This window comes from Carcharhinus amblyrhynchos, chromosome 13 (assembly GCF_965287045.1).
Source record: "Carcharhinus amblyrhynchos chromosome 13, sCarAmb.v2.hapA, whole genome shotgun sequence".
NCBI lineage: Eukaryota > Metazoa > Chordata > Chondrichthyes > Carcharhiniformes > Carcharhinidae > Carcharhinus > Carcharhinus amblyrhynchos.
The window spans coordinates 80,068,454-80,212,632 of NC_137336.1; the positions used below are offsets into that span (position 1 = coordinate 80,068,454).

General features: G+C 43.4%; 4 protein-coding genes, 1 long non-coding RNA gene and 2 other non-coding genes across 14 annotated transcripts; 4 read left to right on the top strand and 3 right to left on the bottom strand.

Moving 5' to 3' along the window:
• The first annotated feature begins 1,579 nt into the window (after positions 1-1,579).
• trnas-aga (transfer RNA serine (anticodon AGA)) lies at positions 1,580-1,661 on the top strand. Its single transcript has one exon. It is a non-coding gene; the product is annotated as a tRNA-Ser (tRNA).
• A 12,493-nt stretch (positions 1,662-14,154) lies between these two features.
• Positions 14,155-14,228, bottom strand: trnai-aau (transfer RNA isoleucine (anticodon AAU)). Its single transcript has one exon. It is a non-coding gene; the product is annotated as a tRNA-Ile (tRNA).
• Positions 14,229-19,888: 5,660 nt separating this feature from the next.
• Positions 19,889-28,372, bottom strand: LOC145352008 (uncharacterized). The gene is made up of 2 exons (XR_013888483.1): positions 28,289-28,372; positions 19,889-25,897 (listed from the first exon to the last, which is right to left on the bottom strand). It is a non-coding gene; the product is annotated as an uncharacterized LOC145352008 (long non-coding RNA).
• A 7,704-nt stretch (positions 28,373-36,076) lies between these two features.
• Positions 36,077-39,694, top strand: LOC145351395 (uncharacterized; the record flags this gene model as incomplete). Its single annotated transcript, XM_080201004.1, has 1 exon — positions 36,077-39,694. A coding segment is annotated over one exon (867 nt), but the record flags the coding sequence as incomplete, so codon positions are not given.
• Positions 39,695-45,393: 5,699 nt separating this feature from the next.
• LOC145352007 (uncharacterized) lies at positions 45,394-51,943 on the bottom strand. The gene is made up of 2 exons (XM_080201877.1): positions 51,887-51,943; positions 45,394-48,659 (listed from the first exon to the last, which is right to left on the bottom strand). The coding sequence occupies exon 2, from the start codon at positions 48,299-48,301 to the stop codon at positions 47,711-47,713; it is 591 nt and encodes a 196-aa protein (XP_080058003.1). The 5' UTR covers positions 48,302-48,659; positions 51,887-51,943; the 3' UTR covers positions 45,394-47,710.
• A 9,980-nt stretch (positions 51,944-61,923) lies between these two features.
• LOC145352006 (uncharacterized) lies at positions 61,924-65,319 on the top strand. The gene is made up of 2 exons (XM_080201876.1): positions 61,924-61,988; positions 62,377-65,319. The coding sequence occupies exon 2, from the start codon at positions 62,390-62,392 to the stop codon at positions 63,488-63,490; it is 1,101 nt and encodes a 366-aa protein (XP_080058002.1). The 5' UTR covers positions 61,924-61,988; positions 62,377-62,389; the 3' UTR covers positions 63,491-65,319.
• A 9,707-nt stretch (positions 65,320-75,026) lies between these two features.
• Positions 75,027-118,519, top strand: LOC145352005 (uncharacterized). 8 transcript variants are annotated; one of them, XM_080201868.1, is made up of 3 exons: positions 75,033-75,231; positions 87,723-87,971; positions 115,450-118,519. In XM_080201868.1, the coding sequence occupies exon 3, from the start codon at positions 115,786-115,788 to the stop codon at positions 117,022-117,024; it is 1,239 nt and encodes a 412-aa protein (XP_080057994.1). In that variant the 5' UTR covers positions 75,033-75,231; positions 87,723-87,971; positions 115,450-115,785; the 3' UTR covers positions 117,025-118,519. The 8 variants fall into 8 exon arrangements, 7 of the variants coding, with proteins under 7 accessions (XP_080057994.1, XP_080057995.1, XP_080058000.1 ...); XR_013888482.1 differs by lacking the exon at positions 115,450-118,519 and having other exon boundaries at positions 75,027-75,231; positions 87,648-87,729; XM_080201869.1 differs by lacking the exon at positions 87,723-87,971.
• The last annotated feature ends 25,660 nt before the right edge of the window (positions 118,520-144,179 follow it).

The following is a 144,179-nucleotide window of genomic DNA, read 5'->3' on the forward strand; positions in this document are numbered from 1 at the left end:
TTTCTACTTTGGTCTCCCAACTTCTGCAGTATTTTGCTTTTATTACGCATTAAGTCCTTAGAAGCAGTTTGAACAAATCCCCTTCACACAAACGACTTTCTTTGAGATCAGTTTTTTTTGTTATTGTCATTGTTCTGTATGATGGCAATGTTAACCTTCTCGCTCAGCTACTCCAACCCTTCTGTCGTCTATTTCATTGTTCTAATGGTTTGAGGTGAGAGGAGACAGATACAAAAGGTCCAGAGGGGCATTTCTTTTTCACACAGATGGTGGTGAGTGCCTGGAGCAAGCTGCCAGAGGTAGTAGTAGAGACGGGTACAATCGTGTCTTTTAAAAAGCACTTAGACCGTTACATGGGTAAGATGGCTAAAGAGGGATAAGGCTAAACACGAACTAGCTTAATTGTTAAAACAAAATGAGTAGCATGGACAAGTTGGGCCGAAAAGTCTATTTCCATGTTGTAAACCTCTTTGACTCTATTATGTTTTTACGGTATTTGCCTAGGATTAAGCATAACATGGGGTACAATATCTGTTTTCCTCAGTTTGGCTCGGGTGTGTGTCTCTTGTGGGGACCATGAATTGAATTCAATTGGAAATTGAATTTAGTTTTTAAAGCAAGTAAGGAATGCAGTTTGGTGCACCAGGTCCTCAAACAACGTTAGTTTTGTAACTTTAAGAATGAATTAAAATATATTTTAAAAACTTGCAATTTAATAACTTTTATATCAATTGAGAATAAACTTATCATTTATAGTAAGAACCTGTAAAAACAGAAGCAGACTTACAATGAAACAGACCAATAGGGCAATGCTGGCCACTAGCTGTGGGGCTCCTGAAAGTTCTGCATTTGCTGATAGGCGCAATACATGTTAGTGAACTGATCAGTAGGCAATGCAAAGTAACTTCATGCTCTTGTGAGTCGTGTCCGCCCTGAGCTGAAGTCGTTGAGGTGACTGCATTCGGGATAAGTGTTTTTTTCTATGGCGCTCTTAAGTAAAGGATGTGTTATTTGTGTTGAAATTTAAAGCAATCGTTTAGATTGGCCTTTGTCGCAATTTAAAAAGAAATGACAAAATCATGAATTTCCGCCGAATGAAACCTCAGGACGGAGAATTCGCACTGGAAGAGTAAGTGCAGCTTGTCCCGTACTTCCCCCTGCAGGACCTCGGTTTCCGCCAGGCAAAGAGCCTGCCCATACCACCTGAGCCACAGGTAGAACACAACAAGGCGTTGGATAAAGAACTCACCGGCAAATGAGGAACGCCCTGTCCATGTGGCATGTCACTATAGATGCGTTGTTTTCTCTTACCACCCCAGGTCAAATTGCCCCTGACACTGAAATCCACATTGTAATTCCCCCACAAGACATCGAGACCAGAGCGTCCGAGTGCTCTCTGTGAAAATGCTGCTCTCCAGGAGCTTATTATGGATCTGCAAGACAGTGGTTTTCAACGGCTGGAAACACCATAGCAAGACTGCCCCAAACACACAGCACCAGCCCTCCTGCGGCACACACACACACATTCGCGGTCATAAAACACATCACCAGCAGTGCCATTTGAGGGGCATACAGTAGTGTAGTCGTGGCCGAGTGGTTAAGGCGATGGACTAGAAATCCATTGGGGTTTCCCTGCGCAGGTTCGAATCCTGCCGACTACGTCTTTTGCATTCACTTTCATCGCGTTACTTTTGGCTGAAGCTTCCATGATGGTCAATGATATCCAATATCTTTCAACAAAATGAATTGTTTTTCATTCTTGTTCACGAAATTTCTGCTATAATTAAACCAAACATTATTCAGATTGGCCACCTCTCCCTTTGATTCACTCTGAGATAAAAAGAAAGATTTAAATATAAATAAAGGTGCAGAGCAGGGAAAATTGAAGCAGGGTCACGCCATTCGGCCCTTTAACTGTTTCCCTCAATTTGTAATGATCATGTTTGAACATCTCAGGTGCCTCGACCTGCCCAACTTCCCTGAATTTCCAATCTAAAACTCAATTTTCTTCTCAAATGCGTTTAGTAACTTGTACTCCACAGATTTCTACAGAAAAGGATTCATAGGTTCAATAAGTGCGTGTGTGTGTGACAGAGAGAGAGATTGTTTGTGTGTCTGCCTCTCTTTGCGTGGGTGTCTGCATATGCAGCTTCTTATCAACTGTGGCAGAAACCTTCCTTCTGACAAAACCATTAAATGATTTGTATGGAACAACTGGGAGATTCTTCAGACAGGATGATATCACTGTCTCACTGTTTGATGTGCAAAACTTGACATCGACAAATCCCACATCTCCTGGAATAATGCGAAATAACCATTTTTTTCAATTTTCAGATCCCTTCCTCCCCTTCACTATGATCCTCGATATTTCAAAAAAAATCCTGCAACATACCGATAGTTTATTGCAGAAGGTAAGGGGGCATGGAGTTGGGGGTAGGGTGTTAGCGTGGATAGAGGACTGGTTGTCAAATAGGAGGCAGAGAGTGGGGGTCAATGGGTGCTATTCGGATTGGCGGATAGTGACTACTGGAGTGCCCCAGGGGTCGGTGCTGGGGCCTCAGCTATTTACCATTTATATAGATGATCTGGAGGAGGGAACCGAGTGTAGGGTGTCGAAATTTGCTGATGACACCAAAATTGGTGGAAAGGCAAATTGTGCGGAGGGTGGTGAGAGTCTACAGAAGGATCTAGATAGGCTGGGCGAATGGGCCAGGAAATGGCAGATGGAATTTAATGTTGGCAAGTGCGAGGTGGTCCACTTTGGTAGGAATAATGGTAGGAAGGATTATTACTTACGTGGCGAAAAACTGCAGCAGGCGACGGTGCAGAGGGACCTCGGGGTCCTTGTGCATGAGTCACAAAAACCCAGCTTGCAGGTGCAGCAGGTGGTCAGGAAGGCGAATGGGATGCTGGCCTTCATAGCGAGGGGGATTGAATATAAAAGTAGGGAGGTCTTGCTGCAGCTGTATAGGGCATTGGTGAGGCCGCAGCTGGAGTACAGTGTGCAGTTTTGGTCGCCGCACTTACGCAAGGATATTTTAGCCTTGGAGGGAGTGCAGAGGAGGTTTACTAGGCTGATACCGGAGTTGAGGGGATTGAGCTATGAGGAGAGGCTGAATAAACTAGGCTTGTACTCGTTAGAGTGTAGAAGAATGAGGGGAGATCTCATTGAGACATATAAGATGATGAATGGGATGGATAGGATAGAGGTGGAGAGACTCTTCCTGCTCAGAAAGGACAGTAGGACTAGGGGGCACAGCCTCAAGATAAAGGGGGGGGGGGGCGGTTTAGAACGGAGTTGAGGAGGATCTTCTTCACTCAAAGGGTGGTGAATCTCTGGAATTCTCTGCCCGTTGAAGTGGTGGAGGCTGCCTCGCTAAATATCTTTAAGACGCGGGTTGATGGGTTTTTGATAAGCGAGGGGATTAAGGGTTATGGGGAGAGGGCGGGAATGTGGAACAGAGCCACGACAGATCAGCCATGATCTTATTGAATGGCGGGGCAGGCTCAAAGGGCTAGATGGCCTACTCCTGCTCCTATTTCTTATGTTCTTATGTTTAGCGTTTATATATTAGTGTCACGAGAGGCTTACTATCGGTTACAGTTAGCATCCCCTTGTCGCCAAAATCTGTACACTGAGGGAAAAGTTAGCATGGCCGATGCACCTAACCAGTGCACCTTTCGGGCTGTGGAAGGAAACTGGAGCACCCAGAGGAAACTCATGCAGCCACAGGGAGGGTGTACAGACCGCACAAACAGTGACCCGAGCTGGGAATCAAACCAGGATCCGTGGTGCTGTGAGATAACGATGTTAAACACTGTGTCACCGTATCACCCTTTAAGTACATTATTTGTGTTGCAAGTTTTGCGCCAATGAAATAAATTTAATACATTTTCAGGTTAGGGACCCCATGGCAGAAGCGAATCATTTCAACGATGGACTATGAGAGCAATGTTTGAATATCACACTAAACATCATGTACAGCACATTAGGCCAGTCGCTCATGCGCAGCGCCTTAACCACTCGCTCACCTCAGCTGGATAAAAACAGCCATGTTACATGGATTAAATAGTTGCAACACAATATCAGACATTTGGTCATTCGTTCAATATTTTCACATGCTTAACTGTTTTCTAATTTTCCAACTGATGTAGAAATGAATCATTGGCTGCCAGTCTGTCTGAGGGAAATGCACTGAGTAAATTATAGAAGAAGGTGATGTATTGCAGTTAGACAATATTAAAAGTAACCTCACCGAAGTAGAGGGTGACCTGCGTGTATCTGTAGTGTGTTAATGATGAGGTCGGAGTAACTGTAAGTCATTTTCAAATGAGAGTGTTTCGTGATGCCAGAGGACGTTTCACCGAGCTTTGTAATGCGAATTGTTTTCCTGTGTGTGAGCGTCGCTGGTAAGATCTTCCCTTATTATCAATCCTTTAATGCCTTTCCGTGAGCTTTTTGTGAACCAACTGCTTGGACCGCCACTATGCTCATCGAGTACATAAAAACATTGTGATATTCAGAAAGATTTCCAAGTTTTTGGCTCCGCGAATGTGATAGAATAGTGATATAGTTTCAAGGCGGTCAATTGTGCCACCTGGAGTGAACATTACAGCTACTGGTTTTCCAATGCATTGCCACCATTAGTCTTGCACGTTGGAGAGACTGTGTTTTTGAGGATGCTGAAGAGTGGTGTTTGTCGAGTTCTTGCAGCACATCTGACATATTGTACACACTGCCGTCACTGTGTACTGGTGAGGGAGGGAGTGAATGGTCAAAGCTTCGGAGAAACAGGACAGAGTGGGAGAACTGGGCTGGAGACTGGGTGCAGATGCAGGCACTGTGGAGGCGAACAAACAGGTTCTTGATACGAGTTCCTACCAATCTTTTTTGTGTACTGTTGAAACCGCACTGACCTCCGCATATTTGATGCGCCAACACGTAAGGAACAGATTTTTTTTAGAGTCTCAATGACAGCTGCTTAGTAGGGTTAGGATAAAGTTCAGAATATCCTTGAGGACCTTGGGAACTTTCATTTCTGACTGAACTTCATTGACCTGAGATTTTAACATAAAAGCAGAATTCTCCCTTCAACACAGAAGAGACATCTAGGTTAGAAACAACCTTGTTTCTCTCTCCACTGATGCTGCCAGGACACTGCCTCTGCCCAGATGTTTCTGAATCCTGATGAGGTTTCCAGCTTTTCCTAAATAAATCTGTATATAAAATTAAGGGCTATGTCTATTTTGATATCTGTTGGTGCATTATGATTAGTAATTAATAAAGAACGAAATGCAGGGAGTAGGAAATTGTGAATCTAATTCAAATCTGTATTTATGCTGGTCAAGAAATCCATTTGTAACTGTAGTGTCAGAGAACTGGACTAAACTCCTGATCAGTGCAACATCAGTAAAATTATTACAACAGCAGGTTATTTTCCTACAACATTTTAAAGCTTTTGTTTTAGTATCTTGTGTTTGCATTACCTCTGGTTCTGAATAATTATGATTAACACTGCTGGTGCTGATTGATTTTCTCTGTATCTGTCAACTTTTACAACAAGAAACATTTTGTGTGTCAAATCAGATTGAACTGAGTCGTAGAAAGAATACAGATCCGTGTAACCAGCAGAGATATGAGACACGTTTATATCCAGCACAAGAAGTCCGAATAACATGAACGGGAAGAATACTCTGATTTTTTTTCGAGTAGTGATCAGTGCAATTTAATGGCCTTTGATCAGTATAGTCGTGGCCGAGTGGTTAAGTTGATGGACTAAAAATCAGTTAACATCACCCCGCGCAGGCTCGAGTCCTACTGAGTGCGCTTTTCCTAATTCCCCTTCAGTTTCACCATGTTCTTTTGCGATGGATTGTGCCCTGTTGGTAATGTTGTCCCCACACCTTCCAACGACAGAAGTTATTTTTAATTCTTGTTCACTGAATGTCTGCTTTTGTACAACCAAACATCAACCAAATTCCACAGCCTTCTTTCTGGCCATCTCTCCCTTTGTCACTCCGAAATGGAAATATCAATAAACATGCTCTCTCTGTCAAAATCCGAGCAGCGATAGGTCGCTCGGCCCTTCAACAGCATTCGAATAATGATGATCATATTTGAATATCTCAGAGTCACATTACCACGCTGTCCCCACACCTTTTCCGCGTTTACCTGCTAAAATGTTTTTTTTCTGAAAGGCATTCAGTGACTTATTCTTCATTGCTTTCGATGGTAAAGAATTCACAGGTTCAACATGCTCTGGGTGAACACGTTAATCAGACTGACACTTCCTTCTAAATCTCTCGTCACCGGGCCACACACAAGTAAAAACATAAGAACATAAGAAGTAGGAGCAGGAGTAGGCCATCTAGCCCTTCGAGCCTGCCCCGCCATTCAATAAGATCATGGCTGATCTGTCGTGGCTCAGTTCCACATTCCCGCCCTCTCCCCATAACCCTTAATCCCCTCTCTTATCAAAAACCCATCAACCCGCGTCTTAAATATATTTAGCGAGTTAGCCTCCACCACTTCAACGGGCAGAGAATTCCAGAGATTCACCACCCTTTAAGTGAAGAAGTTCCTCCTCAACTCTGTTCTAAACCGCCCCCCCCCCCCCTTTATCTTGAGGCTGTGCCCCCTAGTCCTACTGTCTTTTTTGAGCGGGAAGAGTCTCTCCACCTCTATCCTATCCATCCCATTCATCATCTTATACGTCTCAATGAGATCTCAAGTAAACACATGCACAGGAGTACGCAGTCATGGAAACTGTCACCTTTGCATCCAGTCTGTCCAGCCCTGTTAGAGTTTCTGACGTTTCAATCAGATCCTTTTGCCCTCAATTTCATTGAATACCGGCCCGATCGATCCACTTATTCTGCACACGACAATCCTAGCATCCCAGAAATACCCTACTGAATATTTTTTTCCAAAAATATACTTTATTCATAAAAATCTCAAATAAACTATTGCAAACAGTGCAGAATTAAAACTATACAAATTACAGTCATAACATTTCAATACTTAAAACTATAGGCATGCTTCAATAAATTACTGTGTGCCGCTATTGCTCAGATTGGCACACAGGTCGAGGGTATTCTGCAGTTCCCGGGCCTTCGGTCTGCCTCCGTTAAGAAACCTTATAGTGTGGCCTTTCCCCATTGTGAAATACCCTATTGAACGTTTGCTGCACTTTCTCTATGGAAAGTATTTCCCTTCTGAGATACGGAGGTCAAACCGGCACGCAATACTCCATGTGCGGCTTTCTATAGCACAGTCGGACTGCAATAAGAGATTCTTGCTCCAGTACTCCAATTTGTTCGAAATGAAAACCAAAATTATGTTTGCCTTCTTAACTGTTTGTTACATTTGCGCGCTTGCTTTCAGTGATCAGCGTGCAAGGACACCAAGTTTACTTGATAATTGAGAATTCTTACGAGAGAATTCCCCAATCTATCGCATTTAGATTATGCTCTGGCGTTCTGCGTCTCTGACAAAGCTGGATGAGTTCCAATGCACCTTCCAACTATTTCCCCAATAGCTCTGTTTTCTGAAGAGAAAGAAGTCCTTGTTTGCTCGAAGCTTGCCTACAGGAAAACAACAACAGTGAAAGAACGGCAAATTCAACAAATTTCTGCAAGAAGGAATAATCCCTCGCTGTCATAGGGATCGAACCTGCACCATTCTCTAACCAACTGAGATAACGATCTCCAGCAGAAAACCTGCAGTAAGAGTCTGTTTTAATGTTTGCATCAGTGTGAGCTAAGTTATTCTACTCCACGTGTGACTCTGTTGATCACTTTGATGCTTCTGTTGAAGCAAATTTTATTTAACAATACAGCTGAAGTACAACAAAGAAAAACACCAGTTGAAATATGTAAGCATGACAACAAAAACTAGCAGTCATCTATTTCCACAGTTTGCATTTTCATAAGAACATAAGAAATAGGAGCAGGAGTAGGCCATCTAGCCCTTCGAGCCTGCCCCGCCATTCAATAAGATCATGGCTGATCTGTTGTGGCTCAGTTCCACTTTCCCGCCCTCTCCCCATAACCCTTAATCTCCTCTCTTATCAAGAACCCATCAACCCGCTTCTTAAAAATATTTAGCAAGGCAGCCTCCACCACTTCAACGGGCAGAGAATTCCAGAGATTCACCACCCTTTGAGTGAAGAAGTTCCTCCTCAACTCCGTTCTAAACCGCCTCCCCTTTATCTTGAGGCTGTGCCCCCTAGTCCTACTGTCTTTTTTGAGCGGGAAGAATCTTTCCACCTCTATCCTATCCATCCCATTCAGCATCTTATACGTCTCAATGAGATCTCCCCTCATTCTTCTAAACTCTAACGAGTACAAGCCTAGTTTATTCAGCCTCTCCTCATAGCTCAATCCCCTCAACTCCGGTATCAGCCTAGTAAACCTCCTCTGCACTCCCTCCAGGGCCAAAATATCCTTGCGCAGGTGCGGCGCCCAAAACTGCACACAGTACTCCAGCTGCGGCCTCACCAATGCCCTATACAGCTGCAGCAAGACCTCCCTACTTTTATATTCAATCCCCCTCGCTATGAAGGCCAGCATCCCATTCGCCTTCCTGACCACCTGCTGCACCTGCAAGCTGGGTTTTTGCGACTCATGCACAAGGACCCCGAGGTCCCTCTGCACCGTCGCCTGCTGCAGTTTTTCGCCCCGTAAGTAATAGTCCTTCCTACCATTCTTCCTACCAAAGTGGACCACCTCACACTTGCCAACATTAAATTCCATTTGCCATTTCCTGGCCCATTCGCCCAGCCTATCTAGATCCTTCTGCAGACTCTCCACACCCTCCGCACAATTTGCCTTTCCCCCAATCTTGGTGTCATCAGCAAATTTCGACACCCTGCACTCGGTTCCCTCCTCCAGATCATCTATATAAATGGTAAATAGCTGAGGCCCCAGCACCGACCCCTGGGGCACCCCACTAGTCACCAACCGCCAATCCGAATAGCACCCATTGACCCCCACTCTCTGCCTCCTATTTGACAACCATTCAGCAGTATGCACTCTTCACAATAACTTCGCAAGACATACCGACTTACGTGAGTTGGAGTCCTCAAGTATTCTTAGCACACTGGACAGAGATAAAGGGAGAGCCCTGCCTTCAGACTCTCAAACATCAGCTTTCAGATGTAAATCTGTCTTCACTCACCAGAGGGATGGAAAAAAAAGAACACCTCTTGTCTTCTATGGAGTTCAATTTCCAGAAAGAGAAAGACAGGGAGCAACAGAGCCACTGATCTTTTCCTTCTTCAAAGTGCAACTGCTTCTTTCCTCTTTTTGTAAGCCCAGCTCCCCCCACCCCCACTCCGCACACACACACACGCGCGGAGCACATCATCCCTGCATCCATTCTGCCCAGCACTTCAAGAATTTCTCATATTTCAATCAGGCACTCTGTCTTCCTTCTAATATCCATGGAATTGAAGCCTCATCGACAAAATATTTTCTTCGACAGCAGTCATGGGGTCCCCCGAAGTAGTCTGGTAAATTTCCCTGCACTCTTTATTTGACAAGTATATCTTTTCTGAGATACGGAGTTCAAAACTATATAAAATGCTCCGCATGTGATCTCTGCAGCGTTCTGTCAAGACCCAATAATAGATCCTTGCTCCTCACCTCCAATTGGCTTGCAATTATCCCCTGAACTGCACATTGATTAGTGCTCAAGGATACTCAGCTTTCTTTCTATATGCAGATTGCTCCATCTAACGCCATTTAGATTTTAACCTGCCGTTCTGCTTTTCGATTGAAACAGGTGACTTCACACTTGTCCACATCATATATCATCAGCCAAATATTTCCCCAACCTCTCAACGAGCTAAGGGGGAAACACGGGATTCGCCTGAATGTGGCGTTTAGAGAAGAACCGTGGGAATAAGGAGAAAAGTTAAGCAGATGGGTGTAAGAAAACCGAACAGGTCAGTACGGGGGTCAACCTTTAACAAACTTCGGAGCTTCACAGAGCAGTTTCACGGGAACTTGGGCACAAAGTTTGCATCGGTCCTTCTAACTTTCACCAATGACCAGTGTTGTTTCGTCAGAATAGCTTTTCTGAAGACTTTCCATTCATACCATTCGGCCAGCCCGTCTAACATGGTGCAGTTTAGTCGGAGATATTGGATTTACAGTCAGTCAGTTTACTATTAGAACGGTTAGCGTATATCTGAAACATAATATCAGTGCGGAACTTCTCACATTTCACCGTGTTTTAAAAAAAAAGTGTCTGACGTTTCAACAACTCCTAGAATAACAGAACGAATACAGAACAGAAGGAGGCTATTCGGCCTATCTTGCCTGTGCGGGCTGTCTGAAAGAAAAAGCCAGTTAGTCCCGCTCCTCTCCCCTTTCTCCACGGGCCTGTGACCTTCCAACATCACGGATTTAATGAAATCCATTATTGATTCTGCTTCCTGCACCCTTTCGGGCAGTGAATTCCAGATCAAACCAGCTCCTGCATCAAATGAAGTATTTTCATTTGCCCTCTGATTATTTTATTTTGACTAGTTACTATTATTCGCTTCTCTCATTGGAAAAAAAGACTATTCTCATTGACGCCAGCTTGTCTCCTATCAGTAATTCAGAAAGGTTCAGCATATCTTTGCGTTCCTTTTTCCCAGCTCAGTCTGCACTTTGAAGCCAGCGGATTGAACATTGCTCGCCAATGGTGTGGTCATTTAGTCCCTGACTTCATTCCCGCAGATATACAATTTTTATCCGCGCTCATTGACTCCTGGATAATTACTTCGAAGTGGTGAGTCTCCTTCTAATTATCTCCTAAGGTTGAACGATGAGGAGAGGCTGAATAAACTAGGCTTGTACTCGTTAGAGTTTAGAAGAATGAGGGGAGATCTCATTGAGACGTATAAGATGATGAATGGGATGGATAGGATAGAGGTGGAGAGGCTCTTCCCGCTCAGAAAGGACAGTAGGACTAGAGGGCACAGCCTCAGGATAAAAGAGGTGCGGTTTAGAACAGAGTTGAGGAGGAACTTCTTCACTCAAAGGGTGGTGAATCTCTGGAATTCTCTGCCCGTTGAAGTGGTGGAGGCTGCCTCGCTAAATATTTTTAAGACGCGGGTTGATAGGTTTTTGATAGGCAAGGGGATTAAGGGTTATGGGGAGAGGGCGGGAATGTGGAACTGAGCCACGGCAGATCAGCCATGATATTATTGAATGGCGGGGCAGGCTCGAAGGGCTAGATGGCCTACTCCTGCTCCTGTTTCTTATGTTCTATATGTTCTTAATGAAAATTAAACGTCTCCCCATTGGAGAATTGAACCCTGATCGCTCACGTATAGGCAGGAATACTGACCACCGTACTAACAATGAATGTTTTGCAGTTGTGTTAAAATGATCAGTGCACACTCCAATAATTCAGAGCAATTAACCTGCATTATGCACAGATGTGGTGCTGGCTGCAGGCAATTTGGCAGTTCTTTTATGTACCCAACAAACTCAAATTATGTAAACAAACTCAAATTAACTTAGGGACAAATTAAGAGGGGCAGCCCCCCAAAAAGGAAAGGGGGGACAGCCCAAACAGAAACCAAAGTCCAAATTTAAAACATTAAATCAAAATATGATTATCAAGGTCTATAACACACCCCAGCCCCTGTGGTGCCCAGTGGGCACGGAAGCAATTTGGCAGCATTATCAAAGTTGAAGTATAAAACAATCCCTTCAGAAGAAAGATGACACAAGTACATTTCTTGAAGGTATCATTATGGAATGCATTATTCCTTCCGATAATTCACCCCATACAGCGCATTTCTCTCAGGGAGATGGGCAGCCTATGATTCACTGGCTTCATTTCGTTCTGGACTGGGAGGTTTGAAAATTATGAAACATGTGAAGATGATGAATAACTGATCCCCAGTTAATTTCTGACCATGAAGTCCATCTAACAAGGCTGCTTTTGTCGGGCTGTACTGGGTGATTGTTTAAGTTATTGTACATGGTGTTTGGTATAAATGTTCAAACACTGCCCACAGCCTCAAGATTCAAAAGATTATTTTCTTCTATTAGCTTCCTGACATGAGAATGTGTTAAATTCAATTAATTAAGCAATGTAAACACAAATATTGTAACCAGATCAATGAAATAATTTTGATTTGTTAAAAAAGAACAATTAAAACAGGATGAACAATAAACACAGAAAACACAATATATAAATAAGCATGCAAAACAGCGAAAATCGGATCAGGAATATGCCATTAGGCCCTTTGAATCTGTTCTATCAATCATTCTGATCATTGCTGCTCATTTCTGAGTCACATTATCGCTCTCACCACAAGCCCTTGACGCATTTCCAAACTGCATGTATATTTTGCATTCCAATGCCGCCAGTAGCTTGTCCTTCACAGCTTTCTGTGCAAAAGAATTCCACAGATTCACCATCCGATGGGTGAATAAATTCTCTTCAAGCCCCTGATGGCCTAATTGCATCCTTATGCTGACACTTTTCCATGGAGCTCAAGCAGCCCCCGTTCATCACCCCCACCTCCAACACACACACACACACACACACACACACACACACACACAATGTCAGGTTAAATCTCATGTCATCCAGGGGGAGGTAGACATGCGGATAGAAAATTGGATTGATCATAGAAGGCAGAGGGCTGTTTTTCAAACTGGAGGCCTGTGACCAGTGGTGTGTCTCAGGGGTCAGTGTTGGGTCCACTGTTATTTGTCATTTATATTAATGATTTGGATGATAATTTAGCAAGCGTGGTTAGTAAGTTTGCAGATGACACCAAGATTTGTGGCATAGTGGGCAGTGAAGAAGGTGATCTAGGATTGCAACGGATCTTGGTCAATTGGGCCAGTGGGCTGACGAATGCAGATGGAGTCTAATTTGGATAAATATGCAGTGATGCGTTTTGGTCGATCAAATCAAGGCAGGATTTACTCAGTTATTGGTAAGGCATTAGAAAGAGTTATAAATCAAAGAGGTCAAAGGGTACATGTTCAAATCTCCTTGAAAGTGGAGTTGCAGGTGGACAGAGTGGTGAAGAAGGCATTCAGCATGTTTGGTTTCATTAGTCAGAACAGTGAATACAGGAGTTGCGACGTCTTGTTGAAGTTGTACAAGACTTTGGTAAGGCCACACTTTGAATACTGTGTACAGTTCTGGTCACCCTATTATAGAAACAATATTATTAAACTAGAAAGAGTGCAGAAAAAATTTACCAAGGCACTGCTGAGAATTGATGGCTAGAGTTACAAGGAGAGGCTGGATCCCTGCATCCAGTCTGCTGAGCAGTGTTAGAATTTCTGACTCTTCAATCAGATCCTGTCTATTTTTTTTGTTTCTAATTTCCATTGAATAGGAACCTAATCGATGCAATTCTTTCTCTTATGGCAATCCTGTCATCACAGAAATCAACATTTTTTCTGTACTGCCTCTTTGAGATAAGAAGATCAAAACTGCATACTATGCTCCAGCTCTGGTCTCTCCAATGCTCTGAGACCACAATAAAACATCTTTGATATGTATTCCAATCCGCTTGTAATGAAAATCGAAGTTCCAATTATCTATTTTAATGCTTGCTGCTACTGCACTCTTGTTTCAGTTTGCAAGGGCATTCAGGTTCCTTTGCACAAGAACATCTCTCAATCTATCACCGTTCAGATTTTGCTCTGCTGTTCTGCTTTTCTGATCGAGGTGGATAACTTCACACTTTAAGTGTAGTTATTCATATCACAAGCAGGCTAACATTAACACTGCAATGAAGTTAGTGCAAAAATTCCCTAATCACAACACTCCAGTGCCTGCTCAGGTACACTGAGGGACAATTAGCACAGCCAGTGCATCTAACCAGCATGTCTTTCAGACTGTGGGACGAAACACACACAGACATGGTGAGAACATGCAGACTCCACACGGACAGTGACCCAAGCCAAGATTTGAACCCAGATCCTTGGCGTTGTGAGATTAATTGTGCTGCATTGGCCAAGTATTCCCCAATCACTCAAATAGCACAGGAGGGAAAGGGATATTTGCAGGAAGCTGACTGACAGAAGCAATCATGCTAACGAGTGGTGAGAACCACCAGCTTAAATTAACATTGCAATGCAGTTACTGTAAAACGTTCAACAGATGCCCACAAGGAAGCTTATTGGTCAGTACAGGGATCAAACCCACGACCTTGGCATTATTAGCACCACGCTCTAACCATCTGAGCTAACTGACCATTCCAATACAATAGAGCTTGTATCGATCCATCAAATGAGCGTCAAACTGCACCTCGAAGTGGGCGTTAGATGATAATTTTAGTTTTGCCCTCCTACCGAGCACATTCTCTTTTCTAAAACCGAAATTCAGCTCACCACTGAGCTGCACTGATATTGATTTCCCGGCAGCAATCTAACTTTTACAAACATCCAATCTTCAAAAAGCAGCTTCAATGGGAACTTGAGCACAAATATTACATCCCTCTCTCAAACCTTCACCAGTGACCAGCGTATATTGTTCACTGTGAGTTGCTTTTCAGAAGGTTCACCAATCATAGCACTCTGCCAGCTCATCCAATTCATGCAGCTTACTCAGAGATATTGGGGGGTGACATGGATTCAGAGTCAGTCATTTATGTTTAACATTAAGACATTCGGCCTTCTTGGGCTATTTTTCTGAAAGGAACATCCAATTAGTTTCACTCCTCTTCCCTTCCCCTATAACCCTGTAACTTCCCGACATCACGGATTTAATCAAATCCTTTCTGAAAGTTATTCGCATCCACCATCCTTTCAGGCAGTGAATTCCGGATCAAAACGATCCCCTCAATCAACTAAAATTTTCTCATTTCGCCCTCTAATTAATTTACTTTTCCCCCTATTTCTCGCGCCTTCTCTCAATTGAGAAAGGTTATCCTGATTGACTGCATCTGGACTCTGATCAGTCATTCAGAAAGTTTCAGCATATCTTCTCATTCTGTTTTGTAGCTGAGGCTATGCTGGAAAGCCAACAAATTGAACATTGCTCGCCAACCACATTCTCATTTGTTCCCTGATTTCAATGTGGCCGTTGCACAATCTTTGTCTGCACTCGCCATCTACGGGATAATTAGTTTGAAATGCAAAGTCTGCTTGCAATTATCTGTTAACGAAAATAAAACTTCTCCTGAATTGAACCCCAGGTTTCTGCATCACAGGCGGGAATACTAACCATTACACTAACAAGGGATATGTTCGTATGATCCGTGAACAATTTAATTTTTGCTACTCTACAAAATCTGTCAAATTATGTTCATGGCTATCATACATTCCAGGTTAGGAGAAAGAAATCTTTGATTTGATTGTGGAAAAATTTTCAAACATCACGGAGACAGGAAAGCACAGAGACACATTCACTCGAGTGAGTTTTCCAGTGGCGGACTGGAGATAGAGTTTATCCAGTTACACAGCCTGAAAAGAAGAGCATGATTCACCTCAAAGAGAAACTTCACACTTTTTTTCACAAACTTCACTGTTCAGCTAGAGATGCACAAGGAGCGGGTGATCAGATTGTCCATCCCCCCCTTGAAACAGTCACACTGGGGGCAAGAGTCACTCAGCTATCCAGCTGAATCTCACACCAATGAATTCAAAATGAGGAGAACCCATTTATAAGTTCTGGTTGTGGGCAAAGCTTTTAGAGGCCACGCTGTTCAGTTCAACATCAGGGATCTGGAACAGAAGGACTGTCCACATGTGCCAAGTTTGGAAAAAAGTTCAGATATTCATCTCTGTTCACGACACACCTTGATGTGCATACAAGGAAGAGGCTGTTTACTTCCATGGGTGTCAGAAGAGATTTAGGTGTTCATCCGATCTCATTTAACACCATGATATGCACTCTGGGGAGAGGTTGTTCACCTGCTCTCAGTGTGAGAAGGGGTTCACTTTGTTCATTCCACCTTGTTGAACACAAGCAGCTTAATACTAGAGGGAAATCATTCATCTGTTCCACGTCTGGAAGGGATTCAGTACAGCAATCCATCATCCGACACACAGCAGATTCAGTGTTGAAGACAACTATTCACTTGCTCCATGTGGGAGAAAATAGTCAGACATTTAACAAGCCTGCTGTGACAACTACAGCTTCTCCCAGGTGGATGAGGTCATTCTTCCACTCTGTGTGTAGGGTTTCACTCAGTCATTCCACCCGTAGAGACACCAGCAAGTTTACAGGGGGACCATTCACCTGCTCTGTGCGAGAATGGATTCACTTGGTTAGGTGCATTGCCCAAACAAGCGCCAGAGTGTGGCGACTACAGGAAATTCACAAGAACCTAACTCCACTTTCAGAGACAGCAACAAGTCCACAAGTCACTGCAAAGGTTGGATTTTGCCTTTAATTCAGCTATTAATCAAATCCAGGAGTGAACCATGTTCATCCTGACAAAATTTTGACTTCCTGTATTTCGGTTTGGTGTCCGAAGCAACACCTTTGTTTCCATCTCGAGTACCAAATCTTTGAGAGGGGTCGTACTGATCTCCTGTTACTGACAGCTGGGGATGGGGGCATTTTCGAGATAGAAAGCTGACAAATTGTCTGGAAGTCAATGCCACTATTTCAGGATTCAGAAGAGATGGCTCTTCTGACATTAGATGCACTAGAATATAAAAAATGTAATCCCAATATTGAAGAAAGACTGGAGAGAGGAAATAAGGGATCAGGCAGCAACCAGGCCTGACATCAGTCATTGGAAAAGTACTGGAACCCATTATAAAGTAAGTATTAACATTACACTTCGGAAATCATAATATGATCAGACAGCTCAACATGGTTTTGTGAAAGGGAAATCATGTTTGATAAATTTAGCAGAATTTGATGAAGAAGTAACTAACAGCTTAGATCAAGGAAATCATGAAATTTAGTATGATTAAATTGTTGGTAAGTAATTTGACAAGGTGTAACACGAAGGACCATTGCACAATATGAAGGCTCACGATGTTGGGTGCAAAATATTAACACGTATAACAGCAAAAGAATAGAAAGGAATGTGTTGTTTCCAGGCTGGAAGTCTGAGTGCAAGGACCAGGTCTGGGGTTTTGGATATTTACAATTTGTATTCATGACTTTCTTGAAGGGACCGAGTCCAATGCATTCAAATTTGCTGAAGGCACAAAGTTGCATAGCCAAGTAAGCTTTGAAGAGGAGACAATAATCCTTCAAAGGGACATGAACTCAGAGGGAGACAAGATGACTCATTGGGTATAATATGTAAAAATGAGAGATTATTCAATCTATTTCTTGAATGGTGAGAAATTAAAAGTTTGTGGGAATTTGGCTTGGACAAGAAATAAAGGAATTTACCATAAGGCGCACCAAACAATTAAGAAAATCGATTACATGTTTCTGTATGTTCCAAAAGGATTAGATGGAATGAATTTAATGGAAAATTAAGTATGGGCATCAGGAATAGTTATATAAATCATGATGATGAATAATCCCAATGGTGCAGAGGAGGTTTACTAGGCTGATGCCAGAGTTGAGGGGGTTGAGCTATGAGGAGAGGCTGAATAAACTAGGCTTGTACTCGTTAGAGTTTAGAAGAATGAGGGGAGATCTCATTGAGACATATAAGATGATGAATGGGATGGATAGGATAGAGGTGGAGAGACTCTTCCCGCTCAGAAAGGACAGTAGGACTAGGGGGCACAGCCTCAAGATAAAGGGGGGGCAGTTTAGAACGGAGTTGAGGAAGAACTTCTTCACTCAAAGGGTGGTGAATCTCTGGAATTCTCTGCCCGTTGAAGTGGTGGAGGCTACCTCGCTAAATATTTTTAAGACGCGGGTTGATGGGTTTTTGATAAGAGGGGATTAAGGGTTATGGGGAGAGGGCGGGAATGTGGAACTGAGCCACGACAGATCAGCCATGATCTCATTGAATGGCGGGGCAGGCTCGAAGGGCTAGATGGCCTACTCCTGCTCCTATTTCTTATGTTCTTATGTAAATTGCAATTGATATTTTAGGACATTGAAGCAACAATGGCCAAAATCCGGGGAATATTGGACTTCAGGTTCAAAACAACATCATCATAGTTCTTTTTTCTAAACTGTCTTCAAACCTTCCTAATCAACTTGTTCATGAAAATGAGAGGAACTAACATTCTCTAATTCCAGAACGAACGTTGTGCTGTAATTATCTACAATTATGTCCTGTATTCCACTGGCATTTGATAACTCTGGCTGGCATCAGATAACTCAATGTTAATGTTTTGTTGTTGTCTCTGTCCAGACATTATTCAGCATAGATGTAAGTTTTAAAGAAAGAGCTGGAATAACCATAATCTTCCAAGTTAGCTGTTTGCTTGTATTTTTCAAACAGTGTCCCTTAGAGTTAACAATTCTTTATCCACGGTATTAATCAGATTTGAGGTGTTCTCCATCTCATAGAACTGCAAGTGTCCTCTGTGTTCTCCAGGTAAAGAGCCTGCCACATGGGCCTCATGGCTTGGACATGTAGAAGACCACGGGCTGCTGGTTAACATGCTCACTGACAACCAAGGAGGCCATTCCCTAAGTGGTGTGCAAGTAAATGTACTGTTTGTTCTCACCACCCTGGCTCACCGCTGTCAAATTTTCCGCAGCACCGAAATCCACTTCCAAATTCCCCTAAGATATCAAGGTCGGACTATCTAAGCACTCCCTGTGAAAGGGCTGCTCCCCAGGGGCTACGATCTTATTATGGCAATTTGAGACAGTGGTTTGCAACCAGTGTGTTGCAAGTGTGCCTTGTTTAGAGACATTCTTCATTTAAATAGCCTGTGCCAGGAGAATCTACTAGTATTTTTTAAAATTGTTCCCTTAGAATGAGTTGAGTTTTAGATTTTGTTTGCCAGAGAATGTGTCAGTAGTTCGAGATTCTTACCAGATAATGTGTCAGTGTTTACATATCAATTGAAGCAGAGTGTGTCAATGTTTGGAAATCATCCCCAGAGAATGTGTCAGTGTGCAAAAGAAATTGGCCCACAATAATTTCTCTGTATTTAGAGCTACTCACGCCCCAGGGAATGTGTCAGCATTTAAAGATTGGTTCCAAAAGAACAATAGGTATTTTGAGACTAGTTTCTGAAACATTTTACAGTATATAAAGGATTTTGCTCAGGGAATCCTCAGGATTTTGAGCTTCTTACCAAAAGGATGTGCCAATGCTTTGAGATTGTTGCCCGAAATGTGTAATTGGATACAAAAATCTCCCTGCAGAATACAGGAACATTTATATGTTGTTTCTAGAAGAATGTGTCATTATTTAGAGATTTCGATCAATTCAGTGGTGCTTTGTTTTAACTTAAATTAACATTCATTGAGGTATATACTGAGTTCTCCATTAATTTTCCATCATAATTTGTGGACAGAGGGGATGAACATTAGCTAAAGTAAGATCTTTTTGGGGGACGTGGGGGGGGTGGGTTTCAATGTGTGGCATTGTTTGCGGGTTCCAGAAATTAAGGTGAGTGCAGGGCTTCACAAAGTATAAGCCCACCATTGTACAAAGACTTCAAATCTCAAATAATTGGTTCATGATCCAGGATCTGTTAGGCAGTGGTGCACATGTGCAGATTGTAGGGGATTCTGGATCAGCTCCTCATGTTGTAAAGGGTACATATAATATTGTCAGGGATACAAGATTGGATAGTTAACAGGAAACAGAGAGTAGGTATAAATGGATCATGTTGTAGGGACATAAAATATTGGCATGTATGGGGGGCTAAATAGTTAACAGGAAACAGAGTGTTAGCACACCAGATCAGATCCCCCAAAGGATGTTATGTAGCTAGACTAAACCACAACAATTTTCTAGTTTGGCATTAGTATGAGGATAAGATGTTTCAATTCAGGAACAATGCTACTGACAAGCTCGGAAAATTCTTACCAAAACAAGTTTTATTTAACAACACAGTTTACCGATAACAAATGAATTAGCTTAACCCTGAACAATTGAAGAATACTCAAACATGACAAGGTACAAGTCTTACCTACTGATTTATCACTATGAGTTCCAAATCAAAATTAAAGTTTGTTTATTAGTCACAAGTATGGCTTACATTAACACTGCAATGAAGTTACTGTGAAATTCCTGTAGTTGCCACACATCAGCACCTGTTTGGGTCAATGTACCTAAGCAGCACATCTTTCAGACTGTGGGAGGAAACTGGAGCACCTGGAGGAAACCCATGCAGACACAGGGACAATGTGCAAACTCCACACAGACAGTGACCCAAGCTGGGAATCGAACCTGGGTCTCTCGTGCTGTGAAGCAGCAGTGCTAACCACTGTGCCACCGTGCTGTTCCACAACATTAAATCAACATTCCTCTTATAGACTTAAGTTTCTCTTTAAATTTATTCAGCAAAACACAGGCATAGCTACTTGTCATAGCTTACCAGCTTTGGAGTTTTCAGAAAGCCTTTGGAGGGATACAGAGATACATGTTTTCTTCAGGCAGTAACTGCTTGTATTTTGAAATGAAACTGAAACAGTATTTCTTCCCTGCAAGTTTAGCTGCTCCGATTATCTACATGACTCTACATACCTAGTCTGAAAGCCCAGAAAAATATAAATAAAAGGTCCATTAACTCTATAAAGAAACATATTCCTAGTTAAAGTCAATAATTAGCATGCATTTTTAGCATCTGCTGCATGTTGACCAAAAAACTTGGCACCCTGCAAAACAGATTGAATTCTAAACATACCCCTTTTAAGAAACAGGATATATTTCTTAAAGGCACAATATCATCACGATAGTAAATATAAAAGGGTAATGGTGTAAGGGGTAAAATTTTGTTATGGATAGGAGATTGGATAGTTAGCAGGAAACAGAGCGTAGGTGAAATAGTTCATGGTGTAGGAGGTAAGATATTCACATGAATAGGAGATTGGATTGTTAACAGGAAACAGGGTAGAGGTATCAATTGGTCATGGTTTTAGAGTAAAATATTGACGTAGATAGGAGGTTGGAGAGTTAAAAGAAGTAGTAAGTATAAATAGGTTTTGGTGTACGGCAATGGTTCACAAACTGGTGTCCATAGAGCCCAGAAGGTCTGTGGAGACTCCCAGGACATCCAAGACCGGCATATTTGTAAAATTTGAAAAATGCTGCAACACAGCATGTACAATTAGAGGCTGGCTTCTTTCAAAGTGTGAGAGAGGAGGAATATGTGTTTTGTGTGTGTGTGTTTCTGTGTACGAAAGGAAAGCTGTGTATGTGAGGGACATGTATGCATGTGAGAGACATGCACTGTGTGCATGTGTGAAAGGCGTAGTTGTGCCTGATATGAGTATCAGCTTTAAAGAATCATTCTGCTCATTAAAAATGACAAAATACTTTCTTTTTAAGAGGAAAGCTTTTTAAATTTACCCACTGTTAAACTGGGTAATACTTCCAGGGGATAATGTGAAGAGGACATGAGAGGGTCGCTTGGCCAAGGTTGAGAGGGGATAATGTTGCTGTTGAATGTATTTAGACTGTGTGCCTACTCCTAAATCCTAATCTATGCATAGATATACTGAGAATAGATTTACTTACATTTCATTCTTGTGTTCAAATTACATTGTGACCAAAAATGGGCATCAACATTCTGAGAATGCTTGGGGTTTGCTGATGCATTTCAGAAGGCAGTAGCAGTTCCATGGCTCAAAAGTTTCGGAAACCCTGGTGAGGCAGGTAAAATACTGGCATGAATAAGTGATTGTGTAGTTAACAGAAAATAGAGAACATGTATAAATGGATCATGGTGCAGACAGTAAAATATTGGCATGGATAAAAGCTGCAGTCAGTAAAATATTGGCATGGATAAAAGCTTGGATAGTTAACAGAAAACAGAGTAGGTATGAATGAGTCATGGTGTAAGACGTAAAAGATTGACATGGATGTGAGACTAGATAGTGAATTGGAAACAAGGCGTAGGTATAAATGGGTCATGGTGTGGAGGGTAAAATTCTGTCACGGCTACGATATTGAAAGTTAATGGGAAAGATAACAGGTATAGAACAGGTTATGGTGTAGGGACAAAATATTGTCATGCATTATAGATTAAACAGTTAACAGGAAACAGATTGTACGTATAAATTGATCAATAATCGTACGCAAGATAGAACAGGTGGATTGGTGCTCAGAGCTTAATTTTTCTCTCAATTTATGCAACTGATTTGGATGAAGGAATTCAAATGCTAAAATTGTTGATGATACCACATCTGGAGTACTGTGCACTGTATTGGATTACTTACTTAAAGAAATAAACATGTTGAAAGCAGCTCAGAGCAGGTTTTTCTACTGTAATATCTAGAAATGGGTTAGGTGTCTTTTCAGGAAAGGATAAACAGGCTAGGTTTGTATCTGCTGAAGTTCAGAAGAGAAAGAAATGACTTGATTGAAACAGATAACATCCTCAAGGTCCTAACAGGATTAATGTTGAGTCAATTTATATTTAGGGCTCATTGTTTAAAAATAAGGGATCACCCATTTAAGACAGAGATGAGACCAGGGAGATCAGCATCCCTTTGATCAGGGACCAGTAAACCAATCCAAGGGAACTATTACCTCCATCCAGAGGGTTTAACATCTCTGTCCCTTCATCCATTTGTCCAATCAAGGACCAGTGAATTTTGTATATTTTTTGGGACATATGTCTTTTCTCTCCATTTAGCTCATGTCTGTTATCAAAACTTAGCTTATTAATAAAATTCTTTCAAAGCACTGCACTGTCATAGGCCACATGTTTCAGATGAGGCCTTCAACTTTGACCCCAATTTCTCCTCAGTTGGGTGTAAAAACTCCCATGAGATTATTGCAAAGAGCAGGGGAGTTCTCCCTGCTCAATATTTATCCCTCAACAAACATCACTCAACAAATTTTCTGGTCACAATCACATTTCATTGATGGGAATTTGTTGCACAATTTGACGACTGTATTTCCAACATTATAACAATAACTAACTTCAAAAGAAGCTCATTGGCAGTGGGGCACTTTGGGGTATCTGGAAATTTTGAAAGGTTCAATATAAATAGAAATCTTCCATTAACAAAGGGTAAAAGACCCCAAAAAAAGGAGCAGTCAGTAACAGGATATCGATCAGTTCCCTTTTAGATGCAGACTGATTTCATCAACCCTCAAAATGAACAAGGTCTTTCCTGAATGGGATTAACTGAAGCAAAGGCAGCAGAGTCAAACCCGTTCAGTCGCTTATGCATTCACTGGTAACTCACCAGTGTGGACATTGGGTTAAATCATTTTCCACGCGTTGAGAAGGTAACCAGCTGCTCTCCAGTGTGAGTGCGCTGGTGTTTCAGCAGATTGCCTGTGCTTCTAAAATTCTTCTCACAGTCTAAATATTTTAATGGTCTCTTATCAACATGAACCAGATAATTTATTGGGTTGTAGTATCTGAATAAATCCCTTCTCAAACGAAAATGAATAACCTGTCTCCAGTGTGAGCATGCTGATGTCTCAGCGGATCAGTTAGAATATTTAATCCCTCTATTTATCAGTGTAAACAAGCTGATGTGAAATCAATGCATTGAAACGAATGAACCCTTCAGCACACAAACAGCAACTGAACAGCCTTTTTTTATTCATTCCAGGCTGTGCAGTTTGTTGGCTAAGCCAGCATTTATTATTCATCCCTAACTGCCTTGGGAAGGTGGTGGTGAGCTGCTTTCATGAACCGCTGCTGTCCATGTAGGGTAGGTACACTCACAGTGCTATTAGGGAAGGAGTGCAGGATTTTGACCCAGTGACGGTGAAGGAAGGAACAGTGATACATTTTCAAGTCAGGATGGTGAGGAGAACTTTCAGCTGCTGGTGTTCCAATCTGTCTGCTGCCCTTGTGGTTGTGAGCTTGGAGAGTGCTGCCAAAAGAACCTTATTGTGTTCTTGCAGTGCATTTTGTTGATGGCTGCCACTGCTCATTAGGGCTTGGGGTGTAAGTCAAGCGGACTGTTTCGTCCTGGATGGTGTCAAGCTTGTTGAGAGTTGTTGGAGCTGCACTTAGCCAGGCGAGAGAGTATTCCATCACACTACTGGTTTGTGCCTTGTAGACAGTGGACAGGCTTTGGGGAGTAAGGAGGCAAATTACATGCTGCTGGATTCCTAGCCTCTGAACTGTTTTAGTCAGTTTTTACTTGCCTAGTCCAGTTCAATTTCTGGTCAATAGTAACCCCTGAAGGTTGGCAGCCTCCCCCTGTAATGTGTGGGTTGGTGTCTCAGCATTCCCTCTGCTTTTAACTTTCCCACACTCAGGCCATTTAAACTTCACTCCTTATCACTGTGAAAGAGTTGAGGCTTTCTGAGCTGCATTGACTGACTGATTAAATCCATTCTACACACACAGAGCTGATGAATGACCTCCCTCCAGTGTGAATATCCTGGTGTTCAGTGATGAGGGGAAGCAGTAACTCCCTTCCCACACATCTTCACCAATGGGAATGTCCTTATCTCAGACAGGCTGGAATGTTGCTCGAACACTTTCACATACTGAGAGTAGGTGAATGACCTCCCCAGTGTGAACAGGCTTCTATTCAGCGAAGGGTGAAGGAGAAGTGAATCCCTTCCCAAACCTGAGGCAAGCGAAGGAGTTCTCTTCAGCGTGAAAACATGTAGATGCTGGTTAACACTGTTGCCTCACAACACCATGGATCCAGGTTCAATTCCAGACTTGAGTGACTGTCTGTGGAGTTGGCACTTTCTCCCCCTTGTCTGTGTGGGTTTCCTCCAGGTGCACCTGTTTCAGGCCACAGTCAAAAGAGGTGTAGGTTAGATGGATTAGCCATGGTAAATGCATGTGGTTACAGGGATAAGGTGGGGATGGACCTGGGTAACATGGATCTTTAGAGATCTTGAGCCAACATGATGGGCTGAATGGCCTCCTTTTGTAGGAATTCAATGTTTCTGTAATTCTCTGAACAATTTCTCACAGTGAGAGCAACCGAACAGTCTTTCCTCAGTGTGAATTTGTTGATGTTGCATTAAACCCTCATGGTTCTTAAGGCTCTCCCCACAGCCAAACTAGTAAAATTCTCCCCCTTCAGTGAACTTGCTCATGTTGAGTTAAACCCTCGTTGCTCTTAAAACACTTCCCACAGTCAGTGCATTTAAAAGGTCTCTCCTCAGAGTGAACTTGTTTATGTTGAACTAAACCTCCAGAACTCTTAAATCTCTTTCTACAGACAGAGCATTTGAAAGGTCTCTCTTCATTGTGAACTTGCTGGTGTTGAATTAAACCTCCAAAATTCTTAAAACTTTTCTCACACTCAGAACATTCAAAAGGTCTCTCATCAGTGTGAACTTGCTGATGTTGAATTAGGCCCCCTTTGCTCTTGAACCTTTTTTCACAGTCAGAACATTTAAAAGGTCTGTCCTCAGTGTGAACTTGCTGGTGTGACACTAGGTTAAATGACCGTGCAAATCCTTTACCACACAGAGAGCAGGTGAATGGCTTCTCCCCAACGTGAATGCGTCGATGTATTTTCAGTTGAGATGCAGTTCTGAATCCCTTTCTACAGTCTGCACATTTCAACAATTTCTTCATGGAGCGGGTGTTCTTGTCTCTCTCCAGGTTGGACAATCAGTTGAATCTTTGTCCTCACAAGCAACACATTTGTTGCTTCTCCGTCTGTGAATGATATCAGGCTGTCTATTTGATTGAAGCTCTTTCCACAGTCACTGCTCTGGAACAATCTTTCTCGGGTTTGTGTCACAGGGCTTATCTAGTCACACTGATGTTGGAAAAAAAATCTCAGACAGAACCAACAAAAGATTTTCCTTCTACGTTCAGAGGCCGATGATATTCAGGTTATGATGAACCCAGAGATTCTGTTTGATCTTGATGTGATATTTGAATTGAATTTGCTGTCTGGAATTTCTCTTCTTCCAAGAACCTGGAAAGGAAGGTTATGGAAGTATCACTGTCAGTATCAGACAGAAGTTCAAAACAGACAATTCTAGTTGCTGTATGACACTGTTTGCCTTCTGTTTCCCCAAACATGCAGTTCAAACAAAAAAGAGCAAAACTCAGTAACAAATTCCAAATAGGAACAAAGGGAACTTCAATCTGAATGTGAATCCCAGTGTCCATGAGATACTCTGCACATTGAGGTGCCCAAAGGCCATCAAACGTATCTACTGTATTGGTAGAAACTGCATGTTCTACTCCAGAATATCTCAAACATGGACACAGCCACAAAAGGGAAGCAGCAACTGGAGTGATTTCTCTCAACTCTTTCCATGGGTCTACCCATCCTGGCTTAACCAATTCCTGTTAAAACCAGAATCATGAACAACTTCAGAAAATGACCCTCCCACTTAGCTGCCCCTTCCATATTGACAGTCAAAGATTCAGAGCTTTCCAGCTGAAATGTGACCAGTGAACAGCCATTTCAGGCATCTACACTGGAACTGCAACCTCTCACACTGAAGAAAAACATGGCCCATGATTTAGAGATTGTAAATATCACCATCAGTCTGGGAGTGGATGAAGCTGCTTAAAAACCTGTTGGCCTGGATCTCTCCTCCACCAAAGGATGGACAGGAGGATTAAGGAAAGCAGCAAGACAGTCAAGGCTCAAGAGCAATTGGGTAAAAATAAGCAGAGATAGACTGGAAGAGATAGTGAAAGCAAAAAAAAAGGAATGGAGCTTTAGGACAAAAGTGATATCAGCGGCAGTTAGCAAATCATCAATGCTAAATGCCCCAGATCTAAAAATGTGAAGTATTCACAACAAACAAAATGAAACAAATATAAATACAGACTTGATTGAATAACTGCTGGGCTGCAAAGTGACCAATTTTAGGAACTGATTCTTAAGGCACTGCTGCCTCACAGTGCCCAGGGACCCAAGTTCAATTCCCAGCTTGAGTGGCTGTATTTGCACATTCTCCCTATGTCTGCGTGGGTTTCCTCTGGGTGCTCTGGAGCTCCGGATTTCTGCCACAGCCTGAAGATGGCCATGATAAATTACCCTCGGTGTCAGGGGGACTAGCTAGGGTAAATGCATGAGGTTATGGGGAATCAGACCTGGGTAAGGTGTGGTCGGTGCAGACTTGAGAGGTCAAATGGCCACCTCCTGCACTGTTGGATTCTATGATTCAAAATCAGTGTAGGAGGATGCCGGTCAACATCCTCCTGCAACGTATACAGAACCAAATCAGTCTGGTAAGAATGAGGCACTTAAATAAATCAGGATTAGTAAAGGTATAATACTGTAGAAATTAAGGGGCCAAGTTATATAAAAGTAGGGAGGTCTTGCTGCAGCTGTATAGGGCATTGGTGAGGCCGCAGCTGGAGTACTGTGTGCAGTTTTGGGCGCCGCACCTGCGCAAAGATATTTTGGCCTTGGAGGGAGTGCAGAGGAGGTTTACTAGGCTGATGCCGGAGTTGAGGGGGTTGAGCTATGAGGAGAGGCTGAATAAACTAGGCTTGTACTCGTTAGAGTTTAGAAGAATGAGGGGAGATCTCATTGAGACGTATAAGATGATGAATGGGATGGATAGGATAGAGGTGGAGAGACTCTTCCCACTGAAAAAAGACAGTAGGACTAGGGGGCACAGCCTCAAGATAAAGGGGGGGCGTTTTAGAACGGAGTTGAGGAGGAACTTCTTCACTCAAAGGGTGGTGAATCTCTGGAATTCTCTACCCATTGAAGTGGTGGAGGCTACTTCGCTAAATATTTTCAAGAAGCGGGTTGATGGGTTCTTGATAAGAGAGGGGATTAAGGGTTATGGGGAGAGGGCCGGAAAGTGGAACTGAGCCATGACAGATCAGCCATGATCTTATTGAATGGCGGGGCAGGCTCGAAGGGCTAGATGGCCTACTCCTGCTCCTATTTCTTATGTTCTTATGTTAAGTTGGAACAAATTCCCTGGAGCCGTTGATTTTGCGTCCTCAGATTCACAGAGGGAGCTGTCCATAGATTGTATCCACTGTTTCACATCATCCAAAGTACCAGAGATCCACTGGGACCCTAAAACTCCGCCCACTCCCTCTTCCCTCACAAAGATGGCCACCCATGTAACCCACTCACTGAATAAACCAAGCCTTCCTTTCCCAAGATGGCGGCAGGTTGCCTGGGTAACCTTGTCCTGTCACGGGAAATGAGCCCCGCCCCTCGGATGCGATCGGATTCCCGCCCGCAAAATGGCGGCTAGAGAGATCGCTCCACGGGGCCTATTACCGCGGCGTAAACACGGAGCCTGTAGCCTCTTTTTCAAAGCACCGGGCCAACCCCAGAAGTTCGTAAAGTTTCCAGGACAACCTCGGTTTCGATCCCTACCCTGTGCTCACAATCCGCTCCTGCCTCCAAACCGTCCGCTCCTCTTCAGTCTGCCATCATCACTGCCACTGAGCATGCTCAGAGCCCGCAGTGTCCGCACCTGCGCACTGGCGTCCTTGACAGGGGACCATCTGCAGTGCGGGGTGTTCTGGGTAAATAATTTACAAATGGGTAAAATGAATGTAGCTGGCGTCCCTATTGAGATAGAGAGGTGGGGAGGGAGGGCGCATGGGGAAAGTGGGGTAGGGGCAGAACATGAACATAAGAACATAAGAAATAGAAGCAGGAGTAGGCCATCTAGCCCTTCGAGCCTGCCCCGCCATTCAATAAGATCATGGCTGATCTGTCGTGGCTCAGTTCCACTTTCCCGCCCTCTCCCCATAACCCTTAATCCCTTCTCTTATCAAGAACCCATCAACCCGCTTCTTAAAAATATTTAGCGAGGCAGCCTCCACCACTTCAACATAAGAACATAAGAACATAAGAAATAGGAGCAGGAGTAGGCCATCTAGCCCTTCGAGCCTGCCCCGCCATTCAATAAGATCATGGCTGATCTGTTGTGGCTCAGTTCCACTTTCCCGCCCTCTCCCCATAACCCTTAATCCCCTCTCTTATCAAGAACCCATCAACCCGCTTCTTAAAAATATTTAGCGAGGCAGCCTCCACCACTTCAACGGGCAGAGAATTCCAGAGATTCACCACCCTTTGAGTGAAGAAGTTCCTCCTCAACTCCGTTCTAAAACGCCCCCCCTTTATCTTGAGGCTGTGCCCCCTAGTCCTACTGTCTTTTTTGAGCGGGAAGAGTCTCTCCACCTCTATCCTATCCATCCCATTCATCATCTTATACGTCTCAATGAGATCTCCCCTCATTCTTCTAAACTCTAACGAGTACAAGCCTAGTTTATTCAGCCTCTCCTCATAGCTCAATCCCCTCAACTCCGGTATCAGCCTAGTAAACCTCCTCTGCACTCCCTCCAGGGCCAAAATATCCTTGCGCAGGTGCGGCGCCCAAAACTGCACACAGTACTCCAGCTGCGGCCTCACCAATGCCCTATACAGCTGCAGCAAGACCTCCCTACTTTTATATTCAATCCCCCTCGCTATGAAGGCCAGCATCCCATTTGCCTTCCTGACCACCTGCTGCACCTGCGGCTTGTATTCCCCCAAAAAAATAGAAGGGTGACTTGATTGAGATTTCTAACATTTAAAAGATGCTATAGGATAGAGAGAGGGCAATATTTTCCATCGGCGAGGGAGTCTGAGGAAATGAGCATGAAAGCCTTTAAGAAATTAGGAATCACTTTTACAGATTGCATTTACATAACACCAATCACAGCACAAATTGCCACTGCTGGAATGCAAGCAGCAGCAGCTAATTTGCCCCTAGTAAGCTTCCACAACCAAGTGAAGATGACCCACTACCTCTGCCTGCCAAGGTTCCATCCTTAGCCTCTTCCCATTTATCTATATGCCATCACCCAACATCCAAAAACACAAGAATTAATTTTCACACATGTACAATGACAACACCCCACTGTACCTGCTCAAGAGATTCACCACCCTTTGAGTGAAGAAGTTCCTCCTCAACTCCGTTCTAAACCGCCTGAGCGAATAAATATTGTACAAACCTGAATACATTGCCCTTCAGACAAACGCAAAATACTGTGGATGCTAGAATCTGAAATAAAAATAGATGCTGGAGAAATTCAACAGTTCTGACAGCATGTGTGGAGAGAGAGAGGGTGGAGCCATCAGTTCAAGTCTGGATGACCCTTCGTACATTGACCTACATCAATGCAGTCGTGCAATTCACTATCCCTCCTAAAAATCAGACCGGAAAGGCCAGTACGATTGCACGCTGATAGAACCATAGAATCCCTTTGGTGCAGAAGGAGACCATTGGCCCTTGGGTCTGCATCAACAACAATCCCACCCAGAACCTATCCCCATGACCCCATATATTTACCCACTAATGCCCCTGACACTCAAGGGGCAATTTAGCATGGCCAATCCATCTAACTTGCACATCTTTGGACAGTGGGAGCAAACTGGAGCACCCGGAGGAATCCCACACATGCACAGGGCGAATGTGCAAACACCACATAGACAATCACCCAAGGCCAGATTTGAACCTAGGTCCCTGGCGCTGTGAGGCAGCAGTACTAACCACTGTGTCACTGTGCCACCCAGATAATCCACAAGGATCAGTAGTTTATGTCACTTTATTCATCATTAAAATTAATGGTCTAAACTTGAGAATAAGTAAATCAATATCAACATTTGCAGCTGATACCATAATGGCAGTGTATAACTAACTTATGAGCGATGCAATGTGGAAGCAGAAGTTGTCACTATACTCATAATCCAGGGCTGAGCACAGGTGTTGATACTTTTATTCAGTAAACATGATGACTATGTTGATGTTCTTTTGCAAGCAAATTAGAAATGCACATCATAAATGAGTGGCACAGTCTCACAGTGATTAGCATTGCTGCCTTACAGTGCCAGGGAGATGGGTTCAATTCCTGGCTTTGGTCACTGTGTGTGCAGAGTCTGCACATTCTCTCCATGTCTGCGTGGCTTTCCTCCTGGTTCTCTGGTTTCTATCCCAATCCAAATGACGTGCTGGTTAGGTGCACTGGCCTTGCAAAATTCTTCCTGAGTGTACCCAAGCAGGTGCCGAGGTGTGGCAACTAAGGGATTTTCACAGTAACATCATTGCAGTGTTAATGTAAGCCTATTTGTGACACTAATAAATATTTAAGCTGTGATACAACCAGAAAGAATGCTTTCTACGGAGCATCTGTAATTTTTTTGTGAAATGAAATTAGACAGTCTTTCTGGCCACTTAAGTGATAAATGACAATATACAATTTGATAGTAAGAGCACAAACAATAAGAAATGTAATAAGAATTCAGAAATAGTGAAGTTATGCTATTTTCATTTGATTTGATTTGATTTGATTTATTATTGTCACATATGTATTAACAGTGAAAATAATTGTTTCTTGCATGCTATACAGACAAAACATATGGTTCATAGAGAAGGAAATGCGAGAGTGCAAAATGCAGTGTTACAGTCATAGTTAGGGTGGAGAGAACAATCAACTTAATGCAAGGTAAGTCCATTCAAAAGTCTGACAGCAGCTGTCTGACTTGGTTGGTACGTGACCTCAGACATTTGTATCTTTCTCCCGAAGGAAGAAGGTGGAAGAGAGAATGTTCAGAATGCATGGGGCCCTTAGTTTTGCTGGCTGCTTTGCCGAAGCAGCAGGAAGTGTAGACAGAGTCAATGGATGGGAAGTTGGTTTGTGTGATGGATTGGGCTACATTCACGACCTTTTGAAGTTTGATGCGGTCTTGGGTACAGCAGAGGCCATTCCATGCCGTGATACAATCGGAAAGAATGCTTTCTATGGAGCATCTGTAAAGTTTGGTGAGAGTCGTAGCTGACATGCCAAATTTCCTTCGTCTTCTGAGAAAGTAGAGGTGTTAATGGGCTTTCTTAACTATCGTGTCAGCCTGGGGGAGACCAGGACAGGTTGTTGGTGATCTGGACACCTAAAAACGTGAAGCTCTCGACCCTTTCTACTTTGTCCATATTGATGTAGAGAGGGACATGTTCTTCTTTATGTTTCCTGAGGTCGATGAAAATCTCCTTTGTTTTGTTGACATTAAAGGAGGGATTATTGCTGCCTCACCAGTTCACCAGATCCTCTATCTCATTCCTGTACTCTGTCTCATCATTGTTTGAGATCCGACCCACTACAGTGGTGTCATCAGCAAACTTGAAAATCAAAGTGGAGGGGAATTTGGCTGCACAGTGATAGGTGTATAAGGAGTATCGGAAGGGGGTGAGAACGTAGCCTTGTGGGGCACTGGTGTTGAGGATGATTGTGGATTGTGAGGATTGTGTTGTTACCTATCCTTACTGATTGTAGTCCGTGAGTTAGGAAGTTCAGGATCCAGTCGCAGAGGGAGGCGCCGAGGGCCAGGCCACTGAGTTTGGAGATGAGTTTCATGGGAATAATAGTGTCAAGTAGTCAATAAATAGGAGTTCAACATAGGTGTCCTTGTTATCTTGGGTATTCACTGCCCCTGCTAGGTGTTCTCTAGCAGGGCTAGGGAAATGGTGTCTGCTGTGGACTTGTTGCGGTGGTAGGCAAACTGTAGTGGATCTAGGTAGTCTGGGAGGCTGGAATTAAGAACATAAGAACATAAGAAATAGGAGCAGGAGTAGGCCATCTAGCCCTTTGAGCCTGCCCCGCCATTCAATAAGATCATGGCTGATCTGTCGTGGCTCAGTTCCACATTCCCGCCCTCTCCCCATAACCCTTAATCCCCTCTCTTATCAAAAACCCATCAACCCGCGTCTTAAAAATATTTAGCGAGGCAGCCTCCACCTCTTCAACGGGCAGAGAATTCCAGAGATTCACCACCCTTTGATTGAAGAAGTTCTTCCTCAACTCCGTTCTAAACTGCCCCCCTTTTATCTTGAGGCTGTGCCCCCTAGTCCTACTGTCTTTTTTGAGCGGGAAGAGTCTCTCCACCTCTATCCTATCCATCCCATTCATCATCTTATACGTCTCAATGAGATCTCCCCTCATTCTTCTAAACTCTAACGAGTACAAACCTAGTTTATTCAGCCTTGTAGCTTATGTCTTGCAGACCTTGCCGTAGTCGGCAGGGGTCAGCGTGGCTAGCCTGGGACTCTAGTTTGGTCCCGTATTGTCTTTTGGCATCTTTGATGGAACTTCTTAAATCTGGTTTCTGTCCTACAAAGAGGTCAAATAAGACTGTGTGAAAGGGTGAAAAGGATTTGCAAGGATAGTGCCAGAATTGAGAGTTTGTAGTTACTTTGGCAGATTGAAGCTTGGTATGAGATTTAAAAAATGAATCCTCTTGTTATTTGGCTCCGACAAATTGTCATCCAGTCTCCAAATGTTGGCTGTATTCTCCCTCCACAGATGCTGTCAGACCTGCTGAGATTTTCATCATTTTCCATTTTTGTTTGTCTTATGATTAATGGGCTAGTGTAAATGTGAGCTAGTGCTTCTACTTATGAGAGAAGCAAAGGTGAGGAGGATATGATTGCAACCGACAAATTCAACAGGGTAATAAAGAGAAATTTATTTACTCTGATAGCTGCTAGAATGGCTACAATGGCTAGAATGGGCAGATAATTAGGTACTTTCATGAAGAGCCTAATGAGTGGATGAGAGCAGAGTGATTAGAAAAATAACCTAAAAGGTCAAAATTAGGTTGATGGAATGGAACATGTCTTATGTGAAACATAACCTCAACTACATTAGCAGAGTCAAATGATCTGTTGCTGACTTCTATGTTATATGATACAGAAACGGTTCATGGCCAATGCAACAAACTTAGACAATATCCAGGCTTGCGCAGAAAAGGAGCACTTTCATAATAACGTGACAGAAGAACATGAGAACTAGAAGCAGGGGAAAATAATTTAGGTCCTGCTGCACCATTCAATACGATCATAGCTGATCTCATCTTGACCTCATCTTCAACTTCCTTCCTTCTCCCCATAATCTTTCATCCACTACGAATGAAATAGGAATGAAATAATAAAAAATACACTCAGGGAGTAATGATTCTGTGAAATTATTTACTACGAAAGAATGTGCAGGCCAAGTCACTGAATGCATTCAAGAAAGAGGCAGAATCATTTTCAAATTTTAATAGCAACAAGGTTATGGAAAGAAAGGAGGAGTATCGCACTGAGCTAGAGGATCAGTCATTACTATATTGAATGGTGGAGCAGGCTGGAAGAGCTGAATGGCTTATTCCTGCTCCTAGTTTCTATTTTACTATGTTTAAGAACATAAGAAATAGGAGAAGGAGTAGGCCAACTAGCCCTTCGAGCCTGCCCCGCCATTCAATAAGATCATGGCTGATCTGTCGTGGCTCAGTTCCACATTCCCGCCCTCTCCCCATAACCCTTAATCCCCTCTCTTATCAAAAACCCATCAACCCGTGTCTTAAAAATATTTAGCGAGGCAGCCTCCACCACTTCAACGGGCAGAGAATTCCAGAGTTTCTATCTCCTCCTTATTGTTTAGTGTGCCAGAGTCTATTGCATTCTGGAGGAGAATTCCAGAGACCCATGACCCTTTGAAAGAAGCAATTTTTCCTAATTTCTGTTTTAAGTCTACGACCCCTTTGTCTAAAACTATGTTCTCTCATTCTAGAATGTCAAACAATGGGAAATATATGTTCTACATCTAGCTTGCCAATTCTCTTTTATATTTTATTTTATATATTTCAATTAGATCTGTTCACATTCTTCTAAACTCCAGCGTGTGGAGGCATAAGCTTTTCAGTCTCTCCTCATTAAATTTCATCCCTTAAATCAATCTAATGAACCTTCTCTGAACCTCCTTTATATCCTTTCCCAAGTAAGGGAACCAAAACTGTGCAGTATAAAAGCAAGTTACTGGATGCTGCAATTGAAACCATTGAATGTACCTAGACCACATGCACGACAGCAATGGAAGAAGGCTACCACCTCACTAACTGCAATTAAGTATTGACAATCAATGTTAGCCTAGCCAGTGACACTGCATCATATCATCAGAACGAAATAACAAAAGTGGCAATGATGACATGAGGGATAACATTTTATCCGGCGAGATGTTAGTATCTAGAGGACGGCTGTGCCTAAATACTTAGCTCATGCAGATGGGAGCGGGCAAAAACCCTTCTTCTGCATTGTTGGATTCAATGAGTAATGGAGGATGCCTCTCCCACGATCCACCGCGCCTCAGAAACCGCTCTATGCGACTCGCCGATTTCCCTAGCGCCGAGTTCTCATGCTCCCCAGGGCCAGCTGCCGGGGCATTCTGGGAAGCTCCTTTGTTGGGAGTCGGATCCGGTGGAAACAAGAGAAGAAACTGGGCAGCGGCGGCTCAGATAGAGGAAAAGGCTGCAGCATCGCCTTAATCGTCACCCCCTTCCCCGGACCCCCAGACCCTTCCTTCAGCCTTGGGGTCATGTTGGAGATTGTCCTGGGAAAGAACAGCAAGAACAGTTTAGAGGCCGGAGGAGCAAAGGGAGCAGCGAGCTGTGTCTCCAGTCTAGGGGGGATTGAAGACTGGAACCAATCAGTCAGTGTGAACCCTTGGGAAATCGTTCAGATCTTCAAAATTCGATAAGTGTTTGTTTTATCGACAAAGCCAATTAATATTTCTCATTTTAAAATTTATTCATTGTCATCTCGAACCCAGGACATCACTAGGGAAGTCCCACGAGTCTGTATCCTAGGCGCAACCATATTCAGCTGCTTCATCAATAGAATTTTCCATCATAACTCAGAAACTGAAATAAAATGCTGTTCCTTCAATGTCGCTGGGACAAAATTCTGGAAGTCCCTTCCTAACAGCACCAACAACAAGTGTGTTGCAGTAACTTAAGAAAGTGGCTCAGCACCATTTTTTCCAGGGAAATTGGGATAGCAACAAATACCAGCCTTGTCAGTGACACCCACATGAACAAATCCCAAAATGGAAATAAACTAGAATTGTCTGTTTTGAATTTCTATCCTGTACTGGATTTTGTAACCTCCCTTGATAGGCTATTCGAATGGGTGAATTGGCAAACAGGAAACTCAAACTAAACAGCACATAAAATCACTTAATGAATCAGAAGCTGGATGTCACTGAATCTTTAAGATAGATGAAGAAGGATAACCAATCGCACAGCCTGAAAAAAACATTGCATCGTTTACACTGGAGATAAACTGTACACAGATAACATTTGAACTGATCGTCCAACCTGGATAGACACGAAGGCACCAGCACCACGGAAAAACCGTGGGAATGTGGGGAATGTGGGAAGGGATTTGGTTCCCCATCAAAGTTGGAAATTCATCAACGCAGTCACACTGGGGAGAGGCCGTTCACCTGCACCGTGTGTGGGAAGGGATTCACTAATTCATCCAACCTTCTGAGACACCAGCACATTCACACGGAGCAGAGTTCAGTCATCTGCTCTGTGTGTGGGAAGGCGATCAGCCAGTCATCGAGTTTTCAGAGACATCAGCAAACTCACAGTGAAGAGAGGCCATTCACCTGCTCAATTTGTGGGAAGGGATTCACTCAGTCGTCCTACCTGCTGACGCACCAGCGCATTCACACTAGGGAGAGTCTGTTTATCTGTTCCTTCTGTGGTGAGGGATTTAATCGATTACCCAGGTTTCTGAAACATCAGCGACTTCACACCGGGGAAAGTCCATACACCTGCTACATCTGTGGCAAGGGATTCAATCGGCCATCTAAACTCCTGACACATGAGCGAATTCACACTGGGGAGAGACCATTTGGCTGCTCCATGTGTGGGAAAGGATTCACCAATTCATCTGACCTGGTGACACATCAGCGAGTTCACACTGGGGAGAGGCCTTTCATCTGCTCTATTTGTGGGAAGGGATTCACTCGATCATCCCACCTTCAGACACATCAGCTTGTGCACACTGATCAGAGACCTTTTCAATGCTCTGACTGTGAGAAGACCTTTAAAAGTAAGAAGGATTTACTGACACACCAGCGTGTTCATACTGGGGAAGTGCTGTTCACCTGCTCTGAGGAAAGCAATTCACTCAGTTATGCTCCTGGCATACACACAAGTGACTGAAGGTTTAAAGTTTATTTATTAGTATCACAAGTAGGCTTACATTAACACTGTAATGAAGTTACTGTGAAAATCCAATAGTCATCACACTCCGGCATCTTGAGGGAGAATTTAGCATAGCCAATCCACCTAACCAGCACGTGCAGGGGATGGATTTCTGGGTTCACTGCTGCTGTTAATCATGTAAAAGATTAACACTTCTCATTCTGACAGTTGATGTTCATTTCAGCTGATGTTAATAAACTGTATAAATAGACTGCTGTTTAATATTCTGGATAAATGTCAAATATCATGCCAAGCTTTTTTGTTAATCACATTATTGTGGATTTTTGTCTTTCCCACTTGAGTGTTTAACATCATTTGGCTGGATCTCAGAAAGGACAATCTGAGGGAAGATTATATGACAACCTGGATACAGTCCTTCAAGGTCACACTGAGGGCAATGAGCAGCACTTTGGTATTTCTGATCTCTGTACACTGCCAGCGTTTTGGCATATCTTCAGCAACATAAGAAATGTTTCTCAATCGCTCCTATGCAGTACGTATCATCTAAAGATGAACAATTCAGGCAGCGTGGAGGCCACGGCGACAGAGAAAAATGGATGGAAAGATGCAAACTCCCTGTAACTGGAACCCCTCTGAGTTCTGATTTGTAACCAGGATGTTTCAAAGCTCCTAGACACAGAACAGAATCTCCTTTATAACTGTAGTTATACAACCTGAGTTAGGCAGATTGGAAGTGTGCTGTTAAATCAGGGATTGGTGTAAAACTGTGTTCTTTCCTGACTGAAATGGCAGGATTAAGTCTCCACTTTAAAGTTACTGTACTGATTATTCTATGAAGTTTTTAACATTTTTTGTGACAATCTTGAGTCCACCGCTTTAAACCAACACCAACAGCAAGTAATACTGAAGTACACATATAGAATCTGTAGAGTGCAGAAGGAGATAAGAAACATAGGAACATAAAAAGGACAATGGGAACATATGAAACTACAGTTAAAAATAAATAGTTTAAAGTCCATATTAAAGTAACACATGCAGGAGGAGACAAGATAGAAAATTAGAAATATAGGAGTAAGGAGCACCAGGAACAGGCCGCTTGGCTGTTCAAGCCTGATCCCACCTCCCTCCACCATTGATCCCCATTGCCCCAAGAGCTATATCGAACTCCTTCTTGAGAACCGTGTTGCAAAATCTCCACTCATTAAAGCAAAAACCCTTTTCTTTTTAACATTACTGGTCTTTTTCACTGTGACCCTGTTTGATTCTGACCGTTGATCTGCCTATTGCTTTTCTTATTTCCCCTTCTGTATCTTGCTCTTATCTTTGATTCCACCTCCTCTAACTCCTTGCATAAGTCTCTCTCCCCCTGCAATTTTAGATTAAACGCTCCCCAACCACTCTAATGCATACTCCCCCTAGTACATCTGTCCCGGTCCTGCCCAGGCCTAACCTATCCAGTTTATATTGGTCCCACATCTCCCCATAATAGGTCCTAATGTCCCAGGAGTCTGAAACCCTCCCCTTTCACCATTTCTTCAGCCATATATTCATCCGATATAATACGTTATTTCTACTCTGACTAGCTCGTGACACTGGTAGTAATCCTTTGATCCCACCATTGAAGTTCTATTTTTCAACTTTCTTCCTAACTCCCTATATTTTGCTTTTTGGACCTCATACTTTTTTTTAACTTACATTGTTTGTACCATTGTGTGGTACGGCCACTGTCTGTTTGTCCTGCCCCTCCAGTGTGTTGTACAACTGCTCTGACACATCCTTGACCCTCACGCCAGGGAGGCAACATACCATCCTGGAGTTTCATTTGTGCCTGTCTGTTCCCCTTACAGTTGAACCACTCTAACTATTACATTCTCACACTTGTTGCCCTTCTCCTGTGCAGCAGAGTCAACTGTGGTACAATGAATTTGCCTGTTGCCGTTTTCCCCTGAGATGTCATCCTCCTCAACAGTATCCAAAGTGGGAAATCTGTTTTACAGGGTAATGGCCACAGGAGATTCCTGCACTGCCTGTGTAGACCTTTTGATCCACCTGGTGGTGACCCATTCCCTTCCTCCTCTGGACTCTTAACCTGTCTACACTTGCTATCTATGATACTCTCCATCTCACAGATGTTCCACAATGTCCCCTGTCACTATTCCAGTTCTGAAACTCAGCTTCCAGGAGCTGCAGCTGGAGACATCTCCGTCACACATGCTAGTCGCGGAAATGTTCCCAGTTACCCACATGAAAAATGAAGGGCACACCACAGCTTTGAGTTCTCTCGCCATGACATAGACCTTTAAATTTAACTATTGGATGATCATTTTAAATCACGGAGATTGGTGTAAAACTGTGCTCTCTTCAGACTGAAACTGAAATGGCAGGATTGAGTCTCCAGTTTTATAACAGCCATTGTGATTATCCTGTGACATTTCTGAGGTGTTTTTATTACAGTCCTGAGTCTAACACTTTAAAGCAACAGGAATAACAACTTGTATTAATATAGCATCTTTAACATAGGAAAATGTAATTAAAAATAAATAATTCAATGTCTGTATTAAAATAGCATGTGGAGGAGTTCACAAGATCTTTTTAGCTGCTGGAACAATTGTACAAGGCACTTGATCTCCAAATAAAGAAGGGCATGCAATGAGTTCCCAACAACTTCCTGTTTTATTGATATGTGTCTTTTAGATACCAGAGTTTTGTTGCAGTTTTCATCAACATTAACTGTATCTCCCAATTTGATCATCAGCTAATTCATAAATAAAGCAGTTAATCACTTCCTTGTGTTATTGTTTAGTCTGTTACTGGATTAATGATTTAATGAGCTGTGTTGCAAAGTTTTGTGAATCAGGAATTTTTGACTGTGATTTGTTGTCATTCTGCTCCTATATTTTAAAATTGGCCTTCTGATTTCTAAATCCAAATGGTTTATGTAAATTATGACTAACAGTGGTCGCTGCATTGTTCCGTGTGGAACCCCACTTCCTACTTTATTTCAGTCTGAGTAGCAGAATTTAACCTCATCTCTGTGCTCTGCTTTGTAACCAGCTTGTTATCTATGACAGCCTGCAGGCTGTATGAAGTGAGGAGTCAGGCAGCAGACTGGAAGGAAAGATGACTCCAAAACGGATATCAGAGGATCATACAGGGAGTTTGTAGCCATCCATTGTTTATTGTTAATGCCTTGTTTTTGCTTCTGTCCCAGATGCTATTCAACCTGAATTGAAGGTTCAATGGAAGAGGTGGATTTGGATAGTCAAAGCTGCTTATGGGTTTTTGATAAGAGAGGGGATTAAGGGTTATGGGGAGAGGGCGGGAATGTGGAACTGAGCCACGACAGATCAGCCATGATCTTATTGAATGGCGGGGCAGGCTCGAAGGGCTAGATGGCCTACTCCTGCTCCTATTTCTTATGTTCTTATGTAGAACAATAGAATAGAATCCCTATGGTGCAGAAGATGACCATTCAGCCCATTGAGTCTGCACCAACTCTCCAAAAGATTTTCTTATACACACCAAGCCTAAACATGAAGTGTCTGTTGCTTCCAGGCTGTTTCCTTTTCCCTCACTATTATCATTAGATAGCTCACAAATTATTTGTGTACATCATCCTCCAAGATACATCCATCAAGAGGCCTTACTAACAGGGTTAAAAATGGGATTGCTGCTATGACAGGGTCACTTCTGGAATGAGCAAAACACTGCAGAAACTGAAACAAAAACAGAGGATGTTGGAGAATCCCAACATGTCTGCCAGCAACTGTGAAGAGAGAAAACAAAGTTAATATTAAATCCAAATGGACTCAAGCTGCTAACTCTTATGGATGCAGCTAGCTCTGCTGAGTTTTGATTTCTGTCCAGGTTCAATTCTGAAATACTGTCAGTCTGATCTTAAAGTTTCCTGGGTTAGTGCACTGATCCAGATCTTCCATCTAATATCAATCCATCTTCATGAGAGTTCCAGATTGTTACATGATTTCTGATTTAGAAAACATTTGGACACTTGGAACCTGATTGGATTTCTCCCATGTTCTTCAGATCAGTCACCCCTTTCTAGTCACTGTTGTTCGGAACGATGATACTATTAACTTTCTCTCTAACTTGTTCTAACCTTTCTGTTGATTCGTTTAATGAAGCCAAGCGTTCTCTTTAATATTGCCCTTTAAGTCAGCCGTTGGATTATTTCTGTATTATTCCATTATGTTGCCACAAATATTAAAATGTTTGCTGCACACCCACAAGTTTGATCTGTGTAGAGCCACAAACAGAAAGGTCCAGATTTCTGCTGGGTTTGGGAAAAAATCAGCTTTTGAAATTACAGAGTCTCATCTAATGAAGGAGATCCGAGCTCAGCCCCGTCCCTCATTCACTTATATTGGTTCAGAGACAAACCATAGCCACCCCTTCCCTTTTCCTTCTCCTATTGGTTCAGAGCTGCTGTCAATCACTGCCAGGATAGTGATCTGAAGCATGCGCTCTGCATCTGCTGGAGCTTGACATTAGATGTTGATGAACTTGGAAGGAGAGAGCCCCTTATTTATTCCAGAGAATTTGCGAGGGGGCATTGGGCGAGAGGATTTGGAAACACTTTGTGAAATAATTTCTCAGACGCAGGTGTCCCTTCACCAGATTCCCTTCATTTACAAATTTATCCCCACTCCTAAGGTTGCTTCAGGTACAAAGTCAGAATTCGGAGTGCCAGTAAACCTGACAATCCACATTTATACACGTTAAATATATATCCCTGATTGAGTACTGATTGCCCAATCAGGGAACTCATCCTCCCACACTCCCTTTTTGATTCATGGGGTGCCAGACTTGCTAGTCTCTGACAATGGGATGTATTTTGCCAGGTTCATGAAGTTGAACGGGATATGAGATGTCAGGATAGCACCACACCATCCATTGTCATGGAGACAGCGGTCCAGACTTTAAAAGCTGCTTAAAAAAAAAATCAGCCTGCAGCTTAATGGACACCAAGCTATTTCATTATTTGATTAAAGGATAACTCCCACAGCAGCCAACTCCACACTAGATTGAGTTTGACCTTCCTGAATCTGGAAACTAAGGTGGAAAAGTAGCAAGAAGCCTAATGCGGAGGTCATGACAACTACAGCTGGGAGAGATGATTGGAGACCGGTGAAAAGGTACTGGCAAAGAATTACGCCAAGGGACCCCGAGGAGCCTATCATGCCCAGTGGGTCAAGAACTGAGGAGAGCCCTCCCAGACCAGCCAGCCCTGCCTCTCCATCATTAGTAGTTAGGACTTCAGTGTGAAATGGACACTGCAGACAAAACTCCGGCTATTCCTTTGCATCCTGAGAAATTGGGTGAAGTGGAACTCTGGTCCTCACGATATACGTAATAAGTGCCTGTTTGATACATCACACTCACGTCAGTTAGAGAAAATGGTCTCCAATTATCTGTCCCAGCTGTTGTTGTCATGACCTCTGTCTTGATGCTTTTCCACATTCGCCTTCAGATTCAGGAAGATCACAATCTCATGTGGAGTTGGCTGCCCATGAGCAATTCTGTGGGCATCATTCTTGTCGCAGCACATGGGACTTGTCCTTAATCAGATAACTAATGCGAGAGCTTGGTGTCTATTGAGGCTGCTGGCTTTTTTTAAAAGCAACTTTTAAAGTCTGTACTGCTCTCTCCATGACAATGGATGGTATGGTGCTACGCTGATATCTCATATCCCGTTCAATGTCATCAACCTGGCAAAAGACATCCCATTGTCAGAGTTCAGCAAGTCCAGGATCCTCTGCATCAAAAGGGAGGTGCAAATTTTCTCTATCATTATTGTTGTGGTTGCCTAAAGCATTCCATGAACGTCCATCCACTCGGGATGGATAGATGTCCACATGTAACTGAGTCCACGGTCCATCTGGCCATTCCCATGGGTGTAGGAGATTGCTGATGGCAACTTCAATCATTGCCAGCGTCGATCTACAAGCGCCACTATGTCCACGTCCATTCTGGCCCACCAGGCATTGCCTCCTGCCAACATCTTCATTTTGTATAATCGTGGGTGTCCATGCTTTACTTCAGGCAGTGTGAAATGGCAGTCCTGACTTAGAATAACTCCTGATAGCAATATGCCATCTTTTACAGTGAGCTGCTCTCTTCTACGGCAATATGGGTAGAATTGGGGCATTACAGGTCTTTCCAATTCTCTTGTCAGCACTAATTGTTTGACTTTTCTCAGGACCGAGACCTTTTGCACCCAAAAACGTATGTTATGCGTGGTCACTGGAACAGTATGCAGAAAATTTATAGCCATCTCTTCTACTTGTGATAACATCGGTGGGATGTCTGATAAAGGCAGCCTACTTAGGGCATAAGCATCTGAAATGTGGCCTCTCAACTGACGTTCAAACTGACAGCTCTCAGCGACCAATAATATTGTCCACTGCTGGAATTGGGTCCTGTCCTGCTTTGAACTGTCTTAGCAATTCTAGTAGCAGATTGTGTTCGATAAATTTTGGCCCATAAAGGTATTGATGGATTTTTTTTTCACTCCAAGTATTACCACCAATCTTTATTTTTCAATTTGGGTGTACTTTCTTGCCACTATACCCAAACTCCTGGAGGCATATGGTAGTGGGTATTCCTCTCCATTTGGCCATCTGTCTGTACTAATTGATGGAGACACGTTGCAGGTTAACACAACCTTTTTTGTCAGATTGTAATACGCTTAGATATTCGATGATGATAGCTGTTGCTTTATTCTGTTAAATCCCAGATCTTGATAGGTGGGCCATTCCCAAACTTGACTTTTTTTTAAGCAGTTGATTTAGCGAAACCAGGTTGGAGGCCCGGTTCAATTTAATTTTCTGTGTACATTAGCAGCCCTAGAAACGACCGTAACTCTTGGGTTGATGTGGAAGCCACAGCATCTTTAATCACCTGTATCCAGTGCTCCAAAGGATGTCACAAAGAAACATAGAAAATAGACACAGGAGAAGCCATTCAACCCTCCAAACCTGCACCTGTCCTCAGGCCGCAACTGTTTACAATCTATATAAATGATCTGCAAGCAGAGATAGAGTGTAACATTGCAAAATTTATGGATGATACTGAAGTAGGTCAGAAAACAGGCAGTGAAAGGGAGATAAAGATTTTATATACAGATATAAATAGGTGAGGAGAATGGACCACAATCCAGCAGATGGAGTTTAATGTGGTTAAGTATAAGGTTATCCATTTTGACTGAAAAAAAGATCGAAATGCAAATTACTATCTCAATGTAAAGCAGATTCAAAATTCATCTGGACAAAGGGATCACAGTGTCTTTGTTCACAAACCATAGAAAGTTGGTATGCAGGTGCACCATGTAATTAAAAAAAGACAAATGGAATGATAGCATATATTCCAAAAGGACTAGTATAAAAGTAGAGAAGTGTTGTTGCAATTGTAGATAGTGTTGATGGGGCCAGATCTGCAGTATTGTATCCAGTTTTGGTCTTCTATTTGAGGATGTGCTGGTATTGTAGGCAGTTCAGAGAAGGTATACCAGATTAATTTAATGGATGAAAGGATTGACATACGAGAAGAGATTAACAGTTTGGGCTTATACTCAGAGAGGTTCTGATTGAGGTATATAAAATACTACAACGAATTGGAATGTAAATGTAGATAAGAACATAATAAGAACATAAGAAATAGGAGCAGGAGTAGGCCATCCAGCCCTTCAAGCCTGCCCCGCTATTCAATAAGATCATGGCTGATCTGTCGCTGCTCAGTTCCACTTTCCCGCCCTCTCCCCATAACCCTTAATCCCCTCTCCTACCAAAAACCCATCAACCCGCGTCTTAAAAATATTTAGCGAGGCAGCCTCCACCACTTCAACGGGCAGAGAATTCCAGAGATTCACCACCCTTTGAGTGGAGAAGTTCCTCCTCAACTCCGTTCTAAACCGCCCTCCTTTTATCTTGAGGCTGTGCCCCCTAGTCCTACTGTCTTTTTTGAGCGGGAAGTGTCTTTCCACCTCTATCCTATCCATCCCATTCATCATCTTGTACGTCTCAATGAGATCTCCCCTCATTCTTCTAAACTCTAACGAGTACAAGCCCAGTTTATTCAGCCTCTAAATATTTAGATCAAATATTTCCCCTCATGTTTTCTCACCTGTTGTGGGTGTCCTTGTGTCTCTCCTGGTTGGACAATCAGTTGAAGCCTTCCATAAGATTACACAGAAAACAATACATCATCAATACATGATTAATATCAATACATAGATATTAATCATTTCACCTACTCCTGTGGTCATGAGTTCCACATTTTCATCATTTTCTGGGCAATTTTTTTTTCCCTCAGTAATGGACTTCCCCAGATTACTGATGTTAAATGTGAGGCTATTCCAAAATGTAATTTAATTTGGTATATTGTGAGAAATAACATGCATCTCAGGGAGTAATAGTCCACTCATTTAATGATCAATGAATAAAGAATATTTATTAGCTTAAAAGGGAAAAATAAACACAGGACAAAAAGGAGTATAATACACAACCGTACACTTAACTATCCTGTTGGCTACACAAACACACACACATTCGGCATCACAAAGTTATCACTTTGGTCCCACGTATGTACATTTCCTGAACTTTTAAAGGTCCCCTATTTCCCAAACAACATCCAATAATATACAACTCTTTTAGCTAAACCCAACAGATAGTTACCACACTACGTTTTGAACGTTTGGGAAAACCATCTATAGTTTCAGCGAAGATTTAATCTTCTCTGTTTGAGTTTTGGATTCTAACCAGCCACCCTTACAACCTAAATTTGTTTTTGGAAGACTTTTCTGTAGCTGGGAGTGGCCTTGATGGTAGCCGCTGTTACTGCCTCTCTCTCCAGTTAACAATGCTATAAATAAATCATTTATTCACTTTAATATTAGCCCCCTGTGAACCTTGCTTTTAGTATACAAATGTACTTTCTTTAAATCTCCATTTTGAAATTAACCTCTTCTCTACTCAATTTTTCTCCCTTAGGTACAGATTAAAAACTTGCTTTTCTCACTGTTATACTAATTCGCACATCAAAACCACTTCAGACAGCTGCTCTTCTCAATCCCCCCACCTCCCCTTCTTATTTTAAAGCAATTTCATTGTTAGTCTTAATCTTCATCACTTCCTACCAATAATAAATATCTTTTGTATTTGCTGTCAAAATCTTATAGCAATTTAAAGACCTCCCAGGTAAATCCTCAGATGGTTTTCTTCAAGGGAAAATGATCCAGTTTGTTCACCTTTTCCGTTCTTGTTCATTTTTCTCTGCACCATATCCAGCGTTTCTATATGCTTTCTACAACATGGTGACCAGAACTACACACAGAATCTGGCTGTTGGGTTTATGTTGTACATCAGATAGGCTTTGCTTTTGCTTCAGTGATAGATGTCATCTCTGCTGCGCAATTCTCAAACTAGTTGTTGTTATGAGTTCCACCTTTACCAAATGTTGCTCCTGCTGTGCCAGATTGATTCAACTCAGTAACTTCCAAACTTCATAGAACGTTACAGCACAGTACAGGCCCTTCAGCCTCAATGTTGTGCCGAGCTGTGTCCAATCCCAAGATCAAGCTATCCCCTCCCTATAATTCTGGAGTGCTCCATGTGCCTATCCAATAACTGTTTGAAAGTTCCCAAAGTGTCTGACTCCACAATCACAGCAGGCAGTCTATTCCACACTCCAACCACTCTCTGGGTGAAGAATCTACCTCGGACATCCCTCCTATATCTCCCACCATGAACCTTATAGTTATGCCCCCTAGTAACAGCTACATCCAGCCGAGGAAATAGTCTCTGCACGTCCACTTTATCAATCCCGCTCATCATCTTATAAACCTCTATTAAGTCACCTCTCATCCTCCTCTGCTCCGAAGAGAAAAGCCCCAGCTCCTTCAACCTTTCCTCATAAGACCTACCCTCCAAATCAGGCAGCATCAGCATCCTAGTAAATCTCCTCTGCATTCTCTCCAATGCTTCCACGTCCTTGTTATAATGAGGTGACCAGAACTGAAAACAATATTCTGAATGTTCCACCTTTACCAAATGTTGCTCCTGCTGTGCCAGAATGATTCAACTCAGTAACTTCCAAACTTCATAGAACATTACAGCACAGTACAGGCCCTTCAGCCTCAATGTTGTGCCGAGCTATATCCAATCCCAAGATCAAGCTATCCCCTCCCTATAATTCTGGAGTGCTCCATGTGCCTATCCAATAACTGTTTGAAAATTTCTAAAGTGTCTGACTCCACAATCACAGCAGGCAGTCCCCAACTTTGTCAATATCAATGTTGATTGAAGAAGTTGTTATTGATGTTCCTATAAAATATTTTATGATTTTGTTTCTGCTTTCTTCATAATAAATTTGCATAATGGAGGAATCACTGTGAAGAAAGTGGGAGTTAGAAATAATTGTCAGCAAGGATTAATCAGCACTTTCTCATGGGAGATGTTAATCAGTTGAAACTCTCCAAAAGTGAACGGTAGTTTTTGCAGCAAAGACCAATTTAGGATTGGAGTAAAAGTTCACAGTTTTATTGTGAAGTTCTTTGAGAGAGTTGTATTCAGGGGAAAGATCACAGATAATGGGGACATTGCAGGCCGAAAGTCAACGATATCTCCAGAATATTAAACTCCTGCCAATTATGAGATTATTAACATCTGCAGAAACAAACACAATATTGTCAGACTATCAGTCCTGAATGTGATTAACAGCATCAAAAACAGCAAACTCCAACCTCTGTTCTCACTTGTGAACTTGCTCATGCCTCAGCAGGTGTTGTGACTGAGTGAATCCTGCCCCACACAAGGAACAGGTGAATGGTCTGTCTCCAGTGTGAACTCGCTGATGTGTCAGTAGTTGGGACGACCAAGCAAATCCCTTCCCACATATGGAACAGGTGAATGGCTTCTCCCCAGTGTGAGTGCGTTGGTGTTCATGAAGGTCGCTCGACTGCCTGAAACTCTTTCCACAGGAAGTGCAGCTGAATGGATTCTCCTTGGTGTGCATTTGATGATGTGACTGGAGGTCGAGTACCTCACCAAATCTCTGCCCACACACAAAACAAGTGAATAGTCTCGATGCTGTGTGAATTCGCTGATGATTAGCAAGGACGGATGAAGATTTGAATTTCAATCCACAGGTTGTGCAGTTGAATGGCTTTTTCTCAATGTGAACTCGCTGGTGTGAGCGAAGACTAGATGACTGAGCAAATCCCTTCCCACACTCCGAGCAGGAGAATGGTCTCTCCCCAGTGTGAACGCGTCGATGGATTTCTAATCGGGATGGATAATTGAATCCTTTACCACAGTCTTCACATTTCCACGGTTTCTCCATTGCGTCAGTGCCTTTGAGTCTCCTGTTTGGTCAATCGGTTGAAACGTTGCCCACACACGGGAGACATGAACAGTTCCTCCTCCCTGTGAGTGGTGTGAGATGTTTTTTAGCCTCTTCAACTGGTTAAAGTTCTTTCCATAGTCAGCCAATGGAACACGATCACTCGGGTATGTGTGTGTCTGTGTTTTGCCAGTTACGCTGATCTTTGAAAAGTTCTCCCACAGACAGAAACAACAAATATTTCTCTTCTCACATTGCAAATCTGATGATATTCAGGTCCTAGTGAACTGAGGGTCTCTGAGATCACGCCGTAATGTTTGGTTTGAGCTTCTTGTCTGTAAATCCACCCAGGAATATCCTGGAAAAGAAGTTCACAGAACTCACTGTAAATACAGGATAGAAATTCAACACAGACAATTCTAGATTCAATGGAAAATGCTTTCATCATCGCCTTCACATGAAATCCTCATTTCACATACTCTCCCTCCTTCCTGTACTGGAATGCAAACCCCATACTGACCAGCTGTGCAATATTTCACAGGATTGTTCCATATTTGAGAGCAGTCCTGGGCTTCATGGTTCTAGAACACTATTTGTGCCATAAACTGGCCAATTCTGGTTGCACAGCACCCCGTCCCCCACTGGTTCTGTCTTCCAATAGCACTGCAACCAACAGCACTGCACCCCTCCCCCACCTCACTGCCTTTACAGCAGTGATAGCACTGAACCCAATACCCTCCCACCCATTCAGTTGGACTCTTATAGCAAATTGGTCATTAATATTCTCCACAGGAGTTGGTCACCATGTCAAATCCATCACAGCACCTCCACCACTCTTTTCCTCCGTTCCCAATTGTCTCTCTCCTTCTCTCTGGTTAGGCACAGTTCTCAAATCCCTTGTGCAGATTGAATATAATCAATTGGTTTCTCTCCTGGTCACAGGGACCCTGAAGCCCCACCCAATCTCTGTTGCTTCACCAAGATGGTAAAATGTAAAGCAAGAAAATTCTGGAGATGCAAAAACAGGAGCTCAAAGTTTCATTGAAGGTTGGGATCTCCAGCAGGTGTTTCTGAATCCTCTCCAACCATCTCCCATGGTTTCCTTCTGGCCCAGAGCTCAGGATCCACCCAAAGTGGACTGACCTATTGCCCCTCCTCTCCCAGTCCTTTCATGTGAACCAGCCTCCACTCACTGAACCAGGATCATAGAATCTCAGAACCTTACAGTGCAGAAAGAGGCCATTCGGCCCATCATGTCTGCACCGATCACAACCCAGCCAGGCCCTACCTTCATATGCTACATATTTTACCCACTGATCCGTCTAACCTATGCATCTCAGGACACTAAGGAGCAATTTTAGCATTGCCAATCAACCTATGGTGATCATTAAATTGGGCCTGTCTCCAGAATGGAGAAGCCGTACAACTGCAAACCATGGGGCTGACACTGATTCTGAAAGTTTGCGGATCCACAAAACGTTTGCAAATCCACCCAATGTCCAGCCTCTGGTTTCAACACTCCCTCTGGATAAAAGCAAGTTACTGCAGATGCTGGAATCTGAAACCAAGAACCAAGCTGCAGGTCTGGCAGCATCTGTAAGGAGAGAGAAGAGCTGATATTTTGGCTCCAGATGGCTCTTTGTCAAAGGTAAAAGGCATAAAAAATGGGAGATATATATTGTGTAGGGTGAGGGAATGAAAAATGAGTCATAGCCACAAAAATGAAGGGAAATACTGCTAATGGCATCCATAGAGGGAATATAGAGTGTGAATGACCAAATAGCAGAGAAGCTGAAATCACAGGGGAAGCTGTGACAGATGAAGATGTGGGGGAATGGAGAAGATGGGTGAGAGGGAAGTAAAATGGAGAAAAAGGGAGAAAGGGGAGGCAAAGGGGGAGAAAAGATAAGGGAAGGATGGGCAATATAGGGGAAAGAGTAGGGGGAATAAAAGAAATAGTGAACAGTTAAAAATTAAATAAAATGCAAAGGGGTCAAGGTGGGATAGAGCTAATCATTGAAAGTTGTTGAATTCGATGTTCAGACGGAAGGCTGGAATGAACCTAGCTGGAAGATGAGATGCTGTTCTTCCAATTTGCGTTGAACTTCACTGGAACATTGCAGTAGGCCAAGGGCAGACATGTGGGCATGGGAGCAGGATCATGTGTTAAAATGGCAAGCAACAAGAAGGTCAGAGTCCTGACAGCGTACAGACTGAAGGTGTTTAGCAAAGCAATCACCCAGTCTGCATTTGGTCTCTGCGATATAGAGGAGACCACATCAGGAGCAGCAAATGCAATAGGCCAAATTGAAATGCTGCTTCACCTGCAACTTGGATGGTAAGCATGGCAGAGATAAAGAGGCAGGTATTACACCTTCTGCAGTCACATGGGCAGCTGCATGAGTGACAGGAGAGGTGTTGGGTATTGTGGAGGGCTGGACTAGGTTATCCCAGAGGGAACTGTCTGTGTGGAATGCTAACTGAGGGAGTGAAGTAGATGATGTGTTTGGTGATGGCATCATGCCGGAATTGGCGAAAATAGCAGAGAATTATGCTTTGCATGCAGAAGCTGGTGGGGTGAAAACTGAGAACAAGGGGGACGTTATCCTTATTCTGGGAGGGAATGGAGCGGGTGAGGGTCATGGTAGGAAGATGAACATAAGAAATAAGAAATAAGAGCAGGAGTAGGCCATCTAGCCCTTCGAGCCTGCCCCGCCATTCAATAAGATCATGGCTGATCTGTCGCTGCTCAGTTCCACTTTCCCGCTTTCTCCCCATAACCCTTAATCCCCTCTCTTATCAAAAACCCATCAACCCGCGTCTTAAAAATATTTAGCGAGGCAGCCCCCACCACTTCAACGGGCAGAGAATTCCAGAGATTCACCACCCTTTCAGTGAAGTTCCTCCTCAACTCCGTTCTAAACCGACCCCCTTTTATCTTGAGGCTGTGCCCCCTAGTCCTACTGTCATTTCTGAGCAGGAAGAGCCTCCCCACCTCTATCCTATCCATCCCATTCAACATCTTATACATCTCAATGAGATCTCCCCTCATTCTTCTAAACTCTAACGAGTACAAGCCCAGTTTATTCAGCCTCTCCTCATAGTTCAACCCCCTCAACTCCGGTATCAGCCTAGTAAACCCCCTCTGCACTCCCTCCAAGGCCAAAATATCCTTGCGCAGGTGCGGCGCCCAAAACTGCACACAGTACTCCAGCTGCGGCCTCACCAATGCCCTATACAGCTGCAGCAAGACCTCCCTACTTTTATATTCAATCCCCCTCGCTATGAAGGCCAGCATCCCATTCGCCTTCCTGACCACCTGCAAGCTGGACCGCACGCTGTTGCAGGCACTGTCAACATCTCTGGGTGGGAAAGCACGGTTGAAGAAGGAGGAGCACATATTAGAAACACCACTTTAAAGATGGCGTCAGTTTTTGAAGCTGTCACCTGGAAAAACCCGAGCATCTGGCGCCAGTTCAAATGTCCCTTCCGATATCTGAATTCGAGTGTTAATGTCGAAACACGGCGTTTACGAAAGCTTCCAGCCCATTTGCCGGCTTCAACCACTCCTCTCTCATCACTCACCAGACTTTAATTTACCGGCACGCCGCGCACCTCCACCGCCTCCGTCTTGCGCCATCGCCGACAGTGCGCATGCTCCAGCTCGAAATACCCGGATAATTGACAGCAGTTCCGGGCCAACAGGAAAAGGAGGCGGGGCTGGAGGACCAACTGCGAGCCGGTGGTCCGCCAACCAATCGACGAGAATGGGAGGCGGGGCTAAGCCCGGCTCCCCCCTCAATGGAGCAAAGATCCAGACTCGTTCTGTGGCTGCAAACCCTATCGTAGAGGCTGGGGGAATTTCATTCCAATTCATAAAATCTGGAATTGAAAGCTCATCTCTGTAAGAGTGACTCGAAATTATTGTCACTTATAAAAAAAACCCCACAAAGTTGGCTACTGCCCTTTACGGAAGGAAATATGGGATTGAATATAAAAGTAGGGAGGTCTTGCTGCAGCTGTATAGGGCATTGGTGAAGCCACAGCTGGAGTACTGTGTGCAGTTTTGGGCGCCGCACCTGCGCAAGGATATTTTGGCCCTGGAGGGAGTGCAGAGGAGGTTTACTAGGCTGATACCGGAGTTGAGGGGATTGAGCTATGAGGAGAGGCTGAATAAACTAGGCTTGTACTCGTTAGAGTTTAGAAGAATGAGGGGAGATCTCATTGAGACGTATAAGATGATGAATGGGATGGATAGGATAGAGGTGGAGAGACTCTTCCCGCTCAAAAAAGACAGTAGGACTAGGGGGCACAGCCTCAAGATAAAGGGGAGGCGGTTTAGAACGGAGTTGAGGAGGAACTTCTTCACTCAAAGGGTGGTGAATCTCTGGAATTCTCTGCCCGTTGAAGTGGTGGAGGCTGCCTCGCTAAATATTTTTAAGAAGCGGGTTGATGGGTTCTTGATAAGAGAGGGGATTAAGGGTTATGGGGAGAGGGCGGGAAAGTGGAACTGAGCCACGACAGATCAGCCATGATCTTATTGAATGGCGGGGCAGGCTCGAAGGGCTAGATGGCCTACTCCTGCTCCTATTTCTTATGTTCTTATGTTCTTAACAGAGTTCGGGAAACAGCTATATGGCTGATTCTAACTGTCCCCTGAAATAACCCAGCAAGCCACTCAGTTCAAGGGTAATTAGGGCTGGGCAACACGTTATGTCCTTGCTAGTGATGCCCACATCGCATGAAGGAGACTTTTGGGCAATTGCTCATTGAGACTTCATTCTTTCTCTTTCTCACTCAACGGCTGCTATGATCAGAGGCGGTCATCCACCTCTAAGGAGGAGGAGGAGGTGGAGTCCTTTGTGTGCACCTTCATATTATTGCTCCACATCATTGGCACAATCAGCCATGGGATTGATGTCCCATAACCTGCACCTGTTATTTACTTCTCTGACCCTCAGCCTTGACAATGACAGTATCAAAATCTCCTCCTCCTCAGAGGTGGATGGTTGTCCCAGTCATGACAAGCCTTGATTTCAGTGAGAGAGAAAAGAGTGATCCGAGGAGAGTGCACATTCCAAGTGTCCTTCAGACTACTTTGTATTACCAATGATGGACACACAAGCACTACATTTAGTGATCACCAGAGGGTCTCTTGTCCCCTTGAACCACACTGTCTCCCAGCTCCACAGCTGATCTCACTCGGTGATTGTGCTTAGATTGCTTCAGGTCTCCTAGCTCCAATGCTTTATCTTCTATTGACATAAGAATTGCAAGATCTGTTCTGGTTCTTTCCCTGAAATTGCATGCTCTCTTCAATATAATTCCTACATATTAAAAAAATCAAGGGATGCCAACCTTGTGCAGGAAAATGACTTTGAAGTAAAAGAGTAGCTATGATCTTATTGAATGGTGGATGGGCTCAAATGGCTGAGTGGCCTGCTCCAGCTCCTATTTCTTATGTTTGTATCACAAAGGAAATAAAATATATAACTAGGGAAGTTTTGCTACAGTTTTAGAGAACCTCAGTTAGACCACATCTTGAGTAAGGTGTATAGTTTTGGTCTTTTTACTTAAAGGATATAACTGAATTTGAACCAGTTCAGAGGATGTTCATTCAACCGATTGCTGTGATTAAGGCTTTTGTTTGATGGAAAAAGAATGGCCAAATTGGGCCAATGCATATTGGTATTTAGAAGGTTGAGAGGTGACCATATTGGAATGTATAAAGATGCTGAGTGACTGAACAGAATGGATGCAGATTTGGTTTAACTGGGTGAAGATCTTCAGCAAAGTGTGGCGGATTGTACAAGGTTGTCAGCAGGTACCCTGGAGTTTTTACAGGAGGGGCTGGGGAAAATAGAAGGAACCAAGGCCCAGATTTGTGTTAATCCTAATGTTGCACCAAGGTACTTCAGAGCCAGATCAGTGCTTACTCTATGCTGGAGAAAGTGGAAACTGAATTAGGGTGCCTTGAAAGCTTGGGCCTAATAAGGCCTTTGCAATTTGCAGAATGGACCATGTCCATGTTTGTAAGCTTGCCAAATCAGTCCATCTTCGCAGGGATTCGAAACTGACAGTCAACTGGGTCTCCAAATTCGAAAGATCCGCAGTGCCCCGGATCAAAGATGTTTGCTAAGTTATCAGGTAGCAAGATAGTCTTGGGAAGTGCCACAAGCAGAAGCTTTTTCTAAGGTTAAGCATCAATTACTGAAAGCAATTTACTGGCCTGAAAAAAGAACTTATTTTAACCTGTGGCACTTCGCTGTACAGGGTTGATTCATTGCTATCACACTGCGGGAAAGATGAAATGGAGAAGCCCATTGTTTATGCCTCCAGGACCCACTTGGATGCAGAGCAACAATATTTCAAATTTTAAAAGGAAGGTTTTGATGTGAAGAAGTTCGAGCAATACATCTAAAATGGATGGTATTTTTATAGTTACTGACCTTACTGAGCCTCTTCAAAAATGACAAAGCCATTTGTCCCAATCACAATTGTACAATTCTGCACATTGTTATCGGCAGCTTATGAATATATTCTGGAACACACCCCTGGGACCCTGAGAGAGTGATCATTGTATGGTGGAGTTTCTGGTGCAGATGGAGGAGGAGAAAGTGGGTTCCCGGACACGCGTCCTTTGTCTGAATAGAGGGGAGTACGGTAGGATGAAAGAAGAATTGGCGAATGTGGACTGGGGGAGTGCATTGGAGGGAGGGTCTGCTGAGGAGCAGTGGAGGATCTTTAAGGAGATCTTTCTTGGTGCTCAGCAGAAATTTATTCCGATGGTCAAAAAGGACTGTAGGAGGAGAGGTAATAAGCCGTGGATAACGAAGGAGGTGAAGGAAAGTGTTAAATTAAAAGCGGAGGAATTTAGAGTAGCTACGAGTAGTGGGCGAGAAGAGGATTGGGAGAGGTTTAAATGTCAACAAAGATTGACAAAGAAGTTGATAAAGGAGGGTAGGAGAAACTATGAAGCTGGGCTAGCGCTTAATATAAAAAAGGATAGCAAGAGTTTTTATAAATATATAAAAAGGAAGAGGCTGGCTAGGGTGAACGTTGGTCCTTTAGAGGATGAGAAAGGGGACCTAGTGGTAGGGGATGGGGATATGGCTAAGGTATTGAATAACTTTTTTGTTTCTGTCTTCACGGAGGACGTGAATAATTTGCCGGGTGTTAGCGATGGAAAGGTGGTAGGACTGGAGGGTCTTAATGACATTACTGTTACTAGAGAGGCGGTGCTCGACAGACTGGAGGGGCTGATTGTGGACAAGTCCCCAGGACCGGATGGAATGCATCCGAGGGTTCTGAAAGAAATGGTGGAGGTTATAGTGGATGCATTGGTGGTTATTTTCCAGACATCGCTGGATTCCGGGGAAGTGCCGGAAGATTGGAAAACGGTGAATGTTACGCCGTTGTTTAAGAAGGGTGCCAGGCAAAAGGCAGGGAATTATAGGCCGGTTAGTTTAACGTCTGTGGAAGGTAAAATGTTAGAATCCGTCATTAAGGAGGAAATTGCGAGGCATCTTGAAGGGAATTGCTTGATAGAGCAGACACAGCAAGGTTTCATTAAAGGGAAGTCGTGTCTGACAAATTTACTGGAGTTCTATGAGGATGTGTCTAGGGCGGTGGATAGAGGAGAGCCGGTGGATGTGGTCTTTCTGGATTTTCAGAAGGCGTTTGACAAAGTACCTCATAAGAGGTTATTGCAGAAGGTCAGGGGACTTGGAGTTGGCGGTAGGGTGTTAGCGTGGATAGAGGATTGGTTGTCAAATAGGAGGCAGAGAGTGGGGGTCAACGGGTGCTATTCGGATTGGCGGATGGTGACTAGTGGAGTGCCCCAGGGGTCGGTGCTGGGGCCTCAGCTTTTTACCATTTATATAGATGATCTGGAGGACGGAACTGAGTGTAGGGTGTCGAAATTTGCGGATGACACCAAGATTGGGGGAACGGCAAATTGTGCGGAGGGTGTGGAGAGTCTGCAGAAGGATCTAGATAGGCTGGGCGAATGGGCCAGGAAATGGCAAATGGAATTTAATGTTGGCAAGTGTGAGGTGGTCCACTTTGGTAGGAAGAATGGTAGGAAGGACTATTACTTACGTGGCGAAAAACTGCAGCAGGCGACGGTGCAGAGGGACCTTGTGCATGAGTCGCAAAAACCCAGCTTGCAGGTGCAGCAGGTGGTCAGGAAGGCGAATGGGATGCTGGCCTTCATAGCGAAGGGGATTGAATATAAAAGTAGGGAGGTCTTGCTGCAGCTGTATAGGGCATTGGTGAGGCCGCAGCTGGAGTACTGTGTGCAGTTTTGGGCGCCGCACCTGCGCAAAGATGTTTTGGCCTTGGAGGGAGTGCAGAGGAGGTTTACTAGGCTGATACCGGAGTTGAGGGGGTTGAGCTATGAGGAGAGGCTGAATAAACTAGGCTTGTACTCGTTGGAGTTTAGAAGAATGAGGGGAGATCTCATTGAGACGTATAAGATGATGAATGGGATGGGTAGGATAGAGATGGAGAGACTCTTCCCGCTCAGAAAGGATAATAGGACTAGGGGGCACAGCCTCAAGATAAAGGGGGGGGCGTTTTAGAACGGAGTTGAGGAGGAACTTCTTCACTCAAAGGGTGGTGAATCTCTGGAATTCTCTGCCCGTTGAAGTGGTGGAGGCTGCCTCGCTAAATATTTTCAAGAAGCGGGTTGATGGGTTTTTGATAAGAGAGGGGATTAAGGGTTATGGGGAGAGGGCCGAAAGTGGAACTGAGCCACGACAGATCAGCCATGATCTTATTGAATGGCGGGGCAGGCTCGAAGGGCCAGATGGCCTACTCCTGCTCCTATTTCTTATGTTCTTATAACTAATGCTGATGCACTGAGCCACCTCCCATTACCTGCAAGCCTGACTCCTTTACCAGCAATAGAAGAGGGTGCAATGACTCTGATCTTTTTGGAGACCTTCCAAGTGTTAGCAAGGCAAATTGAAGCCAAGACCTAAAAAGATTCAACTCTATCCAACATTAGGCATATGATATGACACAGGGGATTTCAACCAACCTCTGCAGAAATGAATCCCAAACTCATTAAGAAATCTGACCTCAAGTGCTGAGGTTGAGGTCATTATTTGGGGGTCCCGAGTAATTCTTCTGTTGGCAGGACAACATCCAATATTAATAGAACTACATAGTGTCCACCCATGAATATCAAAAATGAAGATGCTGGCCAGGCCATATTTGATGGCCTAAAACCAAAAGAGAAAATGATGGAAAATTTCAGCAGGTCTGGCAGCATCAGTAAGGAGCAAAAAGAACATAAGAACATACACGTTCATAGTTCAGATGACCCTTTGTCAAAGCTTGTCTAGCTTGGATGACAAAGGGTCATTTAGGCTTGAAATGTCAGTTCTTTTCTCTCCATACAGATGCTACCAGACCTGCTAAGATTTTCCAGCATTTTCTCTTTTTGTTTCAGATTCTAGCACCTGCAGTAATTTGGTTTCATCTGGTGGCCTGATCTTGATTCTGATATCAGCTTCATCTTAATTCCTATATATAAAACTTGGTAATGCAATGTGATCTGTGCCAGGACAATCAAACTCCCACCTTCAACCACCCTACCTTCATGGGAGTGGGCCAGCAGGCCATGGGCGTGTGTGCATACAAGTCTCTTTATGGGTCATATGTTTCTAATCATGGTGGATGTACACTCCAAGAGATCAGAGGTGCACTGCATGAGCTCTATGACTATGTAGAATATGACCAAGAAATTGCAGCAAAGTTTGAGCACACATGGAATACCATAAGTCTTAGTTTCCAATAAAGATGTGGCCTTTGGTGATTTCCAGACCTTCATGCTCTCCATTGGTATTCAACACATCCGGACTGCACCTGATCAGCTATCGCCAAATGGGCTTGCAGAAGAGTGGTTCAAACCTTCGAAAGTGGTATGAAGAAAAATTTAGCAGCATCCACAGAGACTAAACTGGCATGATTTTTTTTTTGATTATGGGACTACACTGCACAACAACAGCTCAGTTGCTCTAACAGAGCTGTTCGTGGGACAATAGTTTCATACCAGATTGTGCTTATTATTCCCAAATTTGGCAAGGAAGGTGTAATCCCAACAGGAGGACCAAAAAGGAAAATTTGATTGCACAAGGACAGAAATAACTTTTGCAACAGATGATCTCATTCATGTAAGGAACTTCGGGAATGGAACCCAAGGATCATTACAGAGGAAATGGGATTAGTATCTTACAATATCAACATTCAGGTAAAACCATAAAGAAGCAGTTAAACCATTTCAGAAGCAGACAGTCCTTGCCTGAGCCATGCACACTGTTAGCCATGGCAAAAACCGCTGCCAGTGACAGCCCTCGGGTTGAAACTGATTTTGCGTTGGCTTCTCCAGATAGCGAAGGTACAGATTGAGTGATGGAGGCTGAAGAACGGTGTCACTGAACTGAAGCCGAACCCAAGGAGGAACTTGCTTTGGTAACTCTATGATACTCCCTCTGGAAAAGAAGGTTCCCTGTTCACTTTACATGGTAAAATCAACTTTATAAATAAGTGCATAGTCTATGTAAGTAATTATTTTAAAATACAGTAAGGATGGAAGGACAGATAATGTGTCAAGGCTGCAGCATGTGGGGGCTCGAATAATCAAGTGTGCTATCTGCACTCAGTGCTTGTGAGATGAGTAACTTCAGTTTTATCAAGTTCACATTTTATTTGTGTAATATTTTAAACCTCAGGGATAGTCTGGAACTTACCACTTAAGCTATCAAATACCCCTCAAAGAGACAGCTCATATCCTTGTATAAAAACTAATTCCTACAGCATGAGAAAGTAAAAGGCAACAGGCACCATCTTCACCACTTTATCATACTCCCTCATCTTGGAGAAAAACATTTGTATGTGTAAAACTAATGTAATGGTTAATTTTCAAATTGTGGGTGGCATGGTGGCACCGTGGTTAGCACTGCTGCCTCATAGCCCCAGAGACCAGGGTTTGATTCCAGTTTGGTTCACTGCACATTCTCCTCGTGCCCATATGGGTTTCCTCTGGGTGCTCCAGTTTCCTCCCACAGTCCAAAAGACATGTTGGTTAGTTGCATTGACCATTCTAAAATCTACCTCATTGTACCTGAACAGGTGCCAGAGTGTGGTGACTAGGGAATTTTCACAGTCACTTCATTGCAGTATTAATGTAAGTGGACTTGTGACACTAATAAATACACTTTAAACTTGGCTTCCTTAAGAAAGGCTACCTCCTACATTACTGTACTCAATAATTTCTGCTTCATGATACATTTTTGGGAACAAAATCTGTATCATTGGGAAGGATTCAGTTGGGACCAGGTTATGAAAAATAAACGGGCTAAAAGAATTGGCAGTAGAAAGACAACTGTGAACAAGAAAGACAGCTTTAAGGTTGTCGGAATAAATATGCCTGAGAGACTTTCAGCTTCAAGACATTTGGCTAAAATAAAGGTGTGTGAAAAACAAATCATAAATACACAAATAATTCCAATTTGGAGTTCATTCCAAATAGATCCACCAAGGCAAAGATCATACTAAGCTACAAGAATGTTATACAATGTGATGAAACATTTTATGGTGTCAGATTAATGTTGGCAAAATATGTGCATTCTCAGTTTTCTTGTATACAAATTATATCAGTATGTCTTTGGTACTAAATTAGAAACACAAGCACACACTGCCTTAATATTAGCATGATGTGGAGATGCCGGCGTTGGACTGGGGTAAACACAGTAAGAAGTCTGACAACACCAGGTTTAAGCCTGGTGTTGTCAGACTTCTTACTGTGTTTAACTTTAGCAAATCAGGATGTTTTCATTACATTAAAGATGTTGTATAAATGCAAACAATTGTTGTCTACTTTAAGGAATAACTCCATTACCAGTGTAAGCTGAAAAGAAGTCAGATCAGGGAGAAGATTTTTTTTGCCTGAAAATGAAAAAGGGGCTCCACAGTCATCCGACCTTCTGATACAGCAGCACAGTCTGGAGAGAGAACAAGCAGACAATTCAAGAGAACAAAATAAGTTATCCCGTTTTCCCTCCAACTTTGAACATTCAAAGGATCTGATGCAAGATCAGCATCTTCATATTGTGGGGAAGGAAATGTAAGTGTCCCCTCGCATGGAAAGTACATCACTTGTTCTTTCCACTAGTTCAGACACAATGACTTCACGTCTGACTGTAGGGTTTGGGTTCTAATGTTTTGCTGCTGTGTTGGGAATTCTCGATTCTCCACCAATTCCCATTCTGCTGGGTAATATTCTGCTGGGAGGGTGTGGAGAGTCTGCAGAAGGATCTAGATAGGCTGGGCGAATGGGCCAGGAAATGGCAAATGGAATTTAATGTTGGCAAGTGTGAGGTGGTCCACTTTGGTAGGAAGAATGGTAGGAAGGATTATTACTTACGTGGCGAAAAACTGCAGCAGGCGACGGTGCAGAGGGACCTCGGGGTCCTTGTGCATGAGTCGCAAAAACCCAGCTTGCAGGTGCAGCAGGTGGTCAGGAAGGCGAATGGGATGCTGGCCTTCATAGCGAGGGGGATTGAATATAAAAGTAGGGAGGTCTTGCTGCAGCTGTATAGGGCATTGGTGAGGCTGCAGCTGGAGTACTGTGTGCAGTTTTGGGCGCCGCACCTGTGCAAGGATATTTTGGCCCTGGAGGGAGTGCAGAGGAGGTTTACTAGGCTGATACCGGAGTTGAGGGGGTTGAGCTATGAGGAGAGGCTGAATAAACTAGGCTTGTACTCGCTAGAGTTTAGAAGAATGAGGGGAGATCTCATTGAGACGTATAAGATGATGAATGGGATGGATAGGATAGAGGTGGAGAGACTCTTCCCGCTCAAAAAAGACAGTAGGACTAGGGGGCACAGCCTCAAGATAAAGGGGGGGCGGTTTAGAACGGAGTTGAGGAGGAACTTCTTCACTCAAAGGGTGGTGAATCTCTGGAATTCTCTGCCCGTTGAAGTGGTGGAGGCTGCCTCGCTAAATATTTTTAAGAAGCGGGTTGATGGGTTCTTGATAAGAGAGGGGATTAAGGGTTATGGGGAGAGGGCGGGAAAGTGGAACTGAGTCACAACAGATCAGCCATGATCTTATTGAATGGCGGGGCAGGCTCGAAGGGCTAGATGGCCTACTCCTGCTCCTATTTCTTATGTTCTTAATATGGTCCTTAAAGTTAAATTTCAGTATAATTTGTTTTTTGATGTATTAATGAACCCTTCAGCCTCTATTTGCACATTTGTTACTTTTGCAAATCGCTTTAAATCTATGTCCTCTTGTTCTGGATCCATATATAGTTTAGTATGTAAGTTTAAAAATATTTACATGATAGATATGTTTGTTGCCTTTGATTCCAGCCGCCTGTCATGGAACATCTCCCATCTCTGTGCTCACTCAGAGGCTCTCACCTGGCTACAGCGGCTCACAACTCGCTACAGCACCCCTGGACGACCACGAGACGCCCCGCCCCCTTGCCGCGCCGCTATTGGTTGGAGGACCGTTCACGCCTTCGGTCCTCCTGCCCCGCCCCAAGCTCTTTCTATTGGTCAAGGTTGACATCACTCACGGCCATCACCACCCTCCGACATCACGTGGTCTACGCTTCTCAGCGTTGTGTTGCAGCCTGGCGCTCGGTAACCCGTTATCCGGGTCGGACTCACAGGTTTGCATTTTATTTGATTTTCTCTGCCTCCGCCCGCCTTTCCACCATTCCCGAACTAATTCCGTTTGGGGAAATGTCATTTTCCGTCGATGATTCTGTTTTTCAACGTTCGACTGCCTCAGGAGTCCACAGCGCAGGCGCAGAGCTGATCCTGTCGCTTTGGCTGATTGAGCATGCGCGTCTCCCGGCACCAGTCCGGCATATTTAAAAGGACATTGTCCTTGTTTATTCACTTATGATTTAAGTCGGCATTGAGAGAGAGGCTGATTTCAGTACAGAGATGAGAGATTGCAAGTTGTACAATAACATATTGGAAAGCTAGTAAATTGTACTGAATTCCTCCTGCACTTTTTGGTTATTCCTGATTGAAACTTCCTTCAATCTGCAGACAGAAAACTCAGATGAATTACAAGACCAATCTGTCTGATTCACATCACTTGTCAGGATCTGAAGATGTTGGCAACATGGAAGAGAAGAGCAGCATTTGCAAATTGGACAAACTGTACACAGGTTCCATATGTGGAGGCAGCTTTGAACAATCATCTGACCTGGGGCAACATGAGTATGACCAAACCACGAAGAAGCCATGTAAATGTGGGGATTGTGGGAAGGGATTCAGTCACCCGTCTGAGCTGGAAGCTCATCAACACAGTCACACTAGGGTGAGACCATTCACCTGCCCCGAGTGTGGGAAGGGATTCACTCTGTCATCAACTTTGCTGAGACACCAGCGAGTTCACACTGGGGAGAGACCGTTCACCTGCTCTTTATGTGACAAGGGATTTACTCAGTCATCTGACCTGCTGACGCACCAGCGAGTTCACACTGGAGAGAAACCATTTGCCTGTTCTGTCTGTGAGGAGAGATTCACACATGCCTCTAACCTGCTGACACACCAGCGAGTTCACACTGGGGAGAATCCGTTCACGTGCTCAGTGTGTGGGAAGGGATTCACTCAAGCCTCCAATATGTTGAGGCACCAGCGAGTTCACACTGGTGAGAGGCCATTCACCTGCTTTGTGTGTGAAAAGGGATTTGCTGAGTCCACAAGCCTGCTGGCACACCAGCGTCTTCACACTGGGGAAAGGCCATTCACATGTTCTGTGTGTGGGAAGGGATTCACTCTATCATCAAGCCTGCTGAGACATCAGCGAGTTCATAGTGGGGAGAGACCATTCATTTGCTCCCTCTGTGGGAAGGGTTTTAATCAGTCAACCGACCTGCTGGCACACCAGCGAGTTCACACTGGTGAGAGACCTTTCACCTGCTCTGTGTGTGGGAAGGGATTTGCACAAGCTTCCAATCTTCTGAGTCACCGGCGAGTTCATACTGGGGAGAATCCATTTACCTGCTCAGTATGTGGGAAGGGATTTACTCAAGGCTCCAACCTGGTGAGCCACCAGCGAGTTCACACTGGAGAAAAGCCCTTCACCTGCTCCATTTGTGGGAAGGGATTCAGTCGATCATCCTACTTGTTGAAACACCAGCAAGTTCACAACTGAATGCTCTTCTCCAATTCAGCAGGTACTGACTTTAGTATTACCGAGAAAAAGGGAGACATACTATTCAAGCTTTTCATCTTGCAGTCATCAGGATGGTTGGTAGACTGGCAAATTTCAAATGGAACGATAATTTATACTGCTTCAGAAAATGGTGCTAATTGGTTAAAAATCAACTCTGCGATGGAGAATTCACCGGTGAACTGTTATCCTTCACACTTTTATTTAATTTGCAAATGGCGCAATACTTGGACATGTTGAGGACAGTTCTCAATTGATGAATATGTGTAGCTTTTAGCTGTGTAAGCAAGCCATATTGTGAGCTTGACTGATCATGTTAAGTTGGTTGCTGGTGTAATCCTTAGTGCAATATGGAATGTTCAGCAATTGTTATTGAGTCACAGAATCATATCTAATGATCTGGTGCATTCTGGATTTTACAGGTATTATCTGGTTGAGTATGATTAGTACTTTAGCTATTTCAGGCTCCCACAGGGGCATAAAATGTGATTTGATCCAGCAGTTATTGGAGTATATAACCTACAAACATCATAGTGACACTGAAATTCATATCACATTACTGATCTGTGTTGCAGACAGAATTTTTTTTTGACTTGAAACTGCATTCCGTTAGTGGAAAATACCACTCATGTTGCTGTTGCATAGTAGCAATGTTAAAATGGCTGGCTTCACCTATTGGCCAAATTTAAAATGGCTGGTTTACCCAATGGCCTAATTTTCAAGATACCTTACATTCCCAGCATTACTTGAGTTATACTAGACACTTTTCAAATCTGAATATTTGAGCAACAGATGAAACTAGCCATTTACATTCTTCTGGTGCAGCACTGGCGGCACAGTAGCACAGTGGTTAGCACTGCTGTCTCATGGCACCAGGGACTCGGATTCAATTTCCGGCTTGGGTCACTGTTTGTGCAGAGTCTACACATTCGCCCCATGTCTGCATGGGTTTCCTCCATGTGTTCCCACACTCCAAAGATGTACAGATTAGGTGGGTTGGCCATGCTGAGTTACCCCGTAGTGTCAGGGGGATTAACAAAGTAAATACATGGGATTACAGTGATATAGCCTGAGTGCAGTTGTTGGTGGCACAGGCTCGATGGGCTGAATTTCTGCAGTGTAGTGATTCTATGAATTCATTCCCATAGCTACTTGTTCAGATTTGCAAGTGTTACCACAGGCATGATTGTCAAGGTTAACCAATAGTATTATGGAATATGGGATGGAGGTCTACAGGTTGACGGATCAACCATCTTCTGATTGAATGGCAATCAGGCTAAATGATCTACTCGTGATCTATTCCTGATCTGATGATGTCCCTCACCTCCCCTCCTGTGTTGAGTAAGCCAAATTCTTACCTTGGTGGAAACCCACATGTTTCCCACCTTATACTCTATCTTCCAAATTTATCCCACACCTTTCCTATCTATAACCTTTGCCAACTCTTTGTTTCCTCTTCACAACTTCCTTTCTTATCTATCTTCGTACGGCAACAAATTTGGCTACAATGCAGTCAGTCCTTTATTCTAAATAATTTACATCACTTGTAAATAGTTGATGCCCCACATTGATCCCTGTGCTCCCCCACAAGTAAAGGTTTGCTAACTTGAAAATGACCATTTATCCCATCTCTTCTCTATCCATGCTCATGTATTACCCCAAAGTCATACAGTATTATCTTGTGCAGTTACTTTTTTTTAACGTGGCACCATTTAGAATGTATTTTCCAAATATATTACATTTATTAGTTTACCTTTATCTACCCTACTTTTTACATCCTTAAATAAATCTACTAAATTTGTCAAGCACGATTTCCTTTGCACAAAGCCATATTGACTCTGCTGACTTTCTTAATGATGGATTCCAGCATTTTCCCAGTGACAAATGTTAGGCTAACTGGTATTTTTGTCTCCCGCTTCATGAATAACAGTGTTACATTTCCAATTTTCTGGACATTTCCAGAATCCGTGGAATTTTGAAAGATTAAAACCAATGCATCCACTTTCACAGCAGCCACTCCCTTTATGAATCTAAGGGCAGTTGCTTAGTGGTAGTTTCACCGGACTAGTAACTCAGAGAGTCTTTCTGGATTTTCAGAAGGCGTTTGATAAGGTACCTCACAAGAGGTTACTGCAGAAGGTCAGAGGACATGGAGTTGGGGGTAGGGTGTTAGCGTGGATAGAGGATTGGTTGTCAAATAGGAGGCAGAGAGTGGGGGTCAATGGGTGCTATTCGGATTGGCGGTTGGTGACTAGTGGGGTGCCCCAGGGGTCGGTGCTGGGGCCTCAGCTATTTACCATTTATATAGATGATCTGGAGGAGGGAACCGAGTGTAGGGTGTCGAAATTTGCTGATGACACCAAGATTGGGGGAAAGGCAAATTGTGCGGAGGGTGTGGAGAGTCTGCAGAAGGATCTAGATAGGCTGGGCGAATGGGCCAGGAAATGGCAAATGGAATTTAATGTTGGCAAGTGTGAGGTGGTCCACTTTGGTAGGAAGAATGGTAGGAAGGACTATTACTTACGTGGCGAAAAACTGCGGCAGGCGACGGTGCAGAGGGACCTCGGGGTCCTTGTGCATGAGTCGCAAAAACCCAGCCTGCAGGTGCAGCAGGTGGTCAGGAAGGCGAATGGGATGCTGGCCTTCATAGCGAGGGGGATTGAATATAAAAGTAGGGAGGTCTTGCTGCAGCTGTATAGGGCATTGGTGAGGCCGCAGCTGGAGTACTGTGTGCAGTTTTGGGCGCCGCACCTGCGCAAGGATATTTTGGCCTTGGAGGGAGTGCAGAGGAGGTTTACTAGGCTGATACCGGAGTTGAGGGGGTTGAGCTATGAGGAGAGGCTGAATAAACTACGCTTGTACTCGTTAGAGTTTAGAAGAATGAGGGGAGATCTCATTGAGACGTATAAGATGATGAATGGGATGGATAGGATAGAGGTGGAAAGACTCTTCCCGCTCAAAAAAGACAGTAGGACTAGGGGGCACAGCCTCAAGATAAAGGGGGGGCGGTTCAGAACGGAGTTGAGGAGGAACTTCTTCACTCAAAGGGTGGTGAATCTCTGGAATTCTCTGCCCGTTGAAGTGGTGGAGGCTGCCTCGCTAAATATTTTTAAGAAGCGGGTTGATGGGTTTTTGATAAGAGAGGGGATTAAGGGTTATGGGGAGAGGGCGGGAAAGTGGAACTGAGCCACGACAGATCAGCCATGATCTTATTGAATGGCGGGGCAGGCTCGAAGGGCCAGATGGCCTACTCCTGCTCCTATTTCTTATGTTCTTATGTAATGTTCTCTTTGAAACAGAAGCCAGTGCAAGGGGATCTTGCTGATCATTCCCACCAGAGCAGATCCCACCAGTTAAATTCAATAAAACCTGGAACATAAAGTTGAAGGATGATCATAAAACCATTGTTCGATTGTAATACAAGCTCATTTGGCTCACTAATGTCTTTTAGGGAAGGAACCCTGGCCTAAATGTGACTCCAGAACCACAACATCGCTTAAGTGTCCTTTGAAATGGCCTAGCAAGCCATTTAGTTGAAGAACAGTTAGGGATGGACAATAAACGCTGGCACTGCCAGCAAAACCCCAAATCCCATGAGCGAAGTGAAACAAACACACTCCATTAGGTCGGGAAGACTTGAAATCTCATAATCCCAATAGATTGCAAGTGGATTCTCTCTGGTAATTGTGATTATTTTTAGTTGCTTCCTTCTTTTAACCCTGATTATCTGCTGTTCTTGGGATGATTTTAATGTCTTCAACCGACAAGAAGATGCAAAATGCTTGTTCATAAAAGTATTTTTTTTGGCAGTCTTCCATCTCCTGAGATTTTTAAAATACTCTTTCTTGTGCATTGATAGTTCAGCATTTGTTCCCATTTATAATTGCCGCTGAGAATGGAGTTGTGAGTGCCTTCCTCAACCGCTGCAATCAGTGTGTTATAGGATCCCCACAGTGCTGTTTAGAAAAGGAACTCCAGCATTTTGATGCTGTAACAGTGAAGGGATAGCGATCAGAATGGTGAGTGGGAAAACATCCTGGTGGTGGTGTTCCCATCATCTGCTGCCCTTCTAGATGTGAGAGGTTGTGGTTTGGAAGGTGCTGTCAGAGGATCCTGGGTGAGTTCCTGCACGAACATGGTGCACACAGCTGCCACTGTGTCATTGGTGGAAGGAGTGAATGTTTGTAGAAGAGGTGCCAATCAAGTGGGCTGCTTTGTCTTGGCTGGTGTTGAGTTTGTTGAATTTTGTATCACCTGCATTCACCAAAGGAAGATTATTCCATTAGACGCCTGACTTTTACCTTATGGATGGCCAAGGGGAATTAACAGGTGAGTTACATGTCACAGGATTCATAACTTTAAACCTGCTGTTGCAACAACAGTTCATTTCTGGTCAGATGTAATCCCCAGGATGTTGACAATTAGGGCTTCACTGATGATAATGCCCATTGAATGTTATGGGCTGATTTACACTGTGTTAAACATCACCTGGTGTGGCTGAGGGGTCCTGTTCTCTCATGATGGGCTCTGCTGCATTTGCACTGGTCTCTGTTTCCCTGGGTCCTTTACTCAGCCAGCTGAGCTTTCCATTTCTTCTCACCTCTTCCAAGACCCTTCCGAGTAGTCAGCCTCCAAAAGCCACAGTCAGTGGCAATTTAAAAAAAAATTATGGGATGTGGGCATCGTTTACTGGCCAGCACTTATTGCCCATCCTGAACAGCCCTCCATTTTAGAGGATATTTGAGAGTCAACCACATTACTGTGGGCCAGGCACAAGTAGGCCAGAACAGATAAAAGGCGGCAGATTTCCTTTCCAGAGGAGGATTGGTGGGTTTTTTAGAACAATGTTTTCATGGTCATCAGATTTTTAATTCCAGATTAAAATTCAATTTTCCAATGGTTGTATTTGAACCTGGGACCCCAGAGCATTACCTGAGTCTCTAGATTACTACTACTCCAGTGATAATTCCACTGTGCCACTGCCTTCAGTCATTGTCTGCCAACAGTTGTCAGTATCACTGCCCACGACCTTCATATCCTGCTTTTATTGGAGTCCTGGAACCCCACAGGATTGTTAACCAGTGCCTAGTTCACTGTACAGAAGATGTCTGTGTTTACCGTCCACATCCACCCAATGCATGTGACCGAACCAGCACAATGAATGAATTTCAAACAAGTGGATGCCAATGAAATTAGCATGTGCCAGGTTTCCTGAGTTGGCGACTTTGAGATGCTAGTGATACATCTTGAGACTGCAAAGGTAGAAATTGTTCATCCTTTTCTCCTTGACTAAAGAATATTGTCCAGGTCTCACTATTGTAGATGACACAGGCTTGGCTCTTGGTCAGGTTGCTGTTGTCTCACATGCTCTTAAAAGTTTATAAGAACATAAGAAATAGGAGCAGGAGTAGGCCATCTAGCCCTTCAAGCCTGCCCCGCCATTCAATAAGACCATGGCTGATCTGTTGTGTCTCAGTTCCACCTTCCCGCCCTCTCCCCATAACCCTTAATCCCCTTGCCTATCAAAAACCTATCAACACGTGTCTTAAATATATTTAGCGAGGCAGCCTCCACCACTTCAACGGGCAGAGAATTCCAGAGATTCACCACCCTTTGAGTGAAGAAGTTCCTCCTCAACTCCGTTCTAAACTGCCCCCCCTTTATCTTGAGGCTGTGCCCTCTAGTCCTACTGTCCTTTCTGAGCGGGAAGAGTCTCTCCACCTCTATCCTATCCATCCCATTCATCATCTTATATGTCTCAATGAGATCTCCCCTCATTCTTCTAAACTCTAACGAGTACAAGCCTAGTTTATTGAGCCTCTCCTCATAGTTCAACCCCCTCAACTCCGGTATCAGCCTAGTGAACCTCCTCTTCGCTCCCTCCAAGGCCAAAATATCCTTGCGTAAGTGCGACAACCAAAACTACACACAGTACTCCAGCTGCGGTCTCACCAATGCCCTGTACAGTTGCAGCAAGACCTCCCTACTTTTATATTCAATCCCCCTCGCTATGAAGGCCAGCATCCCATTCGCCTTCCTGACCACCTGCTGCACCTGCAGGCTGGGTTTTTGCGACTCATGCACAAGGACACCGAGGTCCCTCTGCACCGTCGCATGCTGCAGTTTTTCGCCATGTAAGTAATAGTCCTTCTTACCATTATTCCTACCAAAGTGGACAACTTCACACTTGCCAACATTAAATTCCATTTGCCAGTTTCTGGCCCATTCGCCCAGCCTATCTAGATCCTTCTGCAGACTTTCCACACCCTATTTACTTTTAGTATCTATTTACTTTTATATGCAGTGAATAAATAGTACATTATATCATTACGTATAATTTTATATTTGCCTTTGCTTATCCTGCCCAGAGCAACCCCAGTCTTCACTACAGTCTCTGTGCTGACCCAGCTGCTCTGAGCTGGGGCCAGTGCCTCTCAATCCGCTCCACAACATCTGAGCTCCATCCCACACCCTGTCCCCTTGCTGCGCTGCCATTGGCTGGAGAACTGCCCATTGGTTGGACTCCCGCACTCCCCCGCTCTCTCCCACTCCACATATAAGCACACTGGGAATCACATAATCTATATTTCCAAGCGTATTCACATCATTCAGTGTCCTGTTTGTTCCAGTTGGTTTCTCAGGTTAGTATTTTCTATGGTTCCCCCTTTCTCTCCTCCTTTCCACTGTTAGATTCCTGAAGCCAAATCACAAGATATATTATGAAGCAGGACTAGACCCTAACAATTTTTCTATTTTGGCATAAATGTGAAGATAGGATGCTCCGTAATTTCACTAACAAATTCAGGACCTTTTAACAAAACAAGCTTTATTGAAAAAACAGGTTGGTGAGAGTCATAGAGGACTTGCCAAATTTCCTTAGTTTTCTGGGAAAGTAGAGGCATTGGTGGACTTTTTTAACTCTAGTATTGGCATGGGGGATCAGGACACGTTGTTGCTGATCTGGACACCTTAACATCTGGTTTCTCTAGGGGTCCAGTGCAAAGGCATAATGAGGACACAGTTTTGTTGCTCCACTGAGCATGACCCTTGATCTGCATATTTAAAGGAACATTGCTGCTGTAATATTTTGATAAAACCTGATTTTAACACAGAACAAGGGAGAATGGGTTTTGGCAGAATGATGATAATGTAAGATAAAAGTTCCCTATTTTTGATTTCTTTCCTCTTACGCAGGATGTACAGCATAGAATCAGGCTATTCACTACAACCAGCCCACATTAGGCAGTTTTCTCTGCTTCAGCCTCCATGAAGTCTTCCCTCATTGAAATCTATGAATGTATTATCTTAAGCCTTATTTATTTGTTTGTCCAGTTTACCCTTAAATGTATCTGTACTATACTCAGATACTGAAGCAACCCATATTCAAATACAACAAGGTCTATACAATGTCCAGGCTTGGGCTCACAAGTGGCAGGTAGCATTCACACTACACAAATGCCAGGCAATGACCGTCACCAATAAGAGACACTTAAATCATCACCCTAGAATTCAGTGTTATCATCACTGAATCCCCCACTGTCAACATCCTTGAGGTTACCATTGACCAGAAACTCAACTGGACTTGCTACATTTACACAATGGCTACAACAGCAGGTTAGAGGCTAGGAATACTACGGCAAATAACTCATCCCGTGATGCATCAAAGCCTGTCCACCCTATACAAGGCATAAGTCAGGAGTGTGATGGAACACTTTCCACTTGCCTAGATGGGTGCAACTCCAACAACACTCAAGAAGCTTGACATCATCAAGGACAAAGCAGCCTTCTTGATTGGCACTACATCCATTCCCTCCACCACTGACACTCAGTAGCAGCAATGTGTACTATCTACAAGATGTACTGCAGCAATTCACCAAAGATCCTTAGGCAGCACCTTCCAAACCCACAACCATTTCCATCTAGAATGAAATTAGGCATGTCTGCTATGACTATCAATGGTCCGTGTGGAAGGACAAGGGCAGCAGGTGCATGGGAGCACCACCTGCATGTTCCCCTCCAAGCCACTCACCATCCTGACTTGGAAATATATCACCACTTCTTCACAGTCGCTAGGTCAAAATTCTGGAATTCCCTCCCTAACAACATCGTGGGGCAACCCACAGCATGGGGACTGCAGCATTTTAAGAAGGCAGCTTACCACCAACTTCTCAAGGAAAGCTGGGCAAGAAATACTGGCCAGCCAGTGACGCTCATGTCCCATGAATAAATAAAAAAAATACTCGCTTCAATCATTCCCTGTTGTAGCGAGTTCCACATTCTCATTGCTGTCTGCCTAAAGGACTTATTACTGAATTCCCTATGGGATTTCTTGGTGACTATCTTATGCTGATGATCTTCAGTTTTGCTGTTCCTCACATTTGGAAATATTTTCTCTTGATCCTCTCTATCAAAACCTTTCATCATTTTAAAGATCTCTATTAGATCAATTTTCAGCCTTCATTTTTAGTAGTCACTGTGTCAATCAATTCCTGAGATGTAAACGCATATTTTGTGGAATCATTGTCCATCTTCTCTGCATCCTCTCCAATGCCTGTATAATTTGGTGACCTTTCTATAATACAGAAACCAGAATTACACAGTGTCCTAAACAAGGCTGAACATAACAACAAAGAACAAAGAAAATTTCAGCACAGGAACAGGTCCTTCGGCCCTCCAAATAAGCACCGACCATGCTGCCTGACTTAACTAAAATCCCTACCCTTCCAGGGACCATATCTCTCCATTCCAATCCTATTCATGTATTTGTCAAGATGCCCCTTTAAAAGTCCCTATCGTATCTGCTTCCACTACCTCCCCTGCCAGCAAGTTCCAGACACCCATTACCCTCTGTGTTTAAAAAAAACCTGCGTCATACATCTCCTTTGAAACTTGCCCTCACACCTTAAACCTATGTCTATTAGTAATTGCCTCGTCCACCCTGGGAAAAAGTTTTTGACTATCCATTCTGTCCATGCCTCCCATAATCTTGTAGACTTCTATCAGGTCGTCCCTCAATCTCCATCGTTCCAATGAGAACAAACCAAGTTTCCCTATCCTGTCCTTATAGCTAATGCCCTCCATACTAGGCAACACCCTCGTAAATCTTTTCTGCATCTTCTCCAAAGCCTCCACATCCTTCTGGTCATATGGCGACCAGAATTGAACACAATATTCCAAATTCAGCCTAACTAAGGTTCTATAAACCTGCAACATGAATTCCCAATTTTTAAACTCAATGCCCCAGCTGATGAAGGCAAGCATGCCGCATGCCTTCTTGATACCTTGTTGACCTGTGTTGCCACTTTTGGTGACCTGTATACCCAGGTCGCTTTGCCTATTAATACTCATAAAGGTTCTGCCATTTACTGTGTATTTCCTATCTGTATTAGACCTTCCCAAATGCATTATCTCACATTTGTCCGGATTAGACTCCTTTGGCTATCTCTCTGCCCAAGTCTCCAACTGATCTATAGCCTGCTGTATTCTCTAATGGTCCTCATCACTCTCTACAAATCCACCAACCTTTGTGTTATCTGCAAACTTACTAATCAAACCATTTATGTATTTTGGAGGAAAATGTGACAAACAACGAAGATCCCAAACCTGATCCCTGAAGAACACCACTTGTCACAGCCCTGTTCAGAGAAGCACTGCTACCATCTGACCGAGCCAATTTTGTATACCTCTTGCCAGCTCACCTCTGATCCCATGCAACTTCACCTTCTGCACCAGTCTGCTATGAGGGACCTTGTCAAAGGTGTTACTGAAATCCATGTAGACAACATCCACTGCCCTACCCTCATCAATCATTTTCATCACTTCCTTGAAAAACTCAATCAAGTTAGTGAGACACGAACTCCCCTTCACAAAACCATGTTGCCTCTCGCGAATACATCCACTTATTTCTAAGTGGGAATAAATCCTGTCTCAAAGAATTCTCTCCAATAATTTCAATACCACTGATGTAAGGCTCAACTTTTCAATCCCTGGAGAAATAAAACCAGGTGTTAGGATTGTTACCACTTTGGTAACCTGTGAGACAGATTTTAGTGATTGGTATCTTTGTATTTCAAGATCACTACGTTCCCCCACTTAGACTCACGCCTTCTAAAGAGTAAGTAACTTTTCTATTGTTTTGACCAGAGAAAAACCTTGGGCATCAGTGGCAAGGCCAGCATTTGTTGCCCACCCTTAATTTCCTGTCAACCAAGTGGCTTGCTGGATCATTTCAGAGGACAGTTTGAATTAGCCATTTGGCTGACATGATTCACATGATGTGGAGATGCCGGCGTTGGACTGGGGTAAACACAGTAAGAAGCCTGACAACACCAGGTTTAAGTCCAACAGATTTAAAGTTTACTATCAAATAAATCGTTTGGACTTAAACCTGGTGTTGTCAGGCTTCTTACTATGATTCACATGTGCAGATTGTGTAAGATTTCTTTTCCCTGAAGGGCAGCATTAGTTTTATGGTATTCAACGATTTTTTTTTGGCACCCTCACTGAAACGAGCTCGCAATTCCACATTTTTATGAATTGCAATGAAACTCCATAAGAACATAAGAAATAGGAGCAGGAGTAGGCCATCTAGCCCTTCGAGCCTGCCCCGCCATTCAATAAGATCATGGCTGATCTGTCGTGGCTCGGTTCCACATTCCCGCCCTCTCCCCATAACCCTTAATCCCCTCTCTTATCAAAAACCCATCAACCCGCGTCTTAAAAATATTTAGCGAGGCAGCCTCCACCACTTCAACGGGCAGAGATTCACCACCCTTTGAGTGAAGAAGTTCCTCCTCAACTCCGTTCTAAACCGCCCCCCCTTTATCTTGAGGCTGTGCCCCCTAGTCCTACTGTCTTTTTTGAGAGGGAAGAGTCTCTCCACCTCTATCCTATCCATCCCATTCATCATCTTATACGTCTCAATGAGAGCTCCCCTCATTCTTCTAAACTCTAATGAGTACAAGCCTAGTTTATTCAGCCTCTCCTCATAGCTCAACCCCCTCAACTCCGGTATCAGCCTAGTAAACCTCCTCTGCACTCCCTCCAAGGCCAAAATATCTTTGCGCAGGTGCGGCGCCCAAAACTGCACACAGTACTCCAGCTGCGGCCTCACCAATGCCCTATACAGCTGCAGCAAGACCTCCCTACTTGTATATTCAATCCCCCTCGCTATGAAGGCCAGCATCCCATTCGCCTTCCTGACCACCTGCTGTACCTGCAGGCTGGGTTTTGGCGACTCAGCTTGTCCACCAGCTTGTCTGATGGAATTGGCATCCACAGCACGACCCTGGATCTCTGCTTCACTGAAGGAAGATCCAGGCTCAGCCCCGCCCCTCCTTCACTCCGATTGGAGCCCAGTCCGCGTTTTCCGATTGGTGCGGCGTTGCTGTCAATCAACCGGACATTCAGTCGGGGGGCGGGACATGCGCAGTGTCGGGGGGGCGGGGCATGCGCAGTGTCGGGGCGGGGGGCGGGACATGCGCAGTGTCGGGGCGGGGGCGGGGGACGGGACATGCGCAGTGTCGGTTCGGGCTCCTCGCTGAAGTTGTTGGCCTGTAACTGTCAGCGGGCGATGAAGGGAGGGAGGGAAGGAAGGATGGGGGCAGCAAGTTAGCTGGAGGGATTCATAAAAGCCCCGCGTAGGCCTCGGGCCACGAACAGCGAGTTTGGGGACGGCATTTGAAAGACGGTTGTTCGGGGTTTTCCAGGCGACAGCTTCACGGGTAAGGCCGACATTTGTTGTCCGTCCCTCTGGGCGAATAGTCGAAAAAGGGGTCAGTCTGCGGCTGGAGGATTGAGCATTAATGGAGCCCGGTCTCTGTGACGCCCCTTTGTTTGCCTGATTGGTCTGAGAAGTAAAATGGAAATGCTGGGAAACCTCAGCAGGCCTGACAGCATCGTTGAAGAGGGAAGAGAGCCAACATTCCGAATCTGGATGACCCTTCGTTAAAGCTGAAGAATGGGAAAATAGGACAAGATTTATCCTGGGTGGGTTGTAATTCCTTTGTTTTTTTTTTGCCATACTCCTCAATTACAGCACCCTTTCCCACAAGATAAAACCTGCCTTATCTTCAGCTCTGATTCGAAACGTTGGCTCTATTTTCTCCGTAAACACAGTAAAAAGTCTGACAACACCAGGTTTTAGTCCAACCTATTTATTTGATAATATACTCACAAGCTTTCGAGGGGACTGCCTCTTCGTCAGGTGAATGGAGAGTTCTGGCCTCAGACAGAGCATATAAAGCACAGACAGTTTAGAGATTACTGATGTCTGAGGCCAGAACTCTCCATTCACCTGACGAAGAGGCAGTCCCCTCGAAAGCTTGTGAGTATATTATCAAATAAATAGGTTGGACTAAAACCTGGTGTTGTCAGACTTTTTACTGTGTTTACACCAGTCCAACGCCGGCATACCCACATCATGTCTATTTTCTCCACCAGTGCTGTTAGATATGCTGAGATTTTCCAGCATTTTCCGTTCTGATTTCAGTTTCCAGCATCTGTAGCATTTTGCCTTTATTATGGTTTGAGAACTAACCACTTTGGGCACACTCCTTCTTATTGGCCTAGAGTTGTTGTCAGCTAGAGCATGCACAGTGATGACGAGCAACTAATTGTCCCCTCTGCAGCGAGTCCCATAGAAGCATCAAATTCATACAATGCAGAAATAATCTGTACTGATTGTGCGAAAGAGCACCCCATGCCAGCCCTACTCTCTGCCCCATCTATGCCTGTAACTCCACACATTGAGCATGGCAGATCCACCTTACCTGCACATCTATGCTCTGTGACAGGAAATTAGAGCACGTGGAGGAAACCCATCCAGACCTGGGGAGAACTTGCACTGTCACCCAAGACCAGAATAGTATCTGTGTTCTGGACACTGTGAGGGCAGCAGTGCTAACCGCTGTGCCACTGTGTCATGATAGAGCGGGTGGCTGGACTGGGAGGTTTTGGAAACACTGTTGATCCACAATCTCTTCAGAATAATTGTCAGCTCTTTAGTTTGAGCAACAGAGCCTCTCCCTCTCAGGAATAGGTCCGGGTTAACAGCCACCAACCTGGTTCAGCAAGTGGAGGATGGTTCATATCAGAGAATGGGGGGCAGGGGTGATAAATCTGGTTACATTTTGAGCTCAAATCAATGAAACTCTCTGGGAAGGAAAGAAACTCTGGGAGGTGGATATGTGGAGGTCCCAGAAACACCCATTGGAGGTTGCAATACCTTCCAAAAACCTGCAGATCTTGCATTTGCAATTCCAGGGCCTTCCAGTTTTATGTGCAGCCACCTTCGTGAAGCAGTAGAGTGGTCAGGGTTTCAGGGTCCCAGTGGCCAGGAGAGAAAGTATTTGATTCATTGAATATATTCTCACTCTGCACAAAGTGACTTATAGAAACAAAGAAGATAGGAGCAGGGGGAGTCCATTTGGCCTTTTGAGCCTGCTGTGCTATTCATTATGATCATAGCTGATCATCCAACTCAATAGCCTGCCAAATCCTGCTTTTCTCCCCATAACCTTTGATCCTATTTGCCCCAAGTGCTATATCCAGTCGCCTCTTGAATGCATTCAATGTTTTAGCATCAGCTACTTCCTATGGTAATTAATTCCACAGGCTCACCATGCTTTGGGTGAAGAAATGTCTTCTCGCCTCTGCCCTTAATGGTGTCTCCTGAATCCCCAATGTGACCCCTGGTTCTGGACTCCCCCAACATTGGGGAGCTCCTTCCTGCATCTATCCTGTTCAATTGTGCTAGAATTTTATAAGTTTCTATGACATCCCCCCTCATTCGTCTGAATCCAGTGGAAACAATCGTAATCTAGTCAATCTCTCCTCATACATCAGTCCTGCCATCTCCAAAATCAGCCTGGTAAACCTTTGCTACATGTTTAGTTGATTCATGTTATTGCAAATGCTCTGTGCCTTAAGGTACAGAGCCTTTAAGTTTGTCTTTTTAACATTGTTTGTCTTGATCCCAGTGTTTTTCTTTATAGCCCTGTTTGAATTTTGTCCTTGCTTTCTCTCGCTATCACTTTTCTTATTTCCTTTTCTACCTTTTGTTTTTGTTCTTGCTCCCTCTTTCTGACTCCTTACATAGGTTCCCATTCCCCTGGCATATTAGTTTAAACCTTCCCCAACCACTCTAGCAAATACTCCCCCTGAGGACGTCGGTCCCAGTCCTGCCCAGGTGTAACCTGTCCAAAATGCACAGGTCCCATCTCTCCCAGAACTGGGAGTCTGCCCCAGGAATCTGAAACCCTCCCCGTCACATTCTCTTCATCCACGTATTTATCTGACATATCCTGTCATTTCTATTCTGACTAGCACGTGGCACCAGTAGTAATCCTGAGATCACTACTTTTGAGGTCCGATTTCTTAACTTTCTCCCTGGCTCCCTGTATCCTGCTTTTAGGACCCTTTTTTTAACCTGTGTCATTTGTACCAACGTGCACTATGACCGCTGGCTGTTCATCCTCCCCCCTTCAGAATGTCCTGCAGCTGCCCCGAGACATCCTTGACCCCAAGCACCAGGGAGGCAACATACCATCCTGGAGTCTCAAGAACTGAATGCAGTCAAAGCAGAGGGAAGGAAAAAACTGGGAGTGGGGGAGATGGCGTAATGGGTTTGGCAAGGTGACCTCGCTCATGGCGAAAGTTAATGAAAAGCTTGCAAAGAGTCCCCATTTGAGTGGGTGGGTGGTGTTGGTTTAGGTGCTATCAGAGCTGTGATAACTGTGAGGGGAATGGGGGATTGGCCTGACTTCTTCAGTCAAAATCTGATCAAGCCCCACTCTGAATAACCCCAGTGGAAAACACTAAAGTAACAACCCTGCAGTGGTCCAGATTGAAACAAATACTTTTAGCAATTAAGATGAATTATGCTGTTGCAGTAACAAGGATTGCTGTGTACAGACAAAATAGCACCAATACATAGAACTACTTGTACCAAAAAAACTGCACAAGATACATGACACATAGGAAATTCAGGAAAAACTTCTTCACCCAGAGAATGGTGAGAATGTGCAACTCGCCACCATCACAGGAAGTGGATGAAGTGGATAGTATCAATGTCTTCATGGGAGGCTAGACAAAGAACAAGAGAGAAGGGAATACCAAGTTACAATGATAAGTTTAGAAGTGGAAAGATGGGAGGAGGCTTGAGTAGAACATAAGCATCAAAAAGGACTGGACTGGTTGGTCCAAATAGCCTGCTTCTGTGCTGTACATGCTGTGTAATCCTATGTAAGGCTTAAAGTGGTCACCCAAACTAGAGAGATACAAGGACAGCCACAAAAGGAAGAAACTGTGGAAATGTGGGGACTGTGATAAGGGATTCAGTTTTTTTTTTAATCTCAGCTGGAAACTTATCAATGCTGTCACACTGGGGAGAAGCCATTCATTTTCACCATGAAGAGTGAAATGTATGTAGACAGTTGCAATTGGTAGCCTCAGGGCAGCCAGTCTGGGGGTTTCAAGTGTTAAGAGCACAGCTGATGGTGGACACCAGGGTGTTCAAATGCCAGGAACTTCTAATACCTGCCTTCAACTATATTTTTGCAATTTGGTTTAATCTGAGGGGAGATGTGAAAGCCAGAGAATGATGCCGTTGTGATTATTTTAAATAAATGTTTATTAAATAATGAAATAAGCAATAAAAAAGTCAACTAAAAATAAAACTTAACTCAATGGCTGTGGACAGCGTACCTAAACCCAGTTCCAAACACCTTTTATTCCCTAACTTCAGAGCCAAACCATCCCACAAAACATCCTATAGGGTTTTAAAAACTATAGGCAAAATCCAGTATTAGTTACTACATCAGGCACTTATATTTTTCAGGGTTGCTTCTGACAGAACAATTGGCTATTAAAAGAGACTTTTCCACAGACGCAATCAGCTGGGAGTTCACACCACTTTTTCTGCTATTGACTTAGCCTCAAACAGCAAGCTTGCCTGGGTTGAAAATTGTTGCTGATATACCGTTTTCCTTTTTGATCTTGCCTTAGCTGAACAAACCTCAGAAGGCACACTTAATTACCTTTGTTTTGTTAGTCCACCTTTCAGAATGTCAGTGAATGGGCTGAATAGCCTCCTTCTGCACAATAGGGATTCTATGATTCTAAAAGTTTGCACCTCATCTCCTCCTTTGAAACTCTGACATGCCTTTGACATTCTTTTCTGCATTGTTAGAAACTTGCATTAAATTAACATCTCTTTCCAGGATTGCTAGGCTCATCAAAATCTCAAAAGCATTAGTTAAAATCCCTACAGTGCAGAAGGAGGCCATTCAGCCCATCAAAGCCTGTGCTGACAACAATCCCACCCAGCCCCTATCCCTGTAGCCCCACGTATTTACCCTTCTAATCACCCTAAACTACACACTTTGGCTATGCTAAATGGCTTCTCATGTCCCAATCAACCTAACCCACACATCTTTGGACTGTGGATAGAAACCGGAACATCCGGAGGAAAGCCACACAGACACGATGAGAATGTACAAACTCCACACACAGTCACCCAAGGCTGGAACTGAATCCAGGTCTTGGGCACTGTGAGGCAGGAGGGCTAACTACTGTGCCGTCCATTAACCCAGCCAAACCGTCCCTGCCACTACACCGTTCCCATTTTTAAATAGTTTGAAAAATATATAACCAGGACATATTTCGAATTACTGGATTTCCTTGATTTTTTAAAAAATATGATCATGATTTCCTGCAAAACAGCGTAAGAATGATCCCCGAGAGGTTTGGTGTGATGGCGAAAGTAAAGATAAAAAATGTAGGAAAGAAGCCAAAAAACCAGAAGCTACGAGAAAAAAAGCAATCTGCTGACTAGATATGACAGAATGTGTATAGCTCTCACTGTTCTCTAAATCTCAGCCTGAACTTTATCTTTTAGTCTATAGGTTAGTCTTGCCTTTCTCTAAATTAAGCTGCTCCGTAACTGAACCTTGTCACGTCCAATGGGGGGTACAGTAGCACTGCTGCCTCACAGCGCCAGGTCCCGGGTTCGATTCCTGGCTTGGGTCACTGTCTGTGTGGAGTCTGCATGTTCTCCTGTGCCTGCATGGGTTTCCTCCAGGTGCTGCAGTTTCCTCCCATAGTCTGAAAGAGATGCTGCTTAGGTGCATTGAACCGAACAGGTGACGGAGTGTGGCGACTAGGGGAATTTCACAGCTTCATTGCGGTGCTAATATAAGACTTACTTGTGACACTTATAAATGAACTTTAAACTTTAAAAAAACTTATGTTATATTTTTAGGGATTCAGTCCCTTGCAACTGGAGTTCACACCAGGAGGATGCTATTTGTGTGCTTATGCAGGAAATGATTCACTTGTACAGTGAGCGTCACTGCTCATTAAGTTGTTCAGAGACCTTCCATTTGTTCTCAGTGTTGAGAATTTTAAAAGCATTAAATTCCTGATGAAATGTCAACTCACTCATTCCAAAGAGTGAACTGAGCTGAGTGTGAGAAGAAATTCACTGTCATTCAACCTGCTGAAACATCAGCGAGTTTCATCTGACTTTATTGCTTGGATTTTGCTGTTATGCTGGCCACTGTCTGAGTCTGAATCAAACTGTTCATCACCTCAGTGTGGATTTTGCTGAGCTGATTTTGGGGATGAAGGGCCATGGAGTGTTGTGATGAAAAAATGTGACTGAAATTGTGAAAAAGAATCACAGTAGGTGGTGGAATTTGAATTCAATAAAATTTATCTGCAATTGAGTACCTGCTGAACACTATGAAACCATTGTCGGTTGTTGGAAAACCCATCTGGTTCAGTAATGTCCTTTAGGGAAGCAGAGAGTGGGGGTTAATGGGTGCTATTCGGATTGGCGGTTGGTGACTAGTGGAGTGCCCCAAGGGTCGGTGCTGGGGCCACAGCTATTTACCATTTATATAGATGATCTGGAGGAGGGAACCGAGTGTATGGTGTCGAAATTTGCTGATGACACCAAGATTGGTGGAACGGCAAGTTGCGCGGAGGGTGTGGAGAGTCTGCAGAAGGATCTACATAGGCTGGGCGAATGGGCCAGGAACTGGCAAATGGAATTTAATGTTGGCAAGTGCGCAGGATGTCGCAGCTGGGCTGCAGAGGAACCTGGAGTGGGAGGGTGAGAACCCGGTCGTTGTAGTACATGTGGGTGCCGGCGACGTAGGCAAAGTGCGGACTGAGGATCTGGGGAGGGAGTATGAGAAGCTGGGAATGGAATTAAAAAGTAGAACCGACAAGGTGGTCGTCTCTGGGCTACTGCCTGAACTGAGTGAAGACGGGCGTAGGGTTGACAGGATAAAGGAAGTGAATGGGTGGCTCAGGGATTGGTGTGGGAGGAATGGGTTCGAATTTATGGGGCATTGGCACCAGTATTGGGGTAGGTGGGACTTGTTCGGGCGGGATGGGGTTGGTCTGAATCGTGCTGGGACCAGAGTGTTGGCGAATCGAGTAAAGAGGACTGTAGACAGGGCTTTAAACTAATTAGGGGGGGGGAGGGTGCGAGGGTAGGTGACGCTACGAGGTCTAAAGTTAAGGATAGGGTACAGGTAAGGGAAGAGGCCAAGGATGTCCCAATTGGTGGCGTTATGGCAAATAGGGTCCAGGTGAAGGCTGGGATGAAAGCGCTTTATCTGAATGCACGAAGCATTCGGAATAAAGTGGATGAGCTGGTGGCGCAGATCGACACAAATGGATACGATCTGGTGGCCATTACAGAGACGTGGCTGCAAGGTGACAGGGACTGGGAGATGAATGTACAGGGCTATCAAGTGTTTAGGAAGGATAGGCAGGAGGAAAGAGGGGGTGGCGTAGCTCTGCTGATTAAGGATAGTATCAAGGTGGTAGCAAGGGATGATATCGGAGCCAAAGAGCAGAACGTGGAATCATTGTGGGTGGAGATTAGGAACAGCAAAGGGAGGAAGACGCTGGTGGGTGTCGTCTATAGGCCCCCGAATAATGATCTGGAGGTGGGGCGGGCTGTTAACACGCAAATAAGTGTGGCGTGCAGGAATGGGACGGCAGTAGTTATGGGAGATTTCAATCTGCATATTGATTGGTCGACCCATGTTGGACGAGGTGGGCTCGAGGAGGAGTTCTTGGAATGCTGCCGGGATAATTTCCTTGAACAGTGTGTGTTGGAGCCGACGAGGGAGCGAGCTATCTTGGATCTGGTGCTATGTAATGAGGCGGGTAGAATTAGGGACCTTGCGGTGAAGGATCCTCTTGGAGAGAGTGATCATTGTATGGTGGAGTTTCTGGTGCAGATGGAGGAGGAGAAAGTGGGTTCCCGGACACGCGTCCTTTGTTTGAATAGAGGGGAGTATGGTAGGATGAGAGAAGAATTGGCAAATGTGGACTGGGGGAGTGCGTTGGAAGGTAGGTCTGCTGAGGAGCAGTGGAGGATCTTTAAGGAGATCTTTCTTGGTGCTCAGCAGAAATTTATTCCGATGGTTAAAAAGGACAGTAGGAAGAGAGGTAATAAGCCGTGGATAACGAAGGAGGTGAAGGAAAGTGTTAAATTAAAAGCGGAGGAATTTAGAGTAGCTAAGAGCAGTGGGCGAGAAGAGGATTGGGAAAGGTTTAAATGTCAACAAAGATTGACAAAGAAGTTGATAAAGGAGGGTAGGAGAAGCTATGAGACTGGGCTAGCACTTAATATAAAAAAGGATAGCAAGAGTTTTTATAAATATATAAAAAGGAAGAGGCTGGCTAGGGTGAACGTTGGTCCTTTAGAGGATGAGAAAGGGGAGCTAGTGGTAGGGGATGGGGATATGGCTAAGGTCTTGAATAACTTTTTTGTTTCTGTCTTCACGGAGGAGGACGTGAATAATTTGCCGGGTGTTAGCGATGGAAAGGTGGTAGGAATGGAGGGTCTTAATGACATTACGGTTACTAGAGAGGTGGTGCTCGACAGACTGGAGGGGCTGATTGTGGACAAGTCCCCAGGACCGGATGGAATGCATCCGAGGGTTCTGAAAGAAATGGCGGAGGTGATAGTGGATGCCTTGGTGGTTATTTTCCAGACGTCGCTGGATTCCGGGGAAGTGCCGGAAGATTGGAAAACGGCTAATGTTACGCCGTTGTTTAAGAAGGGTGCCAGGCAAAAGGCGGGGAATTATAGGCCGGTTAGTTTAACGTCTGTGGTAGGTAAAATGTTAGAATCCGTCATTAAGGAGGAAATTGCGAGGCATCTTGAAGGGAATTGCTTGATAGGGCGGACGCAACACGGTTTCATTAAAGGGAAGTCGTGTCTGACAAATTTACTGGAGTTCTATGAGGATGTGTCTAGGGCAGTGGATAGAGGAGAGCCGGTGGATGTGGTCTTTCTGGATTTTCAGAAGGCGTTTGACAAGGTACCTCACAAGAGGTTATTGCAGAAGGTCAGGGGACATGGAGTTGGGGGTAGGGTGTTAGCGTGGATAGAGGATTGGTTGTCAAATAGGAGGCAGAGAGTGGGGGTCAATGGGTGCTATTCGGATTGGCGGTTGGTGACTAGTGGGGTGCCCCAGGGGTCGGTGCTGGGGCCTCAGCTATTTACCATTTATATAGATGATCTGGAGGAGGGAACCGAGTGCAGGGTGTCGAAATTTGCTGATGACACCAAGATTGGGGGAAAGGCAAATTGTGCGGAGGGTGTGGAGAGTCTGCAGAAGGATCTAGATAGGGTGGGCGAATGGGCCAGGAAATGGCAAATGGAATTTAATGTTGGCAAGTGTGAGGTGGTCCACTTTGGTAGGAAGAATGGTAGGAAGGACTATTACTTACGTGGCGAAAAACTGCAGCAGGCGACGGTGCAGAGGGACCTCGGGGTCCTTGTGCATGAGTCGCAAAAACCCAGCCTGCAGGTGCAGCATGTGGTCAGGAAGGCGAATGAGATGCTGGCCTTCATAGCGAGGGGGATTGAATATAAAAGTAGGGAGGTCTTGCTGCAGCTGTATAGGGCATTGGTGAGGCCGCAGCTGGAGTACTGTGTGCAGTTTTGTGCGCCGCACTTACGCAAGGATATTTTGGCCTTGGAGGGAGTGCAGAGGAGGTTTACTAGGTTGATACCGGAGTTGAGGGGGTTGAGCTATGAGAAGAGGCTGAATAAACTAGGCTTGTACTCGTTAGAGTTTAGAAGAATGAGGGGAGATCTCATTGAGATGTATAAGATGATGAATGGGATGGATAGGATAGAGGTGGAGAGACTCTTCCTGCTCAGAAAGGACAGTAGGACTAGGGGGCACAGCCTCAAGATAAAGGAGGTGCGGTTTAGAACGGAGTTGTGGAGGAACTTCTTCACTCAAAGGGTGGTGAATCTCTGGAATTCTCTGCCCGTTGAAGTGGTGGAGGCTGCCTCGCTAAATATTTTTAAGACACGGGTTGATGGGTTTTTGATAAGCGAGGGGATTAAGGGTTATGGGGAGAGGGTGGGAATGTGGAACTGAGCCACAACAGATCAGCCATGATCTTATTGAATGGCGGGGCAGGCTCGAAGGGCTAGATGGCCTACTCCTGCTCCTATTTCTTATGTTCTTATGTAAGTATGCCGTCCTTACTTGGTCTGACCTTCATGTGACTCCACAGCAATGTGGCTAACTCTCAACAGCCCTCTGAACAAGAGCAATTAGGGATGGGCAATAAATGCTGGACGGGCAATGATGCCCCTGTCCCATGACTGAATAAAAAAAAGTATTGTGTTGACCCCAATTAAAATGGGAAGAACAACAAAAATGTAGATTTTTCTTCTTTCCCAGGATGTCATTGTCTAGATTAGCATTATTAATGCAATTCCCTAATTGGCCTTGAGATGTGGAGGTGAGCCGCCTTCCTGAACCACTGCAGGTCATACGATGTAGCTGCTGTAGGGAAGGAGTCCCAGGATTTTGACCTAGTGACACTGAAATAAAAAATATTTATAGGATCAAGAGAAATCAGTGAAGAACGGTGACATTTTCAAGTCAGGATGGTGTCTGTCTTGAAATGGAACCTTTGGGTAGTGATGTTACCATATGTGCTGTATCTTGCTGCAGCTGTACAGGGCACTGGTGAGGCCGCAGCTGGAGTAGTGTGTGCAGTTTTGGTCGCCGCACTTACGCAAGGTTATTTTGGCCTTGGAGGGAGTGCAGAGGAGGTTTACTAGGCTGATTCCGGAGTTGAGGGGGTTGAACTATGAGGAGAGGCTGAATAAACTAGGCTTGTACTCATTAGAGTTTAGAAGAATGAGGGGAGATCTCATTGAGACGTATAAGATGTTGAATGGGATGGATAGGATAGAGGTGGAGAGGCTCTTCCCACTCAGAAAGGACAGTAGGACTAGAGGGCACAACCTCAGGATAAAGGGGGGGCGGTTTAGAATGGAGTTGAGGAGGAACTTCTTCACTCAAAGGGTGGTGAATCTCTGGAATTCTCTGCCCGTTGAAGTGGTGGAGGCTGCCTCGCTCAATATTTTTAAGACGCGGGTTGATAGGTTTTTGATAGGCAAGGGGATTAAGGGTTATGGGGAGAGGGCGGGAATGTGGAACTGAGCCACGACAGATCAGCCATGAGCTTATTGAATGGCGGGGCAGGCTCGAGGGGCTAGATGGCCTACTCCTGCTCCTATTTCTTATGTTCTTATGTCATTTTCCCTTATCCTTCTAGGTGATAGTGGTCGCAAGCTTGAAAGGTGCATTTAAAGGAACTTGGGTGCGCTTGTATCTTGTGGATGGTACCCATACTGCTGGGCCAGTTGTGGAGGGAGTGGAGGTTCTTGAATGTTGTTACTTGAATCCAGGAAAGTGAAAAGTATCCCATTGACTCCTGACTTGTGCTTTCTAGATGGTGGACAGGCTCTGGGCAGTGAGGAAGTGAGTTACTCACAGTAGTATTCCTAGCATTTGATCTGCTCTTGTAGCCAAAATATGTTCTCTCTTGTTGGTCATTGCTTGGTCTGAATATTACTTGCATTTGTTAGCCCAATCCCGGATATTGTCCAGATCTTGCTGCATTGGAACATGAACTGCTTCAGTATCTGAGGAATTGCAGATGGTGTTGAACAGTGTGTCAGCTGCAAACATTCCCTATTTCTGACCTGATGGAAGGAAGGTCATTGATGAAGCAACTGATGATTTGGTCTGGGGACATTACCCTAAGGAATTCTTGCAGTGATGTCCTAGAGCCGAGACAATCGGTCACCAACAACCACAACTGCCATTGTTACAATAAAAAACAGACCAGTGAGCATGGTTCAGTCCTGGATGTGATCAACAGCAAAATAATATCACAATAGTTCCGCGTGGACTTTCTGCTTTTTCAGCAGGTGGGATGGTTGAGTGAATTCTTTTATACACTTGGAGGTGAATGGTCTCTCCCCAGTGCGTGTGCGCTGGCTTCAGTAGGTTGACTATCTTTGTCAACTATCCCTCCCACTGCTCAGAGCAGGTCTTTCCCCAGTGTGAATTCACTGGTGTACAGTGAGTTGGGATGATTTCCTGAACCCAGTCCCACAGTAAGGTTACCTGAACAGTCCCTGGGCAGCGTGATCAGGGAACTGATGTCCCAATGATATGAACTTTTACAACACTTCCTACGGTGTGGGAAAGGTCTCTCGACAGTTTTGAATTCGCTGGTGCGTCAGCAGGTGGGATGACTGAGTGAATCCTTTCCCACATTCAGAAGAGGTAAATGGTCTCTCCCCAGTGTGAAGTTGCTGGTGTACAGTGAGTTCAGATGATCGCTTGAACCCAATCCCACAGTGAGAGTACCTGAATGGTGTCTCATCTGTGTGGATACGTTGATGCGACATCAGTTCCCCTGAACTTTTATAGCACTTCCTGCAGTCTGGACATTTAAAAGGTTTCTCCTCACTGTGAACTCGCTGGTGTGTCAGCAGGTGGGATAACTGCTTGAATCCCTTCCCACCCACACAGCAGGTGAATGGCCTCTCCCCGTTGTGAGTGAGTTTGTGTAAATGCAAGCTACCACACTGAATGAATCCCTTCCCACACATGTGGAGCAGATGAAAGGCCTCTGCCGAGTGTGAGTGCATTGATGTGCACTGAGGACTGATAACTACCTGAAACATTTCCCACAGTGATTGCAGCTGAATGGCTTCTCCTCTGTGTGAATTTGCTGACGTGACAAAAAGCTGGATGATTTAATGAATTCCTTCCCGCACGAACAGGTAAATGGTCTCTCCCCACTGTGAACCCGCTTGTGTGCGTTGAGGTTAGATGAAGGCCTGAAACTTTTTCCACAGACTGCAGCTGAATGGCCTCTCCTCAGTGTGAGTTCACTGGTGAGAGAGCAGTTTCGACGACAGAGGAAATCGTTCCCCATGCACTGAGCAAGTGAATGGCTTCTCTCCTTTGTGAATTCGCTGGTGTGACTGAAGACTGGATCGCCAAGAGAAATCCTTCCTACACAATGAGCAACTGAATGGCCTCTCTCCAGTGTGAACTCGGTGACACGTGTTCAGGTTGGACGAACATGAGAACCTCTTTCCACAGTAAGTGCAGCTGAAAGGTCTCTCCTCAGGATGAATACGCTGGTGTAAGAGCAGGTGGGATGACAGAGTAAATCCCTTCCAACACACAGAGCAGGAGAATGGTTTCTCTCCAGTGTGACTGTGTTGATGGTTTTCCAGCAGGTATGCATAACTGAATCCTTTCCCACAGTCTGCACATTTCCATGGTTTCTCCATGGTGCCAGTGTGCTTGACTCTGTCCAGTTTGGATGAAGTTTCATCCTTGCACAACATTTATGTAGTTTATACCCACTATGAATGCTGTGATTTTGTTTTCTAGCAGAATCACTGGTTCAAACTCTTTCCACAGTCAGGACACCAGAACACTTTCACTCGGATGTGTGTGGGGCTCTTGGTGCTTTTCCAGTCACACCGAATTATGAAATATTTTTTCCACAAACAGGGCAATTGTTCTCCTTACACTGTCAAAGGCCAAAGATGTTTAGGTCATGGTGAATCGAGTGGCACTGTCCATCCTTAACATGAAGTTTAGTTTGAGTTCATTGGCTATAAATCCTCTTCTAATATCTTGGAAACAGAGTTCAGAAAGCTAATTCAGAACATGCAATTCTAATTTTCGTGCAACATTATTTGCTCATATTTACCCTCCAAATCATTGTCTCTCCTATCTGGGCTGAAATCATAGAAATCCTCCAGTGCAGAAGGAAGTCATTCGGCTCATTGTGTCTGACTGACAACAATCCCACCCTAGGCCCTTTTCCCCACAACCTGACACATTTACTCTGCTAATCCCTCTAACCTACACATCCTTGGACGCTAAGGAGAAATTTAGCATGAGCAATCCACCTAACCTGCACACCTTTGGACTGTGGGAGGAAACTGGAGCACCTGAACAAAACACACACAGGCACAGGGAGAATGTGCAAACTTTGTACAGACAGTGACCCATGCCAGGAATTGAACCTGGACCCCTGGAGCTGTGAGGCAGCAGTGCTTGCCACCCCTCATCACACATCTCATCCAAACTCATCACTACCTCCAGTATTAACGTCTTCATTTCTAAGCCTCAATCAGCACCACTCTAGCTGAACTCAGTTCTTTGGCCCATGTGCAGAGTGAGAATAATTTTTTTTCTCTCATACTAACATACGCCACTCATGTTCTGTTACATTCCCAGCGAGCACAGACCTGCTCTGTTCACTGCTGAAACATCATGGTGACCATTATCCTGGTCCTGTACCTGTATTTATTTGTGCCACAAAACTAGGGTAAGTAATTCCTGCAGAAAGACAAAAGCAATGGTCACAAAAAGTGAGGGATGATTGTAAATGCAGCTAGTGCATTGTGCCTATTTTACCATTTGCTCATGAACAGACATTCTCAACTAAATTTGAGATTAGGGAGTAAATTAAAACATCACAATTTTAAGATTAATCCTTCCCCCAAAATGATGTTCATTTGTCAGTCAGTAACAGTAAAACTCTCATCAGAAATACATCAGGCTGTTACTGTTGAAATGTGGATGCTGTAAAATTTATTTTTAAACAAATGTATTTATTTTTAGTAGATGAATAATATTTTAAATATAACCACTCAATTTGTGATTCGAGACGAGACTCTGAATTTAAAAGCTTCAATAACTAAACCAGCCTGATAATCGCCTCCACAAAACCTTCCCCATCACCGCGGGGTAAACACAGCCCCCTATTCGGGGCCTCAGGCCCAGCAGCTGATAAAACTCCCAGTCCAGCCGCACTGACCATTCCTCCAGCTGCTCCCCTCACCGTGACTGACACTGAGCATGCTCACACTGCGCCTGTGCACTGGGAGGCTGCTCGCCGACCGCCATGTTGGGAGAGGAAGGTAGGTTTGTACGGGAGATAGGAATAGAGGCGACCATCTTGGTGAGGGAAGAGGGAGTAGGCGAGGTTTCATTCCCGGCGACAGGCCCGGGTTACCCGGGCAACTGGTGCCCGCCATCTTGTGGTGGTGATTTTCTATCCGGGTCTTTAGTGAAAGAATGGACAGTAAGATGGAGCTGAGTTTATAAACTGTTCAGAGGAAGGTCTGAAATCAGAGTTACATCAGATATCTGTAAGAACAATAATATTTACACCAATTATAGTTTAAAATGAAATCAGAATGATGTAAACACTCCGTTCCCAAAATTAATTATATTGGATTGGAAATGTTAACTCTGTTTCTTTCCACAGAAGCTGCCAAACCTGCTGAGGATTTCCAGAACTTTGCTTTTATTTCAGATTTGTAGCATCCACAGCATTTTGTTTTGTTACAATGTTTATTTTATTACGTAACAAGTTGGTAGTAAAATGATCGTTACCATTTAAATGTAGAAATGAGTGATGTTGTATCACTAAGACTGGTCTGCTTAGGAGCAATATCAGAAATCACTACAGGAAATATAGTGGAAGTCTTGAATTCTGTCGAGACTTGGTGAATTCAAAATTTACAAGCAGACTGCTTGTGAGGCAAGAGTATTATAGGTCATGGAGTCAATGCAGTTGAATAGATTTAGCCTACAAATCAGGTATCTGCATACTTGAGTTTAATGTCTGAAGTTGGACTGATTCTGTTTTGAAGGTGGTGTTGGTTTCCTGTCTGTTCTCCAGATTATCTCAATGCCAGTTGGGAATTTGCTTGCGATGAGGTGCACAGAGAAAAGTGGAGAAGAAAAAGATTTGGTACAATAACACAGCCTTGTTTGATCCCAGCCTTCTTTAAGATAGGGTCTTGTGTGATTGTGTTGATGAGGACGATGGCTTGCATGCCAATATGGAGTAGATGGAGGAATGTGACAGATCTCTGAAGACAGCCAAATTGGAGAAGCACATGGGATAAAGCTTCACATATGGCAGTGTAAAAAGCTTTGTGAGGTCAAAAAGGACCATGAACTGCAGTTAGTACTGTTCCTTGCATTTTTGTCATCTTTGCCCTACATTAAAATATAATTTCTGTGATGCCTTTTTGATAGGGGAGGGGATGGGGGTGATGAAATGGCGTTGTGACTTTGGAAGGAGCCCTGTGACACTGGGAAAATTATTGCAGATCATTATTGCATTGTTCTTCTCTATGCCGCGTTAATTGTAGCATGCAAATTTGTCTCCATTCTGGAATATAATCACATTGTTCCTGACATGCATCCCTTTTCCTGGATGAGGAATATCTGGCTGTGCAGCCCATGCCAGCAGTGAAGCTCTGCTGTGTTTCAGAATTTTGGCAGGAATTCTGATTGCTGTGTAGGCCATTTTGTTTTTCAGCTGTTGATTGTCTTTTTTCACTCTTCCTCCATACTGGGGCACTGACACTGAGCCAGAACAATATTGAGGGCATTTAAGTCAAATATGTAGTCTTGGTTGAGGAGTTCTTCATAAATTTCTCTTAAGTGCATACTGACTGTCCCTCTAACCTTTGAGTTCCCATCCATGCTGGGCTGTCAACAGGTGGGCCATTGAGTGATTAGGTCTTAGATTGTCTTGAATGTGCTGAAGAATCAGCACATATAATTAGCTTCTCTGAGCAGTTGGATCTCCTGTGTGCTTTCTACCCACCATTATTTATGCTGTGTGTTTTACTTCCTGCCAGTGACCTTCCCATTGGAGAAAAATAATAGTGAATTGTAGATCACATTTTCTATATTTGGGGAGCCTCCTTGATGAAAGCAAACAGAGATGATAAAATTCTTAAGTAATTTCAACATGCCAGCTCTTCCTTCAGCTAACTAAGGAAAAAAGTATTTTTATCTTTATTCTTTCATGGGATGTGAGCTTCACTGGCGAGGCCAGTGTTGTTGCCTATCCCACATTGCCCTTAAACTGAGTGGCGTTCTAGTGCCATTCTACAAGACAGTGCTGTGGGTCTGGAGTCACAGGCCAGACCGGTAAGAATGGCAGATTTCCTTACACAGAGGACAGTAATAATCCAATGGGTTTTTACTACAATCAATAATCATTTTACAATCACCAATAGTGAGAGTAATTTTCAATTCTTGACCTTAATTATTTTGACATTCCACCAGACGTCATGGTGAGATTTGAAACTGCGTCTGCAGAGCATTAGTCGGGACCTCTTGAGTTTCTAGTCCAGTGATCCTACCAGTTGTTCTGTACACTGGAAACCTAACCAGAGAAAATGGAGGGAGAAAATTAGGAGTAGAGGAAAGGAGGCTATCCAGATTTCGCACAGGGAAGATGGACAGTGTGTGGAATAGGGATTTACAGTTTTAAGAGAAAATGTGTTCCATAGAAAGTTGAGTTATGTTCTGAATTTTTATCCTGGACTTAAAATGAAGACTGTTCTAAGTTCCTTTTACAAGTATTACTAAATGAGAATTGGTAGTCAAGAAACTCAAAACAAATATAATTTTAAGGTTGGACAGAGCTTTTTGGTTTATCATGCCTTGAGGGTCATCGTTCTTTGAATGTGGAAGGCAAAATATTTGGTCTGTCTATGGGAAAGGATTTCAAACATCATTGTGGCTAGTAAAGCACTGAAATGCAAACACCCGATTGAGAATGTTCCAGGGACTGACTGTGGAAAGCTTTAACTATTTGCGCAGCCTGAAAAAGCATCACATCATTCACAACAGAGAGAAACCATACATGTTCTGTGTGTCAACAAATCTTCAGTTGATTTCCAACCTGGAGAGAGTTGATTTCCAACCTGGACCTGGGTTTGATTTCTGGCTTGGGTCACTATCTATGTCGAGTTTGCACATTCTCCTTGTGTCTGCGCGGGTTTCCTTCAGGTGCTCCGGTTTCCTCCCACAGTCCAAAGATGTGCGGGTTAGGTTGATTGGCCATGCTAAAATTGCCCCTTAGTGTTCTGAGATGTGTAAGTTAGAGGGATTAGTGGGTAAATATGTAGGATATGGGGGAAGGGAATGGGTGGGATTGTGGTCGGTGCAGACTTGATGGGTCAAATGGCCTCTTTTTGCCCTGTAGGGTTTCTATGATTCTATGAGACCATTCACTTGCTCCCAGTGTTTGAAAGGATTCACTCGGTTATCCAGCTTACAGACATACTAGAGAAAGCACAATGGGGAAAGGCCAGTCATCTGCTCTGAATGTAGGAAATGATTCACTTGATCTCCCATCCTGCTGAAACACCAGTGGGTTCACACTGGAGAGAGACAGTTCAAATGCAACAACTGTGGGAAGGGATTCACCGGTTATTCCAACCTACTAACACACCAGTGAGTTCATGCTGGAGAGAAGCTGTGTGGAAAGGATTCTGTTGGTCATTTGCCCTGTTACAGCACCAGTGAGTTCACACAGGGGAGAGGCCATTCACCTGCTCCATCTGTAGAAAATGACTTACTGATTCATCCCATCTGCTGAGACACCCCAGCAAGTTCATGAATGACAACTGGCTTTGGATTCTACTTTTAGTGCTGCTGTTCATCACACCCATGGCTGTGTGGGTTAGTCCCCAGTCATGTTAAAAAAGTTTCTTAGCCGTGCACTGGTTCAGAGCTCCTAGGCACCAAACAAGCTCTTTTTACAACTGTGCTTAGAGTCAGGAAAAATAATGGTGGATGCTGGAAATGTGCTGTCAAATCAGAGACTGGTGTAACTCTGATGTGTTCTTGACAAAGTGAAAAAGCAGGTTCAAGTTTCCAGTCAGTTAATTATAGGGAAATAAAAATTAGTACCGGGAATGAACCATTCAACTCCTTGAGCTTGTTCCACTAATTGATATGATCATGGCTAATCTCATAGAAATTCAGAGCCGGAGTAGGCCATTTGGTCTTTTGAACGTGCTCCCCCATGCAATGCCATATTTCAGTGCTTTCTCCCATATCCATTGATATCATTAAAATCTCAAAAATACTTCAATATTTTCAGTGACTTGGCTCCACAGCGTTCCGTGGTAGAGAATTCCACAGGTACGCTAGGTTTTGAGTGAGGAGATGTTTTTCCCCATGTCAGTTCCAAATGGTCTACCCTATATCCTTTATTCCCCATCTCCCCTTCCCCTAGTCTGCACAGCCCTGTTAGAATTTTATAGTTTCAATCAGATCTCCTTTCATTCTTCTAACTTCTAGTGAACCCAGACCCAGTCAAACCAATCTCTACCCATAATGCAGTCGTTTGTTAGTTTGTGGTCTGCACTCTGCTGTGTACTCCCCTATCACCTTTGATTCCCTTGTTGATCAAGGATCCATCTAATTCTATGTTAATAATATTCAATGACCCAGCCTCTACTGCTGTTTGATCAGTGAATAGTGGTGTCCCTCAGGGATCAGTATTGGGCCCACAATTGTTTACATAATGATTTGGAGTTAGGGACCAAGTGTAGTGTGTCAAAATTTGCAGGTGACACTAAGATGAGTGGCAGAGCAAAGTGTGCAGAGGATTCTGAAAGTCTGCAAAGGGATATAGATAGTCTGAATGAGTGGGCAAGGGTATGGCAGATGGAGTACAATGTTGGGAAATGTGAGGTCATCGATTTTAGTAGGAATAATAGCAAAGTGGACTAATATTTAAATGATAAAACATTGCAGCGTTGAGCTGTGCAGAGGAACCTGAATGTTCTTGTGCAAGAATCACAAGGAGTTGGTTTGCAGGTGCAGCAGGTAATTAAGAAGGCAAATGGAATTTTGTCCTCCATTGCTAGAAGAATGAAGTTTAAAAACAGCGAGGTTATGTTGCAACTGTAAGTTGTTGGTGAGGCCACACCTGGAGTACTGTGTCCAATTTTGGTCTCCTTACTTGAGAAAGGATATACTGGTGCTGGAGGGGGTGCAGAGAAGACTCATTAGGTTGGTTCCAGAGTTGAGAGGGTTAGCTTATGAGGAGAGACTGAGTAGATTAGGACTATACTCATTAGAATTTAGAAGAATGAGGGGAGATCTTATAAAAACATATAAGATTATGAAGAGGATGGATGAGATAGAAGCAGGGAAGTTGTTTCCACTGGCAGGTGAAACTAGAACTAGGGGTCATGGCTTCAAAATAAGGGGGAGCAGATTTGGGACTGAGTTGAGAAGGAACTTCTTCACACAAAGGTTTATGAATCTGCAATTTCCTGCCCAGTGAAGCAGGTGAGGCTACCTCGTTGAATGTTTTTAAGGCAAGGATAGATGAATTTTTGAACAGGAAACAAATTAAGGGCTATGGGGAGTGGGCATGTAAGTGAAGCTGAGTCCACAAAAAGGTCAGCCATGATCTTATTGAATGGCGGAATAGGCTCAAGCAGCCAGATGGCCTACTACTGCTCCTTGTTCTTATGATTGAAGAAGAGATTCTACAGACTGAGATCTAAAAGTTCTCTTCATCTCTGTCTTATATGGAGGCCTTTATTTTTAACCAAGTTCTTCTCATTTCTCCCATTAGGGGAAATGTCCTCTCAGCATTCAGCTATGAGGACCCCTCAGAATCTGATATGTTTAAAAACTTACCACTCATTCTTCCAGATAGATGCAATGTTTCCAACTTTCTTCATAAGATAATACCTTCATCCTAGGAATCAGTCAAGTGATTTTTCCACATTATACTACATCTGCCAAATCTTTGCCCACTCACTTAACCAACCTATCTTTTTCCCTTTGCAGGCTCCTTAAGTCTCTACAGCACCTACCTATGATTGTACCATGAGCAAACTTAACTGCCGTACTTTTGGCTCCTCCAAGTCATGGATATAAATTATGAATGATTGATTGAGGCTCCAGCACTGACACTTGCCAACTTGAGATGATCTATTTAACCTTACCATCTGCTTCCTGTTAGCTAACCCATCCGAGGGTTCTGAAAGAAATGGCGGAGGTGATAGTGGATGCCTTGGTGGTTATTTTCCAGACGTCGCTGGATTCCGGGGAAGTGCCGGAAGATTGGAAAGTGGCTAATGTTACGCCGCTGTTTAAGAAGGGTGCCAGGCAAAAGACAGGGAATTATAGGCCGGTTAGTTTAACGTCTGTTGTAGGTAAAATGTTAGAATCCGTCATCAAGGAGGAAATAGCGAGGCACCTTGAGGGGAATTGCTTGACAGAGCAGACGCAGCACAGTTTCGTTAAAGGGAAGTCGTGTCTGACAAATTTATTGGCGTTCTATGAGGATGTGTCTAGGGTGGTGGATAAAGGAGAGCCGGTGGATGTGGTCGGTCTTGATTTTCAGAAGGCATTTGACAAGGTACCTCACAAGAGGTTATTGCAGAAGGTCAGGGGTCATGGAGTTGGGGGTAGGGTGTTAGCGTGGATAGAGGATTGGTTGTCAAATAGGAGGCAGCGAGTGGGGGTGAATGGGTGCTATTCGAATTGGCGGTTGGTGACTAGTGGAGTGCCCCAGGGGTCGGTGCTGGGGCCTCAGCTATTTACCATTTATATAGATGATCTGGAGGAGGGAACCGAATGTATGGTGTCGAAATTTGCTGATGACACCAAGATTGGTGGAACGGCAAATTGCGCGGAGGGTGTGGAGAGTCTGCAGAAGGATCTAGATAGGCTGGGCGAATGGGCCAGGAAATGGCAAATGGAATTTAATGTTGGCAAGTGCGAGGTGGTCCACTTTGGTAGGAATAATGGTAGGAAGGATTATTACTTACGTGGCGAAAAACTGCAGCAGGCGACGGTGCAGAGGGACCTCGGGGTCCTTGTGCATGAGTTGCAAAAACCCAGCTTGCAGGTGCAGCAGGTGGTCAGGAAGGCAAATGGGATGCTGGCCTTCATAGCGAGGGGGATTGAATATAAAAGTAGGGAGGTCTTGCTGCAGCTGTATAGGGCATTGGTGAGGCCGCAGCTGGAGTACTGTGCAGTTTTGGGCGCCGTACTTACGCAAGGATATTTTGGCCTTGGAGGGAGTGCAGAGGAAGTTTACGAGGCTGATGCCGGAGTTGAGGGGGTTGAGCTATGAGGAGAGGCTGAATAAACTAGGCTTGTACTCGTTAGAGTTTAGAAGAATGAGGGGGGATCTCATTGAGACGTATAAGATGATGAATGGGATGGATAGGATAGAGGTGGAGAGACTCTTCCCGCTCAGAAAGGACAGTCGGACTAGGGGGCACAGCCTCAAGATAAAAGGGGGGCGGTTTAGAACGGAGTTGAGGAAGAACTTCTTCACTCAAAGGGTGGTGAATCTCTGGAATTCTCTGCCCGTTGAAGTGGTGGAGGCTGCTTCGCTAAATATTTTTAAGACGCGGGTTGATGGGTTTTTGATGAGAGAGGGGATTAAGGGTTATGGGGAGAGGGCGGGAATGTGGAACTGAGCCACGACAGATCAGCCATGATCTTATTGAATGGCGGGGCAGGCTCGAAGGGCTAGATGGCCTACTCCTGCTCCTATTTCTTATGTTCTTGTTCATTCTAATATGTTATCCCCTGCACCATGAGCTTTTATTTTTGTGGAGCAAATGTTGATGTCGCACCACAGCAAATATCTTTTAGAAATCCAAGTATACGACATATACCGTTTCATCTTTGTCCATGTTCTTGTCACTTCCCCAAAACAAGGGGGAGCAGATTTAGGACTGAGTTGAGAAGGAGCTTCTTAACATAAAGGGTTGTGTATCTGTGGAATTCCTTGCCCAGTGAAGAATTCTAATAAACTAATCAAACACAATTTTCCTTTTGCAAAAACCATTTTGACTCTACCTGATTGGATTCAATTTTATAAGTGTCCTGCTATAATTTCCTTAATAATAATTAACTAGTTACTTGTAAACTTGCTAGTGTGTCTGCATGTGGGATGATTAAAGAAATCTCTTCCCACGCTTGGAGCAGGTGAACATCCTCTCTCCAGTGTGAATTAGCTGATGTACAATGAGTTGACTTGATGGCTTGAATACAGACTCACAGTGACAGCATCTGAATGGTCTCTCATCAGTGTGAACACATTGATGGGACATCAGATCCCCAGAACTTTTGTAGCATCGCTTGCAGTGTGATAATTTAAAAGGTCTGTTCTGACTGAACAGTCTTGTGTATCAGCATTTCTGATGAATGAGTGAATTCCTTCCCACACTCTGAGATGGTGTGACTTCTCCCCATGTTGACTGTACTGATGATTTTCCAGCTGGGATGGGTAATTGAATCCCTTCACACAGCCCTTATATTTCCATGGAGTCTATTTGTGTTTTGACAGGCTCGATGATCGGCTGAAGCGTCGTCTACAGACAATATGGTTTTTCTCCACTGTGAAAAGTGATTTTCAGTTCTTTGTTCAAAATCTGATATTGTAATGAATATTACATATTAATATTAATATTGTAATGAATTGGGCAACTCTGTCAGAATCTGGTGGAATGTTGGGTTTGAGGTTCCCAACTGCAAATTCTCCCATTCTAATACCCTTGTATTCTACACTCCTTAAACCTCGCAGATCATCGAAACTGTGTTACCCTGGTCCTCACTCACACCTAGTCCCATTCACCTCTCCCCACTGTGCTCGCTAAGCCACATAGACTCCTGGTTTATCGCCACCTCAATTTTAAAATGTTAATCCTTGTTTTCAAATCCCTCCATGACCTTACCTTTCCCAATTTAGAGAATCTCCTGTGGTTCGGACCCCTTCTGGATCTCTGAATCCAACAACTGTCCCACATCTTCACTAATTCTTCACTGCAAATTCTTCCTTTCTAATACCTTTTAAATTGATTTAAAACAGAAAAATGGGAGTGAGAGAGACAACACAGAAACACAAGGGAAGTTGTGAAATTGAGCTGAATGAAGCTGGTAGTCTGTGGGGCTGGACAAAGTGACTGTGAAAACTGCTAGAATGTTTTAACAATCCTACTAGTGTATTGTCCTTCAGAGAAGAGAATCTTCTAAGACTACACAAGACTCTGGACATTTTGGGAGAGAGATGTGAGAGAAGCAAGGGTATTTTATATTTCTCAACTCAACCAGAACTTTGACAGAGCCTCCCAAAATCTCAAGCTCCATTAGCTAGAAGGACTGAGATAGCAGGTACCTGTGAACATCATCAATTCACACACCATCCTAGCTTGTCTGACACATCAGGGTGAACAGAGTGTTTTTCCAATTATGTAGTGGAAAGACTGAAGTTATTGCTTCAAAATTCACTTCCTAACTACTGACTCCATCCCTCTCCTCAGCAACTGCTTGGGGCAGAACAAGACAATTCAGAAACTGGGTATCATGTTTGACTAGAAGCTGAACATCTCTCTTCATATCTGTGCTATGATGCTTATTTTCATTCTGCATCATCTGACTTTACCCTTGCCTCAGCTCACCTTCTAAATCTTACATTCATGCAACTGTTATCTCAAAACACGATTATTCTAACACAGTCCTGGCTGGCCTCCCATATTCTACACTCCATAAACCCGAAAGATCATCAAAAACAATGTTATCCAGGTCCTCACTGACACCAAGTCCCATTCAGTTCTCTCCACTGTGCTCACTGACCCACATAGACTCCTGGTTAAATGCCACTCAATTTTAAAATGTTGATTCTTTGTTTTCAAATTCTTCCATGGCCTTCCCTTTCCCAATCTGGAGAATCATCTCTGGCTCGGATCCCTCCTGGATCTCCGAATCCAACAGCTGTCCCACATCTTCATTGGAACCAACAGAGCGGGAGACGGGGGAAGAATGAGGAGAGGTGAATATAGACGAATAATACATTTTACAATCCACTTCCATCACTGGAATAGTGAGACAAAGATTAAAAACACTTCCCAACCTGTCTCCATTAACATATCACAACAAAAATATTTTTGTTTTCTCTGCGCAAATCCTCCCCTTCCAATTCTCTTTAAAAGTCAGTTGATCATAATCTGTCCCAAGGTGAACGATGTGTTAAAGCATCAGTAAATAATAAGTGCCAATCTTGGCTAATTCTAAGTAATGCTTTGTGATCCAGTTAGGATTATAGTCAAAGAACTCTAACATAAAATCAACAGTCAATCGTTTGAATAATTCCAGTGGATTCGTCCATTGCCATAGCGCTACCCTGAATATGATTAACAGCGATAACAAAATAAACTACCTTTTGAGTCAACTGTGAGCTTCCACTCATAGTCATCAGGTAGGATGACTGAATCAATCTTTTTTTTTAACACATCAAAGCATCTCTCACCATACAGAGTATGCCAGTTATGCAATAATCCATTGAAATCTTAAATAGAGGTTTAGAAGTTTACAGCATGCAAACAGGCCCATCGGCCCAATTTATCCATCCGCCTTTTGTTTTTAAACCCCAAGATTAATCCCAAGTGCCTGCATTTGGCTCAAATCCTTCTATATCCAACTTACCCATGTAACTGTCTAATGCTTTTTAAAAGACAAAATTGTACCCATCTCTACTACTACTTCTGGTAGCTTGTTCCAGACACTCCCCACTCTGTGAGAAACAATTGCCCCTCTGGACACTTTTGTATCTCTTCCCTCTCAACATAAACCTATGCCCTCTAGTTTTAGATTCCCCTACCTTTGGGAAAAGATATTGACTATCTAGCTGATCTATGCCCCTCATTATTTTATAGACCTCTATATGATCACCTCTCAGTCTTCTAAGCTTCAGAGAAACAAACTCCCATCTATCTAGCCTGTTCTTATAACTCAAACCATCAAGTCCCCACTGCATCCTAGTAAATCTTTTCTGCACTCTTTCTAGTTTAATAATATCTTTTCTATAATAAGGTGTCCAGAACTGTACACAGTACTCCAAGTGTGGCCTTACCAATGTCTTGTACAACTTCAACAAGACGTCCCAATTCCTGTGTTCAGTGTTTTGACCAGTGAAACCAAACATGCCGAATGCCTTCTCCACCACTCTATCCACCTGTGACTCCATTTTCAAGGAGCTATGAACATGTGCCTCTAGACCTCTTTGTTCTGCAACTCTCCCTAGCACCCTACCATTAACTGAGTAAGTCCTGCCCTGGTTCAATCTACCAAAATGCGCCATGTCATGTTTATCTAAATTAAACTCCATCTGCCATTCATAAGTCCACCAGCCCAATTGATCAAGATCCTTTTGCAATCGGAGATAACTTTCTTCGCTATCCACTACGCTACCAATCTTGGTGTCATCGGCAAACTTACTAACCATGCCTCCTATATTTTCATCCAAATCATTAATATAAATGACAAGTAATAGATGGGAAAACTGACTTGTTGATTGTTACAAAAAGAAGCACATAGGGAAACTCTTTCCCACATATGAAATATCTGAACAGTCTCTTTCCAGTGTGCTGTGTCAGTGAACACAATGACTAAATGAATCCCTTTCCACATACAGCTGGTGAACGTTTTTCTGTCTTGCAATATATCTGTACTCAAACAGGCACAAAATACCACCTCACAGTCACCATTAACTGCAGCATATTTTATACAAAGCACGAGCCACAATAAAAAGTTCTAAATCCCTTTAGGTGTGTTAACAATCCTCACATTGGCACGGTTGATTTTCCCATACCTCTGTGCTTGTGTGTCCGACCTGGTCCCCAGAATATTGCCATAATTGCCATCCAGAAATGGAAATGTACGTATTTTGCCAAGGTAAGTCCTCCGTTCCATGTTGTAACACCCTGATGGTTCTAAGGCAGCAGATCTTCTGAATCGGAACGAGCCTTGGTAGATGGACAAGAAGCATAATATAAACACAGCTTTATGGATGATTATCAAATCATTATCCCTATTCATCCTTTAATGTCAAAATGGCCACTAGAAGTTCAAAAGTCTGGAAGTTGAAAATAGCTCATTAATAGAAAAGAGGGAAATATAGAAAAGGATTGATAGCTATTTGAAATTTTCTTATTGAACCAAACTGCAGTTAGGGTTTCTGCATAAAGGGGATTAGTGGCCCTTAACCAGATGGATAAATTAATCTATTAATACACAATGAATAGTCAATGTGAGATATATACAAGAAAGGATTGAATTGAGAAAAGATGGTTGAATAGGTATGACCCCATTCTTTCAGAACAACATGTGGTGAGAGAGTTTAGCCTCTCAGAACTCTCTCACTACATATTGTTCTGAAAGAATGGGGTCATACCTAATCAACCACCGTTTTTCAATTTGATCCTTTCTTATGTAAATTTCATATTGACTATTCATTGTGTTTGAATAGATTCATTTATCCATCTGGTTAAGATCCACTAATCCTCTTTTTTGTAGACGCCCTAACTGCAGTTTTGTTCAATCAAAAAAAATAAGATCAGTCCTTTTCTGAATTTCCATCTTTTCTATTAATGAACCACTTTCAACTTCCAGTGGTCATTTTGACATTAAAGGATGAAAAAGGATAATGATTTGATAATCTAGTAATAGTGAGATGTTTCTTATTATTTCTCTTTCAGCACCTAGTAATGAACAAAGCAGATGTCCATCTGGTCCATAACTAGTTTTTACTTGGAACAGGTCAGTAGCCTGTTGCCAGAAACTTATAGCTTGAAGAGCAACACTCCCCATCAAAGAGTTTCTCTTGCTCTTACTGCCAGCCATTGGCATGTATTGAAGGGATTTTGCAGGTTCCCATTCAACCTGCTTGGCCACACTATGAATATACCTTCCTTGGCCATCAAATTCTGGGACAACCTGCTTGACCACATGTGAACACTCCTTCCTTTGCCATTAAGTCCTGGGATGGGACTCAAATCCAGAGGTCAGAGGCAGGGACACTACCCACTGCACTACAAGACTCCCTGGTGATGTGGTGCCATAGTGCTGATGTCATGGGATTAGTAATCCAGAGGTCCAGGCTAATGCTTTGAGGATATACATAGAAATCCCATCACAGCAGCTTGTGGAAACTGTTGAATGTAAAACTAGGCGCAGTGGGTGGCACAGTTGTTAGCACTGCCAGGGTCCCATGCTCCATTCCGGCCTTGGGCGTCTGCCTGTGTAGAGTTTGCAGATTCTCTGCGTGTTTGCATGGGTTTTCTCCGGGTGCTCTGCTTTCCTCCCATAGTCCAAGGATGTGGTTAGGCTGACTGGCTATGCTAAATTGACCTTTAGTGTCACAAGATGTTTAGGTTACGAGATTAGTGGAGTAAGTACATGGGGTTACAGGGATAGCATCTGGGTAAGAGTCAGTGCAGATTTGATAGGCCAAGTGGTCTGTTTCTGCGCTATAGCAATTCTATGTTTCAATAAATGGCAATCATGTTTTACACACAATGATAACCAGAATGCTGAAACCAACATGAAGAATAAACACAAAGCTAAAATGACAGCAGGATCAATTAAAATTTTTGGTATTAAATTTAGTATTTTTTAATTTTAAAATTTAACCTCTGCGGCCACTTGTGAACTTGCTATGCGTCAGCAAATCAGATGATTCTGCAAACTTCTGACCACACACACAGCAGGTAAATGGCGTCTTCCCCTGTTTAAACTTGCTGGTGTGTCAGCAGGTTCAATGACTGAGAAAACCTTTCTGACTGAGCAAGAGAATTGGAACATAGGAATTTGGAGCAGAAGTAGGCAATTTCAGTTCTTCGTTGCTCCACCATTCAGTCAGATGAAGGCTGATCTCTCCCTGGTCTCAAACCCACCTCCCTCTCCATATCCCCTTATCCCTTTTCTTTAATTAAAAATATATCTATCTCCTTCTTGAAACCAGTCAAAGACTCAGACTCCACCATGCTATGGGACAGCAAGTTCCATAAATTCACCATGAGAATATCTTCATCCCTGTGGGAACCTGTTGATACATCACCAGTTTGGATAATGAAGTGAATCCTTTCCCACACATGGAGTTTGTGTATTGCATCTCCCCAGTATGAACTCGCTTGAATAAGTTGAGGTGACTGCCTGAATCTCTTTTCACATTGAGAACAAGTGAATGGCCTCTTGTCAATGTGAACAGGCTTGTGTTTAATTAGATCTGGTGAGATTTTAAAGCATTTCCCACAGTCTGGGCATTTAAAAGGTCTCGTTCTCCATTATGGGCCCCTCACAGTCAATTGGGAAAATTTGTAACAGGCAGCAAAGAAATGGCTGAGGAACTAAATTTGTTCTTTGCTTCTGTCTTCACAAAGGAATACATGAATAATGTACTGAAAGTTCTGAGAAGCAGAAGTTTTAGTGAGGAACTGAAGGAAATCAGTAGAGAAATAGTTTTGGGAAAATTAATGAGATTGAAGACAGATAGGTATCCAGAGCCTGATAATCTTCATCCCAGATTACTTTAGGAAGTGGCCCTAGAAATATGTAGATCTCTAAGTGGTCATTTTCCGTGAGGCAATAAGATATAGGAGCAGAATTAGACTATTCAGCCCGTTGAGTCTGTTCTGCCATTCAATCATGGCTGATATGTTTCTCAACCCCATTCTCCTGTATTTTCCCTGTAACCTTTAATCCCTTTACCAATCAAGGATCTATCTATCTCTGTCAAATACACTCAATGAACTTCCTTCTATCGCAATGAATGCCATATATTCACCATCCTCTGGCTTAAGAAATCCCTCCTCATCTCAGTTCCAGAGGATATTCCTTTTACTCTGAGGCTGTGCCCTCGGAGCCTAGTCTCTCCTGCTAATGGAGACATCTTCCCCATGTCAACTCTGTCCAGGCCTTTCATTATTCTGTAAGTTTCAATGAAATTTCTCCTCATTCTTTCTAAACTCTTATTGCGTACAGACCCAGAATCCTCAGATTCTCTTCATACGTCAGGCTTTTCATTTCCAGGATCATTCTCGTAAACCTTCTCTCGACCACTGCTGAGGCAAGCACATCTTTCCTTAGATATAGTGCCCAAAATTGCTCACAATATTATAAATTTGGTCTCAACACTTACCCTTGCGGAACTCCACTACCTACTACCAGTCAGCCAATCTTCTATTTGTGCCTGTACCTTGCCTGTAACACGATGGACTCTTGTGTGAGCTACCTTGTCAAAGGCCTTGTGGAAATTGAAATAGGTAACATCCACTGCCTCTCCTTTGTCTAACCTGCTCAATACCACCTCAGATAATTTTAACAGATTTGTCATTCATGATCTCCCCTTGAAGAAACCATACTGACTTTGCCCTATTTTACTATGTACTTCCAAATATTCTAAAATCTCATCCTTAATAATGGACTCTAGAATCTTTCCAACGACTGAGGTCAGGCTAGTCAGTCTGTAATTTAGAACATAAGAACATAAGAAATAGGAGCAGGAGTAGGCCATCTAGCCCTTCGAGCCTGCCCCGCCATTCAATAAGATCATGGCTGATCTGTCGTGGCTCAGTTCCACTTTCCCGCCCTCTCCCCATAACCCTTAATCCCCTCTCTTATCAAGAACCCATCAACCAGCTTCTTAAAAATATTTAGTGAGGCAGCCTCCACCACTTCAACGGGCAGAGAATTCCAGAGATTCACCACCCTTTGAGTGAAGAAGTTCCTCCTCAACTCCGTTCTAAACCGCCTCCCCTTTATCTTGAGGCTGTGCCCCCTAGTCCCACTGTCTTTTTTGAGCGGGAAGAGTCTCTCCACCTCTATCCTATCCATCCCATTCATCATCTTATACGTCTCAATGAGATCTCCCCTCATTCTTCTAAACTCTAACGAGTACAAACCTAGTTTATTCAGCCTCTCCTCATAGCTCAACCCCCTCAACTCCGGTATCAGCCTAGTAAACCTCCTCTGCACTCCCTCCAAGGCCAAAATATCCTTGTGCAGGTGCGGTGCCCAAAACTGCACACAGTACTCCAGCTGCGGCCTCACCAATGCCCTATACAGCTGCAGCAAGACCTCCCTACTTTTATATTCAATCCCCCTCGCTATGAAGGCCAGCATCCCATTTGCCTTCCTGACCACCTGCTGCACCTGCAAGCTGGGTTTTTGCGACTCATGCACAAGGACACCGAGGTCCCTCTGCACCGTCGCCTGCTGCAGTTTTTCGCCACGTAAGTAATAGTCCTTCCTACCATTCTTCCTACCAAAGTGGACCACCTCACACTTGCCAACATTAAATTCCATTTGCCATTTCCTGGCCCATTCGCCCAGCCTATCTAGATCCTTCTGCAGACTCTCCACACCCTCCGCACAATTTGCCTTTCCCCCAATCTTGGTGTCATCAGCAAATTTCGACACCCTACACTCGGTTCCCTCCTCCAGATCATCTATATAAATGGTAAATAGCTGAGGCCCCAGCACCGACCCCTGGGGCACCCCACTAGTCACCAACCGCCAATCCGAATAGCACCCATTGACCCCCACTCTCTGTCTCCTATTTGACAACCTGTCTTTTCCTGTCTTTTGCCTCTCTTTCTTCTTTAACTGAGGTGTTACATTAATGATTTTCCAATTCTCTGGGATCCTACCTGACCCCAATGATTCCCAAAAGATTACCACTAATGTCTCCACTATTTCTTCAAGCATCTCCTTCAGAACTCTAGGTGTAATCCACCTGGTCCAGGTGGTTTATTTACCTTCAGATCTTTTGGCTTCCTTAGCACGTTCTCCTTAGTTATGACCACCATACTCACCTTTGCTCCCTGACTCTGACAATTCTTTGGACTCTGTTGAGTGGGAGAATGAGCTATGCGCAAGATGCAATAATGCTTCAGCATGATTTGGACAGGTTGAGTGAGCCAGATGCAGTGTAGTGTGGATAAATATGTGGTCGTCCACTTTGGTAGCAAAAATAGGAAGTCATTTGTTAGTTGAATGGGTGTAAAGTCAGAGAGGTGGATACTCAGCAAGAGCTTCGTGTCCTCGTGCATCAGTTGCTGAAAGTAAGCGCTTTAGGTACAGCAGGCTGAGAAAAGGTGAATGGTAAATTGGCCTTCATAGGGAGACGATTTGAGTACAGGAATAGGAATGGTTCCTACAGATTGGAGGGTAGCTAATGTAAGTCCGCTATTCAAAAAGGGAGGTAGAGGGAAAATAGTGAACTATAGACCAGTGAACCTCATGTCAGCAGCTGGGCAGTTATTAGTGTCCATTACCAAGGATTTCATAGCACAGTATTTGGAAATCAGTGTAATAAGCAGATAAAGTCAGCATGGATTTACAAAGTAGAAATCATGTTTATTTAAACTTTCAGAAGGCTTTCAACAAGTTTTCACATAGCAAATTACTATGTAAAGTTAAAGTACATGCGAGTTGTGTCTTGAGATGGATAGAAAGCTGGTTAACAAACAGGAAGTAAAGAGTTGGAATATTTCTGATTGGAAGACAGTGACTAGTGAGATACTGCAGGGATAATTATACATTAATGATTTGGGCGAGGGAACTAAATGTATTACCTGCAGACTTGCAAATGATACAACGTTGGGTGGGAGAGACAACAGAGTACTTCCCTCCCATATGGAGCAGATGTATCCTCAGTGTGAGTGTGTTGATGAGCTTCCAGCTGGGATGAGCAAATGAATCCCTTGTTATAGTCCCTACGTTTCTACGACTTCTCAGTACTGTGGGTGTCTTTGTGGCTCTCTCGAGGTTGGACAATCAGTTGAAGTCTTACTTTCTCACACGCAACATGGTTTTTCCCCATTGTAAATGGCTGTGAAAAGTCAGTCAGTTATTGGAACACTCTCGCTTGGGTGCGTGTGTCTCTTGGGGCCTTTCCAGTTACAATGGTGTCCAAGAACTTTTCTGACAGAACAGACAAACTTTCCTCCTTCCACTTTCAAAATCTGATGGTATTCAGATCCTAATGAATTGAGTGATTGACACACCTTGATGCGATGCTTGGTTTGAGATTACCGTCTGCAAATCATCTCCTTTGGCGGCATGATAGCACATTGATTAGCACTGCTGCCTCACTGCTAGTGACTTGGGTTTGATTCCCGTCTTGGGTCACTGCCTGTTTGGAGCTTGCACGCTCTCCCAGTGTCTGCGTGGGTTTCTTTCGAGTGCTCCAGTTTCCCCTATAGACCAAAGATGTATTCTTTGAATGTACATTTTAAATCCATTGAATGTACATTTTAAATTGCCCCTTAGTGTCTTGGGATGCGTAGGTTAGAGGAATTAGTGGGGTAAATATATGTGCTTATGGGGACATGGCCTGGGTGAGATTATTGTTGGTGCAAACTCAATGGGCTGAATGGCCTCCTTTGCATTGTCAGGTTTTTGTGTGATGATCTGTAAATGCAGTTTACAAAAGCAGATCTCTTTGACCTGGCAGCATCTGTGAAGAGAGAAACAGAGTTAATGTTACTAATCTAATATGAGTCTTCTCGGAATCAACAAAGGTGCCTGTGCTTGATGAATGCCAGCATAGCTGGGGGATTTGTCTTTGAGAGCGCTACTGCATTTGTGACTCTGACCTGCCCTGAGATGTCCAGAATGTGGTACAAACGGCAAAGATGCAAGTTGTTGAGCTTTCTTTCTTGGTCACTATACATTGACCAGGCAACAAGATGCTGAGGGACAGAGATGTCAGAAACCAGCATCTGGGTGCTGAAAGTCAGCTTGATGTCCTTCCCTGCACGATTCCCAAGTTGGCTAAAAGTGGGAGCTGTTTTCCCTATGCTTGTATCTAGATCTGCATCAGAAAACAGATTGTATTTCATCTTGGACCCAAAATAGTAGAATTTGTTAAGACACAGTTAAGAATCTAGCGTCTGTGAAATGCTCGGTCATTCCAAATCCCAGAAGGGAAACTTGGAATGCTAGTTCCTGACTATAGTTTTCACATTTTGGTATAATGTGAGGACCAGAGAAGAGTGTTCCAGTTTTATAATAATTCAACAAAAAAGTTTAATAAACAATAAACCACATAACAAAAAAGATAGCTAAAAACATGCACCAACAACACTAATGTTTATGCACATACACAAAACCTAGTTTCAAGAGCAAAACATCCCCAAATGGTTTGATTTGATTTATTATTGTCACATGTATTAGTATACAGTGAGAAGTATTGCTTCTTGCATGCTAAACAAGATGTAACATACCGTACATAGGGAAGGAAAGGAGAGAGTGCAGAATGTAGTGTTACTGTCATAAGGACATAATAAGAACATAAGAAATAGGAGCAGGAATAGGCCATCTAGCCCTTCAAGCCTGCCCCTCCATTCAATAAGATCATGGCTGGTCTGAAGTGGATCAATTCCACTTTACCACCTGCTCCCCACAACCCTTAATTCCCTTATCTGTCAGAAATCTATCGACCGTGACTTAAACATATTCAACAAGGTAGCCTCCACCACTTCAGTGGGCAGAGATTCACTACCCTCTGAGTGAAGAAGTTCCTCCTCAACTCTGTTCTAAACTGCCCCCCTCCCCTTATTTTGAGGCTGTGCCCTCTAGTTCTGGTTATCTTTCTAAGCGGAATCTCTCTACGTCTACCCTATCTAGCCCCTTCATTACCTTGAAAGTCTCTATAAGATCCCCCCTCAGCCTTCTAAACTCCAACGAGTACAGGCTCAGTCTATTTAATCTCTCCTCATAAGTTAACCCCCTCATCTTCAGTATCAGAACCTTCTCTGTACTCTCTCCAAGGCCAATATATCCTTTCGCAAATAAAAGGTCATAGCTTGGGAAAAAGATCAATTTAGGTCCATTCAAAAGTTTGGCAGCAAGGAAGAAGCTATTTTTAAGTTGGTCAGTACATGTCCTCAGACTTTTGCATCTTTATCCCAGTGGAAGAATGTGGAAGAGAGTATGTCCGGGGTGCATGGGGTCTTTGATTATGCTGTGGCTGCTTTTCCGAAGCATGGGAAGTGTAGACAGTGTCAATGGATGACACGCTGGTTTGAGTGAAGGACTGGGCTTTGTACTTTGTTGTGGTGTTTGACAGAGCAGGAGCCATAATCAAGCTGTGATACAACTAGAAGGAATGCTTCCTTTGGTGTATCTTTAGAATGAGAGTTGATGAGAGTTGTAGCAGACATGCCGTTGGCTTCAACTATAATATTTACCATTCAGCAATAATTACCACTCTTGGCATTTATAACTCTTATGGGGTTGCTTTTGGCTTAGATTAGAGACAAACGGCTGTTCAGACATAATTTCTTCAGGCACTTGCTGGTTCTGTGTGGCAGTGACCTTGGAGCAGCTGTCCGTATAGAATGAACTCTGCCACTGATGTACTAATTTTTCTCTCTCTTGATCTTTCCTCACGTGAACTACCTCAGAAATCCTTCTTAGTAACATTTATTTTTTTCCATGACTCACTCTTTAAGTGTGAAATACACGCTAGTGTTCTCTTTTGAAATTTTACTATCTTTGCTTTAAGTCCTGAAATTTGTTTGTCCTATTGTAATCCATTTCTCTTGGGTAATTATCTGTTTATGAGCTTGCAAGGCTATTCCTCATGTCAAAAACCTCAGTTCCTTCAGCTCAGCCAATCTATTTTCCTAAACTGGTAATCAATCCCTATCCACAGATAGAACAGATAAATAGATTTTCCCTAGTGCGAATGGACTGATGCATCAGCAGGTAGGATGACTGCGCAAATTCCTTCCCACACAGAGCAGGTGAATGGCCTCTCCACTGAGTTTGCTGATGTCTCAGAAACTTGAAGAATGACTGATTGCCTTCCCACACACAGATGACTGAGCTCTGCTCAATGTTAATGTGCTGGTTTCTCAGAAGGTTGATGTATTAGTGAATCCCTTCCCACATAGGGAGTAGGCGAAAGGCCTGTTTGCAGTGAGACTGTGCAGATGAATTTCCAGTTTTGATGGAACCAAATCTCTTCCCAGATTTCCATGGTTCCTGCAAGGTACTCATGTCCTCATGTCGTTCCATGTTGGATGATCAGTTTAAACTCTTCTGCACACTGAATGATGCAGTGCATTTTCAGGCTGTGCAATTGGTTAAAGTATTTCTCCTCAAGGCTTCAGTGCTCTTGATGCATTGGGTGAATGTCAGATTTTGATGTGATGTTTGATTTGAGTTTCAGGTCTACAAATTCACCTGTTCAAGTAGCCAGTCAAAGGAGTTTACAAAACTAAGTACAGAATAGAAATTTAGAACAGACAGTTCCAGTTCATTAGTTAGTTTTATTAGTTTAGTTTATTTATTGGAGTCACAAGTAGGCTTCCATTAACACTGCAATGAATTTACTATGGAAATCACCAAATCATCACACTCTGGCAACTTTTAGTTACATTTGTCAGAAAATTCAGCGTGGCCAATGCAGATAACCAGCACATCTTTTGGACTGTGGGAGAAAACCACAGTTTCCCATAGGAACACCCATAGGAAACCCATGCAGACACAGGGAGGATATGCAGACTCTACAGTGAGCGAAGCCAATAATTGAACATGGGTCCCTGGAATTGCGGAGCAACAGGGCTAACCATTGAGTCACGAGATGAGTTATTTGCACAGGATTTCGGGCCTGTTCACTGATCTTGTAGTAACAGTGTTTATATGGCTCTGCCAGATTAATTTCTGGTCAACGGTAACCCCCTGAATGTTGATAATGTGGGTTTATGTAATAAAAAATCAATTGACTGTCAAGGGGTGATGATTCTCTCTTGTTCAGTATGGCCACTGCAGGACACATGCGGGGCATGATCATTGCTTGCTGCTTGTCATCTGGGTTTTCTCCAGGACTATTTGTTACATTTATACAAGGAGTGCTTTAGTATCTTATGAGTTATAAATGGTGCTCAACATTGTGCAATATTCAGCAACCATTTCTGATATGCAGTTAGAAATTCAGCTTGGGGTGAAATCTGAGAGCACGATTGTTCAGGCGGAGTGTTGTAAGTGAGAAGGATGACCCAATGGTTAGGAAGTGGAATCTGTAGCAGAGTTTGAAGATAGTTATTTCCTTTTTCCCGGTATTTAATTTCAAAGGAAGCTCTGCTGATCCAGTACTGGATATCAGACAAGTCAGGATGATGTTTCAGGCTCAGACCAAAGTCTGGTTTAGGAATGGACAAAACAGTTACAATGGGGAGTTTTGTGGACTGGAGTATTGATCCACCTCCTTGCCTTTTTCTGTATGAATCCAAGCATTAATTCATCTCTGCCATATATGATTACATTACAGTCCTATATGGTTTTGAAAATGTATATTTGCCAGTTGGGATTTCAAGATTTATGTTATAATCTGTGATTTTCCAAGTCACGGAATAAGCCTCATTACTAACTACAGGAGTTCTGTGTGATAACACAGCACCAGGTTCTACTGAGCATGTGTAGTACAAGTAGTGGATAGAGAACATGTTGATCAGGAAATTGCATTGAATGACGGAGAACATAGAATTCAGCAACAGATCACTTGCTTCAACTAGTGTGCATATAATTCATATGAGACACATTCCGTTCCATCTACCTCACCTTGGCCTTTCTTTTTGTCTTTCTAATCACTTTGCTCTCACTTACTCATTAGTGCCTTTATGAAAGAATTTAAGCTATTTGGCCAACCAGTTGCTGCAGCCATTTTAGCAGCTCTCACAACTAACAAAACTCTCCTAATTTTCCTGTTGGACTTATTGTTTACAATCATATCCCCCTAGCCTTTAATTTTGTCACAAGCAGAAGCATTGGTTTCACATTTACCCTACATGTTAATAATGAGAATTCCATAGCAAAAAAACTCAAGCCCTGCTCTAATCTGTCAAAGTTGCATCAATTCTGATACCATCCTTACAAATCCTTTTCATATTTCCCCCAGTCTTCTTTGTTATAATACAGAGACCAGAACTACACAAATTGTATGATTTCATTATTTTTATTTTTTTTTAATTGTTTGTACATTTCCTACCAAAGGACAGCATCACATATTAACACTTGTCACTTAACTGGCCAGACTATATATATATTTCTGTTTTATATAAACATATGATATGCATCCTGAATTTTATGGCATATATGACATCAATAATCATCATAGACTTTTATTGAATAGAAATGTCATCTTCTACGGTGGGAAGATTAGAATTTCCCTTAAAATTGCTCTAGATTACTAAGCAAGAGACAGTACTCGTCTATCACCAACTCGATGTTGGACACAATCTCCCCTGTGCATCATTCATTAGTTAGCTATACACCATGATTGTGTTTTCAGCTGCAAATTATGATATGCAGTAATTTATTCCCAAGTCCAGATCACTAATGTAAATGAACAATAGAACTGTGCAAATGCTATTCCTTGTGAATCATCATACTGACATTTTCGGTCTGATATTGGGGATGGATTGTGAATTGTAGAGATTGCATGAGAGATGGAGATCAATTTAATCGGGTTTATAAATGATTCATGTGTTAATTTCCGGGCCCAATTTCGATTAGGGCACCATTTCATATCAGCGATGGTGGATTATTTACCCAGCATATACCGCGCTGCAGAAAGTCCCCTATCAATGACTAAAAAACGCCAAAGCGCAGCTGTTGACTTGATGCGTGCTCTGAGCATGCTCAGTGTCAGTGATGTCGAAAAACTGGAGGCGAGCAGACGGTACGGGAAGCGCGAGCGGATTGTAAGCACGGAGTAGGGACGGAAACCGCCGCTGCGCTGGGAAGTTTACAAATTTTTGGCGTCGTCCTGATGACCCGGAGAAGAGTCCACAGGCCCGCATTTACAGCGCGGTGAAAAATCCCGGGCAACGGGCTTACCGCCATTTTGCGAGTGGAAAACAGGGAGGCGGGGCTCTTGTCGCTGACGTAAAAAGGTTATGATGTGGGTATGCCGGCGTTGGACTGGCGTAAACACAGTAAAAAATCTGACAACACCAGGTTTTAGTCCAACCAATTTATTTGATAGACTCACAAGCTTTCGGGGTTAGCCCCTTCGTCAGGTGAATGGAGAGTTCTGGCCTCAGACAGAGCATATAAAACACAGACAGTTTAGAGATTACTGATTAGAATGCGAATCCTTACACCTAACCTGCTGTTCAAGACCTGAAGTGGCTGATAATGTGAGTGGAAGGAGCACTGATCACAGGTTACAGAGATGTGTATTGTCTCCAGACAGTACAGTAAGTGAGGTTTTGCAAACCCAGGCAAGTCACGGGGGTTACAGATAGTGCGACATGAACGCAAGACGGGTTCTTCTGTCTGATCATTCTGTCTGAGGCCAGAACTCTCCATTCACCTGACGAAGGGGCTAACCCCGAAAGCTTGTGAGTCTATTATCAAATAAATCGGTTGGACTAAAACCTGGTGTTGTCAGACGGGAGGCTCACTTTATTTAGTGAACGGTTTATATGGGCGGCCATGTTGGTGAGGGAAGGAGTGGGCGGGGTTTAGGGCTCCAGTCTACCTCAGGAACTTTGGATGAATTGAACCAGTGGACCAACTCTGTAGCTCCCTTTGGAAATCCTAGGATGCAAAGTCAGCAGCTCCCGGGAATTTGTTCCGACTTGGCGTCTTCATTTCTCCAATATTGTATATATACTCATTCTCATTCTTATCAGATCGATTTTGTTCTGTGTACATTTCACCCACGATTAAGAGGCCAATTGGCAATTCTCTCCGATGATTGCTGCCTCTGATTGCTTCTTAGTTCATTTTCAAAGCTAAGATCCTTTCTCCTTTTGGCCCATCCTTTCTTAGTAAGATGTCTGACAACACCAGGTTTAAGTCCAACCGATTTTATTTGATTGTGAATTTACTATCAAATAAACTGGTTGGACTTAAACCTGGTGTTGTCAGACTTCTTACTGTGTTTACCCCAGTCCAATGCCGGCATCCCCACAACATGATTACCATCCTTTCTTATCAGGGCTGCTCACTCCTTTTCAACTCTTCTTGTCTTTTTGCAGGGTTAAGCACCCTGAAATAATTATTTCTTAATGTTGGTCACTTTGCAGCCATTTCGCCAAAATAGTTGTTCAATCAAACACATATTTATATCTTTCATCTTGTTTGTTGTGAATACTACGTACATATAGATCTGTGGCCTTTAGCTTTGATTTCTTAATTGTCCTTGTTATCACCTTTGGCCTAATGCTTCATTCCCTTTGTTACTCTCGCCATCTCTTCCTGACCAATCCTGCTTATTTTTGTCCAAACTGCTTTTGAGCCTGGAGTTCCTTGCTGCTTTTCTCAATCCCTCCATCCCCCACTCAGACTCCCTGAAAAACAGGTTTTTAAGCAACCTCATCCACTCCCAGGCTGCTAGTAATGTTTGCAAACATTGAGACCATGGACTGTGTGTATCTCAGTGGGAGAAACTGCTGCTTTAATATTGGTACCTGAAGCAGCTGCTCCTCACTGTCTGGTTACATTTCAGTTATACACTCCTAATCTTTGGCTGTCAGTGCGGAAAGGGCAGGGATAAGTTAGACGATCATCTTGTGAAGTCTGTTTAAGACAGGAATTGCCAGATCCATGATAGATGAAAGCCATGGTATTGGTTGGGCAATCACTGTTGCTGCTTCTCATTTGTGGCTGTGTCCATGTTTTGGGCAGTTCTGTAGATGGAGTAGTGTTCACCAGTACAGTTGATGTGTTCCATGGCCATTAGGCACCATGGGTACAGAGTATCTTGTGGACATTGAGAATCACATCAACGTTCCCTTTGCTTCTGTTTGGAATTTGTTTGAGTTTTGCTCCTCGTTTGTTTGAACTACATGTTGTGGAGAAACCAGAGGGGAACAGTGTTACATAGCAACTAGAATTGTCTATTCTGAATTTCTATCTTGTACTGACAGTGATAACTTCTGTAAAATTCCTTTCCAGGTTCTTGGAAGGAGAGTAGCTCGAGATGGGAAACGCGAAAGAAACATCACATCAAAATCTGTTAGAATCTCTGGCTTCATTATACCCTGAATATTATCAGCCTGTGAATATGGAAGGAGAATATTTTGTCTGAAAAAAAGATTTTCCAACGTCAATGTGACTGGAAAAGCCCTGAGACGCGCACACCCAATAGAGACTATTTCAGTGTTGTGACTGTAGAAGAACTTAACACAACCTGAGACCATTCAGCACCTGGAGAAACCATATACCTATTGTTTGTGTGAAGTAAGATTCAACTGGTCATCCACCCTGGAGGGACACAAGGACACCCACAGCATGGAAAAACCATGTAAATGCTCAGACTGTGGGAAGGGATTCAAATCCCCATCTCAGCTGAAAATTCATCAGCATGCTCACACTGTGGAAAGGCCATTCACGTGCTCTGTGTGTGGTAAAGGATTTGCTCAGTCATTTAATCTAGTGTCACACCAGCAAGTTCACACTGAGGAGAGACCTTTCAAATGTTCTGACTGTGAGAAAAGCTTTAAGAGCAATGAAGGTTTAATTCAACACCAGCAAGTTCACAGTGAGGAAAGACCTTTACAATGCTCTGTCTGCAGACAGACTTTTAAGAGTTCTGGGGGTTTAACTCAACACCAGCAAGTTCACACTGAGGACAGACCTTTCAAATGTTCTGTCTGTAAACAGTGTTTTAAGAGTTCTGGGGGTTTAAATCAACACCAGCAAGTTCACACTGAGGAGAGACCTTTTAAATGCTCTGTCTGTGGACAGTGTTTTAAGAGTTCTGGGGGTTTAATTCAACACCAACAAGTTCACTCTGAAGTGAGACCTTTTAAATGTTCTCTCTGTGTAAAGTGTTTTAAGAGCAACGAGGGTTTAATTCAGCATCAGCAAGTTCACTCTGAGGAGAGACCATTCAGTTGCTCTCAGTGTGAGAAGAGCTTTAAAAGCTGTGAGGGTTTAATTCAACATCAACAAGTCCACTCTGAGGAGAGACCTTTTAAATGCTCTCTCTGTGCAAAGTGTTTTAAGAGTTGTGAGGGTTTAATTCAACACCAACAAGTTCACAATGAAGAGAGACCATTCAGTTGTTCTCAGTGTGAGAAGAAGTTCAGGCAATTATCTCATCTCACTGATCATCTACGTGTTCACACTGGAGAGAGGCCCTTCACTTGCCCTGTGTGTGGGAAGGAATTCACTTGTGCTTCCCACCTCACAGAACATCTACGTGTTCACACTGGGGAGAGGCCCTTCACCTGTTCCATGTGTGGGAAGGCATTCACTTGTGCTTCCCACCTCACTGAACACAAGCGTGTTCACACTGGGGAGAGGCCCTTTACTTGCCCCGTATGTGGGAGGGGATTCACTTCCGCCTTTCACCTCACTGAACATCTACGTGTTCACACTGGGGAAAGACCCTTCACCTGCTCCATGTGTGGGAAGGGATTCACTTGTGCTTCTCACCTTACTGAACATCTACGTGTTCACACTGGGGAGATCATACATATGCTGTCAGTGTGGCAAGAGGTCCAGTCAGTATTCCACCCTCACTGAATATAAGCATGTTCACAGTGGAGAAAAACTGTTCACCTGCTCCATGTATAGAAGCGAATCACAAACTTATCTCAGTCAACACAACAGTTCACTCCAATGGGAGACCATGTAAATGTTCAAACTGTAGGAAAGGATTGACAAACAGAAATGAACTGATGAAACACCAGCGTATTTACACTGGGAAGAGGCTATTCGCCAGCTCCGTGTGTGGAAAGAATTCACTCAGTCATCGCAGCTCATTAAACATCAACTTCTTCACACTGATAAGAGGCAGTTTAAATGCTCTGACTGTGGGAAGAGTTTGAAAAGCACAGGGAATCTGCTGAGCCATAAATCAGCTCATACTTGGGTGAGATTATCAATATCCTTGGGGTTATCATTGATCAAAGATATAAAAACTACATCCAAAAGATGTTATTCCATTTGATCTTACTACTTGATAGGAAGGTTCCAGAATGGAAACCTGGCTCAAAAGATTGCAAGTTTTACTATTTTTAGAAAATGCGGAGCAACAGAAACACAGGATTGCTAATTCGCTTCAAACAAGAAAAAAAAATTAAACATGAGAAGTTTGATTATGATACAATACTCCTTTACTCCCCCAAATTTACAAATGTATAGTTTTCAAAGATACCACCCCATTATGAAACCAAATGGCCAATGTCACTTAACTGATCTTATGTGGATTTCTTCGCAAAAATCCCCTTCAGATGATTGTTACATGACTTCCAAATTCCTAAAAAAAAGTTTACATTTTAAACACATCTTTCAAATCATGCTTTCCATCAGCTATTTTCATTGAGAATCCAGCTTCAAGTTTTCCACCTCTTCTCCAAAACCAATATCCGCAATTATTTCAACTTGGGTTCCACAGGCTATGTTAAAATCTCACAAAGCTTAGAATAAAATCAGATTGTGAAGATAGTGGGTAATTGCTAAACATTTCTATATTTATATTTTTTTTATGTTTCCGTAGAATGTTTAAAATTCAGCTTTATTCTTGAGGTAATCTGTATGTCTAGGGAATACAGCTCAGATGCTGGGAGAACAGGATAATTACTAATTTTAGCCATGTAGTGTTGACTAGAATAGCGCAAATGGATTTTTTAAATAGATTTCCCCTGGGGTTTTTGATTAGGTTGATTGACAGGGTCATGTGATAATGTGTTTAAGGGGAGGAGCTAGGTCTCCAGCAGAAAATAGCTTTTCGGTTGCAGCTGCAGCCTGATTGAAGTTAGAAGGATTTTGCAGGCTTCTGGAACTCAATATCTCTCTGAAAGAGCAAGTATGCCTGGTTTTCTAGCTGTATTTATTTAAAAGTGATTTTATCTATGCATGAATGGAGCTTACTTGGAACTGGGACAACAGTAATTTAGAAATTAAAGTTGTTTCCGTTCATTTTGAAGTATTGTTCAACTGTTAATAGTTAAGCTGTGTCATTTGTTAGAAGTATATCTAAAGTGTAATATTAAATAAAGTTTGTTTTATGATAAAAGATCCCTAATTTGTCAGTGAAACTACTCCTGGAGCAAAGCTTCCTAGCTTCACGTTTATCCCAAAAATAAAAACTTTTTTGGGGTTGAGTCTGGCTTCCTGTTGTAATTTGGGATTCTGGTCCAGGACCCCAACAGCTATTTTTGTGGCCTTTCACGAGCCAGTTTCTTCTCAGCTGTTGGTCTTCATTGAACCGTACACCGTTGAAGTTCTAGTTCTTTGTTCCTTCAACTTCAGACTTATGAGAAGCTTCTTTCCATTTCTCTTGTTTCCTTAAGTTGTCCTTTAGTTTTCTATCACTGGCTTTCTTAACCATTACACCATTGAATGGCTTTTCATCTAACAATGTTTAAGGAGATATTCCCTCTCTAGTTTCCTGTAACAAACTGCCATGAGTAAAGCCTTGTTACCCCGAAGGTGCCCCTGGTCACCAATATACAGCGTTTTACTTCCCCAAACTGTTACTTGCTTTTCATGCTGTAACCATCTCTCTAAGCATAATAGAAATACAGTTACACATACAATCTGTACACATACAAACATTTTTTTCTAATATGAATTCCTCTAGAAATTCACTCTCCTTACACAGAACCACTAAATTAACTTTATTTCTAACAGTTAATGAAACGAACATAAATCCCTTAAAATTACTTCTGTTTGCCTAACACAGAGACTCAGAATCCTGTGGTGAGCAACTCATTTCCTGACTCCCCAAGGCCTGTCCAAATCTACAAGACATAAGTCAGGAGTTTGATAGAAGATTGTCCCCCTTGCTTGGAAGAGTGGAGCTTCATCAGCATGAAGAAGTTGGACATCATCCAGGATAAAATAGCCATCTGGATTGCCATCCCTTTCATTAGCGTTCACTCCCCCCCCCCCCCCCCCCAACCATCAATGCACAATATTATCTGCAACATGTACAGCAAGAACTCATCAAGTGTTCTTGACAACATCTTACAAACCTCTAAGCACTTAGAAGGACAAGGGTGGCAGATTTATTGAAACATTGCCTGGAGCTCCCCTCCAAGCCACTCATCACCCTGACTTGGAAATACATCACTATTCCTTCACTGTCATTGTGTCAAAACCCTGGAACTCCCTCCCTAACAGTACTGCAGGTGAATCTACACCACATGGACTTCAGTGGTTCAAGAAGGCAGCTCACCACCAAGATGGTCAATAAATGCTACCTGCACCCAATATCCCTTCAATTAATTAAAAAAGAAATTGCTGTTCAGTTGCTGTGTGTGGTTCAAGGGATTCATTTGTTGAAATGCACTCATTTCACCTCAGCCTGTTCACACTGATGAACAGAGGGATTAAATATTCTGACTGATTTGCTGAGACATCAGTGCATTCACACTGGAAACGGTTGTTTATCCCTGTATGGGAAGGGATTTGCTTAGTCGATGTAACCCAGTAAATATCAACTGGCTCATGTTGATAACAGACTCTTTAAAATGTTTGGACAATGAGAAGTTAAAATAGTCTGCTGTAACACCAATGCACTCACACCAGGTACAGACTAATTATGTGTTCCCTATGTGGAACATTATTTAACCTAACACCTACTCAGCAGAGAAACCAGTAAATTTGCAAGTGACTGCGTGGGTTTTGACTCTACTCTTTTTGCTGTCACTACATCGCATGCAGGACTGAACCATGCTCATCTGACAGCTGATGAAATTAGTTTGTGTTTTGGAAGAGACTGACTGATGATCTGTTACGAACTGTTCCGTTTCTGCTCTTTTCTCCTTTGTTAGTGGAAGATTTGTATTGATACAGAGCCTTTCACAATTTTATGATGTCCCAAGTTAGCCATTATTGTAATGTGGGCACCGCAGTCATGATTGTTGTATGTGATTGTGGCCAGAGCACCTGCTCAGTGATGTTTGTTGAGGGATAAATATTGAACAGCTCACCGGGGAGAACACCCCCCAATCTTTACAATGATTCATGGGAGATTTTACATCCAATTGAAGGGACATTGGGGCCAAAGTTGACAATCTCATCTGGTAGACAGGACCTGTGACAGTGCTCCCTCAATACTGCATCAAAATATCAACCTAGGTTAAACACTCATGTTGCTGGATGTGGATTTCAACCTCCAATCTCTGATACAAAGCTAGAATTGTGACCACTGAGTCACAACTAACACCTCATTCTGGACTACTTTGGTTTTTACACTTGCCCATGCACTCATAGGTATAAGATTTTGGTGTGGGAGTTACAGGGGTTCAAATTCGTCACTAATTTGAATAAATTGTATTTAATAAACTACCGTTTTGATTTCAGACATCAGCTAAACAGAAAAAAAGGCGTATGTTCTGAAAAGGGAACACAATTTGTTGGTCCCTGATTGGAGAAATAGATGAAGGGAAGGGGTTGCAAATCTCTGGATGGAGTGAGTGTCTCCTTAGAATGGTTTGCTGGTCCCAGATTGGACAAATGGACAGTTGAAGCTGATTTCCAATGCTGAACATGGCGGCTTCATGTTTTCTCAGTTCTCTGGGCCAACATGTTCAGCTGAAGCCAGCATGGCAGTGGATAGAGGAGAGCCGGTGGATGTGGTCTTTCTGGATTTTCAGAAGGCGTTTGACAAGGTACCTCACAAGAGGTTATTGCAGAAGGTCAGGGGACATGGAGTTGGGGGTAGGGTGTTAGCGTGGATAGAGGATTGGTTGTCAAATAGGAGGCAGAGAGTGGGGGTCAATGGGTGCTATTGGGATTGGCGGTTGGTGACTAGTGGGGTGCCCCAGGGGTCGGTGCTGGGGCCTCAGCTATTTACCATTTATATAGATGATCTGGAGGAGGGAACCGAGTGTAGGGTGTCGAAATTTGCTGATGACACCAAGATTGGGGGAAAGGCAAATTGTGCGGAGGGTGTGGAGAGTCTGCAGAAGGATCTAGATAGGCTGGGCGAATGGGCCAGGAAATGGCAAATGGAATTTAATGTTGGCAAGTGTGAGGTGGTCCACTTTGGTAGGAAGAATGGTAGGAAGGACTATTACTTACGTGGCGAAAAACTGCAGCAGGCGACGGTGCAGAGGGACCTCGGGGTCCTTGTGCATGAGTCGCAAAAACCCAGCTTGCAGGTGCAGCAGGTGGTCAGGAAGGCGAATGGGATGCTGGCCTTCATAGCGAGGGGGATTGAATATAAAAGTAGGGAGGTCTTGCTGCAGCTGTATAGGGCATTGGTGAGGCCGCAGCTGGAGTACTGTGTGCAGTTTTGGGCGCCGCACCTGCGCAAGGATATTTTGGCCCTGGAGGGAGTGCAGAGGAGGTTTACTAGGCTGATACCGGAGTTGAGGGGATTGAGCTATGAGGAGAGGCTGAATAAACTAGGCTTGTACTCGTTAGAGTTTAGAAGAATGAGGGGAGATCTCATTGAGACGTATAAGATGATGAATGGGATGGATAGGATAGAGGTGGAGAGACTCTTCCCGCTCAAAAAAGGACAGTAGGACTAGGGGGCACAGCCTCAAGATAAAGGGGAGGCGGTTTAGAACGGAGTTGAGGAGGAACTTCTTCACTCAAAGGGTGGTGAATCTCTGGAATTCTCTGCCCGTTGAAGTGGTGGAGGCTGCCTCGCTAAATATTTTTAAGAAGCAGGTTGATGGGTTCTTGATAAGAGAGGGGATTAAGGGTTATGGGGAGAGGGCAGGAAAGTGGAACTGAGCCACGACAGATCAGCCATGATCTTATTGAATGGCGGGGCAGGCTCGAAGGGCTAGATGGCCTACTCCTGCTCCTATTTCTTATGTTCTTATGTTCTTATTGTGAGAAACATTGAAATGATTTGAAAAGTCCTTTGAGAGACCTTATTGCTGGAGAGTCTTGTGTCAATCACTTATTCATCTGCCCATTAACAAAGAGACACGCGTTCAAGTTAATCCTTGGCATTTCCATCAGAAATCTAGGAATTAATTTCACTTGCTGGGAGCCTGTTTAACCTTTCTTCAGATAGCTGATTTACATACGGGGTCATGAAATCTGCCATCAAATAAGCTTTGTCTTGTTTCAGAGTATGTGTTGTAGACACGTCATTGGCAAAATATATTCGTCAACCCAAGGAAAGCAATTCCTATAATACTCAATAAATTTCTGAAGATTTCATAAGGCTATTGAACCTAATTTCTTAACAGATGTCTGAACCTTAAGGAGGGAATATCCCTCCTGATGTCTGACAAACTGACTTCTGGCTGACCTAACTAAAAACTTGTTTTCCTAATATCTTGGTTACATTCTGTCATTAACATACTGAAGCTACCATGATTATCAAAATAAGCAACACAAACCTTTGAGCTACCCCAAGAGTAAGTGTAAATGCTTTTCAAATAAAATGTGGTATCTATTGACTGCGATTCATCACTTCTTCTCCCCACCACCATGCATCATCTTACACTATTGTGAATCATCCTTCCACCGCAGATCAGCCTACGCTCCCCCCTCCACCCCCCCCCCCATTCCCCCCACCAACCCCAGGATGATCATCCTTCACTGCAGATCATCCCTCTCCACCTCACATCATTCCCATCCCCAACACAGATTATCTCACATAATTTGAAATTGTCAGCATGTTTTAAATACAAAGCTTCAAAGAAAAGTTTATGCCTGAAAGATGCTTTTCATGATTCTCCAGTTCTCAAATACTGTTATAAATTGTGTTTTTCCAATTCTTATGCTGTTTTTCTCCACTTTACCCAACATTTGTTGGTTTATTTCAACCCAGTGAAAGCTATTCTCATAGTATTCAATTTCTGAAGATTTTATTAGATTATTGGATTTATTTCTTACTGTCCTCCCAATTTACGGAGGAAATATCCCCCTTGACTTCTGACAAACTGATTTCTGGCTAACTCAGTCATGAATATGTTTACCAAATACTTCGCACCTTCAGGCAACTTTCCAAATGATCATAATAAAACAAAACATTAGCTTTTACAGATAAACTGAAAACTTCTCTGCAAAAGGTAGTGTGGAACTTCCCAGTTTGTGATATCTGGATCATAACTTGAAAGCTGAAGCTTATCTTCAGAGAAACTTTTAAGTGTCTTTAACAATAGTACATTGTTATTTATCATTAAAGGTTTACTTTCATCCTGCAATTATACTTTTCTCAGGGGAAGCTGGCAGCATTTTAAATTGAATATCAATGGTACAATTCTCTTGTAGCTGGTGTATGGAGAGGACTATGTCTACTGCAGATCTGTCAGCACAGATATCCTTTGGTTCTGGATACATTTGGGTTGCGAGGAGATGAAATATTTCAGCATGACTCCAGAAGAGATCTGCCCTGAGAGTTTCGGGAGTGAGATGACACTGTAGTTGTTACAATCTCCTTTGTCACCTTGTTTTTTTTATATATATGTACTGATTATTTTTTCATCCGACATAACTGGTGGATTTGAGCCTACCTTCCAACAGAGGAGGTTGATGTCCTGAAGTTATGACAGTGGCTGAGTCTGCACTTGAGCCAGTTCAGCTGGAATTCCATCTATGTTAGAAGTCTTCCTTGCATGGCAATGAGTGGCTTTTCAAGCTCAAGTGATGAAGATCCCTTGTGCTACTCAATTATGACAGGAAGCTGTGAGAGAACATCAAAGAGAGACTGGGAGATGTCCATCCAATGCAAGTGCAGCTTACACTAATGTTCGACCCAGTGGGACATCTGTTTACTTTTGTCGATAAGTACTTCAAATGGGTGAGGATTTCAACATCTGCCAATTTCTGGAGGGGCAACTTTGGTGATGGTAGACCAAATGCTGGCTTGATTTTTGTTGTCACAGGCATCACAAGTGCGCACCTAAATAATTTTTTTACTGCTTCCACCACCCTTTGAGGCAGTTAATTCCAGAGTCCCACCATTCCTTGGGTGAAAACCAAGGAATCACATCTCTTCACATCTCTTGTGAACCTCTTGTCTCTTGCCTTCAATCTATGCCCCCTAGTCACTGATTCCTTCACCAAGAGGAAAAGTTTCCTCCTGATTATTTGAACAGAATCAGAGAAATGTTACAGTGCAGAAAAAGAAAAAGCCACTCAGGCCACTGTGCACCGACACTGAAAGAGCCTCCACCCAGGCACCTCCACTTCACCCTATCTCTGAAATCCTGTGAATTTACCAAGGCGAATCTACCACCATGTGCATCTTTGGACTGTGGGAGGAAACTGCAACACCCAGAGGAAACCCATGCAGACATAGGCACAACGTGCAAACTCCACAAAGATAGTCAACACCCAAGTCTGGTACTGAACCCGGATTCCTAGTGGTATGCAGCAGCAGTGCTCGCCACTTTGCCCCATGCCACCCTAACTTTATCTATGACATTCATAACTTTATATCAGAAAAAAAAATGTGGCCTCTCAATCTTCTTTGCCCCAAGGGAAACAAACCAATCTATGTAATCTCCCTTCAGCACTAAAACTCTCCAGCCCAGGCAACAAGCTGGTAATTCTCCTCTGCACACTTGCCAGTCCTATCACATCCCCCCTCTAATGTAGATTGCAGAATAGCATACCAGACACTAGCTGAGGCCTAACCATCAGTTTATATGCTTCCAGCATAACCTCCTGATCTTAAACTCTGTCTCAGCTAATAAATTCAAGTGCATAATATTCTTTCTTAATCACTTCTACGACCTATCCTGCTCTTAAAGGACCGGTGCACATGCACACCAAAGTCCCTCTGATTGTCGGTGCTTTCCAGGGGTCCTGCTGTTCATCATGTTGAGCTTATGCAGGACCAGTCAGCCGTAGTGAGATTTCAGCCTGAGTGAAGGTATCGGGAATTTGGAGCTGAGTGGGAATTCAGTGCAGACGGAATAGAGATGCTCATCTTCAAGTGGAATGGAGAGGTAGACCTGCGAGGGAGACTTGAGGGCAAATATGAGGCAGAAAGAAATCAAACCATGATGTTACAACCAACAGGTAAGTGATTGGCTGGTGACTGGTAAGTTTTTTTTTTACTTTTTTCTATTGGCATTGTAGCTGTTGTCAGTTAACTTATGGGTTAAGTCATGACAGGAGAGTCCAGACCTGTGTCATGCTCCTCTTTTGCAATGTGGGAATTCAGGGACCTTTCTGGTGTCCATGGCTCCCTCATGTGCACAAAGTGTGCTCAACTGCAGCTCCTGTTAGACAACTTGATGGCTCTGGAGCTGTGGATAGATTCACTCTAGATCATCCATGATGCTGAGGGAGCCGTGGATAGCACATTCGGTGAGTTGGTCACACCGCAAATAAAAATTATTGAGGGAAATAGAGAATGGGTGACCACCAGACAGAGGAAGAGTAGGAAGGTAGTGCAGGAGTCCCCTGTGGGCATCTCCCTCCAAAACATATACCATTTTTGATATTGTTGGGGCGGATGGCTCATCAAGAGAATGTGGTAGCAGCCAGATTCAGGGCACCGTGTACAGTAGGGCAGGAAAAAGAGTGGCAAAGCAATAGTGAGAGCGGGCTCAATTGTAAGCAGAATAGACAGGGGTTTCAGTGGACACAAACAAGACTCCAGGATGGTAAGTTGCCTCCCTGGTGCAAGAGTCAAGGATATCTTGGAGGACATTCTGGAGCTGGGGAAGGGTGAGCAGCCAACTGTCATGCACATAGGTAGCAACAACGTAGGTTAAAAAAAAATGAGATCTTACAAGCTCAATTTAGGGAGTTAGGGGTTAAACAAAGATGATACTCTCAGGATTGCTACCAGTGCCATGCGTTAGTCAGAGTAGGAATGTCAGCATAGCTAAGGTGGTGAATACGTGGCTTGAGAGTAGTGCAAGAGGGAAGGATTCAAATTCCTAGGACATTGGAACTATTTCTGGCAAAGGTGGGACCAGTACAAATGGGGTGATCTGCACCTGGACAGGACTGGAACGAATGTCCCAGGGGAAGTGTTTGCTGGTGCTGATGGGGAGATTTGAATTGATTTAATAAAAACTGTCATGATTAGATTGACATATTGATTAATAAATGAAATTGTACTGAGCTAATTAATCAATTGAACTATTGAGAACAAAAGAGTATAATTAATTTACATTTTGGTATGAACACACAATCTTTTCAGAAAGCTCTCTGCTGATGTTCTGTTGCCTGGCATAGCTGAGATCACTTCGGCCGAAGTTATTGTTCTGTCTTTTTGTATGTTAAGTATCATCTTTTTGTATGTCAATTTTAATTCTTCAATGGTTTAATAAATTAGTCTTTTAAAATAAATTTAATTTACACTTTTCTACAGAGTCATTTTACATCTGAAAAGTATTGTATTTGTATTTTCTAAAAAAAAAAGTTGGTCCTTCTAAAGATATTCGGCAACAGAATCAAAATTCCTCACTACACTCCACAATTAATTGAAAAGTGTTGTATCAACCACCCATTGATTGAAACTGTGGCATTAATATTTGTGTTAAACTGATCATCCAATTCACTTTGTCCTGCGTCTTCGATGTACTCTCATCTAACACCTCTGTGCTAGAGATCAGGAGAAATTGGAGCTCACGTCATACATGGCAGCGTAAAATGATTTGTTGATCTAAAAATTTGCAGAGAGTGATGATTTTATTGAATCATTTCCTTCCTCCAAGCTGCTGTCAACAGAGCTATAATTCTGTAACTATTGCAGTGTAATCTAGACTGTGCTGCCTGACTAGAATGATGAGAGTCCCCCATTTTCCTCACATTTTGACACACTAGCCTTCGCGTTCAGAAGATCATTCACTCTTCCCCCAACTCCACATAGATGCCATGTTAAATATGCATTCCCCTCATAAACCCCCATCATTCTATGAAATTATTCTGCAGAGGTGATTCCTTCAGTCATACCCCTTTCTCTATCACTCTAAGGCCTCACCACTTTCCCAGGTTAACCTTTTCCTGCCGTCACCGAAGATGCAACCTCTGTCCCTTTATTTCCTCTTTCTTCAACGCCCAAAATCCAACCACTTTTTACAACTGAAGCACCGTTTCAGTTCCACCTCCAGCAATTTTGCCTACAGTATTCACTGCCCCCAATGGAGGTACAAAACAGGCTGGGTGAATGCTTCATGTAATACGATTGCTAAGCATGCAACCATGATCCCAATCTTTCTGCTGCTTAGAAATTCAACTCAGCAGCCTATACTCATGCTCAGATGTCAATCCTTGATCTACTGGAATGTTTCAGTGAAACCCAGCACAAAGTGAACGAGTGGGATCCCATCTTCCAATAACTGCACTCAACATTGAGTTTCAACAACTTAATAAAGCAGTATTTTCCCTCTATCCTGGACATTTTTGAACATTTTTTGTCGCAACATCTCCTTCTTGGCCGTGTATCAGACTCCTTAAGATTTTGCTTCACCGAGCACTGTACACATTCTGTTGTCACACGTTTGTGCTGTGATTTGCAAATTCCATAACCCTCGCTGCTTCCATCAACACAACTTTAACCTTTGCCTTTCATTTTTTTTTATTGTAAGCTCTCTTCACTCTCACTAATCGTTGACCTTTTACTCTTCTCCAGCTGCTCCACCCCTCTGCACACTACACAATGAAACACATTTATCACTCTTTTTTAGTGCTGCAGAAGTGTTCTATGGGAACCCAAACATTAACTCTGCCTCATTCTCCACAGGTGCTTCAAGATCTAATGAACATTTACAATACTTCTTATATAAATTTTAGATTTTCAGCATCCACAGTATTTTCTTTTTCTTTATTTGAATAGGTTACAAGAGAATTTTCAAAGTGGATAATAGACATCCCAGAATTTCCAGACCTTTATAAATTCATGTTACCTCAAAGATGAATGCCAAGCCAAAGAAAAAAATTGTCAATATAAAATATAATTATAAATATAAAACTGGTTTGTAAATGTGAGATTTAATAAAGAATTTTAAAGGAAACTGTATAGGTAGAGAGTGAATCAGGTGTAAGTTGGACCTCCCTGAACATGGCCACAACAATGGTTAATGGGCCTGAGTCAATGGCCAAGGGTAAATAGCTGCACTGCAAAGAACAGCAAATTTCTGTACATACTGACAGACAGGAGTAGCCTGCAACATTTTGTGTAATAAACACAAAAGTTGTTGAAGACATTGAGGGGATGGGGTACCAAGCCAGACATGGACTGACAAGGAAGCACGTTGGAATAGAGAGGAGAAATATGGTTCCCTATGTAACAAAGAGGATAAAAAGACGGGATGTCAATGGGCTTGCATCCCAGATGCAAAATTATTTTTAAAAAAATCATTTGCAGCATACAACAGTCACCATGGAAAATAAGGAATCCATGGCAATAGAAGTGAGTTAACAGCAGTTTTGAAAGTCGCTTCCAATTAAATGTTGCACTCGAGTAAATTGCATATGATCCAGCATTCAATATCAAACAAATAGCTCGACAACCCAAAGACACATCATGTTGAGGAAAGTGATGCAGATATAAATCTGGGACCCAACACTGTATCTGTCCCCTGAATTATGTTGATGTGTCCTCGTTGCAGCTAAAAAAGAGAAGGGCTCCAAATATAGAATCATTCTATATTTGGATGTCATTCAGCCCATCAAGTATGTACTGTCTCTCGGAAAGAGGATCTTACCCAAGCTCATCTCCATGCACTATCACCGTAACCCCATGCATTTACCATGACTAATTCAGCTACCCTGCAGATGCATACTCCATACACGTCTTTGTCACTGTCAGTTGAAACCTGAGAACCCAAACGAAACCCACACAGACACGAGCAGACAGACAAGGACCCAAGGCTGCAATCGAATCTGGCACCCTGGTGCTTTGAATCAACACAGCCAACCAATATGCCGCCGTGGCCTTTGGCTGAATCTGCAGCTGCAGGGACCAGACAAGATGTTTCTAGCATATATGCTCTCACCATGTAATTATATGTAGGAATGGAGTGACTATTGAAATCTCACTGAGCGAGAAAATGGAGAAGTGTCATTTTAGGGGGACACAGTCGTAATGACTGTTAAGACTGCAAGACTTTGCAAGATGTGAATGAAAAAAATCTACCATTGTCACAAGTGTAAAGAATATATTTTATCACAATAATAGAAAAGTGACAGCAGTGTTACAGTTTGAAAGGAGAGTGACAGATCACTCTTTTATTACAGTTCTGTTTTACTTTTGTTTGAATAATTTTGAAATTAGAATAAATGGATATTTAACCCCGTTCTTTAACTCCTCTCTGAATTTCCTCTGGGTTAGTGCATAAATGCAGGTGTTGGTGCATGAACTCAGAAGCTGCAGCATGTATGCACATTGCTGAGCGACATATTCTGTATTGGTAAAGCTTTTGTCTGTGTAATTGTAGTTTACAGTTCTCCAGGTTAACAAGTACACAATAAATGGAATCCACAACAGTATAAAATTGGCAGACAAAGCAAAGAGTAATATAATGGATTTCCTTCGGCTCCCTACTTCTGGGTCAATATGATTCTCTGATTTGCCTTGTCCCCTGAGGCTCCTCCGCAGCTTAGTGACAATTATAATATTCCTAGCAGTGAAAATATTGAAAACCAAAATCAGGGCAAATGGAAGCAATGGTGTTAGTATAACGTCAATCTGCTCATACACTATATAAAAGGGTGAGGTGTAATAGAGATCTTTCTCAATGCAAAACCATGGAACATTGTCAATCATGATTGAAGGTCTAAAGACAGGATACCAGGGAATGCACCTCACACAGCTGAAAATGGTCACTGTTATGACAACCACAACCGCAGTTCTCTTGGTGCAATATCGTAGTTTCAGTGTCTGGCAAGAAATGGCTACAAACCGATCAAAGGTAAAAACAACTGTAAACCAAACAGAACAATTTGTTGCAGAAAGAAATGCAGCTGTTGTCAACGCACACACTGGAGTAATAGATAAGAAATTGACAGGGAAATACATATTATTAAGTCGATTCAATATAACATCAGTGACGACGAGTAGTAGATCTGCTGATGTCATTGCCATTAGGTACTGAGTGATACATTTGGAGAGGCCACATTTCCCTCGTTTCAGGATCACAATTGCCATTGTGTTAACTGTAACACATAGAATTAAACATCAACAATTTAGTAGACAAATTCACAGGTAATTATCTTATCATTTGAATAAGATTCAATTTAAAAAAATGAAAATAGCATTCATTGCAGCAAATTGATTGCCTTTCTATAGAAGAATATGATGATCTGATTTGATTTATTGTCACATGCATTGAGATAGAGTGAAAATTGTTTCTTGTGCATTTTACAGACAAGATAAACCGTCCATTATGCATGTAGACGAAAACAAAACTTTAGGGTGTGGAATATAGTTTTTCAGTTGCACGTGTGGTGAAGAGAAGATCAATTGAATGTATGATAGGGCTATTTAATCTCTAAAGAAAGTGTTCTTGAGTCAGTTGGTATGTGTTTTCAGATGTGTGTATCTTATTTTCCCAAATGAAGGATGTGGAAAGTAGTATTCCTGTGATGCCTAAAGTCCTTGATTACGCTGACTGCTTTCCAGGAGAAGCAGAATGAGTAAATTTAATGTTGGCAAGTGCGAGGTGGTCCACTTTGGTAGGAATAATGGTAGGAAGGATTTTTACTTGCGTGGAGAAAAACTGCAGCAGGTGACAGTGCAGAGGGACCTCGGGGTCCTTGTGCATGAGTCGCAAAAACCCAGCTTGCAGGTGCAGCAGGTGGTCAGGAAGGCGAATGGGATGCTGGCCTTCATCGCGAGGGGGATTGAATATAAAAGTAGGGAGGTCTTGCTGCGGCTGTATAGGGCATTAGTGAGTCTGCAGCTGGAGTACTGTGTGCAGTTTTGGGCACCGTACTTACGCAAGGATATTTTGGCCTTGGAGGGAGTGCAGAGGAGGTTTACTAGGCTGATGCCGGAGTTGAGGGGGTTGAGCTATGAGGAGAGGCTGAATAGATTAGGCTGGTACTCGTTAGAGTTGAGAAGAATGAGGGGAGATCTCATTGAGACGTATAAGATGATGAATGGGATGGATAGGATAGAGGTGGAGAGACTCTTCCCGCTCAGAAAGGATAGTAGGACTAGGGGGCATAGCCTCAAGATAAAGGGGGGGGCGGTTTAGAACGGAGTTGAGGAGGAACTTCTTCACTCAAAGGGTGGTGAATCTCTGGAATTCTCTGCCCGTTGAAGTGGTGGAGGCTGCCTCGCTAAATATTTTTAAGACGCGGGTTGATGGGTTTTTGATAAGAGAGGGGATTAAGGGTTATGGGGAGAGGGCGGGAATGTGGAACTGAGCCACGACAGATCAGCCATGATCTTATTGAATGGCGGGGCAGGCTTGAAGGGCTAGTTGGCCTACTCCTGCTCCTATTTCTTATGTTCTTATGATTGAGATTCGACCACTACAGTGATATCATCAGAAAACTCCAAAAACGCAATTGAAATGGAATTTTGCCACACAGTCATAAGTAATTAAACAAAAGAGCAAAGAGTATAAAACTTAAATGAATTGAACAGAAAAAAATACATTATTAATAGTTGTTAATAGTGAATCAAAAAAAAAGTCACAACGGTCTGACATGACATTGGTTATTTTGTTTAAGTATGGTATTGCTGAATATTTGGCAACGTCGTGGTCATACTTCGAAATCTCAAAGTGTAAAAAGAACGCCAGTGACACTGAGATGCATCACGTGGAACAGGATCTAATCTTGAGAAATGATAACTTGACATAAATAAGAAATCAGGTTCCGTCTGTCTGCAGGAGGAGGAAACGGTCACTTTTACCAGAACCGGCAGTCTTAAGAAAATGATTAACATAAATTATCTACAGACAAGTTCAAATGGACGACCAGATGAATGGAGAAAAAATAAGAGGGGGAACAATAGGCGACCGGCCCTTCCAGCTTGCGCTGAGAGTTAATGATGTCTGATCTAATCGTAGCCTAAACCGGACTTCGCTTTTTGAACCCCAGGACTCTCAATTCCAATTTGAATCGAAAATCTTTCTCACTAACCTTTTGTTTTATTCAGTTATGCTCTTAGGCAACACATTCAAACGTACATATCTACCACCTGAACAAATATAATCCTTCTCCCTTTCACCAAGTGAGAGGCGCAGCATGTTTTAAGCAAATACACTGAGAGATGAAGGGATGGCCCGCCCGCCATGGAAATTGTAGCGGGTATTGTGTGTATGCGAGGGGTGGGGGTGGAGGAGCGGGGGGAACCATAAACTTTAAAGTGTATTTGTTAGTGTCGCAAGCGGCCTTGCATTAACAATGCACTAAAGTTACTGGAAAAAATCCCTTTTCGACACACGCCAGTGCCTGTTTGGGAAAAGTGGGAGAATTTAGAATGTCTTTCCGATTGGAGAAGGAAACTGTCGAACTCGGATGAAAACCACGTAGACACGGGGGGTGGGGGCGGTGTGGGGCGTTGGGAATGTGCAAACTATAAACAGACAGTAACCAAGCCAGGAATCGAATCTGGTTTCCAGGTGCTGTGAGGCAGCAGTTTCAATCACTGTGCCACCGAGCTACCAAAAGTAGGACAGTGTTATTACGAAATACAGGTAAATGAGCAAGTGGATAATAAGATTGGTCTTGTTGAGATATTTAAAAAGCAGAAGCCTCTTTGCCATTATTCGCCATCTCCTTTAGTCATTTATTATCTCCAAACTTCCTCTATATCGCAAATCCTTCCTTTATTCCACATCCCCTCCTCCCCCCCCACCCCCGCCACTGCATTAACCTATTAACCTTCCTCTTCAATTGTCGGTGGATTACTATTTAAAAGGGGGAAGATAATGTATGTTGGATTAGATTGGTTTATGTTCGGCATTATTATTAGAGGACAAAGGTAATAAGCCGTGGATAACGAAGGAGGTGAAGGAAAGTGTTAAATTAAAAGTGGAGGCGTTTAGAGTAGCTAAGAGTAGTGGGCGAGAAGAGGATTAGGAAAGGTTTAAATGTCAACAAAGATTGACAAAGAAGTTGATAAAGAAGGGTAGGAGAAACTATGAAGCTAGGCTAGCGCTTAATATAAAAAAGGATAGCAAGAGTTTTTATAAATATATAAAAAGGAAGAGGCTGGCTAGGGTAAACGTTGGACCCCTAGAGGATGAGAGGGGGGACTTAGTGGTAGGGGATGGGGAAATGGCTGAGGTCTTGAATAACTTTTTTGTTTCGGTCTTCACGGAGGAGGACGTGAATAATTTGCCGGGTGTTAGAGATGGAAAGGTGGTAGGACTGGAGGGTCTTAATGACATTATTGTTACTAGAGAGGCGGCGCTCGACAGACTGGAGGGACTGATTGTGGACAAATCCCCAGGACCAGATGGAATGCATCTGAGGGTTCTGAAAGAAATGGCGGAGGTGATAGTGGATGCCTTGGTGGTTATATTCCAAATGTCGCTAGATTCCGGGGAAGTGCCGGAAGATTGGAAAACGGCTAATGTTACTCCGTTGTTTAAGAAGGGTGGCAGGCAAAAGGCAGGGAATTATAGGCCGGTTAGTTTAACGTCTGTTGTAGGTAAAATGTTAGAATCCGTCATCAAGGAGGAAATAGCGAGGCATCTTGAGGGGAATTGCTTGATAGAGCAGACGCAGCACAGTTTCGTTAAGGGGAAGTCGTGTCTGACAAATTTATTGGAGTTCTATGAGGATGTGTCTACGGCGGTGGATAGAGGAGAGCCAGTGGATGTGGTCTTTCTTGATTTTCAGAAGGCGTTTGACAAGGTACCTCACAAGAGGTTATTGCAGAAGGTAAGGGGGCATGGAGTTGGGGGTAGGGTGTTAGCGTGGATAGAGGATTGGTTGTCAAATAGGAGGCAGAGAGTGGGGGTCAATGGGTGCTATTTGGATTGGCGGTTGGTGACTAGTGGAGTTCCCCAGGGGTCGGTGCTGGGGCCTCAGCTATTTACCATTTATATAGATGATCTGGAGGAGGGAACCGAGTGTATGGCGTCGAAATTTGCTGATGACACCAAGATTGGTGGAATGGCAAATTGCGTGGAGGGTGTGGAGAGTCTACAGAAGGATCTAGATAGGCTGGGTGAATGGGCCAGGAACTGGCAAATGGAATTTAATGTTGGCAAGTGCGAGGTGGTCCACTTTGGTAGGAATAATGGTAGGAAGGACTATTACTTACGTGGCGAAAAACTACAGCAGACGACGGTGCAGAGGGACCTCGGGGTCCTTGTGCATGAGTCTCAAAAACCCAGCCTGCAGGTGCAGCAGGTGGTCAGGAAGGCTAATGGGATGCTGGCCTTCATAGCGAGGGGGATTGAATATAAAAGTAGGGAGGTCTTGCTGTGGCTATATAGGGCATTGGTGAGGCCGCAGCTGGAGTACTGTGTGCAGTTTTGGTCGCCATACTTACGCAAGGATATTTTGGCCTTGGAGGGAGTGCAGAGGAGGTTTACTAGGCTGATGCCGGAGTTGAGGGGGTTGAGCTATGAGGAGAGGCTGAATAAACTAGGCTTGTACTTGTTAGAGTTTAGAAGAATGAGGGGAGATCTCATTGAGACATATAAGATGATGAATGGGATGGATAGGATAGAGGTGTAGAGACTCTTGCCGCTCAGAAAGGACAGTAGGACTAGGGGGCACAGCCTCAAGATAAAGGGGGGGGGTGGTTTAGAACGGAGTTGTGGAAGAACTTCTTCACTCAAAGGGTGGTGAATCTCTGGAATTCTCTGCCTGTTGAAATGGTGGAGGCTACCTCGCTAAATATTTTTAAGACGCAGGTTGATGGGCTTTTGATAAGCGAGGGGATTAAGGGTTATGGGGAGAGGGCGGGAAAGTGGAACTGAGCCAGAACAGATCAGCCATGATCTTATTGAATGGCGTGGCAGGCTCGAGGGGCTAGATGGCCTACTCCTGCTCCTATTTCTTCTGTTCTCATGTTCTTATGACAAGGCATAGTTGATTATTTATAATGTGGAAGGTAATCTGGAATTTGGACTATGAGCGCTTATGATACTCTCACAGTTGATTTGTCAGCGAAACTAATTCCTGCTCTCAGAATGGAAACTGATGATAGCTTGCAATAGCAGTAAATTCTGAGCTTTTTAACTGCAAGGGTGCACAACATTATGCCACCCAGGCTATCAGAACGTGTTCGGAGAAACAATTGAGTTGGACTCAGATATACAGAGAATACTTCCAAAGTGTAAATATGGCACAGTCAGGGAGCTATCGTAACTAGGCTGGAGGAATATGATAGAAGAAACAGGAGACACAAACTGAGAGAGAAAACTTGGAAAAGCAGGACACATGAATCTCAGTATGCAAGATGTACTGATTCAACTTGGAAAATACATTCTATATAATTTATGGTGCAATTGTGAAATAGACTGAGAATATACTTTGATGCACCTACCCATATTTCTGAATGTGGGAGCTCTAGTTAAGAATGTGCTAAACAATGCACTTAGACATCATTAAATGGAGAGAGAGAAGAAACACAAGGATGTGTTAGGGAACCTTTCTAAATAATGGTTAGATATGAGCTGGAGGACACTTTGGCATTCCGGTAAGTGCTTTAGAATTGACATTCAAGGAAAGGGTGAAGATGAGGGGCATTGGAGCTTCATCAGAACTTGCGGACATAATTTTTGTTGCGTGCCTGGAAATGTTGGTGCTGCTTCATGACGGATGGAAAAGCTAAAGGGGGAATAACTCATTAAAATCACAACATGCTTCAATATTTGATTTGGCTGGTTCGAGCGTCAGTAACCGAATGACGCTATTTGATGAGAACATGCAGTTATTAAAGAACGACAAAGATCAAACATGTCTATTTCTATTTACATAGCACTCTGCTATGGTATCAAATACTTGCACGATTTGGGGAAGGAAACAGGTTCTGTCGTAACTTGATCAAACCGAATCTCCACTTAAAAAAAGACAAAAATGTTCTAGTGACAGGAAAAATCAGGAGCATGGGACTATGTTTAATGTCCGTCTGACAACTTATTTCTTTATCTTCTGTATGATTTCATGAAATCAACAACTGCTATCATTTAAAAAAGCAACGTACTCTGGTGTCCAATTTTGCACGATAGATTCACTAGTCTTATTTTGAAAAAGAGAAGGTAATCTAGTCTGGGTGACTCATAGAATCCCTACACTGCAGAAGGGAGCCATTCAGCCCATCGAATCTGCACCACAACAGTCCCCATGGGCCTTATTGACATAAACCCACATCTTTACCCCGCTAATCCCTCTAACCTGCACTCTAAGGGACACAAAAGGGCTATTTAGCGCGGCCAGTTAACCTAACCCACACATCTCTGGACACCCACAACGACATAGAGAGAATGTGCAAATTTCACACAGACAGTGACCCAAGCTGGGAGTCAGACCCAGATCTCTATCGCTGGAAGGCAGCCATGTTAAATACTGTGCTAGTGTGTGGACTCTTAAATAGCATCTGAATTTGGCTAGTAATCGATTCACTTCAGTACCTAGACAACAAACAGCAACAAAACAGTTGGTTCATCTCATTTACTGTGATAATTAAATAACAATGGTCACGTGCATTAATTATCAGCTTGGCTGTGGAGTGCATATCCCGACATCGAATTAAAAATTTTTTTTTCAAATTGCTTTATTCAATTAAGAAATAACAACAACAATTGTTGTTTGTGAACTTCGTTTATCTTCTAACTCCTACCTAGTAATACCAAGTATTAATTAAAGCTGATGAACTTTGGTAAAATAGAAACCTGAACGTTTTTAGTTAAATAAACATTTTCACGACCACAAGACATGACAAATGTTTTCACCACCAATGGAGCATTGCCACTGCTGTATGTTAGGAAATGCATCAGCGGATTTGCACAGAACAAGCTCTTGCAAACATCAATATTAAAATGTCAAGGTAATGTATATCCTTCTAATATTAATCGGGTATCTGTTTTGGTCCCAGCATCCAGGCTAACGCTACTTATTTCTATGAAATATTGGAATAAGATGTGAAAACACAATTGGCAACGTAGAAGGGGCTGAATTTGTCGAAATCAAAATTTTGTGTAACCTGCCTCCACACTGCAATATTGCGTGGGTCCTTCCTTCTGTGACCGAAATCTGTAGTCAGATTTAAGTATATAAAGTTTTGACACAGAGACGGTAGTGTGACCAGCTGAGGTACAGTTGACTTATTTAATAGTAATGCTTGGATCATGAAATACTTGACAAGTGAATGAAATTCAAGTAATAATTCAGCGAGACTATCAATAGTGATCAAAATGAGAGGCGTGTTGTCAATTACCCATTCTCTAATGTTGAAATGTGGAGAAAGTTTTCAAAGTGCATTGCATTTTAAGAACAGCTAACTACAGGTCTTACCTTTAGTTGATTTGTGGATATTAGTTATTATCTTGAGTGGTTATGTACTATAACCTGTTCTATGATGTGCACTGAATCTTTCTACGTTAACACAGAAAGTACACACTGTATGGGGAGCATGGCGGCACTATGGTTCATACTGCTGCCTCACAGCGCCAGGGACCCGGTATTAAATCCAGCCTCGGGTCACTGCCTGTGTGGAGTTTGCACATTTTTTCCGTGTCTGTGTGGGTTTCCTCCAGGTGCTCCAGTTTCCTTCCACAGACAAAGATGTGCAGGTTAATTTGATTAGCCATGCTAAATTGATCCTAATGTCAGAGGATTAGCAGGGTAAATACAGGGCCTGTGTGGGATTGCAGTTGGGGTAGCGTCAATGGGCCAAATGCCCTCCTTTTTTACTGTAGGGATTCTTAAACTCTATAATTCTATATCTACTTCAGTCCCTTTATTTACGCAATTTACTCTTAACTTGTCTTTCCTCTATTTAAACAATAAAGATATATGTTTACTGTGGTGTTAAATGGTGAGGAGAGAATCATCAATCTATTACACAACATGAACAATTTCGCGTCAGTTGTCCATTGCAAACAATATCTGCCATTTATTCGCATTCGCAGCAGTGTTTTGTAAATATCTGCCCATATGACAGGGGAATTAAATTATGCGCCAATATTTAGATACTGATTCTAGCATTTGCCCTTTAGGTGAAAATGGATAAGAATCACTGAAGGGGAAGGCTGTCACAAGGTTGACTCTTTTGAACACTGAAGAAAGTAAAAGCCTTGTAAATAATCCTCCTACAGCCAGCAGTAAAATTACTCCTGGTTTAAACGGTAGCACGGAATTACATCTTTATCATTCGGAAAAAAAAACAGAAAAATGTTGAAATAAAGCAGGGAGCAAGCGCAAATAAGAAATCAACATTAGTTAACAACATTCCGACTGGATTCAATGCCTTACCAATAATGCCAATGGCTGCGAGAAAAGGGTAGTAGATGCATTCTATCTGATATATCACTGAGTATTCCATTATCTATGAGGTAAGGGTAATGGTAGATCTCCAACTGATGAAATATCATTGCGTGGTCGAATGAGCCAATAGTTATATGAGAGAGAATGCCCCGGTGAGACTATTTCAGTGGTTACATAATTTAAAAGGATTTGTTACAGTGATTTAACAAACAGCCTAGGGAGAAAAAACGAAGTTAACGATAATGATGTTGTTTCACAATTATTTTAAAAATAAAATATATGTGCTGGTGGTAACACAGTCATTGCAAGAGGTGTACCATTGAATTAATAGAGACAGGATTAAGAAGCTACTCGATGAAACAACTCTCTATGTTGATATATGAACATTTAGCAGCTCATTGATATTTTGGGCTCCTGAAACAAATTGGAATATTATATTTAACATAATTCTGACATGAGGATATATCATAGTTCCTTTACCATTTCAGGACAAATCTCATGAGATAATTTCACACGATATTCGGAGCATTAGGGCTTCAGTAGATGCAACAATTCAAGAAGAAACAATAAATGTTGCCCAGTCACAGAGGAATACTTGAAGGCTTGGGCTCCTTCCCCACAGAACAGCCACCTGATAGGGTTTAGGAAGAGCACGAATATTTCACCTTTTCGATTTTAACTGAGAATAGCAGTGACCACTCGTCATGCTGTTTTTGGGGAGGAGGTCCATGCACACCACGCTAAACAACTTAACAGAAAAACTTTGACACAAACAGTACGGAAACTAGTTCCAGCTTTCTGAAAATGATTTAACTCATTAAAGTTGGTGAAAGGTTTCAAAATTAGAGTCTGAGCAAGTCAATATCCAGGCTTCGCAAAATTATTTTGGCCAGAGTTTGCCCTGGGATAAGATTTAAGAGTGTGATTGTATCACAAATGGTGACAGAGCTCCAACGCTGTTTCAGGCAGGTGAACTCTTTCATCTAGATCCATTGTTTGCCTTTCAAACTGCCGTATCACTTGTTCAAATATTCCCCTCAGCATGGCATATCACCTTACCAGTCTTAAAGTCAGCCTGTCGTGTTCACCTATTCAAGGTACTCCTTCAACCATTCGTATCACCCACTCACAATATTCCCGACAGCCTATCGCACAATCTTGCCAAGCTGTTCCCTTCACCCAGTCATGTCACTTAACCACAACATCACCTTCAGCCTTCCATACAAAACATCTATTGTACCCATAGCCTGTTGTATCACCTATCCACAATATTCTGTTCAGCTCATCTGCCTGGCAATAAATTTCATTCTATTCAGCAAATGTAACTAGCCTATACCGCCCAGCTAATCATGTATATTCATGAACAATTCCAAACCATTTTATTCCATTAATCGAGCCCATCTGCCCACTGTGTTCCATCAGTCCCTCTAAAAAATTAAATCCATCGTGATAACTTTGACTCATCTATTACAACTACCTGGGTGTTCCTTGAAGTTTAAATGGATCACAAAAGTACCGTTACAAAGATCACAAAGAATCGTGTAAAGAGGACTGTAGACAGGGCTTTAAACTAATTTGGGGGGGGGGGGGGGGGAGGGTGTGAGGGTAGGTGACATTACGGGGTCTAAAGTTAAGGAGAGGGTACAGGTAAGGATAGAGGCCGAGGATGTCCCAATAATAGAGGGAGTAAGGGGCGTGAGTATGGTTGGTGGCGTTCCAGCAAATAAGGTCCAGGTGAAGGCTGGGATGAAGGCGCTTTATCTGAATGCGCGAAGCATTAGGAATAAAGTGGATGAGTTGGTGGCGCAGATCGACACAAATGGATATGATCTGGTGGCCATTACAGAGACGTGGCTGCAAGGTGACAGGGACTGGGAGCTGAATGTCCAGAGGTATCAAGTGTTTAGGAAGGATAGGCGGGAGGGAAAAGTGGGGGGGGGGGGGGGAGGCGTAGCTCTGCTGATTAAGGATAGCATCAGGGTGGTAGCAAGGGATGATATTGGAGCCAAGGAGCAGAACGTGGAATCGTTGTGGGTGGAGATTAGGAACAGCAAAGGGAGGAAGACGCTGGTGGGTGTCGTCTATAGGTCCCCGAATAATGATCTGGAGGTGGGGCGGGCTGTTAACGCGCAAATAAGTGCGGCGTGCAGGAATGGGACGGCCGTAGTTATGGGGGATTTCAATCTGCATATTGATTGGTTGACCCATGTTGGACGCGGTGGGCTCGAGGAAGAGTTCTTGGAATGCTGCCGGGATAGTTTCCTGGAACAGTGTGTGTTGGAGCCGACGAGGGAGCGAGCTATCTTGGATCTGGTGCTATGTAATGAGGCGGGTAGAATTAGGGACCTTGTCGTGAAGGATCCTCTTGGGGAGAGTGATCATTGTATGGTGGAGTTTCTGGTGAAGATGGAGGAGGAGAAAGTGGGTTCCCGGACACGCGTCCTTTCTTTGACCAGAGGGGAGTACGGTAGGATGAGAGAAGAATTGGCGAATGTGGACTGGGGGAGCGCGTTGGAAGGTAGGTCTGCTGAGGAGCAGTGGAGGATCTTTAAGGAGATCTTTCTTGGTGCTCAGCGGAAATTTATTCCGATGGTCAAAAAGGACCGTAGGAGGAGAGGTAATAAGCCGTGGATAACGAAGGAGGTGAAGGAAAGTGTGAAATTAAAAGCGGAGGCCTTTAGAGTAGCTAAGAGTAGTGGGCGAGAAGAGGATTGGGAAAGGTTTAAATGTCAACAAAGATTGACAAAGAAGTTGATAAAGAAGGGTAGGAGAAACTATGAAGCTAGGCTAGCGCTTAATATAAAAAAGGATAGCAAGAGTTTTTATAAATATATAAAAAGGAAGAGGCTGGCTAGGGTGAATGTTGGTCCCTTAGAGGATGAGAAGGGGGACTTAGTGGTAGGGGATGGGGATATGGCAGAGGTCTTGAATAACTTTTTTGTTTCGGTCTTCACGAGGAGGACGTGAATAATTTGCCGGATGTTAGAGATGGAAAGGTGGTAGGACTGGAGGGTCTCGATGACATTACTGTTACTAGAGAGGTAGTGCTCGACCGACTGGAGGGGCTGATTGTGGACAAGTCCCCAGGACCGGATGGAATGCATCCGAGGGTCCTGAAAGAAATGGCGGAGGTGATAGTGGATGCCTTGGTGGTTATTTTCCAGACGTCGCTGGATTCCGGGGAAGTGTCGGAAGATTGGAAAATGGCTAATGTTACGCCGTTGTTTAAGAAGGGTGCCAGGCAAAAGGCGGGGAATTATAGGCCTGTTAGTTTAACGTCTGTTGTAGGTAAAATGTTAGAATCCGTCATCAAGGAGGAAATATCGAGGCATCTTGAGGGGAACTGCTTGATACAGCAGACGCAGCACTGTTTCCTTAAAGGGAAGTCGTGTCTGACAAATTTACTGGAGTTCTATGAGGATGTGTCTAGGGCGGTGGATAGAGGAGAGCCGGTGGATGTGGTCTTTCTGGATTTTCAGAAGGCGTTTGACAAGGTACCTCACAAGAGGTTATTGCAGAAGGTCAGGGGGCATGGAGTTGGGGGTAGGGTGTTAGCGTGGATAGAGGACTGGTTGTCAAATAGGAGGCAGAGAGTGGGGGTCAATGGGTGCTATTCAGATTGGCGGATGGTGACTAGTGGAGTGCCCCAGGGGTCGGTGCTGGGGCCTCAGCTATTTACCATTTATATAGATGATCTGGAGGAGGGAACCGAGTGTAGGATGTCGAAATTTGCTGATGACACCAAAATTGGTGGAAAGGCAAATTGTGCGGAGGGTGGGGAGAGTCTACAGAAGGATCTAGATAGGCTGGGCGAATGGGCCAGGAACTGGCAAATGGAATTTAATGTTGGCAAGTGTGAGGTGGTCCACTTTGGTAGGAATAATGGTAGGAAGGATTATTACTTACGTGGAGAAAAACTGCAGCAGGCGACGGTGCAGAGGGACCTCGGGGTCCTTGTGCATGAGTCGCAAAAACCCAGCTTGCAGGTGCAGCAGGTGGTCAGGAAGGCGAATGGGATGCTGGCCTTCATAGCGAGGGGGATTGAATATAAAAGTAGGGAGGTCTTGCTGCGGCTGTATAGGGCATTGGTGAGGCCGCAGCTGGAGTACTGTGTGCAGTTTTGGGCACCGTACTTACGCAAGGATATTTTGGCCTTGGAGGGAGTGCAGAGGAGGTTTACTAGGCTGATACCGGAGTTGAGGGGGTTCAGCTATGAGGAGAGGCTGAATAAATTAGGCTTGTACTCGTTAGAGTTTAGAAGAATGAGGGGAGATCTCATTGAGACGTATAAGATGATGAATGGGATGGATAGGATAGAGGTGGAGAGACTCTTCCCGCTCAGAAAGGATAGCAGGACTAGGAGGCACAGCCTCAAGATAAAGGGGGGGTGCTTTAGAACAGAGTTGAGGAGGAACTTCTTCACTCAAAGGGTGGTGAATATCTGGAATTCTCTGCCCGTTGAAGTGGTGGAGGCTGCCTCGCTAAATATTTTTAAGTCGCGAGTTGATGGGTTTTTGATAAGAGAGGGGATTAAGGGTTATGGGGAGAGGGCGGGAATGTGGAACTGAGCCACGACAGATCAGCCATGATCTTATTGAATGGCGGGGCCGGCTCGAAGGGCTAGTTGGCCTACTCCTGCTCCTATTTCTTATGTTCTTATGTTCTTATGTTACTTTCAATCAATTTTATCCCACTCCTCAGTGTGCCTTTCAGCACAACATGCCTGATATACACAGAAATGTCTTCTATGCAACTAGTCTGCTGATCCAAAGAAATTCCGCCAGTCATTTTTTGCAGCTTGTTGCAACTTTCCTTTCAGCCGTCCAAGCATGATGTTTACAATATTTTCCTGAAAAGGCAGAATTTGTGTTAACTTCCCCTTGAGCACCTCTTTCAATAATCATCACTGTGGTTCATCGATCACATATTATCAATGTGTCATTGAGCCCATCTCATCTGTAATGCGTTGTAATGACTGAAGCCCGAAATGCCGAAGTATTGAATGTTTGTTCAGGGGCAGTGGGTAGCGCTGTTTACGTAAACATTTAAATTATCCATCCTTGAGAAGTTGGTGGTATTCTGCCTTTTTGAATGTATGCTGTCTGTTTATTTCACAAACACTCTTGGAGCTACTAGGGAGGGAGTTATAGGAATTCTGCCAGGCGACGGTGGTGGAACGGTGGCATACCATCATGTCAGGACATTGTGCGGCTTAGAGGTGAACATGCAGGTTTTCCGATTAACCTGATGCTCTTCTCCTTTTATTTGATAGAGTTCGGGAGTTTTGAAGATGTTTTTCAAGGAGGCTTGATGTGATGCATCCCTCATACACTATACACAGTGCTAGTAATGTGTATCGATGGTTAAAGGAGTGAAGGTGGGTGAGTGTT

Bases quoted from the DNA above. Each gene is read 5' to 3' on its own strand.
- LOC145352007 (XM_080201877.1), bottom strand. From the start codon at position 48,301: ATGGAGAAACCGTGGAAATGTGAAGACTGTGGTAAAGGATTCAATTAT.
- LOC145352005 (XM_080201868.1), top strand. From the start codon at position 115,786: ATGGAAAAACCATGTAAATGCTCAGACTGTGGGAAGGGATTCAAATCC.
- LOC145352006 (XM_080201876.1), top strand. From the start codon at position 62,390: ATGAATTACAAGACCAATCTGTCTGATTCACATCACTTGTCAGGATCT.